Here is a 144,179-nt window from a genome sequence, read left to right on the forward strand (position 1 = left end):
ATTGGTCACTCTCTTTTTCTCTTCTTTCTGATTGGGCATCTCGCCCCTCCTTTCTCTCCTTTATATTTCATCTCCACCGCCCATCTTTCCTTTCCTTCAATCTCAGCCACACACGTGACTTTCCAGATTTGGCTCCAAAAATCTGGAGCTTTCCAGAAAATATTCAAATTACCATTTTGTTCCTATTTTTACATGCCCATAACTTCTTCGTTCTAACTCCAAATCACATTCCATTTTCCCCCACGCGTTCGTAGCGATGAGTACTACCCAAATATGCCAAGAAAGTGGATCTTACATGACACGACAAGGTGGTTTATTAAAATCAATGTATTTGCCTTAAAAGGGCATTTTTGTAAATTCACATTTTAAAATTATAAAACAATAATTTTTAGGGGCAGGTCGTTACATTTGCCACTTAGTACTACGGTCTAGTGGTATTCCTTTTCACCTACAACTGAGATAATATCGTATGCTAAAATAAAAATTTTAAAAAAATGATGAAACATTTTAAATACTATAAATTACCCCTCAAGAATTTTAAAATTACAATTGAATGAAAAGGACTTAAAATAATTCAACAAATATTAATTTTGATTGAATTTAAAATTTTAAACATTAAAATTTTGAACTTTAGAAAAATAATAATAAAACCCCACATTAGTGGGTGGTTTATATTTAACTTCTAATTTATTTTCAAAAATATTTTTAATAACAATATATAAATAGAAAAACTTGAATTTCGTAATTTTTTTTATATAAAAAATCATAAAAAAAACTTTAATTTAACATACAAATGTCAATCACCACTACAAAAGAGGCTATCACTGGCGGTGTAAAAACAAAAAAGAAACCCCAATTACTGTCGGATTTTTGGTAAAAATCCAACATCAAATAATGCAATGTCGGATAGGGGAACCGAGTATTGACGTCGGTTAGTCCCCTTAATCCACCTCCATGAAGCAAAGTGATATAAAATAAAAAAAGAACAACAATGTCGGTTAAAAGTGACATCGAACTTTACGTCGCTTAGAAGCGACATTAAATTCTGACATGATGGCGGTCCTAACCGACATCAAGTAACAATTAAACAATTAAAATATCAAACCTACAGTCGGTCCTAAACAACATTACATAACATCTCGATAAATAAAATAATTATTATGTTGTCGCCCATAAGCGACACCAAATATATTAATAATAATAAAAAAATTGGCTTTAGTTTTTAATTAATAATAATTAAAAAAATTTATATAAAAATAATTCCCACCATATTGCATATATAGGCCAAAGCAAACACTAATAAAACTATTAACAATAACAATAGTACCAAACACTAAAAATTATCCACCATACCTACAATTAACTACAATTCTTAAAAATGTACAACACATACATATTCTTCCCGAACTCTTTCAAAAGATTTTGAACCAATTGTGTGGTTCATTGTTTTCAACTGCCGATTATGCTTATTTTTTAAGCAATCTCCTGAAAAATAAGAGAATTTATTACACAAATTTCAAGGTATAATAAAATAAGTCATAAACGGAAGATTTCTGACGTTGAATTAAAAGCCAATGACGTCGAATTAAATGAAGCTTGGTGTTGGTTAAAACCAACACCAACTTCTAACACACTTTACTGATATGGACGTCAAATTAAATGAAGCCACTTCCTAACACACTTTATTGAAATTTACGTGGCGTCGATTTAGATGAAATTTGGTGTCAGTTCTAATTGACATCGTCTTATGACACACTTTATTGAAATGTCGGGTGCGTCAGTTTAAATGGAGTTTGCATCGGTTAAAAACGACACGTTCACTGACACACTGACTGCAAACTCTTCTCAATCCATTTCCTCATGCAAAACAAGCAGGAAAATTCTCATCTAAATATTTCAAATTATCCGTCGTCGATCAATTCTTTATGTACTCAACTAACTCAAATAAAATCCCTACAAAATTAAATTGTAAATAAAAATTAAACATAAGAGGAGAAAATAAAATTACTAAAAGCAAGAAAAACTTACTGTGAAGAAGAAGGAATTAATGAAGTTGGAAGAACAAATAAGAAAGATGAGAGAGATAAAGAACAAAACATGGGGGAGAGTTTATAAATTGGAAGAAGAAATAAGAAAGACGCAATAGAGGAAGAAGAAAACACGAGGAGGGTATATAAAGGCCACCAATCTGTCACCTACAACCAACACCGTGTTTCAAACTATTTAAAAAAAAAAAAAAAAATCCATGTAGGCTACTATCGACACAAGCTTTGAAAATATTAAAAAACTTTCATTAGTGTCGGGTAGAAGCGACACCAGTCTTCTTTTAACCGACGCTAACTTTATGTGGGTTACAACTGACACAAATTTTTTATGGGACACCACTATTTCAAAAAATATTAAAATCTATGTCGGTCATACGCGACATTAACAGTTTATGTTGGTTATAAGCGAGATAGATAGTTTATGTCGCTTATAACTGACATTAATTCTGACACCATGTTAAGTAGGTGTCGGAAATGTCTTATCAATCACTATGTTATATAAAACCGACACCAATCACTGACACAATAAGGCCCTTTTGTAATAGTCAATTGTCATAGGTGTATAGATATGACAAAAGGCTAGTATCGACATAAAAGAGGTCCATGCTCACGAGAAAGAGGTCCATGCTCACGAGAAAACGTGTATTCTATACAAAAAACTAGCCTATTACTAATAAAAAAACATAAGGTTCTCAATGAGTAGAAGCTCTTCTTTTAAGGAAAGATTAGGGTTTGCTTAGGGTTCGGTGACATTCCTTTCTTGGATTTCTTTCTTATTTTATCAGATTTATGTGCTGCTGATTCTTGTATGCGTGGGTAGATACTATGTTAGGGTCTTGAGTTTTCTCAATCAGCCTGGGACCTTTCCTTATGGGTTTGCATTCTCTTGTGGGTTTTGCTACTTGACTATAATGAAATTCGTGGGGCTACGTTTTTGTCGTGGGTTTAAGGGTTCCTGGGTTATAGGGGTTGTGGGGTTTCTGTTAGAATTTGGATATTTAGGGAAGAATGATGTAAAAGAAATAACAAAACACAAGGAATTTTCAATATTGCATTCTGCAAAACATTGCTGCTAGCTTGATGATTTCATTCAACATTCCCTTCTTCATTTTCTTACATTCTTATCTCAAGCATTATAGATGGTACATGTCCTTGACAATGGACAGTTGGATGTATGAATCTCAGCCATTCACGTGTTCTAATCCTAGCCCTACAACCATTCTTAGCAACTAGGATCCTATATGCTTTCATTCTTGCATAAATTAGCCGTTATGTTTAAAACATAAAACTAGTCGTTAGACCCTTAAGTCCTTTGAGTCCGGGCTTCAAACCTTCAAGGCTGCAAGTAGCTCATATTCCAACACTCCCCTTTAAGATGCTTCTAGCCTTGACACCAAGTAGATCTGTGAGATATATGAATCTCTCTTTAGGCAGTGGTTTGGTGAAGATATCAACCATTTGATCTTCAATTTTGCAGTAGAGGAGTTGAATCACATTCAACTTCAAAGTGTCCCTGATGATATGATACTTTCTTTTGATGTGCCTTGTTCTATGATGGAACACAGGGGTTTTTTGTCATTGCAATTGCTAACATGTTGTCACACGTCAATGGCATAGCTTCCAATTGAACTTTACCAAAGTATTTCAGCATAAATCTGAGCAAAATGGCCTAAGAAGTTGCTTATGTTGTAGCTATATATTCAGCTTCTACAGTTGATAGTGCAAATGTTTGTTGCTTAACAGAGGTCCATGAGAATGCATTTGATCCAAAGGAAAAAGCATGCCCTGAAGTGCTCTTTGAATCATCTTCATTGCTTCCTCAATCACTATCACATAATTCAATTAGGATTGAAGATTGTCCTTTTTTATAATAGATGTCATAGTCAATTGTGCCCTGCATATATCTTAGAGCCCTCTTTGCAGTTCCTAGATGAGTTTTTGTTGGGCAATATATGAACCTAGAGAGTAGGCTTGCAACATACATGATGTTTGCTCTTGTTGCTGTCAAATAGAGTAGGCTACCCATAATGCTTCTGTACAAACTTTGATCCACATCCTCAGTTTGATCAACATACACATACACAATGAGGATATCAGAGTTTCCTTGTTTTTTGGTATACAAGGTAGCTTAAATGGAGCTTCTCTAGAACCCATTTTTTGTGAAGTAAGAATCCATTTCACCATACCAAGCTCTAGGTGCTTGTTTTAGCCCATATAAAGCCTTCTTCAAGCTATACGCCATATCCTCTGCATTTTTGATTTGGAAACCTTCTGGTTGTTCAACATAGACCTTTTCTTCTAACACTCCATTGAGAAATGCTGATTTTACATCCAATTGGAACAATTTCCAATTCTTTTGTGCTGCCAAAGCATTTAGAGTTCTAATAGTGTCCAACCTTACCACTAGAGCAAAGGTTTCATTAAAATCAATTCCAGGTTGCTGTGAATACCCTTTGGCAACAAATCTTACCTTGTTCTTCTGCACAGTCCCATCCAAGTTAAGTTTGCTCTTATACACCCACTTAATTAACACCATGACAGGCTTGTCATTGGCCTATTTACAAGTTCCCAAGTTGAAATCTTTTCAATCACTGCAATCTCCTTCTCTATTGCTTTCTGCCATGCTAAATCATCTTTGGCTTCTCCAAAATTGTGTGGTTCCACAACACAGAAATGAAACATATATCTCATTCAAACTCCTCATTTTTATTGGAGTTGAACTTGGAGTAGATTTGGGTGAGCCTTCCATTTGAGAGCCAATTTGTTTGATACATATAAATGGCTAAAAGATCTACAAATGGAATGATTTTTTTCATATGACCTTTAGATAGTGACAAAGAGAATGAACAATTCCAATTATAATGTTCATACAGTGAAGATATGTTAATCGTGAGTAGGGGAATAAGTAGGTTCGCCTATAGGAAAAACACAAACATATAATCCTTGGGTTATTGTATTGGGGATTAAAATTTGAAAAAAAAAAAAAAAAGGAAATAATAATTTAAGCCCAAACTATCCGAAGCAAACTATTCAACATTGGTATGGTTTCCTTAGAAATTTTCGTGAAAACCGAACCGAATGAAATCATTATATTGTAGTTGGTTTGATCATGGGTTTGGAATGAAATAATCGATCCAATTTGGCGGTGCCCCCACTGCCCACACTTAGGTAGGATTAATTGATTGTTCACTGGAAGATGGCTTAACATATTCTTGTGACCTTAGGTTCTAAGTAGTTTGATATCTTCACTTTCAAGTAATTGGTACGTAGTTGGTCAAGATAGTGTAATAGGTGCATCGAGTAGGGAAAGGGCAATGGGAAGTAGGCTAATAGGGGCAAGTGCCTTCGATTAACTCTTTTGGGTTTAAAAAAAGACCAATAGTAATTTTTTTTTAGAGAAAAATTTACGGAATTAAGGAGAATAGGAGTTTTAAATCTAAGACGCACATCATTACTAAAGATCCTTGCATGTGCCTCTGCTTAACAAGTGACCTAATTACTAGTAGACCTTGCATGTGGCAAAACCTAATTAATAGTCTTTAAATTTAGTTCATTTACTTGACCTAATTAATAGTCTTTGAATTGCTCTACACTTCATTGTTTTGTTTTCCGATTCATCATTTAAGTAACAAAATATATATGACCAAGTAACCTAATTTCCTACTTGTTATAAGTTAAATTGACTAATTAACTCACTTAGTACTATAGTCTAGTTGTAACAACTCGTCCTTAATTTTACAATTTTATTAATTTTAAAAGAGCGAATGAACGAAAATGCCCCTATAGGCGAGATTGTTGACTTTTGTTGACTATCTTTTCGTGATGTGTACGAGCTACCATTTTACCGTATTCTCGAAGTGCTCAATGATACGAATGCGTAGAGCCAAGCGGAATCGAAATTGGAGTTAAGATGGAGGTTTTACGGAACTACAAATCCGAAAAATACTTTTGTAAAAACTACTATTTTATATTCTATATATTTTTCATAATTAATTATATTATTTCTAGCCCGTGGGGCCCGCACCTCACCAAACTCCCCACTTCTCTCTTATCACATGTCACTCTCCTCCATACTCTTGGGACTCTCTCAACTCTTCTCTTCCTTCACTCTCTTGGACTCTCTTAGCTCTCTTTCTTACCTTCCCTCAAACTCTCTACCTCTTTCGTCTCTTTGGGTTGCACTGAGGTGGTGCAGCAGCAATCACCGACCCCCGAAGACACACCCATCTAACCACTTCCATTCTCTTTGCTTCTCTAAAACACTCGATATTTTTTTCTTGATACTATGCTCGCTGTACAGATGCAGCAATGGTAGCCACCATCACTATACTTCCCGGTGAGATTTCATGATTTTCCGACCAAGGATTTAAGGACAGAAACCCCGTGGGGATGCTTTCCCCAGTTTTCCGGTTAGATTCTAAGGTTTTGGACCCCATTTCCGGCCAACTCCGGCCATGACTCCATTCCCCATTGGTATATTTCGAACCATTACTTCACGAGCTTCATTTTTACTTTTATTTCATTGAAAATGGTTAAGTTTTAGGCTCGAATGAAGCTCTAGATCGTTGCCCAGATTTTGGCCGATTCGGCGACCTGCAACCGTGTCGACCTCGCCCGATTCCAAAAAAAAAAAAAAAAAAAAAAAGGCCCAAACCTAGATCCGAAACCGAATCCGGAATTTGATTCAGCCCATTTCCAAAAATGGATATGAAATATTCTTGGAATATTCTCTGGAATATTCATTGCGTTGACTTTTTCAAAATTTCTTAGAAACACTCCTAGGCTAATTTCGATGCCCCGAGTCCGGTCTTGGCATCCATTTAGTGAAATTCCAAAATTTTAACATAGTTGACCGTCTCGACGGCTTGGTTGACTTTTTAGGGTTGACCGTTGACTTTTCATTGACTTTTCACGAAAAATTTGTCGGGGAAGCATTTTTGGCGTATTTCGACGCCTTGATTCCAAATTCGCACTCTGTTTTCTCAAATTTAATCGTTTTCGTTGAGTTTTACTGACGGGACTCAATATTATGCTTTGGTGTTATTACTATCGGAGACTTTGGCTTTCCTAGCTCGAACGATTGCAACTTTCATAAGTATCTGTGAGTGGGTCTTTTCTTTTATATAGTATGTATATATTTGTTTAGTTTCCATATATACATCTAATGACGAAGTTCCTATGTGATTGCCATAATTAGAAAATCATTATAATCCTACGGGATGCACAGGTATGCGTACTATATTTGGATGTCTTAATCATATTTATGGTTATGAATAGTATTATGTCGACGGGAAGTACCGATTTACCGCTACGTGATTTTATTCATATTATCTGTTCATTGTGTGCTACATTGGTGTTAGTACTCGCCCAGGTCAGGGCTAGGTTTCACGTGTATGTTCACTTCGCACCATACATTCACTTTGGATCCATTGTAGGTGTCAGTCCTGTCCTAGATTGTTATAGGCATTATGACTCATATGTGATGCACATAGCACCAATCTTCATGAGCTTGTAGTATTAGAGCGTAAATCATTTATTACATCCAGTCATATTCATGTCAGAATATCTCTGCACGAACTCATGTGTCCGCATATGTCGATGGACACCCAATATGATATGTTTGTTTATGCAAGATTATGTGATTATCAGACGTTAGATGTTTTATTTACGAAATATTGTACGTATTGAATTCTTGAGGTATTGCAGGCTATGGTAAGTATTTTCGTACTATACGTAGTATGTTATATTGGAAACTATACTTGTTTTACGACGAGGGGTTATTATGTTTTACAAAGTTTTATTTTTAGGCCCACTTACCCTTGTTTTTCACCCCACCAGGTTTAGTAGCTAAGCTTTTATGACGATGAGGAATTCTTGGCAATTCTTGGTATAGGTGATTACCTTCGATGATATAATTCTTATCCTACCTTTACTGTACTTTACTTATACTCTGACATCACGTGTGAAATGGGTTCATTCCCTTTCATATGCGCACTCTTGTAGTTAGGAACTTTTAGGTTTAAATTTATTCACTTTTTCCACCTCACTACACTTTATGGCTTCATCACCTTCCGGGTGGCAGCTAGCACAATTCAATTCAGAGTCCAGATGGACATTTCGGGTTGGGGTGTGTCAAAAGTGATATTCTTCTTTACTTTTGAATCTCAGGGAATGACGATTTCACAAACAATTTAATCTCCCAACCCCTTAGTGTAAACATATTTTTTATAAAAAAAATTGAATAATTACCTATAAGTGGTTAATTATCTTGGAAGATAGGGTCTTTCTCTTCAACGCACTTCGTCTCAGGTTCAAACTGTTCTCTCTTCCCTTAGAGTAGATTAGTGTAAAATATCATTTCTAATAAAAATCATTGGAAAAAATAAAAGTTATGGTATGAATTTGTAGTAAAGTGATAATGTTGGTGGGTTAGCAAAGGAGAATCGGTGGGTGTGAGATGGAACCTGCACTTAGTATATAGACATGATTGCTTTCTGCAATTGCAGAAAAGTGATATGTGGAGAAAGACTAACATAGAACGGGTTTACCATCATGTAACATCCCCTATCCTGTAATATATTTTCAAGTGCAGATTTTTCTCTACATAAAATATATTATTAAATTTGAACGTCACATGACGTTGAATCTGTTCTATATATAAATTGTTCTCCAACATACAGGGTGTGGCGTGATTTGTTAAAGATCCAAATTAAGCTAGAAATTTGGTAATCATTGGTTCACTTTTTAATATTTCCTTAAGGGAATAGAATAATTTAGCTAGAAATTATTTGGTAAAGATCCAAATTAATAAGTACACCTAAAAGCAGCAAATTTAGAGCAAATGGAGTATGTACGATGCTGCCACCAGGAGTCCCACATTCCTCAACATACTATTGTGGAAGTATAGGCTATTTGCATGATGATTTTTTATTTTTATTTTTAATTATTATTCTTTTAATAAAGAAGGTCTCACTGTCCATTGATAATGCATTGATTTCTTTTTTATGTATTTTCAGTATCACATAAGGTTACAACGTATTTTTACTTCTTAAGTCGAACGATGCGTTAAAGCATAGTCGATGAACCTAGACAATTTCGTGGAACTTGAACTCATACTGAGAATTTCAAAAATTTACTCGCTTTTTACTATACCAACCCCTTAGAGGTTTTGTATGATGACTTTAATATATAACAAAATGATTCTTTTTTCGGTCAGTAATAGAGCAAAATGAGTAAGGATCAAGCAAACTTTAAAGGGAGATCGGTATAGGGCAAGCCATTACGCAATTTTGCAATGGGATGACGTCAGTAAACCATTAGGAGAGTTCAGAGGAGGAATGGAATATTTAGAAGACCCCGTTTTCACTTTTGATTTCGCTCACCCAATACGTCATCCCAGCCACACTCCATATACATATAAATAGCACCCGACCACTCCCAAACTTAGCGTCTACTCACTGTCTCTCTCTCTCTCTCTCTCTCTCTCTCAGTCGTTCTACTAGCCAAAGCTCTCGTACTAATTAATCAAGGGAAAAATGGTGATGTCTAAAGAACAAGAACACCCCAAGAAAGCCTTTGGTTGGGCTGCCAGGGATTCATCTGGCGTTTTCTCTCCCTTCAAATTCTCAAGAAGGTCAGTATTAATACAAACTTCATCATCAAGTTCTTGTTTAATCAATCTTTTTATACGTTCTCTGAAAATTGCGTTCTTTTGGTTGCAGGGAAACGGGCGACAAAGATGTAATATTCAGAGTGTTATACTGTGGGATATGTCATTCGGACCTCCACATGGCCAAGAACGAATGGGGAATTTCTACCTATCCATTGGTTCCCGGGTACATACTAAACTTTCATTTTAAATGCTACAAGTACTGATGCCAAATAGTACATTGTAGAATGAACACATATGTAAGTATCTGAATTTGGATTTGGTATCCAAAACTAATGGAATATGAACTGGACAATGCAGACATTGTACCAACCATCATGAAAATTACTGCCCCAAAGTGATACTCACTTATGGTGCCAAGTACTACGATGGAACCACCACATATGGAGGTTACTCTGACATCCTGGTGGCCAACGAGCACTTTGTAGTCCATATCCCAGACAACCTTCCCCTTGATGGAGCGGCTCCTCTCCTATGTGCTGGGATTACAACTTACAGCCCTTTGAGATATTTTGGACTTGACAAACCCGGTATCCATGTGGGTGCGGTGGGTTTAGGCGGTCTAGGCCATGTGGCTGTTAAGTTTGCTAAGGCTATGGGGGTTAAGGTTACTGTCATCAGTACCTCCCCTAATAAGAAGGATGAAGCAATTGAACATCTCTGTGCTGATTCATTTTTGGTCAGCCGCGATGAAGATCAGATGCAGGTAAGATGATTGTTAATTTAAACAAGTTTGTGTAGTAATTCAAGTTGATTTGAAGTGTGTACGAGTGACTGACCTTTTATTTTTATTTTTTATTTTTTTTGTGTGTGTATGTGTGTGGATTTTTTAGGCTGAAATGGGCACATTGGATGGTATCATTGACACGGTTTCTGCAGTCCACCGTCTATTACGTTTGATTGGTTTGTTGAAGTCTCACGGAAAGCTAGTGATGGTTGGAGCACCAGAGAAGCCTCTTGAGCTTCCAGTTATTCCGTTGCTCTCGGAGCATGCATACAAAATAATGCAATGACATGTTACTTTTTGTTTCCTCTATACGACGATATATTTCCACCGAGGAATGGAGGATTTGTAGTATGAAGTGTTTACTTTGTAAACTGTGTAATGTCTTCGGTGGCTACTTATTGACAAGAGTACATTTTGCAATTGCAGGAAGGAAGATAGTAGCTGGGAGTGGCATTGGGGGCATGAAGGAGACGCAAGAGATGATTGATTTCACAGCCAAGAATAACATAACAGCTGATATTGAGGTTATCCCAATCGATTATGTGAACATTGCCATGGAGCGCCTTCTTAAAGCAGATGTCAGATATCGATTTGTCATTGATATTGGAAACACATTGAAGTCTACCTTGTAGATTTTGCATCGATGCATGGTTGAACTGATGCTCCTGGGGAGATGGAATGGAAATTGGGTTCGAATTCAACCTGTCTCATTTTTCGGGTTTTTTTTTCCCCTTCTTTTCTGAAGAATCAACTGTGTTTCTGGTTTTTTTTTTTTTTTTTTTTTTTTTTTATGTTTTATGTCGCATTATGAGCGAAATGTAATGGTGCAATTTGAATTAATAAATAAACAAGATTATGATCTTCATAAACGGTCTGTCACCATGAAACAGAATGGAGCTCATGTTGGTAAGTATTAAAGCGATCTCACTAAGATTGTTCAAAAACTTGATCAACCAAGTCCTAGACGTACTCCTAGCAACATAAAGGATCCAGATGCTAAATCTCATAGTGCTGGTATCTATATTACACTACCAATGGAGATAGTTGAGAGTTCGAAGGAATTGGTAGAAGTGCTCGATGAATACACATATCAAGCTTTGTTTTTGTTTTCCAAACACTTTTAGGTTTTTAGGGCTTGCGTATTCAAAGTGTAAATAAATTGAGACGTGTTCTTATAATTTACATATGTATTGTCCTAAACATCTGACTTAAAGCTTTTATTGTAAGCTGAATATCTATTTATCCCTTCCCCTAGTTGACAAAGCTAATTTGCCGAACTCAGGTAAAAACAATTGCTGAACTTAACATCAATTAGGAATCAATGGATGGGTGTTGGAACTTGAATTTTGATGGAACTGTTAAACATTCTAGTCTCGCAGCTGCTGGATTTGTTATCAATGTTTCCAACAGTGTTGTTAAAATTGCAGGAGCTATTCCTATAGGTTTTTCTTCAGTTCTTAAACTTGAGCCTATGTGATGAAAGTTTGGTCTTATGTGCACTAAACGGCTTCGATTAAATAATATTTTTGTTGAAAGATATTCTGGACTTTTTATTGATATGATTAAAGGCTCGCATCAAACTGTGGAGAATTTCTTCTATCATGATATATGTTTGATCCCTTCTCAAAGAATTCAATGTTCAAGGAGACATATTTACCGAGAATCAAATTTTGATGCGGATGCTCTAGCTATCTATGAACATACTATTCCGAATATTTTCATATGTTCATCCATGTAATATAGAAATTATGTTACAATATGCACATTTACTCTAGTAAGTTGTAGTTTCCACATGTTTTTATACTTGCATTTGGTTTGGTTGCTTAATGGAATAAAAGGTCCTTTTTTTTTCCTGTTAAATCAGATGACCTTGTATCCTTTGTGAGTGTCCAGGTATATAACTTCATATCCTTTCAGAATGCAACACATTCTATGTAGCTCTATGTTCTATACATTTTAGAAACTTAACAAACAACGAGCAATATTTGAGCAAACCTTATATTTTCGAACGTGATGTCAACGATCCAACTATTCATCTTTTGCATTCCACTGAAAATGATTCTTTGAAAAAAGAAATACCGAAAAGAAGTAATGGTGATGACCACTCAAAGCATAAACGAGAATCTGACAGTTAGTGTTTGTCACTACATTTTTTGCCTTATGGGTTAAGCTTTTAGATTTTACTTCTTCACGAAAGTTGTAATCGTTGTCAACACGAGCGTTTCTACTACTTTTTCACATTTTTTTTCATTTATAACATAATTACTTGTTTTTTAAGCAATCTTAGTAAAAGCACTATTCATGATCGTTTCAATGGTTCCAAAAATTCATATAGCCATATGACCTGATCATATCGTAGAGAATGTGATCCCAAGCGTCCTTATAATTTTTTTTCAATTTTTTTTTTTTTACATTTATATGTTTTTTATTCTTAATTTTTGTTTAAATATTTGTTTTTACAAATTAATTTACATGTAGCATAACTTGAGGCAACCACACGTCCAAATCAGGCGGCAATTAGGGGGAAAATGGAAAAATTGGGGGAAATTTTCCTTCCCAATCCGTTATATTTGCAGAAGACAGCAAAAAGGAAATTCCCCTTCTTCCATTCAACAAATTTCATTAACTCTAATTCTCTTTAATCCCTTTTGCTCCTTACATCTTTCATAAATCATTAACTTCACTCATTCATGGCAACAACACCCAAAACGCCTCCTCCAGTCCTCTTGAATACACCAACACCCAAAACTCCTTGCAAAATCCCCTTAAATACACCGACACCCATAACTTGCTTCCAATCATCTTTAATATCCCACCGCCCAAAACTAGTCAACTTGTCCTTAATACTTCAACTCCCAAATATGTCCTACACCCATTCCAAATCTCAGCATACAATCACCTTGTCTACACCCCCTGCCAAAGAATCAAAGTCTGGCAACAAGCGGCCATAGTCTAATAGATGTTATGCTAGGCGTCATTCCAAGCGTCTATTTTGAGGTATACATACCTCAACACAGTCTCTATTGTTTTGGAAGAGTAGACACATTGAGTTGATTGAGGAAATCGAATGTATTTGTGGCAAGTCGAGTACTTTTGAAAAGGTAAACTTAGAATTAAAAACCAAGGTAACAGGGAATCTTGTCAAGGTCCACTGCATGAAATACTTGAATCCAAGTGAACCAATAGGTAAATCCAGGGACTGCATCCACAGTAATGAGGAAGTGGAATTGAGAAAGAGCAATTTGATGTGCATGAAAGAGTTAATTCTTATAAGTTTTATGCACAACTTGTGCTGCCCAATGATGAAGTCATTCATGATGTAACCGTACAAGAGGTCCTTGCATTTGGTAATGCTTCACCAAATAACTACGTGTGGTGTGTGATGAGTATATGTTTTTTTGGTTAACAAATTTTTGTATAATGTCTTTAAAATTGGATGTTGGAGTGGCATGAGTACATGTTTTTTTGGTTCTCAAATGTTTGCAGAACATCCTTAAGATTGGATGTGGGAGTGGGATGAGTACATGGTTTTGGGTTCTCAAATGTTCATAGAATGTCTTTAAAGTTGAATTTGGAGAATGTCTTTAAAATTAGATGTGGGAGTGGTGATATGTTTGTGTGTACCAGTGTATTGTTTCACTTCTCACTATCAAAATTTATTGTGTGCTACTAGAAGGACCAGACTAACAAGACTGCAACAGAGAAAACATAACTTTTCATAAATGATCATAACCATACACACATGCTAAATCGTCAATTGTCAAGCCTATTAAACATGGCTGAATACGAACTGAAAATATCAGACAATTTTGCACAACTATTTACAAGTCATCATATACCTACAATAGACCGTCAATTCCATCCAGTTTTTGTTGGCGTGGAATTTAATGACATCTAAATTGTTCTCCTATAAATGGAAGCCAAGGACAACTGAGAAACAAACACTTACTTCGTCCACAACCATGGAAACCATAGATGTCATGTGTGATACTAGGAGTGATGAACCTGAGTCCATCTTGTTTACGTTACAACAAAAGTTGAACGAGGCATTGTACAAATCGGCCATGTACAAACGCCAAATATATAATCGAAAACATAAGTACGATGAACTAGTTCTAAAAGAGGAGAAAGTTGTATGTCGTAGGTTAATCAAATTATGGGTGACAAAGCATCTCCAACAAGAGTGTGACTCCACTTTCTATGATGGGTTTGAGAAATTTTTCTCATGCCTCCATGGAAAGGATATGATTGGGACTGAGTGTTTCCCTCGCACGTGAATGACATCGTCAAAGATGGCGGTGATTAAAAGGAGCAGGAGCAGGAGTACGTAAAGGCGGCTTACAAGGTACCAAAGCATCATTAGGTTGAAATCGGCCTTATTAGATATTTATGACTCGTTATTCTATACATTTTGCGCTTTTTTAAGTATATTGTAGTTTCAAGATTCATTAAGTGATTCAAGTGTTATTTTCATTAACGTTCATTAGCTATCACAAATATTCATATACATTTATCACAAGTCACAGCTAATATATCACAATGTCTATCAGCAGGGGCACATCCATTCAGAGACCCAGGTGGTCCTGGGACCCTTTGGAAGCATGGTTGTGAGGACCTTCAAGGACCACTCGACCTTTTGTGTATATGGTGAAGAATAGGATACACTACTAGAATTTTGGCTAAATGACATCATTTTCATTGGTGTATTATAGAGAATGGATACCAGACTGTGCCAAACGAAATTCCGAACTGCGCCGAACGAAATTCAAGGAGTTTTTATGCAACCTCTACCTTAGTCAATTTCAAGTTCTCATTAATTTTCTCCTCCATCCAAACCCAAAACTGCACTAGACCAGCAGCATCTCTGCACATGAAAAAAGAAGGGAACCAAACCATGATATGCAAAGCAGTTGAATATGATTATCAACACAAAGTCAAGTTCGGAGGGAAGAAAAAGTCACCTTAAATGACAACTCTGCATGTCTTCCAATTCAGGATCATTTTCAACTGCCTTTGCCAAGGATACAGGGGACACCCTGTAAACTCCGGTCGGTGCTCCAGACCAACCATTTGAGTTGTCACTCTTACTTTTTCTTTTACTTTCAAGGCTTTCATAATATCTTTCACAAGCAGAGTTAAAGGTGTTGACAATAGCAGCATTAAGAGAAGATACATCCATCCAAACTTTAGCCCATTTTGCTGCCAGACTGAAAATGGAAAGTAGGTTTGAGAAGACTGAGGTGGTAACATAATACAAATTTCAAATAGAACAATATCACAACTAGCCTGACTAGTGTTAGAATATAAGGATATTTGTACATTATAATCTGAGTTATGTAGAGGGTGCCAGCTGTCATTATATTAGTGGCTGTTGATCATTTGTCTTAAGGTTGTTGTGAGAGCGTGTTAGTATAAATAGTAGAAATGCATTGTATTGTTTAACTTAACAGAAATAAGAAATACAGTTTTCAATATTCTCTCTCTCTCTCTAAAAGCTCTCGATAGTTATCTCTGTCTACCTCCATAGCCAAGCTTTGCTATTTCTAGCTATGTTAACATGGTATCTTCGCCGGTGCTACCTGTTGCCGATCTTGCTTGCTTCCGCTTCCTCTGTTTGTTGTCATGCTTAGTGGATTGTTGTTGCTCTCTCTGGTGATTGCTTCTGTCGTTGGTGTTCGCAATCGGTGCTCTGCGAAACCCTAATTTTTGGGGCTTATTGTTGTTTGTCGTCGTGCAGAGGTGCTATTTCTTCTGCCTAAAGGTTGTGTTGCTGATAATTGTCGATTGTCGTAATTTCTGATTTTTTTCCTGCAACCCTAATTTTTGGGGCTTCTTGCTGTGGTTGGGTTTTTTGCATCTTTTCGTATCTTCTGTACTGTAATCTTGCTTCGCTTCTTGTGTGTTCTCTCTGTCTGTGGTGAAATTCATTGGTTCTGTGGTGTTTCGTGCCAATCAAGATTTGCGGTTTCTCAACTATACAAACATGGTTACGGCTGCGCAGTTAGCACTTTCACAATCTCCGATTTCTTCATTGATTCCAAGTGTGAGTAACACTGTTACGGTGAAACTGGATGATTCCAATTATGTCACTTGGAATTTCCAGTTGGAACTGTTGTTGGATGGTAATGGTATTCGAGGCTTTCTTGATGGATCAATCCCTTGTCCTGCTCGTTTTGATGACACCGTGGAAAATGAACAAGTTGAGACTGATGCATATAAAGTTTGGAAGATTCATGATAGAGCTTTAATGGCGCTTATAACTGCTACATTGTCTACGGCTGCTTTGTCTTGTGTGATTGGTTGTAAAAGCTCGAGAGAGATGTGGAACTGTCTTCATGAACGGTTTGCTAGTATGACTAGGACTAGCATTGTGCAAATGAAGATTGATCTTCAAAATATTAAAAAGGGTTCTGAGACTATTGATGCTTACTTGCAACGAATCAAGGATGCTAGGGATCAATTGGCTGTCGTAGGTGTTTTCATATCTGATGAAGATATTGTTATTGTGGCATTACGAGGTCTACCTCCTGAGTACAACACCATTAAAGCAGTGATTCGGGGCCGTGAGAATCTGGTGTCTCTTAAGGAACTTCGATCACAACTCAGGGCTGAAGAATCTACCCTAGATGAGACCACTCGACAGATTCCTCTTATGTCAGCCATGCATGCTCACACTACTGGGTCTACTTTTGATGTTGGTGGCTCTTCGGGGACAAAGTCCTATTCCTCTGGATCTGATAATGGTCATTTCTCAGGTCACAATCACTTGTCCTTTCCTGTTGCTTCATTTCCCCAGTCCATTGCACCACTGCCATTCATGCCTCAGTTTGCACAGATTCCAGTTTCTGGACCTCAGGCTTTTGTCTCTCAACAGGGCTCAGGGACTTACAATAATTTCAGGGGAAATACCTTCAAATCCAAAGGCAGGGGCAAGAAATTTTTTTCTGGGAATCAGTCACCATTCCATCAGCAACCTTCTTATGGTGCACCTGCCTACTCACAGTCTCCATTTCAGTCACAAGGTTCTCAGGTGTCTCAGCATCCTCAACAAGTTTGTCAAATATGTGATCGAAAAGGACATTCTGCTCTTACTTGTTTTCAGCATGGGTGTCAAATTTGTCATAGAGTTGGGCACACTGCAGCTACATGCTTTGATCGAACTCAAGCTGCAATTCAACCATTCCATTCTTCACAGTCCTTTCCCACTTATTCACAACAGTTTACACCACAGTACCAACCTTCCGTGCAGTCTCAACCTCTACCTCCTGGAATGCCTCCTGCGTCTTATAACTCAACTCCTGCAATGAATTCTCAGTGTTTTCAACATTCTGGAGGATCACAACACAACTCTCATGTTGCTATGAATGCTCGGGTTCAGCCATCACCTTCTGCACCATCACAGGAGTATTGGCTTCTTGATTCCGGGGCGACTCATCATATGACCAATGATCTCTCCAATCTCAATATGGCTGCTCCTTATCCTGCTAATGATCGTGTTACTGGTGCAAATGGTGAAGGTTTAAAAATTGCACATTCTGGCAGTTCTCAACTTTCCACCAAATCTCACATGTTTCAATTGAATTCTGTTCTGCATGTTCCTAAATTGTCTCAACACTTGTTGTCTATGCATCAACTGTGTAAAGATAACAACTGCAGATGCATTGTTGATGAATTTTCTGTATGTGTACAGGACAAGGTCACCAAGAGAACGTTGTTCCACGGACTGAGTAACAATGCTGTTTACCCCATTCCCGTGCTCAACACTTCAATCGGTTCTCCAGCAGCTTTCCTTGGACAAAAAATTAATTCTACACTGTGGCATTGTCGATTGGGACACCCTACCAATTCTATTGTACAAACCGCCCTTAGCAAGTCTTTCATCTCAGCCCCTAGTACCATTGATTCTGAGTCTTGTCTTTCTTGCTTAAAAGGCAAATTCACAAAATTGCCATTTCCTGTACATGCTTCCAAATCTTCCATTCCTTTTGAAGTGATTCATTCTGATGTATGGGGCCCTGCTCCTCAACTGTCTCTAGAAGGTTACAAATACTATGTTTTCTTCATTGATGAATGTACTAGGTATACATGGATTTTTCCGGTTATCAATAAAGCTGCTGTGTTTAGACTATTTGTTCAGTTTCAAGCCTATATTACTACTGCTTTTGCTCAGTCTATTAAAGTTCTTCAAAGTGATGGTGGTGGAGAGTATATTAGTTCTCAATTTCAGTCTTTTCTAAAGTCTAAGGGCATTGTTCACCAGCTTTCATGTCCATACACACCTGAACAAAACGGTTTAGCTGAACGAAAGAATAGACATGTAGTTGAAACAGCTATTACTCTTCTTCAGCAAGCTTCCCTGTCTAATCTGTTTTGGTATCATGCTTGTGCAACAGCAACATATCTTATTAATCGGATGCCAACGCCTATTCTTGCCATGAAATCACCATTTGAAGTGTTGTTTAACTCTCCACCTCGTCTAGATCACTTAAGAATTTTTGGCTGTGCATGTTATCCCTCGTTGAAACCGTATAGAACCACTAAGCTTGATCCTAAGACTACACAGTGTATTTTCTTGGGTTATGCTGCACAGTACAAAGGTTATATTTGTTTTGATATTTCCCATTACAAGTTGATTGTTTCAAGGCATGTGTTGTTTGATGAAACACAATATCCTTCTCTGTCTTCCTCTTTTGATAAGGCAGGTTCTTCTTTTGATAAGGCAGGTTCTTGCTTTCCACAATCTACCTTCTCACCACAGGTTGTTCATTCCAATACCTTTACTCAGTATCCTATTATCCCTATACCCTTACCTTCTGTTTTTCACCATCCCACTACATCACCTACTGTTACTCAGTCTAGTTCTCTGGCACATGGTGACCTTGTCTCCTCTCCTCCATCAGCATGTCATGGTACTTCCGACGGTTCCGGTTCCGAGTTACATCCTGACATCACCACATCTCAGGTTGCCGATCTTCAACCTATGGTTCTTGTTCCTCAAAATTCCCATCCTATGCAAACTAGGTCCAAGTCTGGTATTTGCAAGAGGAAACACGGTTTTAGTGCTACTGTTCACTCTTCCATTGGCACAGAACCCACCTCATTTACTGCAGCTTCTAAATCCGGTGAGTGGAAACAGGCCATGACAGAGGAAATGGATGCACTACTTCAACAGAAGACGTGGTCCCTTGTTCCTCTACCTCCAAACAAAAACCTTGTCGGCTGCAAATGGATCTACAAGCTCAAGCGTCATCCTGATGGTTCGATTGCTCGGCATAAAGCCCGGTTAGTGGCCAAGGGTTTTTCTCAAGAAGCAGGCCTTGACTATTATGAGACCTTCAGTCCGGTAGTTAAACCAACCACAGTCCGATTGATGTTATCCTTGGCAGCTACTAACGGATGGAAGTTGAGGCAGCTTGATGTCAAAAATGCGTTTTTGCATGGCTTTCTTGAGGAGGAAGTGTATATGTCTCAACCTCAGGGTTTTGTTGATTCTGATCATCCTGAATATGTGTGCAAGCTGCAACGGTCTCTCTATGGCCTAAAACAAGCTCCCCGAGCTTGGAATGCTCGGTTTACTTCCTTCTTAGTTTCTCTGGGTTTTCAAGCTTCCTATGCCGATCCTTCTCTCTTTGTCAAGTTTGATGGTCTTCATATGGTGGTATTATTGTTATACGTGGATGATATTATACTTACTGGTGATCATGATCCTACTGTTCACTCTGTGCTTCACCGCTTGACTAAGGAATTTGCTATGATAGACTTGGGTCTCCTTCATTATTTTCTCGGTCTGCAAATTGAGTATTGTCCACAGGGGTTGTTTGTCCATCAGTCTAAATATATACAAGACTTGCTGCAGAAAACTGATATGGTTCAGTGCAAGCCTTGCATTACTCCCTGTCATCCCAACCAAAAATTACTTAATCATGGCAGTTCGTTATATTCTGATCCCACCCACTACAGGAGCATTGTTGGAGCTTTACAATACCTCACCTTCACTCGCCCTGACATTGCATACTCTGTTAATCAGGTTTGTCAGTTCATGCATACACCATTGGAGTCTCATTTTGGTGCTGTCAAACGGATTTTGCGTTATCTCCGAGGCACTATGGATTGGGGAGTCTGTTTTCGGCCTGGAGATTTAGACTTTCGCGCCTACACAGATGCCGATTGGGCGGGTGATCCAAATGATCGGCGTTCTACAACCGGTTTTGTCGTGTTTCTTGGTTCCAATCCCATTTCGTGGAGCTCTAAGAAACAACACACAGTCAGTCGCTCTTCTACTGAAGCCGAATATCGGGCTATGGCCACTACCACTGCTGAGATTATATGGATCCAACAATTGCTCAAGGACTTGCATATTTCGAGTTCTGTTCCTCCTTTGTTACATTGTGATAATATCTCAGCTATGGCGTTGGCCACTAATCCGGTTCTTCACTCCAAAGCTAAGCATATCGAGGTGGACTGTCACTTTGTTCGAGAACGGGTTCAACAAGGCATTATTTCTCTTCAGTTTGTCTCCTCTACTGATCAGTATGCAGATATCCTGACCAAGGGCTTGTGCTCTCCTTCCTTCACTCATCATTGTTCCAACCTTATGCTTGGGACTTCCCCACATAAGCTTGCGGGGGAATGTTAGAATATAAGGATATTTGTACATTATAATCTGAGTTATGTAGAGGGTGCCAGCTGTCATTATATTAGTGGCTGTTGATCATTTGTCTTAAGGTTGTTGTGAGAGCGTGTTAGTATAAATAGTAGAAATGCATTGTATTGTTTAACTTAACAGAAATAAGAAATACAGTTTTCAATATTCTCTCTCTCTCTCTAAAAGCTCTCGATAGTTATCTCTGTCTACCTCCATAGCCAAGCTTTGCTATTTCTAGCTATGTTAACAACTAGCACAGCCTACAAATCAGAGACGTCACTTTTCTACTTCAGAAAGAATGGAGTCATATGGAAACAATTCAATGCCTACCTTCTTCAAGTGATCCATCACCTTTGTGCTCAATTTACCAAGTATCGATAAATAATTTTGCTTGAATTTTCCTACCCAAACCCAGCTTCCTTCCTCTCACTCTCTCTCGTTGCGAGTCTATTTGGTTCTCGAGAATTTGTGTGAGAAAACCTGACAATTACGAGTCCTGATCTCAGTTTCCTGAATTCACGCAAGGAAAATTCAAGGAGCCGACTCACGACGAGAGATAGAGGAAGAAAGGTGGGTTTGGGAAGGAATCGAATCGAGATGAACCTTCGAGGGAGGATGAGGTTGATGATTAGGGCACTGAGAAGAAATTGATGCCAGGAAATTCCTTTGAGAGGAGGGAGCGAGGAGGAGGAGGTAGTTTTTTTGGGTGGGTCGCAGTCGAAGGCTGATGAATCCGACAGCTGGGTGTCAAATAAGAGGGCACATGTCAAAAGTACAATTTTATCTACGTATTAACAGATAGTTAATGAAAAAATCATTTTTGGATTAAATTTGCTAACGGAGTACACTATAGGGGTTTAAATCTGAGTTTTTTTTTAGCACAAGAGCTATTTTCTGAATACCTTATGACCACAAGGATCATTTATCCGATTTGGCCTTATACTTTATATAGATGTGAAAATATATATGGAATAATACTATTAAATGAATATAAAACTATTTTTGACAAAAAATAGGAGAGCAAAACTGAACCCTAAGTTAAAAAACAAAACAATATGACTTTGGTATCAAAATTTTTACAGTTGACACCAATGAATTGTGTTGAAAAGGTTTAAGGCACCAAATTCAAACAATAGTGACACATACATTTACAAAGTCACTGATAGATAATGATGCCCTCAAATCGGTGCCCTATAGCACATTTTCTAGTAGTGATACAAACGTTGTAGGCTGTGCAAAGTTTGATGAACTTGGCACCGTTGCAGCAAAGAGTGATGGATTTGAGTTGCCAAAGCAGTGATTGATGGACTTTGAGCCGGTAATGAGGCCACCCAGAAATTGCAGATAGATAACGAAGATGAAGTTTGTTTTCCTATTATATGACTTGGGTTATACACATGACATCTTTTAAAAAGCACGTGACCCTCTCTTTTAATAATCCCAATCAAAATTTCTTTGCAGACCCCGCAGTGGGTAATTAATAATTTCCAATTCCCCATTCACTCTTGCCTCTCCCAAATAGATCATCTCCGAATCATTTTGGTGAGAATCTGGAGGATTCATGAATTATGTCTGTTTATTGTATATCGTGCGATCAATTTTTGTTAGGTAATGTTTGTGTTTAATTTTAAATAAAAATATTTAAAATAATTTATGATCACACGATTTACGATGAATGGACACGATTCACGAATCACGAATCCTGGATCCTCACAAAAAGCGACATTCATGTCGTGTTTCTAGTTTTTGTGTCATTTTCGTATTATATCCGATAGCTTAACGGGTTGTGTCGTGTAATTCCTATTAAAGTAAATGGGTAATATGACCCGACTCGAAATCGACCCATTAATATTATCAAATAATATGACCCGACCCGTTATCTGTTACGAAAAATATAGTTTAAATCAATAAATAATGAAAATGAAAAACATAATACTAAATTAGTATTACATACTAAATTTCGGAGTTGACCCCTTCACAAAGTTGTAAAGTTTGTCATTATGAGTGATTATATATATTTTTTCACATTTTTCACACTTCTACAATAATTATTATTAATTTTATTAATTTTGAACTCAAATAAAAAACACTATTCATGAGATATGGAGGGTTTTAAAAATCTAAACTGTGACAATCCGTCACTAATTCTACAATTTTATAAATTTTAAAGTGTGAATTGACTAAAATGCCCCTAGAGGTGAGGGCATTGACTTTCGTTGACTGTCTTTTTGTGAGGCGTATGGGCTATAATTTACCATAATCTTAAAGTACTCAACGACACAAATGCGTAGGCGTAAGCAGAATCAAAATTGAAGTTACGATGAAGGTTTTACAAAATTATGAATCTAAAAAATACTGTTTGTAAATATTATCATTTTATATTTTATTTATTTATTCCAATTTATATTATTATATATTTATTTTATTATTTTCTGATTAGATTTTTAATGCTTGTGGTGTGACAGCCCGTTCCGGATTTTCGAACCGTAGGGGTGAAATGACGATTTCGCCCCTATTATGGTTGTTTCGTTGTGTGGTTGTTTTTGGGAGTTTCTTGGCTAGTTTTGGACCACACACACTCTCCCACACCCCCTCACCCTTTTCCCTGTCCTGTATCCCTGTCCCGAGCTCTCTCTCTCTCCCATTTCTATCCCCATATGTACGGACACACCAAAAAACCATTGAAACCTTCACAGATCGAGGAAACAAATTACATATTCGTGCTCGTGAGGTCCTTGGGAGTTCAACCATACCCATTTCAGGTAAGGATACCTTCGTTTTCACGTCGAACTCGGAATACCTCGATTTGGTCATTGTTCATGCACACATTAATTCTTGTGTTTTTGGGAATTTCAAGCTTGTAGGAAGCTTGGTGAGGTCCTTAGGAGGCTCGAGGTGGTTCGTTTGAAGGTTTTGGACGTCGGGATAGTGAGTTACAAGCTTGGGCGGAGTTGGTGGTGTTTTCTTGGCGAGATTCCGTGGATTTTAGTACTTGAAAGTGGTATGGATTGGTTCCTCTTATTGTAAGCTTTATTTTGGTACCAATTTTGTGAAATTTGGTTGAAAAACGAAGAAGTTACAAGGTTTTAAAGTTTTCCCGATTTTTTGGCGGCAGTGGTGACGGCGCCAGAGCTTCGCCGAAGAAGATGACGGAATATTCCTAACGGCATTAACGGAACCCGTCAGAGTTAACGGAATATTCCTGACGGCGTTAAATGACGCCGTCAGTGTGCCAGGCACGTGCCTGCGTGTGGCCGGCGCATGTAGCCGTGCCTTGGCCGGCGCGTGGGGGCACATGCGGTGTCAGAAAATTATTTTAAAAATATGGGGATGTTCCTGAGGTTGAGTAGATCACGTTGGTGTATTCATACACCCCATTTGAGCAATGTAGAGAACTTATTTCGTGATGTTGGTTATGTGCTTTAAAATTAACGTTTTTATAGTTGTTTCGCATATAGGTGAGACCTATCCCGAGGACGAGCGCAGTCACTCGAGGCAAGGGGGTTACGACCTTCTACATAGCAGTGAGTGGGCTTTTGGTTTTTCGTATATACCTATATACTTATACTTTTCCTAGAAAGTGAAATGAAACGTTTATACGTTTATATGCCATGCTTATTGTTTGCCATTTATTTACGCATTATTAATTGCATATATATATATATATATATATATATATATATGTGTGTGTTGGTGCTGTGGACGCACTGGTAAGTGTCAAGTAAGTTATGGTTTATGTTTATGTTCAGTAGTGATTTGAGATGCATAGAGAGCTCATAACCTGCACCCCCGGTGTTAGTGCTCCCGCCCAGAGTTGGGCACAGTCCTTTACGTGATGTTCACCTCTCGCACCACACACTCTTCTTGGATCCAAGTTAGGTGCACAGTCCTGTCGTACATACCACTTTAGGTGGTTCCGACTTGTCGGTGACCAGCTATTATTCGCCCAGCCTTCACGTGATCGTAGCACTTGAGCGTACTTATATTACACCAGTCCTATCGTACAGACCACTTTAGGTGGTTTCGACTCGTGTGCAGGTATAGTTAGTGTGATGGAGATTTGAGCTCTAGATTCAGCCATACAGGTCACGTTAGGTGACTCCGGCTGACAGATTACATGGCATTGATTTGACATTCCTGAGCACTTGCATTCTATTTAGAGACATTTGACATGGCATATTTTTGAGCATGATTTTTATATATATGTGTATACTCTATTTTTCTGGGAAGTATACAGGTTTTACGGCGAGGGGTTAGAATCTTGTTTATGAAATGGTTTTTGAAAAGATTTGTTTTTGCCCACTCACACTTTTTGTTTTGCGACCCTCCAGGTTCTAGTTGGCTAGCACTTTTGGTGGCTCCCCATAGGATTTCCCCGGCATATCTGACAGATTATCACCAGTGTAGGACCACATTTGGGTGTGTTTTTGTAGTGTTGGTTCTTCTAGACTGCATTAGGTCTTCGTGCTCTGAACTTTGTTTTTCACACTTACGCTTGCACATGTATGTTCTTACTTTGTGTAAAACTGAATTTTATTTATTCATACTTTTATTATTATTTTATTAGCTTCCGCACTGTGCACATGGTTACGTCACTTCCACGTGACGGCCAACATGCCCTGATCTCGATCGGGGTGTGTCATGTGGAGCCCACACTGATTCCCAAACTCTCCCGTGTGTTCCTTTCCCCCACAATCCCGTACCTTTCTCTCTTCACTCATCTTCCTCTTATCTCTCATCTCTTTCACCTAACTCTCTCTAACTTCCTCATCTCTGTCAACTTTCCTCCTCATCGCTATATTCATCTTTGAAAACAGAGAGGCCAAAAGGTCAAGAACAATCTCACCACCCTTCCAGACCACCACCCCTACTTATATTTTCCCTCTTTTTCCCTTAGTTTCTTTCTTTGAAAAATTCTCATCACCCTCCTTTCCTTCTCTGTAAACACAGAGAATCGGCAGTCATACACCACCCCGACAAGATTTACAGATCCTCAAACCCAGAACGCCATATTCATGGACGTCTAACTCAACCCAGCCATGGGGCACAACACTGAACTGTTGCACCGTCATTGTTCAAGGGATTTTCCAGAGAGTCGCCGTTTCTGACATAGGTAAGCCACGGGACTCTCTCTAACCTTCATTTTAGATTGATCAGAACCTAGTTGTGGCCTATCTCAGGCGTTTTGGTTAAGGTTTATAACGAAACTGACACGGGGGAAGAAATTCCCTAGATATTCAGCAAGAACTCGTGACCAAGCCACTTTCAGATTATCTTTCAGGCCAACACCGACGATAACTCGACCTCACTTTGGTATGGTTTTGTTCCCTACATTCCTAAATTTAGAATGGAATTTGAATCATTGATTTTGGTGGTGAATTGAGCTAGATATTAGCTCTAGAAATTGGCCCAAAAACTAGGCCGAACCTGTGCTTCTCGAAGATGGTGAGTACGTTACTCGCAAGGGCGTAGGCGCTCATGGACGCATGAGGGTGGTCGGCACGTGCGGCGGCACGTGGAGGAACCTGAGGTCCCTTTCTTAGGTTTCTCGACATGCTGAACCCGAATCCCCTGTTCGTTTTCCGAGATTCGATTGTTTTAAAATAATTCCTTTATTAGCCATACTTTTTACGAAAATGTATTTATACGTTAATACGTTACGTATTTACATAAAAGGTTTCGTTTCTAGGCGAAATGCATCACAAGGATTCTCGATACTACGAGGCAGGTTCGACTCGACGACATGGATTGTGAGTGGTCTTTTCTTTGATATATATACATATATTTATTTAGTTTCCATATATCCATCTAGTAATGAATTCTCTATGTGATTGCCATAATTAAATTAACGTTTGTAAGAAATGCCTCATTGTTGGGAAAGTATGAAATAATCCTACGGGATGCTCAGGTAAGCTTACATGGTGGAGTATCAAGCCATTACACTGAAAATTACAAGGTTGAACAGTTAGTGGACAAAAGTACTGGTCAGTTGGGCTACAAGCAAGAGGCTAAGCTCCCCTCTAATGAAAAATATATGGACAAGAAGCTAGGATTTGCCACCGAGTACCAGACCCATATGAAGTTCAAGGAGTCTATTTATCCAAACAAGATTTGATCTTCATCATCCAAATCCAACTACGACAACAACAAGAATCGCAACTTTTTTTGGAAATTGATGGGAATAGCGTCTGCTACCGAAGAGTTTCCCAAGAAAAGTATATAAACTAAATGAAGTCAATGCTTAAAGAATTTGATGTGAAGCTGATAGTCAATGGTTAGGGAACTTGACTTCATTGTTGGAGTAAGCAAGAAGGTTGAAGAGAGAACAATCACCAAAGACTGATTCTAAAGATCCATATGAATTTCTTTAGTGGAAACGAGTCCGAGAACATTGATTTGCACCCACCAACTACCACTTACTAAACTTTGTAACAACTGGTGCCTACTTGTGTTCCCCACGCACTTCGAATGTTTCGAGTAGTTTCCAAATAGATATGACTTTGCCTGCCATTCCTAGGGAACGCATGTTGCAGAGTGATATCACCGTTTCGAATTTCCAATTGGTCTTAATCAACTCGTACCGCTAAGATTTTTCCATTTCTTAAAACTTCTATGCAGGTTCAACTCCGTCCACAATTTCTAGTGAATGCATGTTGCAGAGTATCAATCCGATGTTGAAAGTCGTCCAACAAATCAAACATGTCACCGATGAGGCACAATCCCGACACAAATTTCTTCTTCTTCAATAGGATGAGACAATTCATAACGTGATGAAGATTGCACAACTGTGCTGAAAAACAGCAAATCCAGAAGTCGTGAAATCCAAATGATGTCATGATCGACACATTACGAGAGTAGAAGAGAATCCTAAGTATGCTCTGAACAAACTATGCTCTGATACCAATCTGACATGCCCTGATCCCGATATTCTCCAAACACCAGGATAGGCACGTGCTGGCCGATACCCGAGGGTGACGAAAGCCATTTATTGAATGCAAATGTTGAGAACAAGGAATAAATAAGACTTATAAATTTAAATATAATGAATATGTATTTAAGGAATGTGTTCAGAGCATATATCTAATCTAGAATACTAAAAGGAACAATATAAAATTGAGTGAACAAAGGAATGGGTCCTACACCGAGAGGACTCGAAGATACCGATGCGGAAGTGCCTTGGCGCCGGGATTGTATGCCTCGATTCTTAGTCCTGAAGGGGGCGCAAAACAAACATGAGTGGACCAAGTAGGTATAATAAAACATTTATCAACATACTAACCCCCAGGTTTTATGGAAACACATATAGCATGATAAATAAAATAGGTTTTCCGAAACCTAGCATGCCGTGAAATGTCTCAAAACATATCTGTATATATCCTTATCACTAGTGAATGTCCAATATCCCTCCAGGCCCCATGCCAACTCCCCGTCTTTATGCCAATTGCCAGAGGAAAATCAACCCCAAACCTCATGCCAGCTCCCCGTCCCTGTGCTAATAGCCAGAGGAAAACCATCTTCAGGCCTTATGCTAGCACCGTAACCGTCGCCCAGGACGGAATCTATCCTTCGCCCCGTAGCGGAATAGGAACCATTGGTAAGTACAAAACCATTGAACATATATATATATATATATATATATATATATATATATATATATATATATATATATATATATTTGAAAAGCAACTTCATAGTATAAAGTCATCCATCATCTATACTATAAAGAGGTGTTCGAAACATGTTCTAAATATTATATTGTCATCCATCAAATATTCTATAAAGAACACGGGTTATAGAAAAAATAGTAATAATTAAAACTATCCTCAATAAGCATGTTATCTCGTAAAACGTAATCAGTAAATCATGTTTTTCATGTATGCATTTCTACTATTAAAACATGCATTTTTGGAAGGGGTCCACTCACAGTTACTTTGCCGCTGATGAGCCACGCAAACTAGCGAAGACTGAAACGCACAATAATTGCCCCTAAGCACATAAAAGGTCCAGTTAATTAGGGGATGCCTTAATTATATTTATGTTCATAAATAATGTAATATTGACTAGAGTTATCGAATCACTATGGCATGACTACATTTATGTTGTTTGCTCATCGTTTGCTGCACCGGTGTTAGTACTCGCCTGGGCCAGGGCCAGGTTTCATGTATATGTGCACATTGCACTGTACGCTCACTTTGGATCCATTGTAGGTGCCAGTCCCGTCCCAGATTGCTATAAGCAATTAGGACTTGTATGTGCTGCACTTAGTGCCAGTTTTCACGTAATTATAGTTGTGACAGCCTGTCCCGAATTTTTCGTACCGTAGGTGTGAAATGACGATTTTGCCCTTGGTAGTTATTTGTCATTTTGGGGTGGTTATTTTATTGGTTGGCTGGTTGCATCTAGACCACACACACACCCTCATCCCCATCATCCTCTCCCGTGTACCATCTTTTGTCTCGAACATTCTCTCTCTCTCTTTCTCTTTCCTTCTCAAGTGTACGGACGAACTTCAAAACCAACATTTCACACACGGATCGACGTCTAGAAGGTAAGATTCGAACTCCTTGCAAGTTCTTGAGTTCATTTATACCATTTGTGAGACTTGAAACCTTCGAAAACCTCGAGAACCCTAACCCCAGATTTCATGCACTGTTCATGCACACATGATCGTGAAGTTTTTTGGAGTTTTTAAGGTCATAATGAGTTTTAGAATACTCTCACGAAGCTCGAGGAAGAAAGTTTAAGTGTTTTGGACGTCGGGAAGCCCAGTTTCAGTGAGTTGTAGGTTTGGCCGGAATATCGTGGGTTTTTCCGACGAGATTCTATTGGTTTTGGGTCCCCAAAGTGGTAAGGTTTTGTTCTACTCTTCGTAAACTTCATTTTCATACAAAATTCGTGAATTTTGGTTGAGAAAGGAGTGAGATTTGACAATTGGAAGTTTTTTTCCCAGTTTCCGGCGACAACAACGGAGTCCGGTGATTAGCTGGAGAAGAAAAGGGAATATTCCGTTAAGATTAGCAAAATATTCATAGCGACAATTAACGGCGTCAGGTTAGTTTTAACGGTATACTCTATTTTTTGGACGGAATATTCCCTAACGTCGTTAGGGTTACCACACGTGTACCAGGCATGTGCCGGCGCGTGGCCGGCGCGTGGGTGGTCGGAAAGTTATTTTAAAAATATGGTGATGTTCGTGAGGTTGAGTAAATCACGTTGGTGTATTCACACATCCCATTTGAGCATTGTATGAGAAGTTATTACCTAGTTTTGGTTATGTGCTTTAAATTGACATTTTTATAGTTGTTTCGCATATAGGTGAGACCTATCCTGAGGACGAGTGTAGTCACTCGAGGCAAGGGGGTTACGACCCTTCCACATATCAGTGAATGGGCTTTTGGTTTTCCCTAAATACCTATATACTTGTGGTTTTTCCCAGAAAATGATATGGAATGTTTATATGTTTTAAAAGCCATGCATAGTGTTTGCCTATTTATTTATGCATTAGTAGTTGCATATATGTATGTTTAGTGCTGCGGACGCACAGGTAAGTGCCAGGTAAGTTTATGGTTTATGATTGTGAATTAGTGGTTATGTGAGATGCATAGAGAGCTCATAACCTGCACCCCCGGTGTTAGTGCACCCGCCCAGAGTAGGGTACAGTCCTTCACATAATTTTCACCTCTTGCACCACACGCTCATCTTGGATCCAAGTTAGGTGCACAGTCATGTCGTATAGACCACTATAGGTGGTTCCGACTTGTAGGTGACCCGCGATTATTCGCCCAGTCTTCACGTGATCATAGTACTTGAGGGTATTTATTTACACCCAGTTTTGTCGTCGTACATACCACTTTAGGTGGTTTCGACTCGTGTGCAGGTATAGTTAGTGAGTTGGGATTTGAGCTCTAGATTCAGCCATACAGGTCACGTTAGGTGACTCCGGCTGACATGTTACTTGCATTGATTGACATTACTTGGGTTACTTACATTTTATGTGGAGGCATTCGACATGACATATTTTTAAACATGTTTTCGATATATGTGTATATTCTATTTTCTGGGAAACTATACAGGTTTTACGGCGAGGGGTTAGAACTTTTGATAATGAAATGATTTTGAAAAGCTTTGTTTTTGCCTACTCACACTTTCTGTTTTACGCCCCTCCAGGTTCTAGTTAGAAGCAGCTTTGGTGGTTCACGAGGACTTGACGGTGGTTCTGACAGAACATCCCAAATGTAGAATCACCTTTGGGTGTTATGTAATTAGTATTCTTCTTCTGGACTGCACTTAGGTTTTTTGTGCTCTGATTATGTTTATCACACTTAGTCTTACATTAGTGTGTTACCTTAACTAGTTTATTTAGTAGTTTGGTTTTTATTTATTCGTACTTTTATTATTTATCTTTTGCTTCCGCACTGTGCACATGGCAACGTCACCCTCACGTGATGGCTAGCATGCCTTGATTTCGGTCGAGGTGTGTTAGTAGTACTAGAGCGTATGTCATTGTTACACCCAGTCATGTTCATGTCAAAATATCTTTGCATGAACTCGTGTGTCAGCATGTGTCGATGAGCATTCACTATGATATGTTTGCTTATGCGAGATTATGCGCTTACGGACGTCATGTGTTTACTTACGAACGTTTATGACTTATTGCATTCTTGAGATACTACTGACTCTAGTAAGTATTTTCATACTATATGTAGTATGTATATTTTGGAAACTATACTTGTTTTATGGTAAGGGGTTATAATGTTTTCAAAAAGATTTTCTTAAGCTTTATTTTCAGGCCCACTCACCTTTATTTTTCGCCCCTCTAGGTTTTAGTGGTTGAGCTTTCGTGTCGACGAGGATTCTTGGCAAATCATGGTATAGATGGTTACCTTCAATGGTACGATTCTCATCCTACCTTACTGTACTTTACTTATGCTCTGACATCACGTGTGAAATGGGTTTATTCCCGCTCACAGTGCACTCTTATATTTAGGCACTTTTAGGTTTATGTTTATCCACATCACTACACTTTATGACTTCGTCACCTTCCAGGTGTTGCCCAGCACAGCTGGATTTGGAGTCGTAGTGGACATTCTGGGTCAGGGTGTGTCAATTTGGTATCAGAGCGTAAGTTTGGGCAATATTGTGTTCATCACACGCGTGATGTAAGCATTCTCGGCTCTTGAGCCTAATTTGCGAATCTTGCCACCTCGTCGAGCATGAAAAATATGTTAAGTTTTTCTAAGTTTTGAGTGACTTAAACAACTTATCAACATTCTAGAATGTAATTTTGGCAAACGCCTTTAGATTTAAACGAAGAACCTCTCTGCCAAGTCAAAATCCCAAATAGAGACAAGTTGATGACCCTAAAGCAGGGCTAATGTATCAATATTTTGTATCACCAGAGACTTACCACTCAATCCCACCATTATTCTCACGCTATCATTACCAAACCTTTCGAGATTGGAAATTAGAAATAGTTTTGATTCCTTGGCAGTATCTATTAGAATACCACATATTAGAATTCCTTTGATGTTTACTTTCGTCTAGATTCCAGAAATGTTTTGAGTGACAACCTAGTGCTAAAGTGGTAGCACTTGACAGAAGAACATTTGGGGGAACAACCACTTTTGGCTCCCGATAACACTAATCTTCTCAAACGCACTAGTTATAATTTCGGATCTTTTGGAGGAAGATCGAATCTTTTTAGACACGTTCTGAAGTAAGTGATTAGCAATTTCTTTTCCGACCTTAGGACGTCTCAACCAATACTAGTTCCCAGAATTCATTCGATGTTGTACTCGTCATTTCGATGAGTATAGGCATGATAGTTTGAGTTTATACCTACAGTTAGTAGAACTTCTCATTTAGCAAGTATTTTCCCTAGAATCAATAAAACCAACTTATAGGATTAGTTCCTTACCAGTCATTCAAAACTAATCACCTGAGCAGGCTCTAATTTGTAATCAGACTATTGCAGCGCTGCTAATTGACGATACTGTCCGATATCCAAGACTTGTCAACCAGTGTTCAGACGGTATGATTTTTGATACCAGACACATGTATTAGTATCTGGGAGTGATACCTTTATGCCAGAACGCCGATTCGTAATTTCAGGATAATGAATAATATCAAAAATATCAAAAGTATCATATATGCGTTAATTAGCGACACGACTGATAGACTGATTAACGGTGAATACCTAAGCCGAAGAAACTAAATCTTGGAAACGTAGGAGCAAGCCTTGTAGAAGGATTGTAAACTCGCACTGGTGTTAACCATTGTTACCATCGTGATGCGTGTTTCACTTCTAAGCCTTGGGAAGTCTTCTTGAAGGCTATGAGTACAAAGTTGTTATCCAGTACCACACTTCATCCTTAGACTAATGGTTAGTCTCAACGAATCCTTAGACTCATGGTTAGTCTCAACGAACTACTCAGACCTTAGTGTACATTTGCTTTTATTCATACCTTAGTGTACATTTGCTTTTATTCATTCTACAATCTTAGTATGTTTATGACTGACACCTATCCCTATTAGAGTTGTGTGTAACTACGGCTACAATTTTCAAATTTGGGTATGGCACTGTTTGAAACGTTGTATGGAGACTTTATGCACAATACATGTTTGATAGGTGAGTACTGCGAACATGTATTTGAATGATCGAGATTACGATATAGAAAATTAATAATATTGACGATGTTGCCCGAGAGGATAGTTCGTGAGCACGATCGAGGCTTTGATAAGACGTTGTATGTGTATTTCCCAATAGGGGGCATAATGGTAATATTGCACCTTCAGGAATTTGTTACTTGCTTATCAAGACAACAGTGAGTCATCGATATTGTGGGCTGCAGACCCTAATACTAATAACTTATTCGTTGAGTTCATTAAGCAAGTGGACAAGTAGGTCCTTTTACGTTAGCATTTTTAGTTATTTATTTATTGTTTTGGCTTGACCTAAGGATACTGCACACTTACCTTCGGAGTATGTGACACAACGAGTGCGTTGGTGAAAAATATTCTATTTTCAGTTTTAATTTCAGTACAATTACTTTAACTTTACGTTATTATATATGTATTTTGACGGGATATTATTATACATATATAAATATTTTTGACTTTATGTTTTTATAAAAGCAGTATATTATAGTATTGTACTGAAGGAGAATGAAAGTTTAAGTTTGGAGGCATGAAAGAGGAATTATTGCAATCCGATCGCGACTTAATGACGTTCTCTTTTATGAAACCGCTCTAGCTTGATTCGTTCCTTTATATACTTTCTTCCTACCTTTTGGAATATATTATGTATAGCAAATGATTTCAAATTTCGGGGATGAAATTTTTTACGATGGGTAGATTGTGACAACCCGTTCCTAATTCTACAATTTTATAAGTTTTAAAGTGTGAATTGATGAAAATGTCCCTAGAGGTGAGGGCGTTGACTTTTGTTGACCGCCTTTTCGTGACTCGTATAGGCTATTAATTTACCATATTCTTGAAGTACTTGATGGCATGAACGTTCCTAATAATATAATGTTCACTAGAGTTATGGAATCACTGTGGCATGACTAAATTTATGGTATTTGCTCATTGTTAGTTGTACCGATGTTAGTACTCACCCGGGCTAGGGCCAGCCTTTCACGTGTATGTGCACATCGCACCGTACACTCACTTTGGATCCATTCTAGCTTACAACACACTCTTATATTTAGGCACGTTTAGGTTTAAGTTTATACACATTTTCTGTGATAGCTCGTCCCTAAAAATTATGGTTTTTATAATTTTAATACGTGAAATTACGGAATTGCCCTATGGGCAAAGTGTGATTTTTCGAGGACTTATGTAATTCTCATATATTTTGTTATGTTTCTAGACATATTTGGATAGAGTTCGATCTTACGGACGCGTAAGTAGAAGTGAAATTGGGGTTACGGTTAAAGTTTTGTTGAGTTGCGAACCCGAAAGTATTTGGAATGAATTACTATTTTAATTATCTTACACTATATTATTATTATTGTTATTATTATTAATTGATTTTTATGATATATGTGTGTGTATGACTGGTGGAAAAAGGGGGAAGGAGGAGATTGGGCAAAGCTGCCCAATTGGAGGAGAGAAGTGGAGGGAGTTGCTGCCCTATCAGGAAGAAGGGATGAGGATTGGATGAATGGAAGAGAAAAGAAAGGAGAGAAAAGGAAAGAAGAGGGCGCGGGGGATCCTTGACCCGCGAGTGGCGACCCGACCCGGTCAGGTTTTCTTGCCATTTCCTACGGGTTTTAGCCCTTTCTCCAGCGAATCACTTCAAACTACCACTTGGAAAACCCTCCATGACTTTCCCTCTCCCTATTACACCCCGAAAATCATGAAATTTGGCCTTGATCTTGGGAAAACCGCACTGGTGGGGGCGATGAACCCGTGCCTTCGATTGCCCCAATTCTAAAATGATTCCATCCAATTAATACCACCATTAGACTCCCCCTGAGGTCTGGAACAAAGCCCATTCATTGGTTGGGGCGTCAGAGTTCTTTTGGAGACGAATCAATAACACCTAAAAACAAGGTTTTCCAGCAGTTCGTGGCTAGTTTGAGGTGTTTTCTGGCCAAATTGGCCTTGGCCGTAGGTATAAAGTTTGCTTTACTTTTTGAGATCCTCATTTTTGTAAATTTTTAGAAATTTTAGAAATAGTTGAGCTTTCCGGCGAGTTGGGACAGTCGACTGCCACCCGCGATGGCTTGTACGGCGGCGCACAGCCAGGGAGCAAATATTGTGTTTTTATGCGAATTTTGTTATTCTAATTATGCCTTTGAGACCTAATTGTTGTGGTTTGAATATTAATGTGATTGTAGTATATGTTGGATTAAATGAATATATTCGAATTTGGTTTGAATTTTGGATTAAATGAACTACGAATGGCTTGATCCCTGTTTAGGGTACGTAGTCAGTCTAACGAGACGTTATATGCATCCATACAATAATTGAGACAAAAGCCTTGTTTAGGGAAATTAAGCAATGTGAAGGAATTGGTGAAAATGTGAGTTTTAACTTTATGATTTGTTGGTTAAATGTGGTCATAAAACAGTGTGTGAGGAATAGAGAAATTGAAGTAAGGAATCGTAAGTATTGATAGTTAGTTAAGCTAGTGTTTAGTTGGGCTTGTCACCGATAATTATTCCCGAAAATAAATAGTTTAGGAGTAGGACGTTATAGATTGTGCATTTTACGCCACATTATATGTACATACACACACACACACACACACACACACACACACATATATATATATATATATATATATATATATATATATTTGAAAGCACTACGATACGGTTAAGTTTAGGATTGCATCATGGCATATCCATAGGTATGTTACTGCGCATAATTATTGTGAATGCTTTGAAGTACGAAGGTGAACGCAGGATGCACAGGTAAGTTCAAGTGAGTATATGTTGTGAAATGTGATATGCATGGTTATAATTACATTTTATTTGAAATGATTGAGATATGGGTGAATCGTACAAGTCACTATAGATGACTCCGACACTCACGTGCTAGCATTGATTGATGAGATATGGGTGAGTCGTACAGGTCACTATAGGTGACTCCAACTCACGTGCTAGCATTGATTGATGAGATATGGGTGAGTTGTACATGTCACTATCGATGACTCCGACTCACATGCTACCATTAATTGATGAGATATGGGTGAGTTGTACAAGTCGTTATAGGTGACTCTGACTCATGTGCTAGCATTGATTGATGAGATATGGGTGAGTCGTACAGGTAGTCATTATAGGTGACTCCGACTCACGTGCTAGCATTGATTGATGAGATATGGGTGAGTCGTATAGGTCACTATAGGTGACTCCGACTTACGTGCTAGCATTGATTGATGAGATATGGGTCAGTCGTACAGGTAGTCACTATAGGTAACTCCAACTCACGTGCTAGCATTGATTGATGAGATATGGATGAGTTGTATAGGTCACTATAGGTGACTCCGACTTACATGCTAGCATTGATTGATGAGATATGGGTGAGTCGTACAGGTCACTATAGGTGACTCCGACTCACGTGCTAGCATTGATTGATGAGATATGGGTGAGTCGTACAGGTCACTATAGGTGACTCCAACTTACGTGCTAGCATGGATTATTAAGCACCTGATTATTTATGTTACTGATGAGATGTTGTATCATGGTATACTTCTGGATTTACTGATAGTATACAATTGATTTAATCCTTATACGTAGTATGATTTTTTGGAAAATTATATAGGTTTTACGGCGAGGGGTTATTACTTTTGATAAGTGAATGGTTTTTGAAAAGCTTTGTTTTTGCCCACTCACATTTTCTATTTTGCACCACTCCACGTTCTATAGTAAAATTTCCGTATCGACGAGGATTCGTGGCACTTCCAAGTATAGGTGGCTTCTTATGATGGCATAATCATTATCTTACTTTACTGTACTCTACTTATGCTCTGTATCACGTGTGTATGGGTCCATACCCACTCACTGCGCACTCGTGTATTTAGTCACTTCTAGGTTTAAATTTATTCATAATTTACACATTATCACACTTTATTGCTTCGTCACCTTCCAAGTGTCGGCCAACACAGCTTGATTCGGAGTCCTAGTGGACATTTCGAGTCGAGGTGTGTCATAAACGACCATGTGACCATCATCTAAGCATAGAGGATGCAATTACGAGCATTTATATATGCTTTCACATTTTTCATACTAATACATTAATATGAATTTTATTTATTTTGAACTTCCTTAAAAATACTATTCATGAGGTTTGTATGGATTTAAAAATTCAAACGATAATATACCCATCCTCAAAGAGTAGAAGATGCGTTTACGAGTGTTTGCATATTTTTCGTACTTTTAAATTAATTATTATAATTTTTTTAATGTGTTTGATATTTTTATTTTTAATGTTTTTTATAATTTTTTTAATCTCAATCTTTGGCTATAGTATACTATAAAAATAAATAAATAAAACTTAAGTTTTCAAAATGTATATAGAATAATAATACAATAATAATTAATAAGCAATATATACATATACATTATATCTATTGTATTTTATAGTAACTTTTTTTAGTAGTTTAAAAAATAAAAATCATAAAAAAAATTTCTTCTTATCGTGTCCAAACATGTTACCCGTGTGTCACTCTCGTGTAAACATCTTAAGGACTCGTTATTATTGGGTTCTTCTTGTGTGACCCGATAACGATCCGATTAGTTATTGTGTTTACCCAAAATCCGTTATTTTCATGTCGTTTACATATCGTGTTAACGGGTCTTACAAGAAATTGCCAGATTTACCTATCACCAACTAATATCGACAAGCCACCACACCTTTTCCGCCTCGCACCACTCCACCAACACCCAATTTTTTAAATTTCTAATTCTTTATAATGTTCTAATTGATATAAGTTTTCTGATATACTCCAAATTATTAATATAGGATGCTATTAAAATTGACGTGTATTGGATGAAACTTTTCGATTCATAATAGATTGTAGTTATTGTTATGATTATTAGAATGTAATTTATGATATTTTTATTGTACTTTGATCATGTGTTAGTTTATATATGTGTGTGTGTTTGAGTATGTTCCAATACACTTTTAGATTCATAATAGATTGTAGATAATAGTATGATTATTAGAATGTAATTTATGATTTTTTATTTATAGTACTTTGATCATGTGTTAGTTTTTACAATGCCATAGTTCAACTTCAATTTCGGATGGTCCAAATTCTGTTCCAGAAAGTTCAACTCCAATATTGGGACCACCCGATATTAGAATCCTGAATCCGGCACTGTCTATTAGTGATGTGATACACTTATATATATATTCTAAAACAATCAACTATGGCCATGGCAAATGAATAGTTTATCCCCTACAAACTTAACACATCTTGTATAAAAAAGGACTTGCCATAAATTACTTTCAAATTGTGTCGAATGGGTCATTGATCGTATATTTGTAAAAGCGTCTAGAACTCCCGAATTTGGTCACTTCACTTTTACTATTTTGGGTTGGCTAGGAATTAGGCATAGGGTTAGCATCTTCATTTGCTTAGTAACATCATTGACAACGACGAGCTGTGTGGCCTCTGTGTGTTCTTCGACTTCAGTCGTGCAAGACCTAGACAATTACAAAACAATCTAAAGTTGTTTTAAATATTACTACCACTAATTTATTGGGAAGCAAAGCAATCGGTAATTAATTTCGTTGCGCACCTGCGTCTGGATGTGGACAATTCTTCTTGCCACCGGTGCATCTCTGTTATTGACTTCGCTTCTCTTTTGTATTTGTTTTTGACGCTCATTTCCTTTTAACTTGAATTAGATCTTTAAGCAACTTGAATTAGATCTTTAAACACCTCAGTTTGAGAACTCCTACCTCCCTCTTCTTTTTCTTTTTCTTTTTTCGACCACGGTTATCACTAACCAAAGAGTCCAGCTTTATATCGAAGAATTTCAACGGTCTTCACATATGGGGCGTGGCATGATTAGTTCAACGGTCTCCACTGTCCATCAAGAACGAAAAATACTTACTAGCCACTTGTGGTAGTAATCATTGATTCACTTTTTGATATTTACTTAAGATGGAATAGAATAATTTATCTAGAAATTAATTTGGTAAATCCAAATTAAAAAGCACCCCTAAAAGCAGCAAATTTAGGGGGAAATGGATTATGTATAATGCTGCCACCAGGAATTCCACATTCCCGTGCTTTGGTAATGGATTGGTTTCTTCTTTTGTATATTTTCAGTACCACATAAGGTGATAGAATATTTTTACTTCTCAAGTCGAATAACATGTCAAAATATATTCGATGATCCCAAATACTTTAATGGATTTCGATCTCAAACATTTACTTGCTTTTTACCATGCCAACCTATTAGATGGTTTGTATGATAGTCTAATATAAAATGATTTTTATTGTTTTTTGTCAGTAGTAGAACATATTGATTAAGGGTCAGGCAATTTTAAATGGAGATCGGTATCAGGGTAAGCCATTACGCAATGGCAATGGAATGACGTCAGCAAACCATTTGGAAAGTTCAGAGAGAAACGGAATATTTAGAAGACCTGCTTTTGACTTATGATTCCGCTCATCCGGTACGTCATCCCAGCCAAACTCCATGTACATATAAATATCACCCAGCCCCTTCCCAAATCTAGCAATTCCCACTCTCTCTCTCTCTCTCTCTCTCTCTCTCTCTCTCTCTCTCTCTCTCTCTCGTTCTACTGGCCAAAGCTCAGATACAAATTAATCAAGGGAAAAATGGTGATGTCTACAGAACAAGAACACCCCAAGAAAGCCTTTGGTTGGGCTGCCAGGGATTCATCTGGCGTTTTCTCTCCCTTCAAATTCTCAAGAAGGTCATTATCAATACAAACTTCATGATCAAGTTCTTGTTTAATCAATCATTTTATACGTTCTCTGAAAATTGCGTTCTTTTGGTTGCAGAGAAACGGGCGATAAAGATGTGATGTTCAAAGTGTTATACTGTGGGATATGTCATTCGGACCTCCACATGGCCAAGAACGAATGGGGAATTTCTACCTATCCATTGGTTCCCGGGTACATACTAAACTTTCATTTTAAATGCTACAAGTACTGATGCCAAATAGTACATTGTAGAATGAACAAATATGTAAGTATCTGAATTTGGATTTGGTATCCAAAACTAATGGAATATGAACTCGACAATGCAGACATGAAATTGTTGGTGTAGTGACGGAGGTAGGGAGCAGAGTACAAAAATTCAATGTCGGAGACAAGGTAGGTGTTGGATGCATGGTGGGATCATGTACATCTTGTGAAAATTGTACCAACAATCTTGAAAATTACTGCCCCGAATGGATACTCACTTATGGTGCCAAGTACTACGATGGAACCACCACATATGGAGGTTACTCTGACATCATGGTGGCCAATGAGCACTTTGTAGTCCGTATCCCAGAAACCCTTCCCCTTGATGCAGCGGCTCCTCTCCTATGTGCGGGGATTACAACTTACAGCCCCTTGAGATATTTCGGACTTGACAAACCGGGTATGCATGTTGGTGTGGTGGGTTTAGGCGGTCTAGGCCATGTGGCTGTCAAGTTTGCTAAGGCTATGGGGGTTAAGGTGACTGTCATCAGTACCTCCCCTAATAAGAAAGAAGAAGCAACTGAACATCTCTGTGCTGATTCGTTTTTGGTCAGCCGCGATGAAGATCAGGTGCTGGTAAGATGATTGTTAATTTAAACAAGTTTGTGCATGTAGTGATTCAAGTTTATTTGAAGTGTGTAGGGGTGACTGACCTTTTTCTTGTTTTTATTTTTTATTTTTTGTGTGGATTTTTTAGGCTGCCATGGGCACATTGGATGGTATCATTGACACGGTTTCTGCAGTCCACCCTCTATTGCCTTTGATTGGTTTGTTGAAGTCTCACGGAAAGCTAGTGATGGTTGGAGCACCAGAGAAGCCCCTTGAGCTTCCAGTTTTTCCTTTGCTCGTCGGTAAGCATGCGTAAAAACTAATGCATCGACATGTTTACTTTTGTTTCCTCTATACAACGATATATTTCCACTGCGGGATGTAGGATTTGTGGTATGAAGTGTTTACTTTTTAAACTTTATAATGTCTTCGGCGGCAACTTGTTTACAAGAGTGTATTTTGCAATTGCAGGAAGGAAGATAGTAGCTGGGAGTGGCATTGGGGGCATGAAGGAGACGCAAGAGATGATTGATTTTGCAGCCAAGCACAGCATAACGGCTGATATTGAGGTTATCCCAATGGATTATGTGAACATTGCCATGGAGCGCCTTCTTAAAGGAGATGTCAGATATCGATTTGTCATCGATATTGGAAACACATTGAAGTCTACCTTGTAGATTTTGCATCGACGCATGGTAGAACTGATGCCCCTTGGGAGATCGAATGGAAATCGAGTTCGCATTCAAGCTGTCGCTTTTTCGGGTTTTTTCCCCTTTCTTTTCTGAAGAATGGTTCTGGTTTTTTTTTTTTATGTTTTATGTCACATTATGAGCGGAATGTATTGATGTATTTTGAATTAATGAATAAACAAGATTATGATCTTTATAAACGGTCAGTCATCAGGAAGCAAAATGGTGCTCGTGCTGGTAACTATTCTAGTGATCTCACTTTAGATTCTTCAAGTACTTGATCAACCAAGTCCTAGACGTACTCCTAGCAAACAAGAGACTTAAGTGTCATCGAGTTTATATTTTCCTTCCGGGAGTAGGATTAAGTGATCAGCAAAACTAAACTCTCTTTTAGATTTTTAACGAAACCGTTTGTTGGACATAAGTGAGTAAAATGAGAATTAATATGTTCAACGCCGCCATCAGTTTTTTTTGGATTTTCAATGACACAATTTGTTTGCTATGGCACCATATTAATTTGTAATTTTGACTTTTGGCGGCTCACACGATATAACTTTAAGAAATTCTTCCAACCACCACTCAAAGCTCTTGGAATTTTCCGTTTTTCAGGAATCCACAACCCAAGACTGTTGTTTCATTAATTATTCACTCCTCACAAAGGAGCAAACATCAACCCCTACACATTGTGTTGGATGCAGTGTCAAACACAATCACATCACCAAAATGGTCATAACCACATCTTGACTTAGCATCTGCCTAAAAGAAATTGTCTAGTATTCCACATTCCTCAATCTCCATCTTGAAATAGTATGACTCGATTTTATCTTTCTCGTCCTCAAAATGCTGCCAAGCAATGTAACAAAATAAACCCCACCTTGCCAACAGAAGAGTCGCTAGGCCTAGACGAGGACATCTATTCATGAGGGTTTGTATGGTTTTAAAAATTCAAACGATAATATACCCATCCTCAAAGAGTAGAAGATGCGTTTACGAGTGTTTGCATAATTTTCGCACTAGTAAATTAATTATTATAATTTTTTTAATGTGTTTGATATTTTTAAATTACTTGATATTTTTATCTTTAATGTTTTTTTATAATTTTTTTAATCTCAATCTTTGGCTCTAGTATACAATAAAAATAAATAAATAAAACTTAAGTTTTCAAAATGTATATAGAATAATAATACAATAATAATTAATAAGCAATATATACATATACATTATATTTATTGTATTTTATAGTAACTTTTTTTAGTAGTTTAAAAAATAAAAATCATAAATTTTTTTTCTTCTTATCGTGTCCAAACATGTTACCCGTGTGTCACTCTCGTGTAAACATCTTAAGGACTCGTTATTATTGGGTTCTTCTTGTGTGACCCGATAACGACCCGATTAGTTATTGTGTTTACCCAAAATCCGTTATTTTCATGTTGTTTACATATCATGTTAACGGATCTTATAAGAAATTACCAGATCTACCTATCACCAACCAATATCGACAAGCCACCACACCTTTTCCGCCTCGCACCACTCCACCAACACCCAATTTTTTAAATTTCTAATTCTTTATAATGTTCTAATTGATATAAGTTTTCTGATATACTCCAAATTATTAATATAGGATGCTATTAAAATTGACGTGTATTGGATGAAACTTTTAGATTCATAATAGATTGTAGTTATTGTTATGATTATTAGAATGTAATTTATGATATTTTTATTGTACTTTGATCATGTGTTAGTTTATATATGTGTGTGTGTTTGTGTGTGTTCCAATACACTTTTAGATTCATAATAGATTGTAGATAATAGTATGATTATTAGAATGTAATTTATGATTTTTTATTTATAGTACTTTGATCATGTGTTAGTTTTTACGATGCCATAGCTCAACTTCAATTTTGGATGGTCCAAATCCTATTCCACAAAGTTCAACTATAATATTGAGATCACCCGATATTAGAATCCTGCATCCGGCACTGTCTATTAGTGATGTGATACACTTTTATATATTCTAAAACAATCAACTATGGCCGTAGAAAATGAATAGTTCATCCCCTGCAAACTTAACACGTCTTGTATAAAAAAGGACTTTCCATAAATTACTTTCAAATTGTGTCGAATGGGTCATTGATTGTATGTTTGTAAAAGCGTCTAGAACTCCCGAATTCGGTCACTTCACTTTTACTATTTTGGGTTGGCTAGGAATTAGGCATAGGGTTAGCATCTTCATTTGCTCGGTAACATCATTGACAAGGACGAGCTGTGTGGCCTCTGTGTGTTCTTCGAGTTCAGTTGTGCAAGACCTAGACATTTACAAAACAACCCAAAGTTGTTTTAAATATTACTACCACTAATATATTGGGAAGCAAAGCATAATTGGTAATTAATTTCGTTGCGCACCTGCATCTAGATGTGGACAATTCTTCTTGCCACTGGTGCATCTCCGATATTGACTTCGCTTCTCTTTTGTATTTGTTTTTGACGCTCATTTCCTTTTAACTTGAATTAGATCATTAGGCACCTTGGTTTGAGAACTCACACCTCCCTCTTCATTTTCTTTTTCTTTTTTCGACCACGGCTATCACTAACCAAAGAGTCCGGCTTTATACCGAAGAATTTCAACAGTCTCCACATATTGGGCGTGGCATTATTGGTTCAACGGTCTCCACTGTTTATCAAGAATGAAAAATACTTACTAGCCACTTGTGGTAGTAATCATTGATTCACTTTTTGATATTTACTTAAGATGGAATAAAATAATTTATCTAGAAATTAATTTGGTAAATACAAATTAAAAAGCACCCCTAAAAGCAGCAAATTTAGGGGGAAATGGATTATGTATAAGGCTGCCACCAGGAATTCCACGTTCCTCAACATACTATTGTGGAAGGATAGGCTCTTTGCATGATGACTTTTATTATTATTATTATTATTATTATTATTATTATTAATCTTTTAATATAGAAAGTTTAACCATGCTTTGGTAATGGATTGGTTTCTTCTTTTGTATATTTTCTGTACCACATAAGGTGATAGAATATTTTTACTTCTCAAGCCGAATAACATGTCAAAATATATTCGATGATCCCAAACACTTCAATGGATTTCAAACTCAAACATTTACTTGCTTTTTACCATACCAAACTATTAGATGGTTTGTATGATACTTTAATATAAAATGATTTTTATTGTTTTTTGTCAGTAGTGGACCATAATGATTAAGGGTCAGGCAATTTTTAAATGGAGATCGGTATGAGGGTAAGCCATTACGCAATGGCAATGGGATGACGTCAGCAAACCGTTTGGAAAGTTCAGAGAGAAACGGAATATTTAGAAGACCCGCTTTTGACTTATGATTTCGCTCATCCGGTACGTCATCCCAGCCAAACTCCGTGTACATATAAATAGCACCCAGCCCCACCCCAAATCTAGCAACTCCCACTCTCTCTCACTCCCTCCCTCTCTCTCCCGTTCTACTGGCCAAAGCTCAGATACAAATTAATCAAGGGAAAAATGGTGATGCCTACAGAACAAGAACACCCCAAGAAAGCCTTTGGTTGGGCTGCCAGGGATTCATCTGGCGTTTTCTCTCCCTTCAAATTCTCAAGAAGGTCAGTATTAATACAAACTTCATCATCAAGTTCTTGTTTAATCAATCTTTTTATACGTTCTCTGAAAATTGCGTTCTTTTGGTTGCAGAGAAACGGGCGATAATGAAGTGATGTTCAAAGTGTTATACTGTGGGATATGTCATTCGGACCTCCACATGGCCAAGAACGAATGGGGAATTTCTACCTATCCATTGGTTCCCGGGTACATACTAAACTTTCATTTTAAATGCTACAAGTACTGCTGCCAAATAGTACATTGTAGAATGAACAAATATGTAAGTATCTGAATTTGGATTTGGTATCCAAAACTAATGGAATGTGAAATGGACAATGCAGACATGAAATTGTTGGTGTAGTGACGGAGGTAGGGAGCAGAGTACAAAAATTCAATGTCGGAGACAAGGTAGGTGTTGGATGCATGGTGGGATCATGTACATCTTGTGAAAATTGTACCAACAATCTTGAAAATTACTGCCCCGAATGGATACTCACTTATGGTGCCAAGTACTACGATGGAACCACCACATATGGAGGTTACTCTGACATCATGGTGGCCAATGAGCACTTTGTAGTCCGTATCCCAGAAACCCTTCCCCTTGATGCAGCGGCTCCTCTCCTATGTGCGGGGATTACAACTTACAGCCCCTTGAGATATTTCGGACTTGACAAACCCGGTATGCATGTTGGTGTGGTGGGTTTAGGCGGTCTAGGCCATGTGGCTGTCAAGTTTGCTAAGGCTATGGGGGTTAAGGTGACTGTCATCAGTACCTCCCCTAATAAGAAAGAAGAAGCAATTGAACATCTCTGTGCTGATTCGTTTTTGGTCAGCCGCGATGAAGATCAGATGCAGGTAAGATTATTAATTTAAACAAGTTTGTGCATGTAGTGATTCAAGTTTATTTGAAGTTTGTAGGGGTGACTGACCTTTTTCTTGATTTTATTTTTTATTTTTTGTGTGGATTTTTTAGGCTGCCATGGGCACATTGGATGGTATCATTGACACGGTTTCTGCAGTCCACCCTCTATTGCCTTTGATTGGTTTGTTGAAGTCTCACGGAAAGCTAGTGATGGTTGGAGCACCAGAGAAGCCCCTTGAGCTTCCAGTTTTTCCTTTGCTCGTCGGTAAGCATGCATAAAAACTAATGCATCGACATGTTTACTTTTGTTTCCTCTATACAACGATATATTTCCACTGCGGGATGTAGGATTTGTGGTATGAAGTGTTTACTTTTTAAACTTTATAATGTCTTCGGCGGCAACTTGTTTACAAGAGTGTATTTTGCAATTGCAGGAAGGAAGATAGTAGCTGGGAGTGGCATTGGGGGCATGAAGGAGACGCAAGAGATGATTGATTTTGCAGCCAAGCACAGCATAACGGCTGATATTGAGGTTATCCCAATGGATTATGTGAACATTGCCATGGAGCGCCTTCTTAAAGGAGATGTCAGATATCGATTTGTCATCGATATTGGAAACACATTGAAGTCTACCTTGTAGATTTTGCATCGACGCATGGTAGAACTGATGCCCCTTGGGAGATCGAATGGAAATCGAGTTCGCATTCAAGCTGTCGCTTTTTCGGGTTTTTTCCCCTTTCTTTTCTGAAGAATGGTTCTGGTTTTTTTTTATGTTTTACGTCACATTATGAGCGGAATGTATTGATGTATTTTGAATTAATGAATAAACAAGATTATGATCTTTATAAACGGTCAGTCATCCGGAAGCAAAATGGTGCTCGTGTTGGTAACTATTCTAGTGATCTCACTTTAGATTCTTCAAGAACTTGATCAACCAAGTCCTAGACGTACTCCTAGCAAAGAAGAGACTTAAGTGTCTTCGAGTTTATATTTTCCTTGCGGGATTAGGATTAAGTGATCAGCAAAAGTAAACTCTCTTTTGGATTTTCAACGACACCGTTTGTTTGACATAAGTGAGTAAAATGAGAATTAATATGTTCAACCCGCCATCATTTTTTTTTTGGATTTTCAATGACACAATTTGTTTGCTATGGCACCATATTGATTCGTAATTTTGACTTTTGGCGGCTCACACGATATAACTTTAAGAAATTCTTCCAACCACCACTCAAAGCTCTTGGTCTGTTCCGTTTTTCAGGAATCCACAACCCAAGACCATTGTTTGATTAATTATTCACTCCTAACAAAGGAGCAAACGTCAACCCCTACACATTGTGTTGGATGCAATGTCAGACACAATCACATCACCAAAATGGTCATAACCACATCTTGACTTAGCATCTGCCTAAAAGAAATTGTCTAGTATTCCACATTCGTCAATCTCCATCTTGAAATAGTATGACTCGATTTTATCTTTCTCGTCCTCGAAATGCTGCCAGGCAATGTAACAAAATAAACCCCACCTTGCCAACAGAAGAGTCGCTAGGCCTTGACGAGGACATCTATTCATGCGGTTTTGTATGGTTTGAAAAATTCAAACGATAATATACCCATGCTCAAAGAGTAGAAGATCCGTTTACGAGTGTTTGCATATTTTTCGCACTTGTAAATTAATTATTATAATTTTTTTAATGTGTTTGATATTTTTAAATTACTTGATATTTTTATTTTTAATGTTTTTTTATAATTTTTTTAATCTCAATCTTTGGTTGTAGTATACTATAAAAATAAATAAATAAAACTTAAGTTTTCAAAATGTATATAGAATAATAATACAATAATAATAATTATTAATAAGCAATATATATATATATATATATATACATTATATCTATTGTATTTTATAGTAACTTTTTTTAGTAGTTTAAAAAATAAAAATCATAAATTTTTTTTCTTCTTATCGTGTCCAAACATGTTACCCATGTGTCACTCTCGTGTAAACATGTTAAGGACCCGTTATTATTGGGTTCTTATTGTGTGACCCGATAACGACCCGATTAGTTATCGTGTTGATCCAAAACCCGTTATTTTCATGTCGTTTACATATCATGTTAACGGGTCTTATAAGAAATTGCCATGTCTACCTATCACCAACCAATATCGACAAGCCACCACACCTTTTCCGCCTCTCACCACTCCACCAACACCCAATTTTTTAAATTTCTAATTCTTTATAATGTTCTAATTGATATAAGTTTTCTGATATACTCCAAATTATTAATATAGGATTCTATTAAAATTGACGTGTATTGGATGAAACTTTTAGATTCATAATAGATTGTAGTTATTGTTATGATTATTAGAATATAATTTATGATATTTTTATTGTACTTTGATCATGTGTTAGTTTATATATGTGTGAGTGTTTGTGTGTGTTCCAATACACTTTTAGATTCATAATAGATTGTAGATAATAGTATGATTATTAGAATGTAATTTATGATTTTTTATTTATAGTACTTTGATCATGATACTACTACAAATTTTTACATACATGACACATTTTATGAGTCATGTTAAAAGTTTAATGACGCAAGGGTTTAGCGTCATCTTTGTGGGTGTCATTAAAGATATTTTTTATGACGTTGAAAGAGTGTCATGTATTACTTTTAAGGACGCCTAACAAGCGTCATTGAATTAAGAACTTGTGTCATCTATTACCATTTAAGACATGAAATAAGTGTCATAAACATAGGAATGAGTGTCATGGTATACTAATCATGACACACGCACAATGTTATGCATAGCTTTTAGAGACACATAACAAGCGTCATTGAATTAAAAAAGCATGTCATCTATTTCAATTTGAGATGTAGAATATATGTCATAAATAGAGGAATGAGCGTCATGGTATAGTAAACATGACATATGTATAGCGTCATGTACTATAGCACTGCAGCGTCATTGAATATTACCCATGACACACAAAGCGTGTCATAAATGATTCAATACATGTCCTAAAATATGTATGATGGCATATATAAGAAGACTTACATAATTCATCCAAGAAGCAAGATATTTACCTCAAATTAAACAATATTGCTTCATAAATTTGTAATTCATCCACTACCAAAGTATTACAAAAGACAATATAATGTGTAGAGTTTCCTACTAAACTAAAACTAGTTCACTTAATTTAAATTTCACAAACTAGCTAATCTAGTGTTTCATCTATTGGGATGAAGTCATCAACATACTCAGCCCACTCTATTCTTAATGCATCAATTTCCTGTTGAGTGTATGTAGCTTTTTCTTTGAACTGCAACAAATCACAACCAAAAGAGAACATGTCACGACAAAAACTAATTTCAATCATTTAACTAATAAGGATGTGGTCAATTAGCATCAACTAGCCCAGAAAGAACAAGGGTTCTCTACTCGTATTTTTCGCTAATGTGTTTTTTTTTTTTCACTCGGTATAGAGCTAATAAAACGTCAAGCGGTCCAGCAAAAGATTTAAACTTTAAAGGTCTCATCTTGATGGTAAATAACACCAAGCTCAAACACAAAATGGCTTAACAAAATCAGATCTGAACCTATTTATTTATCACATTCAAACGCAAACTAAAGATAGATTAGCATTACAATTTTATTGAAGACAAAAAATAAATCAAGAATTAGAATCTGAATCCAGACAAGGAAAACAAAAACAAACCCATTGATGACTTGAATCAACTCAATACACGAATACCCATGATGGTTTTGATGAGCTAAAATCCAATTGGGCATCTTTTGGAAGATTCAAAAGTTCCAATTTCTATTGTAATTAACTTTAATTAAACACTACAAATCACGCTAACAACAATCCATCTCATCATCAATAATGTGAACATTCAAGTAATTTAGTATAGTTATGCCGATTTCCTTCATGAGTTGCCAATGATTTGAGTAAAAACCATCATTAGTTGTAAATTAATTTGCCTAAACTATAAATTACACACAAAGAACTAATACTAATAAGATAGTAGCGAATACACCCGCTTAAGTGCTCTTTGTAATAGTAGTACTAACCTTGGTAATAATTGAGCAGTTCGGATCATCAATGATTTCCTTCATGTATTTCATCACATAATATCCACATTCTACAGTTCCTTCTTGCAAAGGGCACTGCATATACAAATAACAAAGTATAAAATGTAAGTTAGTCAGATTAATTTAAAGTCAAAACACAATGTTCCTCACCTTTACTACTTTCCAATTGATATTTTTCAACCCTTTATTCCCTTTTGAGCTTTAAACATCTTCAGTGATCTGCACATAGAGGATAAGAACACATGAATATATTCAAATCTTGAAATGCATGAAATAAGGACAAACGTATATCCAAATACTTACAGTTCAACAATGTCCTTCATTCCAAGATCTATCTGTATCCAATTAAGTGAGTCCATATAATACACTAATTCCTCGTAGGGGTCAATAATATCCAACAACCAATGAAACCTACAAAACATAAATAATTGCATTCTTTATTACACAATGGTCAACTGCTGATTTGTTAGGAACAAAAAAATTCAAACACATAGTACTAATAACCCTTTGTTATACGGAGCAAAAATTAATTGTCCTTTTTTGCAGTTCTGTAATCTAAGAGCCATTGCATTTGATCTTTGTTCCTTTCTGCCGGCCTTTTGAGGGATTCTGCCAGGATCTACAAATCCAAACAATCCATCAAGATTGTTCTTCTAAAACAGTTATATTGATTGATATTAGAATAAAACATATAACGAGATTGCATGAGGGCACAATATATAAACTGTTGTAGGCTAAAGATAAAAAACAGAAGCAGAGCTTATGAGGAGTTTTATCAAACATGTGGTGTGCTATAAACACCAACTCCCACAAGAACACACAATCTAAAGATTTTTTTTTTTTTTGTTTTTTTAAAGGATAAAAGTAATAGTTAATATAATTCAGAATTGGTATTAAGGGGATCACAAAGTTTTTTAAAAAAAAACCAATGATCAATCTCGTTATCCAACATAGCAAATGACAAGGCTAAACTACAATTTGTACAACAACTACTTTAGCAAATGTCAAGGCTAAACTAAAATCTGTCCAGCCACGTAGCTCGGACTAATCAATACAACTTCACAAAAGAGATTAATATAGAAACTATTTTCTAGAAAACCCATAACCATTCCAACAAACTTACCATACACAATTAGGTTTTGAGTGAAATTTGGGGAAAACAATCAATCTGGTTAATGAAGACTGTGGGCGTCCCAGAGAGAGAGAAAGAGAGGGAGAGATAGAAAGACAGTGAGTACTCGCGATGAAGACTGTGTGATGAAGACTGTGGGCGTCCCAGAGAGAGAGAAATAGAGGGAGAGATAGAAAGACAGTGAGTCTTCCGTCTTGAGGAGAAAGAGAGCGTTGATATTTCATTCTCTATCTGGGAGTTGGCTGGGAGTGGGTTGGGTAGTGGAGTGAATGAGTCGTGGGGGCTAAGGAAGTTTTGAGGAATTCACGCAACGCTCTTCTTTTTTATAAATCATTCCCATTGGTTTTTTTAGTTGCGTCATCAATTTATTTTAATAACGTTTTTAATAAAAAAATGTCATTAAAAAATTTAGTAAGTGTCATGAAAGCTCTATTTTGTAGTAGTTAGTTTTTACAATGCCATAGTTCAACTTCAATTTTGGATGGTCCAAATCCTATTCCACAAAGTTCAACTCTAATATTGAGATCACCCGATATTAGAATCTTGGATCCGGCACTGTCTATTAGTGATGTGATACACTATTATATATTCTAAAACAATCAACTATGGCCATGGAAAATGAATAGTTCATCCCCTGCAAATTTAACACGTCTTGTATAATAAAGGACTTGCCATAAATTACTTTCAAATTGTGTCGAATGGGTCATTGATCGTATATTTGTGAAAGCGTCTATAATTCCCGAATTCGGTCACTTCACTTTTACTATTTTGGGTTGGCTAGGAATTAGGCATAGGGTTAGCATCTTCATTTGCACGGTAACATCATTGACAACGACGAGCTGTGTGGCCTCTGTGTGTTCTTCGAGTTCAGTTGTGCAAGACCTAGACAATTACAATACAATCCAAAGTTGTTTTAAATATTACTACCACTAATATATTGGGAAGCAAAACATAATTGGTAATTAATTTCGTTGCGCACCTGTGTCTAGATGTGGACAATTCTTCTTGCCACTGGTGCATCTCCGATATTGACTTCGCTTCTCTTTTGTACTTGTTTTTTACGCTGATTTCCTTTTAACTTCAATTATATCTTTAAGCACCTCCGTTTGAGAACTCCTACCTCCCTCTTCATTTTCTTTTTCTTTTTTCGACCACGGCTATCACTAACCAAAGAGTCTGGCTTTATTCCGAAGAATTTCAACGGTCTCCACATATTGGGCGTGGCATGATTGGTTCAACGGTCTCCACTGTCCATCAAGAATGAAAAATACTTACTAGCCACTTGCGCTAGTAATCATTGATTCACTTTTTGATATTTACTTAAGATGGAATAGAATAATTTATCTAGAAATTAATTTGGTAAATCCAAATTAAAAAGCACCCCTAAAAGCAGCAAATTTTGGGGGAAATGGATTATGTATAATGCTGCCACCAGGAATTCCATGTTCCTCAACATACTACATTGGAAGGATAGGCTCTTTGCATGCTGACTTTTATTATTATTATTATTATTATTATTAATCTTTTAATATAGAAAGTTTTACCGTGCTTTGATAATGGATTGGTTTCTTCTTTTGTATATTTTAAGTATCGCATAAGGTGATAGAACATTTTTACTTCCCAAGTCGAATAACATGTCAAAATATATTCGATGATCCCAAACACTTCAATGGATTTCGAACTCAAACATTTACTTGCTTTTTATCATACCAACCTATTAGATGGTTTGTATGATGACTTTAATATAAAATGATTTCATTGTTTTTTGTCAGTAGTAGAACATAATGATTAAGGGTCAGGCAACTTTTAAATGGAGATCGGTATTAGCGTAAGCCATTACGTAGTGGCAATGGAATGACGTCAGCAAACCATTTGGAAAGTTCAAAGAGAAACGGAATATTTAGAAGACCCGCTTTTGAGTTATGATTTCGCTCATCCGGTATGTCATCCCAGCCAAACTCCATGTACATATAAATAGCACCCAGCCCCTCCCCAAATCTAGCAATTCCCACTCTCTCTCTCTCTCTCTCTCTCTCTCGTTCTACTGGCCAAAGCTCAGATACAAATTAATCAAGGGAAAAATGGTGATGTCTACAGAACAAGAACACCCCAAGAAAGCCTTTGGTTGGGCTGCCAGGGATTCATCTGGCGTTTTCTCTCCCTTCAAATTCTCAAGAAGGTCAGTATTAATACAAACTTCATCATCGAGTTCTTGTTTAATCAATCTTTTTATACGTTCTCTGAAAATTGCGTTCTTTTGGTTGCAGAGAAACGGGCGATAATGATGTGATGTTCAAAGTGTTATACTGTGGGATATGTCATTCGGACGTCCACATGGCCAAGAACGAATGGGGAATTTCTACCTATCCATTGGTTCCCGGGTACATACTAAACTTTCATTTTAAATGCTACAAGTACTGATGCCAAATAGTACATTGTAGAATGAACACATATGTAAGTATCTGAATTTGGATTTGGTATCCAAAACTAATGGAATATGAACTGGACAATGCAGACATGAAATTGTTGGTGTAGTGACGGAGGTAGGGAGCAGAGTACAAAAATTCAATGTCGGAGACAAGGTAGGTGTTGGAAGCATGGTGGGATCATGTACATCTTGTGAAAATTGTACCAACAATCTTGAAAATTACTGCCCCGAATGGATAATCACTTTTGGTGCCAAGTACTACGACGGAACCCCCACATATGGAGGTTACTCTGACATCATGGTGGCCAATGAGCACTTTGTAGTCCGTATCCCAGAAACCCTTCCCCTTGATGCAGCGGCTCCTCTTCTATGTGCGGGGATTACAACTTACAGCCCCTTGAGATATTTCGGACTTGACAAACCCGGTATGCATGTTGGTGTGGTGGGTTTAGGCGGTCTAGGCCATGTGGCTGTCAAGTTTGCTAAGGCTATGGGGGTTAAGGTGACTGTCATCAGTACCTCCCCTAATAAGAAAGAAGAAGCAATTGAACATCTCTGTGCTGATTCGTTTTTGGTCAGCCGCGATGAAGATCAGATGCAGGTAAGATGATTATTAATTTAAACAAGTTTGTGCATGTAGTGATTCAAGTTTATTTGAAGTGTGTAGGGGTGACTGACCTTTTTCTTGTTTTTATTTTTTATTTTTTGTGTGGATTTTTTAGGCTGCCATTGGCACATTGGATGGTATCATTGACACGGTTTCTGCAGTCCACCCTCTATTGCCTTTGATTGGTTTGTTGAAGTCTCACGGAAAGCTAGTGATGGTTGGAGCACTAGAGAAGCCTCTTGAGCTTCCAGTTTTTCCTTTGCTCGTGGGTAAGCATGCATAAAAAATAATGCATCGACATGTTTACTTTTGTTTCCTCTATACAACGATTTATTCCCACTGCGGGATGTAGGATTTGTGGTATGAAGTGTTTACTTTTTAAACTTTGGAATGTCTTCGGCGGCAACTTGTTTACAAGAGTGCATTTTGCAATTGCAGGAAGGAAGATAGTAGCTGGGAGTGGCATTGGGGGCATGAAGGAGACGCAAGAGATGATTGATTTCGCAGCCAAGCACAGCATAACAGCTGATATTGAGGTTATCCCAATGGATTATGTGAACATTGCCATGGAGCGCCTTCTTAAAGGAGATGTCAGATATCGATTTGTCATCGATATTGGAAACACATTGAAGTCTACCTTGTAGATTTTGCATCGATGCATGGTACAAATGATGCCCCTTGGGAGATCGAATGGAAATCGAGTTCGCATTCAAGCTGTCGCTTTTTCGGGTTTTTTCCCCTTTCTTTTCTGAAGAATGGTTCTGGTTTTTTTTTTATGTTTTATGTCACATTATGAGCGGAATGTATTGATGTATTTTGAATTAATGAATAAACAAGATTATGATCTTTATAAACGGTCAGTCATCCGGAAGCAAAATGGTGCTCGTGTTGGTAACTATTCTAGTGATCTCACTTTAGATTCTTCAAGAACTTGATCAACCAAGTCCTAGACGTACTCCTAGCAAAGAAGAGACTTTAAGTGTCTTCGAGTTTATATTTTCCTTGCGGGATTAGGATTAAGTGATCAGCAAAACTAAACTCTCTTTTGGATTTTCAACGACACCGTTTGTTTGACATAAGTGAGTAAAATGAGAATTAATATGTTCAACCCGCCATCATTTTTTTTTTGGATTTTCAATGACACAATTTGTTTGCTATGGCACCATATTGATTCGTAATTTTAACTTTTGACGGCTCACACGATATAACTTTAAGAAATTCTTCCAACCACCACTCAAAGCTCTTGGTCTTTTCCGTTTTTCAGGAATCCACAACCCCATACCGTTGTTTGATTAATTATTCACTCCTAACAAAGGAGCAAACATCAACCCCTACACATTGTGTTGGATGCAGTGTCAAACACAATCACATCACCAAAATGGTCAAAACCACGTCTTGACTTAGCATCCGCCTAAAAGAAATTGTCTAGTATTCCACATTCGTCAATCTCCATTTTGAAATAGTATGACTCGATTTTATCTTTCTCGTCCTCAAAATGCTGCCAAGCAACTTAACAAAATAAACCCCACCTTGCCAACAGAAGAGTCGCCAGGCCTAGACGAGGACATCCATTCAAAGACATCCGCTGCAAAGGCACCCGTCAAAATGGAATGAATCAGACCCCGACCGGGCACTGGGACTTCTATGGGGCGGGTGGGCGACATGGGAGGCTCTCTCTGGAGAGAATGTTGCTCAAAGAAGATGGGTGTTGTAGCAAATACTAATACATCCATTGAACTAAGTAAACACAAACTTGTAAAACACGACCTGTTGAAACATTGATCAGAGAAATAAACAACTCCGAAATTCTAATTCTTGCTATTGCTTTCGCTAAAACAAAACATTTTGTAGAAACACAAGGAGCTATTTGCCATCATGGTTGATGGCTGACTCTTAGAGTTGAGTTAACAAGCTGAATTTTTTTATCAGTGACATCTCAAAAGAGGAATATAAGTAGGGAGTTAAAAATCAAGAGCCCCAGTTTTGGAGGAGACAGAACAACTACCCGAAGTGCCATACGAACTCCCACTTGAACCATCGATTGGGGCTTGGTTTAGACATTCTAAAACCATAAACCTCCGCCTTTTCAACTTCATTGAGTACGTTGTTGCCTCAAGGATCACAGGAACCTGCTGACACAGTAGAAACCATGAATAATAAAACACATAAGCAACAGTACAGCAAAGGAAGTCGATTTCCAAATCAGTTATTCCATTTGAACCCCTTCTATTCTAATTTTAACATCTTGAGTTTTCATAACATCTTAAATCCAACATAGATTGGCTACTCTAAGTGAAACAATGTGGCTGCAAGATGAAGAAAAAAACATGATACGGGGATAAAAGGTTGGCTTCGTAGCGGTAACAAGGAGTGGGCTACAACAGCGAGGCACAACGCCAGACGGTGGTGTTGTAAGAGGGGAGTGCAAAGGCCCCCTATAATATGGGTGTGCGAGCGTTTAATCTAAGTTAACAGGAAAAGCTATAGTACCAAAGCAATTCTAAGGATGACTGGATGGTGGGTCATGCAGGTGCATGTTTACAAATTCATGGCAAGTGCATAAATGCTATTCATTTTTGCAACAAAAAAAAGAAAAAGGAGAGACAGAAATTGATTCATACAGTTTTAGATCTTGGTAGAAGTACAGTCTTGCAGTACCTGTGTGTTAATCTGTGCTACCTTGTGCACATTGAGAAGCCCTACCATGTCCTGGTAACCAGTAAGGAGCTTTTCCAATTCCTTGTCCTCGTCTGAATGGATGATTCATGTGGATTATTATTGGAGAAATATTTGACAGTGCAAAAACAAGTGTGAACACAGATATTAACCTGGAATTGCTTTGACTGACAGCAAGGTGTCTGCCATGTGCTGCCATCTTATAGAGAAGGATGGCAAAAGAAGACTAGGTGGAAATGTCACAACAGCAACTGCATTTGAAGATCTGACCATGGCTCTTAGAGATCTAAGAAAGGAAAGCATGTCCCATTCCTGCAATGCGACATTACTACGCTCAACTTAAGTAGTATATTCATCATGCTTCCGGCATAAAATTCCAAGGACTTTGATATAACAAGGAAATGTCGTTATCTATCATATTATTCTAATAAAAGTTTTCGAAAAGGAGAAGGCATACAAACTCCTAACAACAAAACTGCAGAGCAAAGGAACCAAGAAGCGGGTGTAAATCAGAGGCCCCATGCAATTAAAACGGTAAGAGCAAATAGCAGGGCCACAAACCATGTCGGTATATTCACACTGTGGAGCACAGAATGATTGAATTGCAATACGACCAACGGAAGAAATGCTGCCATCACTTCTGCATATTCAGCCAAAAGAAGGGAGAAAATGTTAAGACCAAGTATAAAAACAAATTGAATAAAATAAAAACACATACAACCATGACCATCCGAAAAGACTTACGGATGGCCTCATTACAAGCCAATTAGTGAGGTTTTAATGAGAACTCTTAAGGACTCGAATTAAAAAAATTATACAAGAGGTCTTTAAAAATAAATAAGAAACCAATTAATCACAAAATCAGGTGGCGAACTCACGTGTTTTTAAGATAAGAGAGGTCATAACTTATAAACATAGTTGGCAACTAAATAAAGGTATGCAATAATTTCTTTCCTTGTATAAGCTACCAAAATCGGCCACCAAAGCCATTTCTATTTAAAGAATTTATATCAGACACAGGGTGGCTGCAATCTTTTATCCTCCTCACCCAAACCATTGAACCAAATTACACATGCACAAGCACACAAAAAAAACTTAGACTCACTAAATAGTAAATATTCGTGTCCACTATGAACAAAGCTAGTTTGACATTGTGAGAAACCAACTTCTATGCATTTAATTTCACCAAGCTATAAGTAACCTTTAGGCAGGAAAGCATAAGAGTACAGTACTCCACCTTGGAAATTGAGATAAAAAGGTTGCACAACGGTCATGAAGGGTAATCAGATTTGGAGAATCTTGAATGCTAACGCAATCTATACGCTTGCCGCTTAAAAATTTCCTTTCTAAGGGCTTCCGCAAGTCAAACTCACTGCAGAACTCATGTTTTCCATCTGGACAACAACATAACAAACTGCTCTTGAAATCTAAACCAGCCATGAGCCAACAAGACATATTTTGCACTAGATAAAATAAGAACAAACTTGCCACCTCTATCAACACTCTGTTGATTTTCACCAAAATACTTTTTATATTGCCAAGCTATCCTCAACCCTTTCTCCTGAAATTTTAGAAGAATATAGGAGAATTAATTTCTTAATGTTCACCCAACAAACCAAACTATTGAACAAATATGTGTACAGAAGAGCTGAAGAAGAGAACAACCTCATCAGGATCTCGATGACTAGACTTGTCATCTTTGGGTACCGCTGGGCTAGGCAAAGTACCAAGAAATTGCCGGGGTTCCTTGGATGGGCTTGCATAGAGAAGGGGTTGGTTGTGGACGAGTCCTTGAGACATAAAACTCCTAAGCAAAAGCATATGATGGGGTGCTTCTGCATCTTCCATCACCATAACTAGGCTTCCTAGAGAAAACCCACCACCTAAAATCTCTACAGACCAAAGACAGCAGTATAAAGATTTTCTAAATAAGATTATACTAATACAAAAAGAAATAATATCCGACCTAATCACTCCATCTCAGTTTAACAAATTCCAATTTGATGTTATAGATAGAAGATTACTGTCAAGGTCTGGTATCCCTGATGAAATAAACATTGTGCCATTGGGACCATGCTTTAGTCCAGGGATTTGTTGTGAGTTTGCAGCCAGAAAGTTCCGAGAGAAGCTACTTGTCCGTATCTTGGTCGCAGACATGGCTGCAGAAACACTATCTACCGCTCTCAATTAACAGCTCCCAAATATCAGGAGATGAAGATTGTGCCTGTCCTGATTACCTGCAGCTAAGATTTGCAGGAAGCAAAAATTTTCAGAAATGTTATCAGATATATAATAAACGTCACTGAATGACATAAGTAACAGCTACATGAACATAGAGTTTCGTGTTGAATCTTTACAAGAGGACTTACAACCACATAGAGACCATCCTCATCAAGAAAGTTGGAACTCTTATATTTGATAACTCAGAGCATTAACCCAGGTACTACAATGGGATTCCATCCAAAGGTCTTACATTCCACCTATAGGCTAATACTAAAACTTTATGGACTCATTTGATGTTTATGATTGGGTTGGCTCGGACAATTCACTAGATTCAATGAATGTTGAAGACAAATATGGATGTCAAATTGCATATTTTGTCCAAGACTCCAAGTGAAGGTACAAGATGGGGAAGCCATGATGAAAACTCGTCCCTCTCAATCCTACCATTTTTGTGAGGATTAGGAGAATAGTTTTCTTAATGACTTCTCCATCTTCTTCCTTCATTTGGACAAAACATGCAAGTTGGAATCCAAATTTTCATTCTGACATTCACTGACTTTAGTGGCTTGTGCAAGCCAAGCCAATCTTCAAACAAGGCCTATAAGAAAAGCTCAGATTTCATCTCTTCAGGTATTGCTCTAATGCTAAAGCTATCAGGGATTCTGTGTCTAGTGCTACAACCACGTAGAGAGAACATTTTTTCAACAAGAACAACCACCAGCCAACCGCATAAGTAAAAACCAAAGGGACATATAGTACCATGTCAAATCCTACCGACAAAAGGACATAAAACCACCCCGAGACCCTTTTCGAGAAGAATGCTGGAGTTCTAGTATTTCTACTTCTAGTAGTATGTAATAACTTAAAGCATTACAATTTGATTCCAACCAAAAGGGTTTAACAAAAGGAATCCCTATTTCCAGCATAAGGTACGCCTAATCTATCAAGTTCCTTCTATCAAACAGTTGGTGTGCACAGCAATCTAAACCAGACTCGGATATACATACACACAGAGAGACAGATATACATACATACATATATATATATATATATGGAGGTAAATTAAACTTCAGGAGTCTCACTCGGCCTTCTGTTCTTGGGGACTTCAATTCGACGTCCACTCCGATCAGTTGGTTGATTCCTTCGCTTTGCTTTCGCTTCTCGCTCGAAAAAGATGAGTCAGCAAAACCCCACGGTGTTGAACTAAGCATCGTCCCTGTGGGATGTTATTGACTTTTGAGACCGTTCAAGAAGCCCAACATTGTAACATTCAGCCCATGTACTCCGGCCCATTCGTATTCCCTACTTTTCTTATTTATTTATTTTTATTTAAGTTTTTGATAAAAATTAATTTTTAATTCAAGTGGCTTCGTAAGAGTAACTCCAACATTACAAAGGCCCCCTAGGGCAACTTACTATTGAATCCCCCCAGTGAACAGTAACTGCCTTTTGCATTTCCACCCCTAAACTGAATAGTCATGGTAATAGGCAATAAAATATTAATATTTTTTATTTTATAAAATAATACAAAATAATTTTATTTATAATTTCGGATAAGATTTTTCATTGTTCTCATTGTGGCACGTGTCATTATCCGATAAGATAATTTTTGGTGATAGATTTCAATAAGATTTTTATTCAATACCGTTGTGCCACATGTCGTTACCTTTTCAGAATCGTTAAGGATATATTTCCAATAAGATTTTTAACGAATCACGTCGCGCCACATGTCACAATCTGTTTACAATATTTAAGGATAGATTTCGATCAAATTTTTAACGAATGACGGCATGCCATGTGACATTATCTACAACCTAATCCTTTCTTTTTCCTCTATATAACCCACTATCCATCCTAAGAAATCACACACCAAAATCAAAATCTCTGTCATTGTTCGTAGTTTCTGCTTCCTTCTTACAATGTCTTCTTTAAGGATGTTGTGGGATATCGATGAGCAAGAGAAAGAATTGTTTAAGCAAGGAGAAGAAATGTTCAATCTCCAAGTGGGCGAAAATGACATGGAAGAGGAAGGGGATGAGGAGCGTAGAAGGAGAGATGATGAAGCAAGAAGCTAAAGAGCTTCACATTCCGGTCGAGTCATCCAAGCTGTGGTTTAGATGTCCAGGCCCAACCGTTTGCAAACATTGATAGAAGCAAGCAACGACGAGATACAGATCTTTTGGACGATTATTTTGTACGTAACAGTGCATTCCTTGACATGTACTTTAGACGTCGTTTTAGAATAGAACGACATTTGTTCAACAAAATCATGATTGCAGTTTGCAACCATGATTCTTACTTTGTGCAAAAGAAGGATGCGTTTGGTGTTATGGATCTCTTTCTTGAGCAAAAAATTACTGCTGCCTTGCGGATGCTTGCATATGGAACATTTACAGACTAAGTGGATGAGATAGCGAGGATGGGGAAATCAATCATTCTTGAGTCCCTGATGAGGTTTTGCTCCGCAATCGAATTTATCTACACCACAGAGTACCTCCGGAGACCTACTAAGATGGACTTGCAAAGGCTTCTGAAGAAGGGCCAGATGCAGGGTTTTCCTGGGATGATTGGAAGCACCGACTGTATGCACTGGAACTAGAAAAACTGTCCAAGTGCATGGCAATGAGCCTATGGGGACAGAAAATGAGCAAAAAGTATCATTTTAGAGGCGGTGGCATCATTTAATACGTGAATTTGGCAGGCTTTTTTGGATGTTCCGGGAGCTCAAAATGACCTCAATGTCCTTACCCAATCCCCAGTGTTCAACGATGTCCTACAAGGAAAAGCACCAAGAGTCACGTATTAGGTCAACGGACATAAGTACCATGGGCCATACTACCTAGCAGACGACATTTACCCAAGGTGGTCATCGTTTGTCAAAATAGTGTGACGTCCGTTAAGTGCAAAGGAAAAACACTTTGCAAGCTGTCAAGAGGGGTGTAGGAAGGATGTTGGAGCGTTGTTTTGGTATCCTCCAAGCTCGTTGGGCGATTGTCAGAGGTGCTGCCAGAATGTTTGATTTAGAGTCAATTTGATCCATCATAATGACGTGCATCATTCTTCATAACATGATTGTGGAAGATGAGTATGATTATGATACTGTTGATAAATATGAGTTAGACATGATGAACAATTCTAGAACATAAATATATTGTGTTCATGACGCCACTAAAGAACCTGTGCAACACGAGCCATTACAAAAAGATGGACGTTACAATGAAAGGCTCATTCAACGATATACTACATTTTACGACCCATATATGCACACTGCCCGGCAAATTGACTTGATAGAGCACCAGTGAATATTCACCTTGCCGAGCAAGTTCTTCCATACATTTTGCATAATCATTCTTGGAAGAACTTCCTTTTCTCTTTAAAGCCTTCTTACCTTGAGGCCTAATTAGATAACGAGTCAACCCCGATGCTTGTTCAGGGGGCGTTTCCGGCACTTCTTCTGTGTCTGTTTCATGAACATGCGAGACATGATTGGGCGTAGAATGTAGAGGGGTACTGTTCATGACAACTTCTGGACTAACATGCACAACTCTGAATTTAGGACAATCTTTGACAATATTCCAACATGCCCACTGGGTGAAAGATTTGTTTTTGTTTTTGGTTTTGGCATTATACCAAGTTTATGCTTGAAGTGTCTACACAATGCGGGAGAAGAAATAATTATAATCAAAGTAGCTAATGTAAATTGGGGTATAGTACAAACAAATAAATAATATATTGTTACCTAATATGTCCCCACTTCGAAGATTACTACTAGCTTATGCCAAGGCGTCTCTCCAAAGACTAAATGATTAGCTGAGTATTCTACAACTACTGGATATCGATTCCTTGGTTCTTTTCCTACCAATTTTCTCAAGAAAATTGGTATGAATAAGACTCCACATTTCTCACAACTACATCTCATTACCTGTAATCGGATCATAAGTAACTTCAACCCAGCTATAACACAACGTAACATTTTTAATAAGCGTCCAATTCATACTTGCATCATTAGTCATTTTATTGGAAACCAATTGGATTGAAACTTTGAGAGAAAGATTGGAATGTGGTTGAAAGTATTTGAGAAAATATGAAATTGTGGTGTAAGGGAGAAGATAATGAGAATGTATTTATAGAAAAGTAAAATCATTCTTTTTTATTTTTTTATTTTTTATTAATTTTTAACAACTTAATTAATTTCTGCCTTTGGATTTAAAAAAATTTCAAATCCAACCCTCCAGATTGTGGCACGTGGCACAATGGTAACATTTCTGAAATTTTTTATTTTTATTTTTAAAGGCAAATAACATGGACCATTGATTTGAAATTCAACGGCTGTTATTGTGCCACGTCGTCTAGCCGTTAGGGCGATGTTTGAATTTTTTTTTTTAAATTTATCTGTTGAAATCCAATGAATGACGTCGCGCCACGTGGGCCCCACCAACGGTAAAGTTGTTGGTGACGTGCCCCCACGCGCACGAGAATGACACACGTCTGAAGCAACTTTTTTATTATCGTGGCTGACGTCACCCTAACGTCAGCCATGCATCACCTGGCCCTCAGGCTCTCGGGTTGTGGATTCGCGCCTGGCCTGTCCATCGAGCTTCCCCTGTGCCCAATCGCCCGCGTGGGCTGGAGCAAGGGAGGGAGGTTATTGGGTGTTTTGGGTTGCCTGTCCACTGGGATAAAGCCTCTGGTGGAGTTGCTCTAAGAGTCCGTTTTTGGTCACCCCCTTCTGACCTAAAGTAACCTTACTCTCACTTCAACAATCTCACCACGTGTCTAAAACACCAACCATAATTATTCTATACTCTAATTATTTCTATGACGTACAAGGCAAAATCCTAGTAGCTGTTTTCCCCCATTCTCTTGCTTGTGCAACCAGTTCCATCTCCCCATCGCCGACAGCGACGACCGACTGTTATTGCTTTCTCTCATTTTGTCGTCTCTTTCTAGTAGTGATGACTCTGGCCTTTTTTTTTTATGTATCTGGTCGTCGGTTTCAAAGGTCAAGGCCTGTTTTCCCAGCGTTCATCGCTGTTTCCCGGCGTTCTTCGCCGTTTTGGCTTCTTCACTTATAATCCCAATCTTGCGGGCCTCATTTTTCAACCCTAAACACTCATACTCTTCCATCTTCTTCATTTACTCCTCCTTACATGCCTTTCCTTCCATAGCCTTTGCTCAAAACTAGGAGCGACTCACCTATTTTGGCCATCAAATCTAAACCTTCCCTTCACAGCTTCGCCCCCGATTGGCATGCAGAAAAATCAAGGTCAAGCATTCTACGGCTTAGCCCAAAGCGAGCGTGTTTTAGATGCCCCCTTAGCCCCAATCCCTTTCCTTTTGTTTTTGCTTTCGGTTCTCTTTTCTAGGGCTTGTGTTAGGGGTTAAAAAATGGTGATTCTTTTCCGGTGTGGCTGTTTTGGTGGCGAAATTTGGTTGGGGAGTTCTCTTTGTTGCGGGTTGGAAATTTTTTTGATGCGATACCTTCGTTGAATTCAACGTGGAGTTGGTTTTCTTCAGACGACTACCCTTGTGGTTGCTGGCGGGGTGGTTGTGTCAACTCCTGCGGTGGATTTCTGACTGTGCAAGATAGGATTTAGGGTTTTTTTTATTTTTGATATTATGCCCTTTTGTTGTTTGGGGCTTTGGCTATCCCCAATTGTGTTGGGTTTATTTGTTGTACTTGGTTTTGTGTCATTGTCTTTCAATGAAAATGTTTTATTTTTGACCAAAAGAAAAAAAAAACACTTACCGTTTGTACTTTCTATAATATATCCTTGTTAAATATTTGATTGAAATATTTGATATATAATTTCTCCTCTTCCTCCTCCACCGGCTATACCATCAACAACTCAAACAATATAAGAAACAAAACAAAAAAAACCAAAAAGAACTGCAGCTTCGCAAAATTCAAAGAAGCAGTAGCGCGTCATCAAAGTTACAGAATTTTCTCACTAGGAAAAACTTACTATATGTCATATACTAATCAACAAAAGAGTCGTCCAATTGACTTGGTCAACTTATGGTCTTTATTCTTTGGCTTGAGGAAGGTTGAATAGGAGAATAAAATAAAAAATGTCCGCCGACCTGAATTAGCCATCACTGCTGACTCACAAATTCGGAAGCATGTATATATTTTCGTTTACTGTTGCATTTCTTGCATGTCACCCAACCACACAGTATATATACGTTCGCAAACCCCCAACAAAGACACACCACAAAACTCTAACGCAGCTAAACTGAACAAACTCTTCGTGATTTCAATACTTTCGATCTCCCTTGACATTAGCTCTCAAATACAGAGATACACAATATCTTAAACATAATGTCTCAAGAAATATCAGTTGCAGAAGAGCAAGCAGTGAAAGCCTATGGATGGGCTACTAGAGATTCCACACGAGTTCTCTCCCCTTTCCACTTCACCAGGAGGTACTCGATTATCTACATTGGTGATCAAATTTTGTTCACCAACTAATATCATAGTTTTTCATCTTTACTGTTCATTTATGACGATGTGTAGTGGCATATCATTTGGTGACAAATTTGACAACTCTAGCATTATTGATGCATAAGATATACAACTTTCATTAGTAGTAACGAGTTTTCTTCATGTTTGTTTCTTTTTATATTGCAGAACCGCTGATAATAATGACATCAGCATCAAGATACTATCTTGTGGAATTTGCCACTCGGACCTTCACTTTGCTAAGGACGAAGTTGGAATGACTATTTATCCCATCGTCCCAGGGTAAACACCTACATTCGTTACCTAATATATTATCTCGATTAATTAGCTGACTTTGAGTACTTTTTCTTTTTGTTATTAATATTTACATCATAATTTTTTGTAGGCATGGGATTGTAGGCGAAGTGACAAAGGTTGGGTGCAATGTCACAAAGTTCAAAGTAGGAGACATAGCTGGAGTTGGGTGCATGGTGGGTTCATGTCGCTCATGTGACAACTGCACACAGGACTCGGAAAATTACTGCCCCAAAATGGTGTGGACGTACAACAATCCTAACATAGACGGACCAAGAACATTTGGTGGATACTCCAGCAAGTTAGTAGTTGATGAACACCTTGCAGTCCTAATCCCAGAAAACTTGTCGTTGCAAGGTACTGCTCCCATGCTCAGTGCCAGGATCATAGTTTACAGCCCGATGAGATAATTTGGACTCATGGAGCTTGGTAAGCACTTGTGTTAAATTTTAGGTAGACAAGCCATGGGCCCACTCTAACAATACCGATAATATCCCCACTTGGCCACCTGCTCAATCCGTCAAGTGTGGGGTTTTATTGCAAAAGGCCTCGGTGTTAGTTAGAATAGGGTAATTCTATGTAAAGGGCTTGTTATCAAGCCTTCTGGCTGATGTGGGATAGAGAAATTCTAACTTTCCCCCGCACCTAAGTATCACTCTACTTAAGCTTTACTTGTGTAATTAATTAATTTATTTTACTAAAAATATGACTTTAACCCTTGAAACTCAATTCCCCCCCTAAAATCCGACATTTTTTTAGTCAAACAAGACTCAGTGACTAGACTCCTCGTAAGCAAATTCAATAAATATGTTTGACTTTACATTTTTCAAATGCTAAAATACCTCTATGGGAATCACTAATGTCAATATTAGGTGATTACAATGGAGCAATAGGTCAAGCCAAGGAACTAAGGTTTTATGAGTATTCCAAACAAAAACCAAAAAGCATTGTCACAATATTAGAGAATCTGTGAAGAAGAAGAATGTTCAAGTTTAAAGAGTTAACGCTGCTAAAACGTAACAAAACCAATCACTAACGTGATGCCACAAAAGTAGCTTGACCGACACATCAATAGTTTTGGTACGTGTCATTGTGATAATTGGTTTTAGTGTAAGAGGAAGATTGTTGGAGTTGTGCCCTAAAAGTCAGTTTTGTAATATTGGATATTATGTAACAAATTGATTTAATTAATTAATAATAGAACAAGATTATTTCATTCATGAGTTTAGCTTTATATTATAGAGATAATACACTATGAATGAGTCCATATAATTTAAGTTATAGGAGTTGTTGGGGGATTTTTTGGTCGAGTTGGACTTAGGCTTTGAGAACGTCCTCTTGTCTCCCTTGGTTCGATTCCGTACCAGGTCCCAGAATATCTCCAAAGAATTAGCACGTCTTAGGAAATATTTTGGTTGGATCAATGACTTGAAGATAGCATGATTAGGCAAACAATGAAAGAGAGAGATCTTGGGTGATTGTATGGTATTTTCTGTTGGATAATTTGGGTTTTCTAGGGTGGTAGCGAGGCTTTCGCTGGCTGAGATACTCATAAGAAGTACATGGAAAATACTAAGGTTGCAAGGTGATGTGTCTGGGTTTCTTTGGTTCTCTGTGTGAAAACTGGGGAATTAGGGGATCCTTTCTCCATATTTGTAGTTAGATGATTCCTTACTAAGGAATCTCTAGTTTGGACTTGTTTCTCCCTCTCCTTTCTCCCCAATTCTCCTGTTACTCTTATTTTCATTTAAGGATGCTAGACTCTAAACTTGTAGCATATGTCTTCTTCCAGAAGTGTAGCTTTCCCTAGTTAGCTTTCTGTAAGTGCTACTTTTAGTAGCACACATCATGGCTTTCGCGTGTTAAACTTCTGCGTAGGCTGGGAAGGGAAAGTCAGCATTAAATGCTTGTTTGATGGGCTTTCATGTGAACTTATAGCTGGAATCTAGTTCAGTCAAAACTGAACTAGTTAGCTTGCTAAGGAAAGATGTAAACTAGGCTAATTCTGTCTCAATACCTGCCTATGTGGACTTCAAAGGTTATGGGCTAAGATCTTGGGGCCGCCAAGTAACCCAAAGTCTTCCGTAACCTTGATTCCACACAGGCCCGATGAATTTTCGTAACCATCCACACCACAATTGACTTGACAAGCCTCGAGAATATGACTTGGACTTATTTTAACGTGACAAATAGGCATGACCTAACTTATAAATATCCGGTCTAGTTACCGTAGCATGCCATGTTTGTAAATATATTTCTTCCTCAATCTCACACCTTTGCATGTATTTGGACTCAAATATGGGCTTGCATGACAATTGGGCTTTGATACTTGTTTGGGCTTGCTCATTACATTTTTGGGCCCCAACATGAGTAATGTCCTAAACGAGGTTAGAGCAAGGGCAATTGCATTCCATAGTCACTTAGTCCTTAATTGTTCCTAATTGTTTGGAAAAGCTTAAACATATGGATGCTTACCACATGTCAAATGTTACAAAGCTTCAAGTTGTAGTATACTAATAGTACTCGGACACAAGGCATCATTAGATATCTTGTGCTTATAGATATGGACTTTGACTTCACCACAAAGCGCTCACTACTTCGCAAGGACTGATAGTGTGTTGCTTGGGTTTATGTGTATGAGTATGGAGATATACGAATGCACGACACAAAATCTATCATCTATTGGTAATTGTTCAATAAATGAAAATATCCCTTGAAGCCACTTGAAGATTCATTTTAGAAATCTTCGCCCCAAGTACTTGTTGATCAAGCTAAGTTTGTAAGAACTGCTTCAACATGAGATGCATCATGGTGATATATTTACATGTGATTTGACATTATTCTATATCACATAAATCTTGATTGGGATATGGATGATAGAAGAACCGAGTTGTATTTGATTAGTTTACTTATACTTCTATCTAATTTGAGTAGGCATGAAATGTTGCTCAGTGTCACTCATGACTTGTGAAATTACATTAATTTATCAATTAATTTCTCTACTGGCATGGATGATCAGATATAATCAATTGTTAATTATTTTGGATAGATTATTTGGGCTTATTGGACAAGGTTTTAATTAAAATAAGTTTTGAGTTTTAGCCCAAATCACAAGGCCGAATGTGCTTAAGGAAAGGACTTGGCGCAAGGAGTAATGACTACTTGGCATCAAGCCCACCAAAGGATACGGCTAGTGTATTATCTCATATGTTCCTACGTGTTCTCTCATATGCTCCTACGATCAGTTTTTCCCTCAAGAGAGAGAGAGAGAGAGAGAGACAGATCCTAACTAAAAACACCCTAGTTTGCCGCACCAAATTATTCTAAGAGAGAGATATTGCTAACACAATCAATTCTCTCACTTTATCATCCATCTTTGGTGTAACAAATTCAGTGTGGATACTTTTAGAGGCTCAACATTTGGAGAACTTAATGTGTTCAACTATGAAGAGGAAGAACACAAGCACGAGGATGAGCACAAGGATGGCTAAGGAATCATGTAAGTAATTTTCTTCGCCATATATTTCTTTGTTGCTTTACCGATTACAACCAATGAAATATATAATTGGGATAACATATTGTATGTTACTTATTATTTTTTATTCCGTATTTACGTATTGGAATTAAATTTATCCCAATAACATGTCCAGAAATCCAACAAGTTTAACGATTCAGAGTATCTCAACCAAATACACAAATATATTGTATAATTACAAATAGTAATAATAATATACTTCAGTTCGATTTCGGAATTTTGCTTTTGGTTTGATTTCGGTATTCGATTCAGAAAATGCCAGCTCTATCTCTAGCGATGGTCGTAGTTAAATTGGAAATCGCTCAAGTACATAGATTCCCTCTTAGACTCTCTCAGGCAAACGAATAGGGTTTGGAATGAATGAAATATAGTTGATTGCAAACCTATTTATAGACTGGCAAAGGTTACCACCATGTAGGTGTAACTCTTGTGGAATGGTTGTAACTCTTTATTCAGGGGTTTCACCTTCTTCTACATTCATTGTATTCGGTTCATATGTTGAAGCAACGTTCTCTTTATTATGAACCAATTAATGCCCCTTTTCTTAAAGTCACGCCACTTGGTCAATAGGTGTATTTTCCCTTGTGAAAGACCCACTACATGAATTATTTATTCCTTCAGGCTAGCTCATCTCTCTCTTTCTTAGTGTAGATATTATCGTTTGTTAAAAAAAAAAAAAAATTGATATAACTGTTGCCATTCACATTTTGCTTCGCGCAACAATGTCCATCCTTTACTGTCGAACTTCTTCTATACACATGAACATATGCTTGACACACACCAACTAGAATGACCCATTTTAGCTTTAGATATTTTTTAAAACAATAATACTAGAATTACCCATTCTGTACCATTTTTTTATACATGGAAATTATTTACTTTCTTCTTTATAATCAATTCTAAAGTCATAAACACTTCTTGTAAAAGTGCTACTATAAAAAGAACATTGGAATTTTTAATAAAATGCAAGTGCTCCTTAGAAGCACTTCTAACTTTTTCTGCCAAACTCGAACATAAGCGTTTCCAATTATTTAAAAGCACTTCCAAACATGCTCGTACATGTCATAATATTAATTTTTTTCAAAACGTGTCACACTATTAATAATAACCCGTCCCTAATTTTACGGCTTTATTAACTTTAAATGTGCAATTTGATGAGAATGCCCCTAGATGCGAGATTATTGACTTTCGTTGACCATTATTTCTTGATGCGTATGAGCTATTATTTTACCTTATTCTTGAAGTACTTGATGGTACAAACGCATAAGCGCAAGCGGAACTGAATTCGGAGTTACGACAAAGATTTTACGAATTTTGGAGTGTGAAGGGTGTTTTGGTAAATTCACGTTTACGGGAGATATTTTTCTATATTGTCTTTTGCGACTTTGTGCTGTATGACAAGTGGGGCCCACACCACTCCTTCCCCTAACTCCTGTGTCTTCTCTCATTGTCTCAACCTCTCATTTTCTCTCCTACTTTCTCGAATCCCTATCTCACTAACTCTCATCTTTCTCACTTTCTCATTTCCCCTCATTTTTTTCTATCATCTCTCAGACTCTCCATTCCCTCTTAACCCTCGTCTCTCTCTCTACAACTACAGATTACCACCCCAACACCATCAATCCTCACCATACTCTGCGGCTAACCATAATAAGTTGCCATCTTCACTTCTTCTTTGTGAAAACACTGAGGAATCCAAGGCCACACCCTGGACCCTCTGCCTCAACTCTTTATCTCTTTCATTGTGTAGACACAGGTAGGGTGACACCGTCGCCCTTTTACATGGCAACATTCTACAGTGCATAATCAAGGTAATCCTTGGGACCCCCAACCTCAAATTCTTCTTAGTTTGAACCTCTAGTGATATTTTTAACCTTAAATATGAGATTTGGTAGTGATCTAATGCAAAAAGCATCTAGGGGAAGGATTTCCCCAAATTTTTGGAAATGAACTGTGGCCGTCATGCCATCTTCAGGCCATTTTTCTGGCCAACTCCGACCATGTCACAATCTTAAATAGGTATAGATCTATTCTCCACATTTCTAACTTCATTTAGGTTTTGAATCATCAATTTTGGTTAAGTGTCGAGCTCCGAATGAGCTCTGGAAGTTAGAGAAAAACCTGCAAAAATCTAGAAGCTTGGAAGGAAGGTGAGTAAAATTGTACTCACAGCCGCGTGGGCACGCGTGGACATGAGAGGGTGGTCGGCGAGTGTGGTGCTTGGCTGGTTATACAGACACATTATGGCGGTGCATGGCAGCTGGTGCGGTGGTGCGTGCAGGAACCCGAGGTTCCTCCTTAGATTTCTCGACGTGCCAATTCCGCTCTCCATTATTCAAAACTCGATCGTTGTAAAATAGTTCATTTATTAACCGTACTTTGTACGAAAATACATATTTACATTAGTACGTTATATATTTATGTGAATGGTTTTGTTTCTAGGTGAAACGCATCGCAAAGATCTTCGATGCCTGCGAGGCGGGCTCAACCCGATGACCTGATTTCCATATATGCTTAATAAAGAAATTTCTACAATATATCTTGATTAGACCAATGCTTTAAGAATTAGCATATTGACGAAATTTATGAAATTCTCATGAATTCTACGGGATGCATGTTTATGCATATTTTGATGTGATGCCATAAATATAATTACGGTCACGAATATTATTATTTTATTGTTGTGAATGAAGAAATTTCCGTATTATGATCATATTTATATTACTGCTCATCATGCATGCTACATTGGTGTTTCTACTCGCCTCGGCCAGAGCCAGGCTTCACATGTATGTTCACATCGCATTGCATGCTCACTTTGGATTCATTGTAGGTGCCAGTCGTGTCCTAGATTGCTATAGGCAATTTGGACTTGTATGTGATGCTCATAGTGTTGGTCTTCACGTGATTATAGTACTAGAGCGTAATTCATTGTTACACCCAGTCTTGTTCATATCATAATATCTCTGTATGAACTCGTGTGTCAGCATATGTCGATAAGCACGCGATATGATATGTTTGTTTATGCGAGATTATGTGATACCAAACGTTATGTGTATTGTATTCTTGAGATATTGCTGGCTGCAGTAAATATTTTCAAACTATATGTAATATGTTATATTTGGAAACTATACTTGTTTTACGACAATAGGTTATTACGTTTTCGAAAAGGTTTTTCAAACTTTATTTTCAAGCCCACTTACCCTTGTTTTTCGCCCTTCAAGGTTTTAGTGGTAGTGCTCTTGTGTTGACGAGGATTCAAGGCAAAAACTTAGTATATGAGACTATTTCTGGTGGTAAAATTTTTATCCTACTTTTACTGTACTTTACTTATCCTCTAACATCATGTGTGAAATGCGTTCAATCCCGCTCATATGTGCACTCTTGTATTTAGTTACTTATATGTTTAAATTTACTCACATTTTCCACATCATTACTCTTTATGGCTTCATCACCCTCCTGGTGTCGACCAACACAACTCGATTTGGAGTCCAGATGGACATTCCAGGTCGGGGTGTGTTAATTTGGTATTAGAGCATAAATTTGGGCAGTATTACTTTCATCACACACGTGATGTAACCATTTTCAGTTCTTGAACATAATTTGCGAATATTGCCATCGTGCACGAAAAATGTGTTAGCTTTTCCTAAATTTTAAGTAATTTAGACGATTAATCGACATTCTAGAAAATCGTTTTGTGAGCGCCTTTAGACTTTAAGCGAAGAATTTCCCTACTGAGGAAAGATTTAGATTGGAGACAAGCTGATGGCCCTGAAGCAGGGTTATCCAGTCATCATTACCAACCTATCCGAGATAGGAAATCGTAAATAGTTTTGATTCCTTGGCAATACTGGTTAGAACATTCTCGACCATTTATCCCTAAGGTCACTTCTACAGACGAACATTAGAACTGAAGCACGAGTTCAATTTCTGCTGTAAGAACGAATTGAGTATCGAGAAAGCTGTGAAGACCTTTTGGTACATGTCGTAGAGAAAGGAATTAGTATTATACATTTTGAGGACGCATATCTCTAGCTTCACTTCTCAACATTTACCTGGGATACTACCAATATGGGGAGTAAAGTACACCATTGACCTATTTTCTAATACAACACTTATTCTCCTCACATCTTATTGAACGACTCTTATATCATTGAGAAAACTTAATTACAAAAGTAGACCGATTAAGGATTTATCCAACCTAACCCTTTATCTAGGAAACCTGAAACCTAACTGTGAAGGCGAAAGACTGAACCTTAGGATCGTACCTAGATTTAGCAACTCCATCGGGTGATGATTAAAACCATTAACCTATACTTCGAATTGATGGTCTCTTAGACCATCTTTTAGAACCGAGTTTTTTTCCATAGCCTTACAAATTCATAGTAGTCTTGCTGACGACTTTCTCATCTACTCCAACAACGAGATCAAATTTTCTAAACATCGACAATCACCATCATACCAAGTTCTTTCAAATGTTAACTTTGTTTAGATCAGGTACTTTCCTGGGAGACGTGATCTTAGCGAAGGATATTCTTTTTATTTTCCCAAAAGGTTGTAGCTAAAGAAAATTGAAATCCTCACAAAGTGTTGTGAAATATGAAATATCATTTGTTTTGACAATTGCTATCGGCAGTTTGTTAACGATTTTTCATCCATATCGTTTTTACTCATGAGTTGACTGAGGAAAGTTAGTTTTGTATAAGACGTTGAATGTGAATAAAGTTTTTGACAACTGAAGTGTTGTGTCACTTGAGCATTATTCTTACACTTTCCGATGACATTGATAATTTTGAGCTCTACAGTGATGTTTCATTGAATGTTTTGGATGCGTGCTGATGTAGTGAGACATGTATTGCTTATATCTCCTAACTGTTGGAGCACATGAAGTGAACTACCGAACTCCTGACCTAGAGTCAATGATTACCTTTTTTACTTGAAAATCCGATGACACTTCTCCTTGGAGAAATTTGTCAAAATCTTTATCAACCTCACAAATTCTCAAATACATCTTCATTTGAAAGGAACTAAATTTCTGACAGCGATGATGGAAAAATCAAATCAACACCTACGTTTGCATCATCGTGTATTGCACAGTTTGTGCAAATGTAATTACTGATGACCGCAGTAAACGACACATATACGCTTGATCACTTTTAGCCTATCCTATCCCTTTTCCCATTTCAGTCGAAATTCACGTGCATCGATATGACATTACTTACAAATCATCAAGAAATCGCTCAAGTGGTTATAATCACTTCCTGTATCCGAAATGGAGATTGGGAAATATCACCACTCGGTACAAGGTATCTTGCATATGTGGAGATTATGATGATGTTTCAGTGATTATCGACTGACTCGACAAGTCATCTCACTTTTTGTTGGTCCAGAGGGACTACATTTTAGACCACTTAGTAAAATTTCTCATTCTTGAATTTTTCAGATTTTCTGTTGTTTCGACCGACATCTACTTTGACCACGATTCCACAGTCACCTCTTTGTGTTGGAAGGCATTCCAGTCAACCTTCGGAACATGTTTACCTTATTGCACTTCGTTTTTTTTAAGCAAACAGACCGTCTAGGAGAATCGCTCGGACATTGAATTTTGTAGTTGTGACCATTAATTCCTCAATCACCCAACAAATACTCTAAACAAATCTTTACCGTTGGTGATTGAATATCCCGGAAGCTACTGTTGTAGCGAGATGTCACAACTACAAATTTTTACATACCTAACGCAGTTTATGGGTCATGTTAAAAGTTTTATGACGCAAGGGTTTAGAGTCATCTTTGTGGGTGTCATTAAAGATATTTTCTATGACGTTGAAAAAGTGTCATGTATTACTTCTAAGGATGCCTAACAAGCGTCATTGAATTAATAACTTGTGTCATCTATTACCATTTAAGATGCGGAATAAGTGTCATAAACAGATGAATGAGCGTCATGGTATACTAAACATGACATACACACAGTGTCATGTATAGCTTCTAATGACATCTAACAAGCATCATTGAATTAAAAAAGCGTGTCATCTATTTTAATTTGAGACATGGAATATATGTCACAAACAAAGGAATAAGTGTCATGGTATACTAAACATGACATCTACATAGTGTCATGTATTATAGCATTGAAACCATTTGTAGTGTCATTGAATATTTATTGGGATGAAGTCATCAACATGCTTAGCCCACTCTATTCTTAATGTATCAATTTTCTGTTGAGTGTATGTAGATTTTTCTTTGAACTGCAACAAATCACAACAAAGGAAACGTGTCACAACAAAAACTAATTTTAGTCATTAACTAATAAGAAGGCGAAACTACTTCAAAAAACCACCATCATCATATTCTACAATTTCTTCTTGCAAAAGGCACTGCATATACAAATAAAAATGTATACAATGTAACTTAATCAGATTAATTTAAAGTGAAAACACAATATTCCTTACCTTTACTACTTTCCAATTGATATTTTTTTCGACCCTTTATTCCTTTTTGAGCTTTAAATATCTTCAATGTGCTGCACATAAAGGATATGAACACATGAAATATATACAAAACCAACTTAAGCACCAAAATTGATGAAGACAGAGGAGATAAGCACCATAAGAAAGCCTAACCTATCAATTGATTTATTTGATATGTTAAGAGAAGAAAAACCTGCAGAAAAGAAAAACCACAATCAAACCACTACTATTAACGTGCAATGGAAGCCTCCTATGAACCTAATATTTGTACACGAACTCATGCGCATCCGAGAACGTTTTTTTTACATCAACCACAATCAAACCACTACTGGTATCCTTGTACAAATTCCTTAAAGTCCAAACCTGCAGAGGCACTAAACAATCCATTACGGTAAACCACTACGAATCCATCTATAATGAAATAATGAGAGATGTGAAAACATATAAAGAAGCCAGAATAAATCGTGCGTACATGAAAGTGAATTTGAATGCTTTGCCAGACATGTTTATAAATTAAATGGAACTAACTACCAGAGATGGAACATTTAACATTCTGACTATACTTAAACACAAACTGCGCAGCAAACTACTGCAGAGCTGCTTCTAATAAACTAAAATGGCAGAAACTGACAATATTAGAAGAAGTTCATCTTCCTCCATTTCCACTTCAGCCTCTTCACTAATCTCATGATCAACCCCGGTGAATGTAACCACCCATATATCTGCAAGAGGATTCAGTGATTAAAGTCATCAAACTACACTAAAAAGCATCGCTCTGAATTAATCGGGAGAGTCACACTGAACAACTCATTTTCAGGTTTTCAATTTCAGCGCTGGGAGAGTCATTCATAAATATTCTTTGACAGTGAGATTACCTCCATGGATTATGCTCACACTGGACAACTCATTTTCCGTGGTGATGCAATTGTATTTTTCAGTCATCTGCCATTCAATCAATTCAAACCAAGGAACATGCAACATCAAGAAGATGATTTGCCATGTCAGGATCACTGTCGTCCAATTAATACAAAAATTCGAGATAACTATAACAGCCCAATTTCATTTTCTCAACAACCAAGCCAAAGAAAATACCTATCCGTTAAACACTCGATTTGGGGGTAAATGTTGCAGAAACTAGGCTTCAATCCCTCAACCGCAACAGCCGAATTGAAGTGTCCAAGCCATTGAAAAACTCAACCAAGATCTTTCATATACTCGATTCGGGTCCATAACCATGGGTTCTAATGTACAAGATCTTGTAGCACTTACCAATGAGGCCCTATCAATTAGTATTACACACGGAATGGATCTTGAAGTACTATTTCCATATCTCCCTGACCAAATCCACCCACATTAGGATTACTTGTTAATGGTTGATCAAATTTGACAGATTCGCCCTCTGAAACAAGAAGTTTTGGTCCTAAAGGGATAATATCAATCACTTGACGTCCATCGGACATGCGGTCGAAACTACCAAGCTGGAGTATGGTAGGGTTAGAGGGAATTTCTGGTGGAGCGATGAAATGCATAGAGATCAGAAAGAACACCAACGACGAAAGCACTCTGCTAGGTCGACACTAACATTGATAGGCGAAAGTTAGAGAGTTCCGCATTGTGAACTATGTACCGCGCACATCACTTAGATGGGCTATAGAAAGTAACATAAGAGGTAATGAAGAAATAGGATATAAAAAAATATAGAAGGAAATGAAAGATGATCATATTCCATTTGTATTGTATCTGAAATGAACTTTGTCTATGCCCATCCCTTAACTCCTCTAGACTATACTTTTTCTCTTTCAACTAACTAATTTAGCCCTTCGAGTACGTATAAATTATTAATGTTCTTTTTGAACAATAGGAGACACAGTATGGACAAATAAAAAAACAAGAGGAATCAAAATGGAATTCTTTTGTATACTTCATATACATATGATATATAAGGGGTATCTCTCCGACATTTAGTTGGATATCATGATTTATACTATTAATGACTATGTATGTCGACCCATATCAATTAATTTTTAGAATATATACTCATACAAATTACTCATGTGCCAGGAACCAGATTTGAACTAGTCTCTATCGATTAGTATTACACGGAAGAAATCAATTATAGACACTAATATAATTAGATCTGCTCTTCATAGACAAACTTGGGATTTGCAATCCCAAGTAAGATCGGTTCAGGATCATGGGATCCTTTTCTATCAGATAGGAAGGGTTGTTGCACATTTTGTTCTTGAGGATAATTATATTTTATTTATTTTGATTGAGTTATTAATAAATTGAGTTTTTTATTTATTATTTTATTATTATAAATATGTTATTATTCATAGAAAAGAAAATGAATAAAAAGAAAATAAGATAGACCAAAAAACTTTCTTTGATTTGAACTCACCCAATAAAAAAATCCTTCAATTCTCAAATCAAAAGAGAATAGAATAAAAACCATACTTTCATACAATATCTTAGTTGAATTATATGTAATGATCAATAAATTTTGTTTAATTTTATATCTACATGTATAAAAATTCTAGTAATCTATTTTTATAGATAATAAATATTTAGACTTGAGTTGATGAACAACTAGTACACAGAAGAAATGTTATGGTAAAATTTCGTTTAGAATGATGTGGCAGAAAGTAATGAGCAACTTGAAGGACATGATCAGCTATGGATTCTTACATCCACCACTTTTTTATATTATATAGGAACGAAAGTGCTCTTAGCTCGGCATCATTTGTTTTGTTCCACTGGAACCCTCATTTTTTAGAGTGTTGCCATGTAAGGCCTGTAAGGCGGGCTATTAGCTTAGTAGTAGAGCGCACCCTTGATAATTGTGTCATTGTGCGTGGGCTGTGAGGGCTCTCAGCCACACGGATAGTTCACTATGCTCATCAATGAACGAACTACTTTTTTTGCCATTATAAGTTTGAAAATAAACGTTTAAATGTCCTTCAAAAGCAAGTAAAAAGAGGGCTTACAGTTGTAAGATATCTAATGAAACCATCGCTGGAATTGAGATCTCATTCAAAGAGAAGGATATCAAATATTTGGAGTTTCTTTTTGTATGTTATATGGATGATCCGATCCACAAAGACCATGATTGGGAATTGTTTGATTGTCTTTCTCCAAGGAAAAGGCAAAACATAATCAACCATGTCACTCTCGATATGTTCCTAAAAAAAATCTGATTCATGCGGATTCTTCCCCCAACAAAAGAAGAGATATTGGTAGAATTGTCGCATATGAAAATTGAGCATAATTTTGCATAGCCCACTTGTTTAATTCATGAACCCAATTACCATAGAGAACATATTAGTGCAAATTCACACACACACACACACACACACACACACACACACACACACATACATATATATATATATATATATAAATATATGAATAGTTTTATGTTTGTTTATTTCTCTTGTTTGAGACACGTTGTGAATATAGAATGTTACTTTACAACGAATGTTTATAATGCTACAGTAGAAGTTACAGTATGAAAAATAATACAAAAAAGGGGGGGGGGGGGGGGAGGTAGGAAATAACCATTATGGATGCATCGGATGGATATATTTACATCCTAGAAGGGCTATAATTGAAGATACCATTGTTTCTGGTACAAAAGTTCCTATAAAAATGGGAAATGCCTTACCTTTGAGTGCGGTTTGAACTATTGATTTACGTATTTGGAAGTAACCAATTAGGTTTATGATGAAACCTAGAGATCGATCACCGATCCAATTTGAGTACCTCTACAGGATAGACCTTAACATAAAATTGAAGAGTAACGGCAGCAGGTGATTGAGTTCAGTAGTTCCTCGTATAAAGTTATGACTCTAGAGATATAGTAATAGATAAATTCATTACATTTCTATATGAAAAATATAGATTCAGTGATATAACGCAGGGCCTTCCAAAAGTTGAACAGGTTGAACAGGTTTTACAGGTGCGTTCGATTGATTCAATATCAATGAACCTAGAAATGAGAGTTGAGCGTTGTAAAGCAATATAAAGTATACAGATAAATGGAAGGGTGAGAGAAAGATAGAAAAAGAATATTAATGATATATAATTCCAATATGTAAGGTCTATGAGTCATCTCATATAAAGGGAATGTAATAAAGCATTAATACTGATTGATCCATAATTAGACAAATCCATGAATAGAACAAAAATCAAAAGCCCTGAACCAATAAGGACTGAGACGGTTGACTCAAGAATAAATTTAATTAGAGGCGCCGCTGTAAAATTTAGACCTAATCATTCATCGAGAAGTGGTGGGAACGACGGAACCTGTGAATGCATAAAATTCTATTGAAAAAAAATCCTAATGATTCATTGAGTGTGCCTGGGCTGTGAGGGCTCTAAGCCACATGGATAGTTCAATGTGCTCATCAGCGCTTGGCCCTGATATATGGATCATCCAAGGAATATTAGCATGGCGTACTTTTCATGATCGAACCAAGGTTTGAAACCAAACTTCTACTCAGGAGGATAGATGGGGGCGATTCAGGTGAGACCCAATGTAGATCTAACTTTCTATTCACTCGTGGGATCCAGGCGGTTTAGGAGGGACTACCACGGCTCCTTTCTAGATTATCCACCAGAAATGGAGCACCATCACACACAGATTTGCAAGACAACCCAAATTTGAAGCCTTTCTTTTCAGGTAGCTTTTCCAGGCTACTGACAGGAGTCGCTTTCAGGGTTTCCTCCATCCATGGATCAATCTGGTCCATCTGTCACTTATGGGTCGTATAATCTTAAGCTCTGCAAAAAAGAATTAAAGAATCAATTTTTACGATGGAAAAGCCAAAAGAGCTACAAACTCCAAATTGCTGAGCACAAAAGTGGAGTAACACTAATAGAGTTGCAAGAGGAGATGACCCAACGATCGACGAGAGAAAGGAGACGGCAGCGAGATAAGGGATACGATGAAGGCGAGACCATCTGTGTCGTTCTTGTGGGGTTTGCGAGATCGATCAGGAAATGATAGTTTGAGAAGAAAATGGAAAATGCCGGTTTTTAGGAATTCGCGGCATAAATCTTTTGCGGGAGCTGGCTAGGTAGTGAAGTGGGGTAGGCGCAATGGTTTAGGAAGGTTTGAGCTGGGAATTCACGAGATAATCTTCCTTTTTTCTTCGTGGCATAAATCTTTTGTAGGAGTTGGCTGGGTAGATTGTAATAAATCGTTGCAAATTTTATGGCTTTATTAATTTTAAATGTGTGATTTGATGAGAATGCCCCTAGATGCAAGATTGTTGACTTTTGTTGACCGTTATTCTTAACGTGTATGAGCTATTATTTTACTGTAATCTTGAAGTACTCGATAGTATGAACGCATAGGCATAAGCAGAATTGAATTCGAAGTTACGCTGAAGATTTTACGAATTTCTGAGCGTGAAAGGCGTTTTGGTAAATTCACGTTTACTAGAGATATTTTTTTGTGTTGTCTTTTGTGACTTTGTGTTGTGTACCAAGTGGGGCCCACACCACTCCTTCCCCTCATTCATGCGTCTTCTCTCACTGTCTCAACCTTTCATTTTCTCTCTAACTCTCTTAGATCCATCTGTTACTAACTCTCATCTTTCTCACTTTCTTATTTCCCTTCATCTTTTTCTGTCTTCTCTCAGACTCTCTCTTCCTTATGAACTCTCGTATTGCTTTTTGTAAGTGCAGATTACCACCCGAACAACATCAATCCTTACCATACTCTCTAGCCAACCATAACAAATCACCATCTTCATTTCTTCTATGTGAAAACACAGAGGAATCTAAGGCCACACATTGGACCCTCTGTCTCAGCTCTTTATCTCATTCACTATGCAAACGTAGGTAGGGTGACACCATCACCATTTTGCACGACAACATTCTAGAGTGCACAATCAAGGTAATCCTCAGGACCCCAAACCTCAAATCCTTCTTAGTTTGAACTCCTGGTGATGTTTTTAACCTTAAATGTGAGATTTGGGGTGATCTAATGTCACATGCATCTTGGGGAAGAACTTCCCCATATTTCTGAAAAATGAACTGTGGCCATTAAGCCATCTTCAGGCCATTTTTCTAGCCAACTCCGACCATGTTACGGCCTCAAATGGGTATAGATCTCTATTCCCTACATTTCTAACTTCATTTAGGATTTTGAATCATTGATTTTGGTTAAGTATCAAGCTTGGAATGAGTTCTAGAAGTTAGAGAAAAACTTGCAAAAATTTGGAAACTCGCAAAGTAGGCGAGTACAAGCGTACTTGCGGGCGTGTGGATGTGTGAGGGTGGTTGGTGTGTGGTGGCGTATGAAGGAACCTGAGGTCCTTCCTTAGGTTTCTCGACGTGCCAAATCCGCCACACATTGGACCCTCTGTCTCAGCTCTTTATCTCATTCACTATGCAGACGCAGGCAGGGTGACACCATCACCATTTTACACGACAACATTCGAGAGTGCACAATCAAGGTAATCCTCGGGACCCCAAACCTCAAATCCTTCTTAGTTTGAACTCCTGATGATGTTTTTAACCTTAAATGTGAGATTTGGGGTGATCTAATGCCATATGCATCTTGGGGAAGAACTTCCCCATATTTTTGAAAAATGAACTGTGGCCATCAAGCAATTTCAGGCCATTTTTCCAGCCAACTCTGACCATGTTACGGCCTCAAATGGGTATAGATCTCTATTCCCTACATTTCTAACTTCATTTAGGATTTTGAATCATTGATTTTGGTTAAGTATCAAGCTCGGAATGAGTTCTACAAGTTAAAGAAGAACTTGCAAAAATCTGGAAACTCGCAAAGTAGGCGAGTACAAGCGTACTTGCGGGCGTATGAATGTGTGAGGGTGGTCGGTGTGTGGTGGTGTGTGAAGGAACCTGAGTTCCCTCCTTAGGTTTCTCGACGTGCTGAATCCGAATCCGCCCTTCGTTTTCCAAAATTCGATCATTTTAAAATAGTTCATTTATTAATCGACGACATGATTTGTGACTGGGCCTTTGCTTTTAACTATATATATTTATTTAGTTTCCATAAATGCTTAATAAAGAATTCTCTACAATATATCTAGATTAGACCAACGCTTTAAGAATTAGCATATTGACGAAATTTATGAAATTCTCATGAATTCTACTGGTGCACGTTTATGCATATTTTGACGTGATGCCATAAATATATTTACGGTCACGAATATTATTATTTTATTATTGTGAATGAACAAATTTCCATAGTATGATCATATTTCTATTACTGCTCATCATGCATGCTATACTGGTGTTTGTACTCACCAGGGACATGCTTCATGTGTATGTTCACATCGCACCACACACTCACTTTGGATCCATTATAGGTGTTTGTCCTGTCCTAGATTTATATAGGAATTTAGGACTCGTATGTGAAGTGTATAGCGTGAGTCTTCACGTGATTGTAGTACTAGAGCATAAATAATTATTACACCCAGTCTCGTTCATATTAGAATATCTCTACATGAACTCGTGTGTCAGCATATGTCGATGAGCACTCGATGTGATATGTTTTCTTATGAGAAATTATGTGATACCAGACGTTATGTGTTTATTTACGAAATTTTATGGCGTATTGCATTCTTGAGATATTGCTGGCTACAGTAAGTATTTTCATACTATACATAATATGTTATATTTGGAAACTATACTTGTTTTACAACAAGGGGCTATTATGTTTTCAAAATGGTTTTTCAAACATTATTTTCAGGCCCACTCACCTTGTTTTTTATCCTTGCAGGTTTTAGTGGCAGTGCTCTTGTGTCGACGAGGATTCATGGCAAAAACTAAGTATAGGAGACTACTTCCGATGGTATAATTCTTATCCTACTTTTACTGTACTTCACTTTACTAAGTATAGGAGGATTCATGGCAAAAACTAAGTATAGGAGACTACTCTGACATCATGTGTGAAATAGGTTAAATCCCACTCACATGCGCACTCTTGTATTTAGTCACTTATCGGTTTAAATTTACTCACATTTTCGACATCACTACACTTTATGGCTTCGTCACCTTCCTGGTGTCAGCCAGCACTGCTCGATTCGAAGTCTAGGTGGACATTCCAGGTTGGGGTGTGCAATTAATGAGTCCACTCTCTTTTTATCTTTTACTTTTTTTTTTTTTTTTTTTCTGTATATTTTTTAAACAACAATATTCTGCATAATGGGTGTATGACTTGGGCCAGGCCATACAATGATCATTTGCAATAATTAGGTACATCAAACTCATCATCTAAGGGTTCGTTTGATAACCATTTTATTTTCAGTTTTAGTTTTTTTTTTTTCAATTTATTGAGAATTGAAAACTGAAAACATGTTTAGTAACTACTTTTAATTAAAAAAAACCGACAAGTGAAACTGAAAGCCAAAAATTCGAAACTATTTTCTTGAGTTTTCAAAATTTGGGTTTCAATTTTTATTTTAAAACTGAAAATTGAATGTAGTTTCCAAACCAATTTTTCAGTTTTTAGTTTAGCACAAGCATTAAGTAAGCAAGCTCCCTCTCCCTATGGTCGAGCAAGTAAACTACCTTCTTCATCAATTGGAAATCAAGACAAACCAGGCACTACGATGAGACTTAAAAACACCCAATCCCATTCCGACCTCGATATGTGGAATCGTCTTGTGCCATATGTACTGAGATTGTTTGTATAATCTCCACTTCCAAGAGAATAATGACCTATATATTAATTTAATAATTCTTAGTAGGATCTGAAGTAGAGACGGTCAGCAACAAAGAGAACAAGACATGCATTTTGGGTCTCACTTTAAATTAGACCTCAAATTTTTTCAGACCCATATAATGTGTAATATGAAATAAATCATTTTCGTCTTTGGTAAATTTACCAAGGGCTATAGTCATAGTGATCCTTGTATTCACCTACTTCAACCATTTTCGGACACCTCGTAGCATTTCTGAACGTTCTAGGCTTTTATCATTTCTGTATGATTTGATTTCTCGTAGATTGCCCCTTTTTTTGACTTTTGAATGGGTTCCAAATAGAAAAATCATTTATTAATCTATAACCTGCCCTAGTTTAATCCATGAACTCAACTTGGTTATCTTATCCCTTTTTATTCTTAATAACTGTCTAAATCATGAATTGTCTTCTGACCCAACAATCAGATAGATGAATTTTAGAATTGTTCAAGAAACAAGTGATCGCTTTTCTTCATACCAATAAATCCCGGACATATTCTTTTCGTTTCATCAATTAATCTTAGTCTTGAATCCCGCTGAAGAGGAAAAATTAATAAATATGTTTATTTATTCTTCTAATATATATATATATATATATATATATATATATACATATAAATTTTCATCATCATTGTATTGTTTCTCTTTCACCCACCTCAAATTTCTGGTACCTAATACGCCACCAAAAACAATTGCTGTTTTTTTTTTTTTTTTTTTGTCAACGAAAAAAAAAACATTTATAAGGCTTGTTTCTTCGTCTCTCATTTACTCTGTCTCTGTCAACTTATGGTCTTTACGTTGAGGAGGGAGAAATGAAAAAAAATGTCCACCAACCTGAATGTACGTCACTGATGACAGAATTTCATATATCTTAACTCTTGCATTCGTTGAATGTTAACCGACCAACCATATAATATGCATGCATACGTAGACCCCCAACAAAGACTCCACAACCAACAAGTCGACCCAACCAACCATATAGTATATATGTACACGTAGACCCCCAACAAGGTCACCAAAAATCACAAAGACGACCCAACGAACATAGTATAGATGTAATTATGTATACGTAGACCCCCAACAAACACCACAACCCACAAAGTGAAGGCAATTGAACAGAACAAACTCCTTGTGATTTCAAATTTTTTTGATCACTCGATCACTTTTCAAATTAGCTCATACACTAATACACAAATATACAATGTCTAAAGAAATACCAGTTGCAGAAGAGCAAGCAGGGAAAGCCTATGGATGGGCCGCTAGAGATTCCTCAGGAATTCTCTCTCCGTTCCACTTCACTAGGAGGTATTTGATTTACTTTTTCATGTCAACTTTACACTGATGATCAAATTTGTTCATCTAATAATATCGTAGTTTTTAACTTCATCGACTCTGGAGTTCATTTTTGACAATATGCACTGGCATAATATTTGGTGGAAAATTTGGTGACTCTAGCATTAAGTAGTACATCATTACAAGTTCACCGGTAACACATTTGTGTGTGTGTGTGTTTTTACTTGCAGAACTACTGGTAGTAATGATATCAGCATGAAGATACTCTATTGCGGTATTTGCCACTCAGATCTTCTCTTCGCTAAGAATGAAATTGGAATGACTATCTATCCCATTGTCCCAGGGTACGTAGGTCCGTTACTTATTTTATTTTCTTAATCAATTTATTACTCATTACTTTTTACTTAACTAGTAAATGTATGCATTTACTTTGTTTAGGCATGAGATTGTAGGCGAAGTGACGAAGGTTGGGTGCAATGTCACAAAATTCAAAGTAGGAAACATAGCTGGAGTTGGGTGCATGGTGGGTTCATGTCGCTCATGCGATAACTGCACACAGGACTTTGAAAATTACTGCTCTAAAATTGTATGGACCTACAATGAACACTATGAAGACGGCTCGAGAACCTTTGGTGGATACTCCGACAAACTAGTAGTCGATGAACAATTTGCCGTCCGAATCCCAGATAACTTGTCGTTGCAAGGTACTGCTCCCATGCTCTGTGCCGGGATCACAGTGTACAGCCCAATGAAATACTTTGGACTCATGGAACCTGGTAAACACTTGGGGGTTGTAGGGCTTGGTGGCCTTGGTCATATGGCCGTGAAGTTTGCAAAAGCTGTAGGAGCAAAGATGACTGTAATAAGTACTTCTCCGAATAAGAAGAAGGAAGCCATGGAACACCTTGGTGTGGATGAATTTCTGATTAGTCATGACCAGGAGCAATTGCAGGTGTACATTTGACCTTTTTCATCTAACCAGAATTCACCTTTTTTTTTTGTTTGATAGTAAAACCAACTAAGGCGGTACTTAAAACTCCGAACTTTCATTAACCGTGTTTAATTAAAGTCCAACAACATAACATCTTTAACTGCACGACAAGATTCTTTTTTTCCTTTGTACATGTGTCGTACCAATTTGTGTTTATTACTTACAAGTAATTACATGAAATTAGGCTGACATGGGTTCAATGGACGGTATCATCGATACAGTTTCAGCCCCTCACTCTCTCTCGTCATTGATTGAGTTGTTGAAGACCAATGGAAAACTAATTTTGGTGGGTCTTATCGTACAACCTCCTGAACTTCCAGTTTTCCCCTTAATATTGGGTAAGTTCATTTTATTTTGTAAGACTTTGGATGCGGTCCTTAACTAATATTCTTGTTGGTTTTCAGTTTTGTATCAAAGTTCTGACATTAATGTAATAATGTATTTTTATGTAGGTTACTATATTTTTAAATTAAACTTTGAAAATTTTAGTTGTGGGAATAAAAATATTGGGATTAAGTACCCTTTTATTGTCATTCCAAATTGGTATCAATCTTTTTAAACATTCCAAACAAGTACCCAATCTATTGAAAAAGTTACACCCGTTATGCCCTAGTTAAAAATCTGTTAAATTAACTAGGTTACTTTGTCTTCAAAATAATAGAAGGTTATGAAAGCATAGACTTCATCACCTAACGGTCACCACCACCCCATCATGCCATCACCTCCGAACCCAACGCAAAACCACAAACTCTACCCTACAACTCAAGTCCCCAACATCGAGAAGAAGGTCATGAAGGTTGCTAAAATGGTATGAACTATCATGGTGCAACTACCATCATCTTCACCACCCACAAGAAGAACTGGAAACCTTACGAGCTGAGAATTAACAAATGAGGAAATCACATGAGCAGAAACAAGCTTCTTGAAACCTTATCTGAATTATTGACCTTGTTCTTTGTTAAGAGATTACCCTTATAATATAATTTTAGATTATTGGGTTCCATATTATATAATCCATGTTTGAAATTTTAGATATTAATGCAACTAATATTAATGTTGACCATCGTATACCCAAGTTGGTGGGTTTTGAATATTCTTTGTTTGAAAAATTAATTGGTGCTTAGCGGATGTAACATTTTTAATAGGTTGGATACATATTTGGAATGTTTAAAAAGGTTGAGACCAATTTGAAATGACACAAAAAAGTTGGGAAGTTTTAAGTACTTAATCCAAAATATTAATATATAAATTATATTTTCCATACATACAATATATATAAGTATATAAAAACATGGGTACTTTCTTCAAAACCACATAAAAGAATATTAATAGATATGAAGCTCAATAACAGTAGTAAATTTCTTTGATTAAATTTGACATGGAAACATTCTCAAGTCAACGAAAAATAATGTACCAATCTAAATTTAAAAAATGGATTAGAAAAAAACAATTGAATGGATTTTATGTAAAAGAATATGGATACAATTTATATTTAAAATGGTACATTACATATTATTAACCAAAGTTAGTTAAAAGAAAGGTAGTTAGAGTTGAGGTTGTTAAGAAGGATAAGATGGTAATTGAGTAAGGAGGTTAGAGGGTAATATTGTATTTGTGATTGTGACTTGTTAGTACATATAGCCACTTAGTCTTCCATAGAATGTAAGAAAGCTTTTGTGAGACTTCTTCACTTTACTAAGAAATCTGAGAACCATTTCTACTCTTCTACTTCACTCATATTCTTTGTAGTTTTAGAGTCATATTTCTGTTAACATTGTATCATCGCCGGTCTTGGTTTGTCGCCATTTCCGATCCTGAAGAAATCTTCCGCTGTTATTCGTTGTGGGCTCTGGGCGATCAGAGGTCAGACGACTGGGTTTCTGGCGTTTGGAATCGCACAGGCTTCAGATTTTGGCGATTTTGCGTTGTGTATCAGGTGACATTGTTTCTGTTCGTAATGCAATAGTATGTGGATGTTATGAAATCGTGATCAGTGTGTTTTGTATGAGATCTGGGTTTGGTTTTGTTTTCGTTCTTGATCTGTTGCTTTCAGGAAGTATCATTCTTTCTATGTATTCTTTCTGTGTTTCTTGGAGTATCATTCTCTAAGAATTGACGTCTGTGTTGAAGAAAGCTTCTTGCTTTTCTGGATCTTGGAGTATCATTCTCCTATGCCATTGTGAATCTTGGAGTGTTAGTCTCCTCAGAAATCAAGATTTGAGTATTTCTTGGTGTGCATTTGTTTGTTGTGTGATATTCTTACTGCATTGGTGTCTAGATATGGCGTCTTCATCGTTTAAAGTCGAGAATTTACTGGGAATGTTAACTATCAAGTTACGGGATGATAATTTTGTCAAATGGGCGTTTCAATTTCAGGCAGTTCTTAAAGGCTATAAACTTTTTGGCTATTTTGATGGTTCAATAGGGTGTCCATCGAAGTATGTGGTTAATACAGAATCAGGGATAACAGCTGAGGTTACATCGGGTTATGTTGAATGGGAGTCGATGAATATGGCGTTATTAAGCTTGTTACTGGCAACTCTTACAGATGAGGCTATGAAGTATGTTTTGGGGTGTAGAACTGCATTTGAGGCTTGGAATAATCTGGTGGATAGGTATGCATCAGTTTCTAAGTCTAGGGTGAATCATCTTACAACTGAGTTGCATACTATTCAAAAGGGTACAGATACTGTTGATAAATATCTGTTGCGATTGAAGAATATTAGGGATCAATTGACTGCAGCTGGTGAGTTAATTTCTGATAATGACATTATAATTGCTGGCTTGGCAGGTTTGCCTAAGGAGTATTCTGTTATAAGAACTGTGATATTGGCTAGGGAGTCTTCTATTACTTTAAAAGAATTCAGGGCACAGTTGTTGGGTGCTGAGAAGGAAATTGAGGGTGAGATAAACTTGTTGTCTCAAAATATGTCAGCTTTGTATGTTCATAGTATGCATTCTTCTGGTGTAGGATCTTCCTCTGGGTCTGGTTCCACATCTCATTCTGCAGAGCATAGCCATATTCCTTCCACTACTGGGGGCACTATAACTCAGTCTCTTTATCCTGGAACTGCCCCACCAGTCCCTTCTGCATCACAACCATACTTGCAGCCATTTCCTCAGCATTTTTCCCAACCATTTCCTCCTGATCCTTCAGCGTTTTATCCACCATCTTATGGTTTTGGTTTTATGAGTCCTAATACTGGTCCACGGCCTCAGTTTGGACATAAGTCGTTCCATGGGTCAAGCTACAGAGGTCATAACAATTTCAAGTCAACTGGTGGGTCTAAAGGCAAATCTTTTAACTCTGGTAGTTCTTCTGGGTTTCCAGCTACTACTGCAAGACAGAATGGGTCTAATGTGTGGTCCGGAAACACTGATACTCAATCTAATGTGGTGGTTGAATGTCAGATATGTAATAAACGGGGCCATACTGCAGTGAACTGTTTTCGAAGGAATTCAACTATGCCATCCCCAGGTTTCATTGTTGAGTGTCAGATATGTGGCAAGAGGGGGCATTCTGCTCTTGAATGTTATCACAGAAGTAACTATGCTTATCAAGCCCAACCACCACCTCCTTCTTTCAATGCTATGGTTGCACAACATTCAACAGAATTTAGTCCTAATGATGCTTGGATAGTTGACTCTGGAGCTTCTCATCACATCACTGCAGATGTTGATTCTCTCAGTCAAGTTACACCATTTCAAGGTTCCGAAACCATAACTGTTGGCAATGGCACAGGGTTATCTATTGCTAATACTGGTTCCACAATTCTGAAAACTAAATCTAGTGATCTTGTTCTTAATAATGTGTTGCATGTTCCACTTATTTCCAGAAGTTTATTATCTGTACAACAACTTTGTGCTGATAACCATAGCTGGTTCATCTGTGATGACTGTGAGTTCTTTGTGCAGGACAAGAAGACAAGGGAAATTCTGTACCAAGGAAAGAGTAGACCAGGACAATTATTTCAAATTCCTGTGGTCAAGAGTTCAAAGGGAGTGCACTCTGCAGTTCAGCAGTCATCTGGTTTTCTTGGACAAATGGTCAAATCCAGTCTCTGGCATCAAAGAATGGGTCATCCTACAAATGAAGTAATAGCTGTGATGTTGAAACAGTCTGGTATTTCAGTTGATGTAGATGCTAAGAATAGTATATGTACTCAGTGTGTCAAGGGTAAAATGTCAAGACTTCCCTTTTCTTCTAGGATTGATAAATGTACCTCTCCTTTTGAGAAGGTTCATACAGACATTTGGGGACCATCTCCTGTAAAGTCCTCAGAAGGATATAGATACTATGTAACTTTTCTTGATGAATACACACGGTACACTTGGATTTTCCTACTGTGCAATAAATCAGATTTCTTTTCTGTGTTTGTCAACATTTACAATTTCATTCATACACAGTTTGGATTATCTATCAAATGTATACAGTCAGATGGGGGTGGAGAGTATGTCAGTCATTCATTTAAAACCTTTCTTGGTACAAAAGGGATAGAACACCTGCTCTCATGTCCATATACCCCCCAACAGAATGGTTTGGTTAAACGGAAGCATAGGCACATTGTAGAGACTGCAATCACTTTACTGATCACAGCTCAGTTACCAATTGAGTTCTGGTATTTTGCATGTGCCCATTCTGTTTTCCTTATCAATAGAATGCCATGCAAGTCTAATTCTATGGAGTCTCCTTATTATAGACTTTATACTAAACATCCTGATCTTAAGTCCTTGAAAGTGTTTGGTTATGCTGTATATCCTTGGTTAAGGCCATATAATGCTCACAAGTTGCAGTCAAGGTCTGAAATGTGTGTTTTTTTAGGCTATTCAATGGGATACAAAGGGGTGGTTTGTTATAACCCAATAAATCGAAAGTCTATCATCTCCAGACATGTGATATTTGATGAGACTATGTTTCCTTACCTGAATCTTTCAAAGTCAGAACCTGAAGTACAGTCTGCTAATACCAATTTTCGATCTGTGCCTGTGGTTATTCCTGCACCTATGCCTATGAGCCATTCAGTTGAGCACACTATATCTTCTAATGTTTCTCCTCATGAATCTGGTTCTTTGCATCAAGACTCAGAAGTACAGGAATTTGAAATCCCTTCTGCATCAACACTTAGGGCTAGTTTGGTATTGCTGTGCTTTGAAAAAAAGTTGCTTCTGCTGTGCTGTGAGAATAAGCAGCTGTGAAATAAAGCAGTAGAGTGTTTGGTAAACTTTTTTGTAAAAGTGTTTTTGAAAAAAAAAGCAGTATTATAGTGTTTGGTAAACTTTTATGTAAAACAGATGTGAAAAAAAGCCGATTTTTCAAAGCTAGGTTTTGCAGCTTCTTGTTTTTGGCTTTTTTTCACCCAAAACTGTGAAAAAAAGCTGAAGCTGAATGTTTACCAAACACAAAAACAGCTCCCAGCTTTTTTTGATACCAGCTTTTTTCATAATCACCTCAGTACCAAACCAGACCTTACTCTTTCCCCTTCATCTAGTACAGTTCCCTTGCTTCCTGTCTTAGATCCTACACAACTACAGGTAATTCTTCCTTTATCCCCTTCTAATGATTTGGCTAGTAATGGTGATGTATCCACTGTCCCTACTGGAATTCAAACAAGACTCAAAACAGGGGCTATATAAAGAAAGGATTATTCTACTTTTGTTGCACATTTTCCTGAATTGTCTTCTCTGCAACTGGACTCTGCTTTGGTCTTGAATACTTCCATGGATTCCTGTGGTTTTTCTTTCCTTGCTCACATTGGAACAGTTGAAGAACCAACAAACTTTAGAGCTGCATCTACTGTTCCTCAATGGCAACATGCAATGCAGGAGGAATTTGATGCTTTAAAGGCTCAAGGGACTTGGAAACTAGTTCCTCTTCCATCAAATAGGGAAGTTATTGGGAGTAAATGGGTGTATAAAGTCAAAAGGAAGTCAGATGACACCATTTCAAGGTACAAAGCACGATTGGTGGCCCAAGGATTCAGTCAACATGAGGGCTTGGACTACTCTGAGACATTCAGTCCAGTGGTCAGGCATACTACAGTCAGGGTCATTCTTGCTTTGGCAGCACACTTTCACTGGCATTTGAGGCAATTGGATGTCAAGAACGCTTTTCTTCATGGTGACCTTGAGGAGGAAGTATATATGAAGCAGCCACAGGGGTTTGTTGATCCTACATCTCCACATCATGTTTGCAGATTGGTTAAGTCCTTGTATGGTCTCAAACAGGCACCACGGGCCTGGAATTCCAAATTCACAAGCTTTCTCCCTGCACTTGGGTTTCACACTGCTTTATTTGACTCTAGTTTGTTTGTGAAGGTTGATGATGGGGATGTTATTCTCCTTCTTCTCTATGTTGATGACATTATTCTCACAGGCTCATCCTCATCTAAGATTCAATCTGTTGTCACTGAACTTGCTGAAGTGTTTGAATTAAAGGATATGGGCAGATTAACATATTTCTTGGGATTACAAATTCACTATAAGGCTGATGGTTCGTTACTGGTCACACAGTCACATTATGCTAAGGAGTTACTCAAGAAAGCAGGGATGGAGACTTGTAAATCCACATCAACCCCATCTAAGCCTCATTCTCAGTTACTTGTACATGAAGGCACTCCTTTAGCTGATCCTACTCATTATCGTAGTATTGTAGGAGCCCTTCAGTACCTTACCTTCACTTGTCCTGATATTGCTCATTCTGTTAATGTTGTGTGTCAGTATATGGCTAATCCCACAGATATGCACATGCATCTGGTGAAGCGCATCCTGCGATATCTGCAGGGCACTTTGGACTGTGGTTTAACATATACCAGATCCTCTGATTTTACCATTGTTGCATATTCTGACTCTGATTGGGCAGCAGATATTAATACACGAAGGTCTATTACTGGTTTTGTTGTGTTTCTTGGATCGAATCCTGTCTCATGGCAGTCCAAGAAACAAGCTACTGTTTCTCGAAGTTCAACCGAAGCTGAATACAAAGCTTTAGCTCACTGTGCTTCTGATGTATATTGGATACGGTCACTACTCAGAGATGTGCATCAGTTTCTTCCACTCCCACCTAAACTTCATTGTGATAATCTTTCTGCTTTGGCTCTGTGCTCAAATCCAGTATTCCATTCTCGGATCAAACATTTGGATACCGATTTCCATTTTGTTCGGGAAAAAGTCCAGAAAGGTGACATTTCTGTACATTACATACCAACTGATGAGCAGGTTGCAGATGTTTTTACTAAGGGTCTTCACAGTCCAATCTTTGTCAAACACTGCCTTCATCTTACTCTGGGTGCTGTCAAGACAAGGGTGCTCCGTAGTTCTCAATCTCTGTTGGCATCCGCGAGTAGTGCAGATTCATCACAGGGTCAGGACATCTTCCAACCATAGCTCGGGCCTTTCCCCAGCTATGTTTGAGGGGGGAGTATTAACCAAAGTTAGTTAAAAGAAAGGTAGTCAGAGTTGAGGTTGTTAAGAAGGATAAGATGGTAATTGAGTAAGGAGGTTAGAGGGTAATATTGTATTTGTGATTGTGACTTGTTAGTACATATAGCCACTTAGTCTTCCATAGAATGTAAGAAAGCTTTTGTGAGACTTCTTCACTTTACTAAGAAATCTGAGAACCATTTCTACTCTTCTACTTCACTCATATTCTTTGTAGTTTTAGAGTCATATTTCTGTTAACACATATAACAAATTGGTATATTAAAGATTAAAAATTTTAGGAATGGATACATTTAAGATTAAAAAATTGAAAAGGTTTTGATAAAAGCAGCCACCCTTGAAAGAGTGCGTAATAGCTCACTGATCGAGCACTCTTGCGCCCCCTCACAGCCCAGGCACAACGACGCAATTATCAGGGGCGCGCTCTACCACTGAGCTAATAGCCCGCCGTGCGGGCTTCCCGCTGGGGGCCCGCTATGCCAAAAGCGAGAGAAACCCCATCCCTCTCTTTCCTTTTTTACGCCCCCACGTCGCCACACGGGAGGGACATGGGGACGTAAAAAAGGGGATCCTATCAACTTGTTTCAACAGTGGCAAAGATTGCCCACTTCACTTCGCTTCACTTCCACCTCACTTCGTTTACTTCGTAACCTCATGTTTACACAAAATGTTGTTGTTAAGGAATTCCCACTATCATCCAAGGCACATTAGCATGGCGTACTTCTCCTGTTCGAACCGGGGTTTGAAACCAAACTTCTACTCAGGAGGATAGATGGGGCGATTCAGGTGAGATCCAATGTAGATCCAACTTTCTATTCACTCGTGGGATCCAGGCGGTCCGGGAGTCCCACTGACTGACTATATAGGAGAGAGTACAAAGGATCGAACAACCGATAATAGAACAACCTATTCTTGGACAAACTCCTACGGGAGGCAGCAGTGGGGAATTTTCCGCAATGGGCGAAAGCCTGACGGAGCAATGCTATTTGCTTATAGATCTTGTTTGTGCTCCACGAAGGGATGGACCAAGCCAATATTCCTACTTTCCTTTCTTTCTTGGGATTGGGATCTTTGTAGAAAGGCAGGCTGTCACGATTGAATGATAGAGTAGAGTGGGTCGCTTACTTAAACCTAATGAGTACAAACTTATTCTAATTTTATTTTATTTTATCTTGGAAATGTTTTGAATCAAAAACTAATTAGGAGCTTAATAAAGGTGTGAGTAATAAAACCCTAAATCACTTACTAATTTTTATTTTAAATAATTATGTAACTGATGTGTAAAGTCATTATTTTAAATAAAGGAAAACTAATAAAAATGGTTTGAAAACTTCGAGTTTTAACGATAAGGACAAAATAAAGGGTAAATAGAATATTACCAGGATTGACTTTTTAGTGTAAACATGTGGTTTTTTGTTAAATTGAACAGTACCAGGAGCTTTTCATTAAAGTTCCCTTTAAATAATTATGTAACTATATAATAAGGTCTCATTCAATGAGCATTAATAACTAGGGACCGGATACTAATTTTTCCTTTTACTTTCCCCCCAGACTAGTTTTGCTAACATTTTTTTCTTCTTTTTTTCTATTTTTTAATTTTACTATTATTAGGGAGAGGTGGGAGAGTTTAAAACTATTACAATAACTTAGAGGGGGCAGGGTGGGGGCGAGGGGGAGTTTCAAACCCGGGACGCATGGGTAGAAACCCAACACGCTATCTACTAGGATATTGGATCACATGCAAACATTTTTTTCCTATCATTTTTTTCTTGGCTTATTTTCAGCTACGCCACTGGAACTCAATTTTGATCTCACTTCCCCTGTAACTCAAAAATCACTACTTTACTCTCTAAAACTTAAAATTCGTTCTACTTTACCATGTTTCCGTTTCTTTTGTCAAATAGCCGTTAAAGTTGCTGACGTGATGGGTAAAATGTAATATCATAGGCTTATTTTTTGTTAGGCCCCCCTGAAACTCGATTTGGTCTCACTTTATCTCCTAGAACTCGATTTTGATCCCACTTTACCCCCTGAAACTCAAAAGTCAGCATTTTGTATTCTCCACTATGAATTGTTGAATGTTAACACATATTGGAGATAAATTTGATTATAAATCTCCAATATGCGTTAATATTCAACAGTAAAAAAACATTAAGTTTAAAAGAAGAAATGAAGGATTGAAATTTTTTCTGGTTGCTGTGTTTGAGTTGCTTGCAGAGATCTAGGAAAAAATATATTTGATTAGCTTTGTGCACCCAAATCAGACTCATATAATGAAATTTACTCCAATTCCATGGATAACAAATCAATCTTAGAGAAAGAGGTAGTAAAAGGGAGAAGTTCAAAGCAACTTTCGTATGCACACTCAGGTTGCTTTGAATCTTGCTTGCTTCTTTTTATTTCACATATGCATTTTTCAATCCACATCAGCATATTTGAAGGTTTTTGTATGGAATTAACAAAGTTAAAGCAATGTGGAGCGAATTTTGAGTTTCATGGAATAAAATGACGACTTTTGAATTTTAAGGGGCAAAGTGAGATCAAAATCGAGTTTCAAGAGTGTAGCTAAAAATAAGCCTTTCTTTTTCTTCTAATTAGTCCAAACTCCATATCGATATATATCTAAGAGAAATGTTATCTGATGAATCTCTGATAGGGAGGAAGCTTATTGCTGGTAATACAATTGGGGGGATAAAAGAGACACGAGATGATAGATTTTGCCGCAAAGCATAATATCACAGCGGACGTGGAAGTTATTCCGATGGATTACGTCAACACCGCCCTTGAAAGAGTTTCCAAGGCTGACGTTAAGTACCGCTTTGTCATTGATGTGGCAAACACTTTGAATTCTCCATATTGATAAATCAACAGATCCTCGGAGTTCTTAGCACCTTCGCGGCCCACTGTTTGTAAATAGGCCACCAAGTTATGTACAATTGGAAATAAGGATTTTTTTTATGAACATTGCTAGAATGTTTTGATCTTAAGTTCATACATCACAGATGAATAATGCATATATGTTTTTCAGTGTTTGAGTGAATTTATTGGAATGGTTTCTTATTGGTTTCACGCTAGAAAATTCACATCACAAACATAACTAAACCAGTATCACTCTACTTAAGCTTTGCTTGTGTAATTTATCTATTTTTTTAGTGCTTGCTATCAAGCCTAAGCTTGGCTTGCTTCTAATAAGATTCAAGCTTGATAACACACTCGAGTTATTTCGAGCTATTTTCTAGTATAACTTGTTCACTCTTGAAAGAAAATTCACAACTTGTCAGCACATTTTAATAATAGAATAAACGAGCCGAACATAAACATGGGTTTTTTTTTTTTTTTCATGAATAATGCTTCGACAATCCAAATAGGAGCCGATATCGGTGCAAGCTCGAGTTGTTTTGAGCCATGTATATCCTAAAAACCAGTCAGTACTTTACATTAAAATTATTATTTAAAATAGTCGAACATTTGTACATACCAAAAATCTATCAAAGAACAATTTGTTTATGATCATCATCTGCCTTGTTTATGATCATCATCTGCCATTAGGCAAATCAGTTTGTAATTTGCAGTAAGTTTTAATAAAAACTTATTTTAAAAATCTATCTGCATCTCATTAATTTTAATTCATTATTTTCATGAATATATCACTTATGTTTAACTTAATCTTATGTTTTCTTGTTATTGTTGATCATCCATGGATATATATTCCGTTTCAATCAGCCTCAGCTCTTTCTGATCTATTATATTGAAATGCTACTCTGTTTCTATGCATTTTATTTCCGCACTCTTGATTCCATGGACGGCTTTGCCGTCTGCTATTAGTTCCTAGTTTCGCCCCACATATATATATATATTAAATGTTTCACCATTCATTGTATTCTTTCACCCACCTCAAATTTCTGGTACCTAGTATACAACCAAAAGCAAGGCAAAAAAAAAACATATACTTGTTTTCTTCGCCTCTCCTCCACTTTTTCTCTGTCAGCTTATGGTTTCGGTTGAGTAGTGAGAAATAAAAAAATGTCCTCCAACCTGAATACACGTCACTGCCAACTCTGACAATTTCATATGAGTATCTTAACTCTTGTATTCATCGCAGGTTAACACAACCAACCGTACACTGTATATAATATGTGTGTATATATGTACACACACATGTAGACCCCCGAATAAAGACACCACAACCCACAAACTCAACGCAATTGAACAGAAAACACTCTTGGTGATTTCAAAATTTTTCGATCACTTGATCACCTTTGAAATTAGCTCTCTACACAGATACACTATCTTAAACACACAATGCCTCAAGAAATATTAGTTGCAGAAGAGCAAGCAGTGAAAGCCTATGGATGGGCCGCTAAAGATTCCTCGGGAATTCTCTCTCCATTCCACTTCATTAGGAGGTATTCATGTCGGCCATACACTGATCATCAAAATTTGTTCATCAAATAATATCGTAGTTTTTTCATTGTTGCCGACTTTAGAGTTAGTTTTACAATTTCTACTAGCATAAATATTTGGCTTACTCTAGCATTAATTGGTGTATCAGATACAAGTTTCATCGGTAACATGTTTGTGTATGTGTGTGTATTTTTACTTGTAGAACTACTGGTAGTAATGATATCAGCATGAAGATACTCTATTGTGGCATTTGCCACTCGGACCTTCACTTAGCTAAGGATGAAATGGGACTGACTATCTATCCCATTGTCCCAGGGTACGTACGTCTATCACTTAATTTATTATCTCAATCAATTTATTACTTGTTACTTTTTAGTTAACAGGAAGATATCCATCTTGGACCAAGGTAGGTCAGGTGACCCTCTGCTCAGTAATTCTCCACAGAAGAGCTGGGTGATGCCCTTTGAAAATTGGAAGTTTTAACGAAATACTCCCGATACTTTTCACTTTTAACGAAAAACCACATTTTTACCTTTTCCTGATACTGTTCACTATACCTTTATTTGTCTTTTTTCATTAAAACTAATGTTTTTTTGGACTTGTTAGTTTTCTTTTGAAATTTTGATATTCTCTTTCAAAATTTGAGATGCTCTTGAAAGCTGCCCTCCAACTGCTCGACGAATTGCCTCTATAGACATTGAGCAGGATAGCTACTAGCCTCATGCCTTTTATGTGTTGCTATGGCATCTGTCGATAGGCTTACTTGGCATAAGTTGGTCTCTATTGGCATGCTCGTTCAAAAGCTATTGATATTAGTCGACAAGCTCGTTTGGAAGTTGTTGGCATCTATCGACAAATGTGCAGTAATGGCCTCGGGCCTATCAAGGCTCGATGAAATGCTAATTTGCATGTTATTCCGTCCAATAAAATTTGTGCGCTGCAGGCATTATTCTTACTGATCCCAAAAATAATATTTCCGGGATCTGCTACTGCTAGTTAATATATTCATTTTTATCATACTTTTTGTAGGCATGAAATTGTAGGGGAAGTGACAAAGGTTGGTAGTAATGTCACAAGATTCCAAGTAGGAGACATAGCTGGAGTTGGGTGCATGGTGGGTTCATGTCGCTCATGCGATAACTGCACACAGGACTTGGAAAATTACTGCCCTAAAATTGTATGGACCTACAACAAACACCAAGAAGACGGATCGAGAACCTTTGGTGGATACTCTGACAAACTAGTAGTCGATCAACACTTTGCCGTCCGAATCCCAGATAACTTGCCGTTGCAAGGTACTGCTCCCATGCTCTGTGCCGGGATCACAGTGTACAGCCCGATGAGATACTTTGGACTCATGGAGGCTGGTAAGCACTTGGGGGTTGTAGGGCTTGGTGGCCTTGGTCATATGGCCGTGAAGTTTGCAAAAGCTGTAGGAGCAAAGGTGACTGTAATAAGTACTTCTCCGAATAAGAAGAAGGAAGCAATGGAGCAACTTGGTGTTGATGAATTTCTGATTAGTCACGACCAGGAGCAATTGCAGGTACACATTTGACTTTTTTCGTGTAACCAGAACTCACCTTTTGTTTTGGTCAATTGGAGATTTGATAGCAAAACCAACTAAGCCGGTTGTAAAACTGCAAACTTTCATCAACAGTGTTTAATTCGAGTCCAACAACGTACCATGTTAAACTGCATAGCAAGATATTTGTTTTGTCCTTTATATATGTGTCGTACGAAATTTGTGTTTATTACATACTTACATGTAATTACATGAAATTAGGCTGCCATGGGTACAATGGACGGTATCATCGATACAGTTTCGGCCCCTCACCCTCTCTTGTCCTTGACTGAGATGTTGAAGACCAATGGAAAACTAATTCTGGTGGGTGCTCCAGCACAACCTCCGGAACTTCCAGTTTTCCCCTTAATGTTGGGTAAGTTCATTTTATTTTCCCCCAAGCTAGTTTTGCTAACAATTTTTTCTTCTAATTAATCCAAACTCCATATCGATATATATCTAAGAAAAAAAATTATCTGATGAATCTCTGATAGGGAGGAAGCTTATTGCTGGTAGTGCAATTGGGGGAATGAAAGAAACACAAGAGATGATAGATTTTGCCGCAAAGCATAATATCACAGCGGACGTCGAAGTTATTCCGATGGATTACGTCAACACCGCCCTTGAAAGAGTTGCCAAGGCTGATATTAAATACCGCTTTGTCATTGATGTGGCAAACACTTTGAATTCTCCATATTGAACAATCAACAGATTGGAGTTCTTTGCACACCTTCGCAGCCCACTATTTGGAAATAGGCCACCAAGTTATGTAGACTTGGAAATAAGGATTAATTTTATGAGCATTGCGAGAATATTTTGATCTTAAGTTCATACTACAAAGTTGAAGGATGTATTTTGAAGTGTTTGTGTGAATTTATTGGAATGATTTCTTATTCGTTTTACGCAAGATGATTCATTAGCACGAGCCGAACTAAACCGAATATCACTCTATCTAAGCTTTGCTTGTGTAATTTATTTTTTTATTTTATTTTTTTGTTTCTTTTAGTGCTTGCTAGCAAGCTAAGCTTCGCTTGCTTCTTATAAGATCCAAGCTTGATAACAAACTCGAGTTATCTTCTAGTATAACTTGGTTCACTCCTTTAACGTACATCCTCATCTAACCACCAATTGCTATGTGTGGAGCTTTATCATAGAAGCCTCGTTGACTTAGAGGCGGAAATATATCTCATATATAAGTCGTATTGCACTTTGTCAAATGCTCGATGTGGAACTCTATTCTCCAATAGAAATGATGTCAAGTTAGTGGAGAAGGACTTTATTCTAACTTGAGAATGAGGAAATATTGTCCCCTATAAAATTATTGTCGACGATTCGGTATCCATCGCCATTAGACTTATTTCTGGTAATGCATTAACTAACTATTATAAAGAATGATTTGGTTCAACTTCTTTTTTTGGGTGATATCCTTAATTTTCTATTATGCTTGTCCTATCTTAATAAGGTAAGTTTGAATAGTAGGGGAGAGAACTTAGAAAAGAACCGATTAAACCAAATGCTATATGAACCATTACAACATGCAACATGAACAGCCTCAGGTCAAACAACTTGACCTACGTACTGTGCTAAATTGGAAGCTTTAACTGTAATCACTCTCTCACATTAAACACAAGAGCACCTTCTATAAGCATTAAAGGCAAGTGAAAGATATTTGCAAAAGAAACATTCAAGTAGAGTTTTGCAATCATTCGACCTCGCATGCCTTTGTAATTCTCATGAAGATATCGGATCCCTAACTTGAACTCAATTGCTTAGTACTTCAAGTCCCTCACACAAACATAGCCTGAGAGCTCTTGACTATTAATTAATAGGGCAATTCTCACTTAACTACCCTTAAGTGTCGCCAAAATAGAACTTTGCTACACTTACTTTTTTTAATCTCACGTTCATACCTAAAGTTTGATTTTTCTGCCACTTAATTTGATAATTCTACTAGCCTACCTATTAACTTTTCTGTTAACTGATGACATTGTAGGATATTGGCCCATTAATTCTCACTTGACTACTCTCACGTATCGTGAAATTCGCACTTTTCTACCCTTAGTTTTTTTTTCATCTCACTTTTATACCTAAAATTACTTTTTGCTCCCAGATTCATACTTTCATTAGCTTGGGCGTCAAGGACTTTGTTAAAGCATGTGTTATGTAGCACTTGACTAAACGATGACTATGCAAAAATGTGGCACTGTGGCCCCACATAGACGTGTGAAACAATTAAAAAAACGAAAATGTTTTTTTTTTTTTTACAAAATAAAAAAATAATAAAAATGTCAATTTTTTTTGCGTAAATTGGGATTTTGTCATGGCAGCATATTCTGCTCTTAAGTTTTTTGTACACCTTGCGGGGTTCACAGTACTACGTTTCTGCACAATCAACATCCATTCAACGAGTAACATGGCGCTTGGACCACAGTGCCACATTTCTGCACAGTTATCTTACAATCAAGCACCACATGACACTTTGATGGAGTCTCTGATGCCCAAGCTAACGAAAGTTTGAATTTAGGAGCTAAACTTAACTTTAGGTACAAAAATGAAACAAAAAAAAAAAAAAAAAAAAAAAAAAAAAAAAAAAAACTAAGGATAGCAAAGTGTGAATTTCACGATACTTGAGAGTACTAAATGGAGAATTAATGGGCCAAAATCCTACCACGTTATCAGTTACTAGAAAAGTCAACGACCAGGCTAACGGAAGTATCAAAGTGGCAGAAAAATCAAACTGTAGGTATGAAGGTGAGATGAAAAAAGTAAGTGTAGTAAAATGTGATTTTGGCGAAACTTGAGAGTAGTAAATTGAGAATTACTTTAATTAATAATTATCATCTATTGGTTAGTATTCAAATAAGTTAATTTGGCCCACTGTCAATGTAACATCCCACATTGACCAACGGAGAGGGGATGATTTGCCTATAAGTACATGCCCACCTCCATATAGCACAAGGCCTTTTGGGGACTCACTGACTTCGGATTCCATCGGAACTCCGAAGTTAAGCGAGTTCGGGCGAGAGCATTCCCAGGATGGGTGACCCCCTGGGAAGTTCTCGTGTGAGTTCCTAGAAACAAAACCATGAGAGCGTGGTCGGGGCCCAAAGCAGATAATATCGTGCTACGGCGGAGTCAAGACTAGGATGTGACAGTCAATATGTCGAGGGTAAACTATTGTTTAACCCCTTAAACTATCACCCTAGTTGAAATTAACCACTTAAACTATTCGTCTATTGGACCATGCATTTGAATTATACCTGTAATTTTGATGTATCTCCCGTCCATGGTGGTAGAAGAAAGATACATATGGTTGCAGATAACAAGGTATTTAAAACAAATTTGTTGAACAAATGAAACTTCTGAACTGGCAGCACAAGTTTTATATGGAACTTCTGAACCGGATGCACAAGTTTTACATAGTGCAGACTAACTACTGGTGATTTTAACATCTTTAATTTATAGGATGTGACAGTTCTGTATATGCTACTCAACCTAACCACCAAAAACCAATGAAGTTACAATTATACATAACTTCTAGATTGCAAATAAAAATAAATGGACATAATACATATACACTTCAATTTGAAGAAATTAGAAGTTACAGAGTACTCATGACGGCTACAACTAATTTTGAAATAATTTCCAATGATGATTTGACATGGAACTTTACTAATTTCAGAATTTTGGTGCTTTCAAGCAATAGCTGAATTTTGAACATTACTAAAGATGAGAGCAAGGCCTGTAACAAAGAGTGAAGAACATTAGAGTCAACAAATCAAAGCTAAAGTGAATACACAATCTCAAATAGTCTCTTATTCCTTAAAAAAATTAATAAAGGGAAAGGAATTTAATTGCATATAGAGATAGAACCTTATATATCGAATGAAAAACTAAGCCCTCCCATAATTACTTAATTTCCATATTGCATTTTCAAAGATTAGCATATCCCAAACAATAGTCCCCTTGCATTCAAAATTAAAGAAAATAATTAGGGGCCTCAATTATTGTATCAAGCTTTAGAAATAGGCCAAATAGTTCTTTCATTCACGAATAGATTAAAGACAACTTTATACTCCAAGTCTGAATGAAAAATAGCAAATTGAAATATTTAATTTATTTTGGCAAAAAAAAAAAAAGGAAGAAAATAATGTTAAAGGATAAAGTAAGTAAACCTTATGTTTTATTCATCTTGTTCCTTATGACATGATGTTAGAACATATTAATATATCACATTCCTTGTATAAACTCCAGATTGTCCTTCAATGACACCATTTCTTACAAGGACCTTGGTTGTCTATGTAGAAACTCCTCTTGACAAAGCTACATAAAGTTGACCATGACAAAACACATGATTAGGGAGATAGACACTCACATATGGAATTGTTTGGCCTTGAGATTTGTTTATGGTCAGCGCAAAGCTTAATCTAACAAAAATTGTTGACATATAAAAGAGAATGGAAGCTTTATATTTTCCGAAGGCTATAAAGGAATGCGTGGTAGGAAGACTCTTGTGCCCTTGAAATGCTTAGTTTATATTTCAGCATCAATGAAATTCGGAAAGAATTGCTGGCATATCAACCTTATTCTATTGCATAACCCACTTTTTGGATCAATATTTCTAAGGAGCGTGATTGGTGCATCCAATTTCAATGTTAACTTATGAGCAGGTAAGCCACTTGGAGTTATAAAATTCAAAAATTATTGTTGACATAAGTTTTGAGGGTCATCGTCTACTCTATCAAAAGAGTAGTAAATGTGTTGTTCCCCAGGAAATGAGTTTAACACCACTTCATTTAACTTGTCAACATCCTCATTCCTTGGAGTAATGATAGCCCTATCAACCATGTATGAAATGTTGAAAGTATTCTCCTCTAAACTTGGAAATACAAAACCAATAAGTTGACCAATTGATTCATCACCATGCCAAGGAATAATCAATGAATATAGGATTCTGATTGTGGATGCAAATTTCTACCTCCTTACTCTTGGACAAAATTGCACCTACAAAACAAATAACACCTTAGGTCATGGCCAAGAGCCTCACGCGCCCATGATAAATTGTAGGGGGCGCGGTGGCTTTGGTCGAAGAACCTTCGATGTCAAAGTTATAATTTTAAGGGAAAAGTGTTTGGAGAATTTAGAGAGTTTAGCAAAAGAATTGGAATTGGGTTTTGGAGAGATTAAAGTAGTATTTATAGGGGTGTGGCCGACCCCTTTAGGATGAGGAAGACCGACAACTTGGTTGGTATTTTGGGTGAGGGTTTAGGGTTTAGGGTTTAGTAAAAACATCTGCCACTTGTTCTTCAGTTGAAATGTATTGAACTTTCAAATCACCCTTTTGAACTTTCTCTCGGACAAAATACTAATCCGTGTGAAGATGTTTTATCCGAGAATGAAACACAAGATTCAAAGTCAATGCTAAGGCAGAACGGTTATCACAATGCAAACATGGAGGTTCTGATATATTTTGATGAATGTCCTTTAGTGATGACCTTATCCAATACACATCTACAGCACAATGTGCAAGAGCTTTGTATTATGCTTTTGTTGAGCTCCTGGAAACAATGGTTTGCTTCTTTGATTGCCACAAAATCAGATTAGAACCTAAGAATACCACAAAGCCAGTTATTGACCTTCTTGTGTTAACATCTACAGCCCAATCTGAATCTGAATAGGCTAAAATGTTGAACTCAGAAGACCTAGTATACCTCAATCCACATGTCAAAGTTCCCTGTAAGTATCGCAGTAGTCGTTTGACCAAATGATAATGAAGCTCTGTAAGATTGGTCATAAACTGACACACCATATTAACCGAATGTGCAATGTCAGGTCTAGTAAATGTGAGATATTGTAAAGCTCCTACAATACTTCTGTAATAAGTTGGATCCGTAAATGGTGTACCTTCATTTACAAGCAACTGAGTATGTGGCTTAGCGGGTGTAGACGTAGGTTTGCAAGTCTTCATTCCTGCTTACTTGAGAAGTTCTTTTATATGCTTTGATTGGTTGACAAAACAAAGAACCATCTGTTTCATATTAAATTTATAGTCCCAAAAAATATATGAGCTGTCCTATATCCTTAAGATCAAATACTTTAGCAAGACTTGTAATTATAGACTGAACTTTTGTAGAATTGGACCCAATTAGGATAATATCATCCACATATAACAATAGCAATATAATATCACCACTGTCAACTTTAATAAACAAACTGGAATCAGACATTGATGTAGTAAACCCAAATGCAGGTAGGAAACCAGTAAACTTTGAATTCCAAGCTCTGGTAGCTTATTTAAGGCCATATAGGGATTTAACAAATCTGCAGACATAATTTGGGTACTTTGAATCGACAAAACCTTGTGGTTGCTTCATATAACCTCTTCTTTAATATCACTACGCAAAAATGCATTTTTGACATCTAATTGCTTAAGATTCCACCCATATTGAGCTGCTAGTGCCAAGATTAACCTCATAATTGTATGTCTCACCACAGGACTAAATGTTTCTGAGAAATCCAACCCTTGCTCTTAACTGAACCCTTGACCAACCAATCTTGCTTTGTATCTTGACACCGTACCATCATGATTCTTTTTAACTTTGTACACCCATTTACTCCCAATAATTGCCCTATCACATGGTGGAGGTACCAGTCTCCAAGTTCCTTATACCTTTAAGGAATCAAACTCATCTTGCATAGCATGTCACCATTGTTTAATCCTTAAAGCAATTCTATAACTCCTTGGTTCCTCAATCTCATGAACATCAGCCAAAAAAGAAAAACCATTGATCTTACATATAGGTTTTGTAGTATCCGTTATATCTGTCACCTGTAAAAAATGCAACTCTGGTAATGTAACAAGTAGTGATGCATAATTTTTCCTTGATATAGCACCTGTCTGTAATCTTGTTTGTATACCCGTAGCTGTTGTGACATTACGAGATGGATCCACAACACTATAAGAACCACTATGTATGGAAGAATATGGAGATATAGGAAGTAAAACTTGAAGTTGAGATGGATCCATGACACGAAGCAAGGGAGATATATCAATGTCTTGAGAAAGAGTATGGCCTAAAGAAGTCTTTTCTACAGTTGTACTTTGATCTTTCATAGTAGAATCCCTATCATTACCAAGATATGAAGAACTGATATTGAGTTCATTCACTGAGTAAATTGAATTTGTCAATGAGTCAATGTGAGTATCTTCATTCACAGTATGATTAGAAAATAGAATTGGAATAAACACAGTGGATGGTGCTGTTGAACTTGGCAAAGACTGTCTCACTGTTTTATCACACTGTTTCAAAAGAAATGGAAAGACAATTTCACCGAAAATCACATGCCTTGATATAATACACTTTCTGGTACTTATATTGTAATAGATAACACCTTTATACCCCCATAGAATATCCTAGAAATACACATCTTTCAGTTCTCACCTGCAATTTATTTGAATTATATGGTCGAAGCCAAGGATAAACTGCACTACTGAAAATCTTTAATGCAGTTAAATCTGGAAATTTGTCATATAACAACTTGTATGGAGAATTCATTGATAAAGACCGACACAACATTTTATTGATCAAGAACACAGAATGAGCACAAGCTAAATACCAAAATTTAGGAGATAACCCAGCAGTTGTCAACAATGTGATAGTTGTCTCAATAATATGTCTGTGTTTCCTCTCAGCAATTCCATTCTGCTGAGGGGTGTAAAGACAAGAGATCATTTGTTGTATTCCTTTAGATTTTAGAAAACCAGTAAAAGAGTTACTTGTATACTCTCCTCCACCATCACTCTGAAAGCATTTGATTCTTATGCCAAACTGAGTGACTATCATATGATAAAACTGTACAAAAATTGTAAACACATCAGACTTCTTGCACAGAGGATATATCCAAACATATCTTGTATATTCATCCACAAATGTTACATAACATATGTACCCTTCTAGAGATTTTACAGGTGACGGACCCTAAACATCTGAATGTATTTTTCCAAAAGGAATCAAACAATGAGTAACTCTAGAAAGAAATGGAATTCTGGACATTTTCCCTTTCAAACAAGGAGTACACTTACTATGATTCTTATTTATGGACACTTTTACATTTGACTGTTTTAACATTATAGACATTACTTCATGTGATGGATGCCTCAACCTTTGATGCCATACATTTGACTTGACTAGCTGACCAAGAAAAGCACCTGAATTCTGATAAACTGATTGCAAACCCTGAGACTGATGAACAATTGGTATATGAAACAATTCTTGTGGCCTACTGTTTCCTTGATACAATATCTCCCTTGTCTTCTCGTCCTGCATAAAGAATCGAGTTTCATCACAAATGAACCAACTTTCATTATCAACACACAATTGTTTAACAGATAACAGACTCTTAGCAATTTTAGCCATGTGTAATACATTCTTTAAAACAAGAGAATAAGACTTTGTGTTAAGAGATTTGAAGCCAATATTTTTTATTGACAATTTAGAGCCATTGCCAATAATAATCTTGTTAAAACCTTCAAATGGTTGCACTTGAGTTAGAGAATTGATATCTACAGTCATATGGTGAGATGCACCAGTATCCATAATCCAGGAATCATTTGGATAAGTTTATGGTGTTTGATGTGCTACCATGGCATTTAGAGATGGAAGTGATGGTTGTCCTTGGTCGAAGTAATTGCCCCTGTGAAAACACTCCAGAGCTGAGTGCCCTAGTCTTCAACATATCTGACATTCCAGGAAAAAAGCCTGAAAAGAAGATCCATTGTTCCTTTGAAAACAATTGACTAATGTATGACCCCTTTTGTTGCAAATCTGACACTCAATAACAACATTAGTTCTATTCTGAGTGTTACCAGACCAAGTACTACCATTATTGCCCTTAAATCCTCCAGTTTTAAACATTTTTCCTTTGTAGCCACCGGTATTTTTGAAATTGTTATTTCCCCTGTGTGTAGACCCAGTTGAAGGAAATCTTTGACCAGAATTATTTTTATTTCCCCTAACAAAACCATAACCATATGGCATTTGATTAAAAAATGGAGCTGGTTAAATCAATGCAAAACCAGGAGGAACATAAGCTTCTAGAGGAAATGGCATTTGAACTTGAGGCATTGAAACCTAAGGCATTAGAACTTGTGGCATTGGAACCTGAGGCATTGGAACCGGCGCAAAATTATAGTTATAAGCACCAGGAGTAATAATCCCTATAGTCACAGAAGGAGTATAATTGTGCCCTTGAGGATTTGAAGATGAACCAGAAGATCCAGAGGAAGTATTTGTAGAACTAGAACCTTAACCATAAAGAGTAGACACATTCTGTGGAAACAAAGACAATTCCCCTTCAAGTTCCTTCTCAGCCCCAAAAAGTTGAGCTCGAAATTCTTTCAAAGTAATTGATGATTCTCTTGCTAAAAGAATAGTCCTAATAATAACATACTCTTTTGGTAAACCAACTTAACCAGCTATCATTACAACATTGTCAGATACAAATTCCCCTACAACACTAAGTTGTTCTCTTATACTTTTCAATTTCAACAAATACTTATCTATAGAATCAGACCCATTTTGAATAGTATGGAGCTCTGTCTTCAGATAATTCACCTTAACTTAGACACAGACGCGTACCTATCAACTAGATTAGACCAAGCTTCACTTGCAGTTCTACAACCAAGCACATATTCCATAGCTTCATCAGACAACGTTGCTAACAGCAAGATACGTAAAGCCATGTTAGTCAATTCCCATTCAAGAAAAGCTTGTGTTACTTCCTTAGTTACCCCAATTTTCGTATTGATTTCATATCTCAATGGACACACAGTAGTACCATCAAAATGACCAAATAGCTTGTAACCTTTCAAAACAGCCATAAACTGAAAAGCCCATTTCAAGAAATTATCATCTTTCAATTTTATCGTAACCATACCCAAGAAATTCTCCACCTTGATTATTGAACTGGACATTCTCACCAATCTCCTAACGAAAATACTCCAAGATTATACTGTAATTATAATAACACTATCCCTCAACACACTGGAACACCAATTTCAAGAAAGACTAAAACTTTCTTAATCTTCAAGAAAGAATGAAAGTTCCTTGACAGTACTGCAATCTGAATTCAACATAAACTCCTAATTCATTCAATTATTCAACACACAAAGATAACAACTTCAAGAAAGAATGACACTTACTTAACAAAACTGCAATCTGAATTCACAAAATCACAAAACTCTGAACAACTAACTCAAACCATTCAACTATTCGTAGAAACCAACTATTTACAGAAAGCACACATCTCCAGATTCAACCACAAATTACATACACCAATTACCCAAAATGCAATAAAATCCCATACTGAACTACGAACAAGCAGCTGAATTACAAAATATGAAAGAAACAATATCACCTATGGCAATGATCTCAAAAGCCTTCAAGAACTCAGATAATTCCCAAAAAATTCTTCACAGACAACCCCCACAACTTCTTCACAAAACCCAGATGAGAACCGACCTTCAAATGTAGTAATCGCGAACAGAAAATCGTAGAAGACCATGAAAGTAGCTGACGCACGCCAAGGATTGGTATGGTGATGAACCTTTCCAGCGATGATACCATCATAACTATTCAATAGAGTTGTGCAAATGAGCAGAAGAAAGAAAGAGTTTAGAGTGTGTGAGTGTAGAGAAAAAGAGAGGAAGTAAATCTTTTGATTTCTTGTATTGAATGCTAACTGACTCTTACACTATGGTTATATACTAACCATTGTTACAACTGCAAATGTCTATGTTGCCTTTCAACTAACTACAATCATAACTAACTGTGACAAGTGTCATCATCTTAGCATAGTTATTAACCTCGTGGAGAGGATTTGATGAGGATGGATGAAATAGGTTTAAAAATAAATACCTATTTGGGCATTTTTGACTTGATTGTGGGATGATTGTCCACTGCTCGCGCGTAGGAATTCTAGTGTGCCTTGAGGTTAATTTTTTCCTTTTTACCCAAAAATCCACGTGTCACCTCTTGATTATTTTTTGGCTCGACAAATGCCTCCACACTTGTTGGGTTGATAGTAGGAAAGGGCAGCAGCTATAGAGATCTTCTTGCTTTAGGAAATGTAGGATTGTTTCCTATTTTTATGTTGATTCCGTCTTTAATAGGAAATTAGATACTTCTAAGAAAGGGAAATAAATTTCTTTCAAAGCCTATTTAAGTCCACCTTAAGTGGGTTATTAAATCAACTTTGAAGAGCAATTTATTCTACCCTACAAGAAAGAGAGAATTTAGAGGATATTTGTTCCCCCTTCTTAAGTGGGTTATTAAATCAACTTTGAAGAGCAATTTATTCTACCCTACAAGAGAGAGAGAGCTTAGAGGATATTTGTTCCCCCTCCTCTAGCAATCTCCTGCATCTTGACCGTGCATAGGACCGTCTTTTGTTGCTTTCTTCGTATTCTCCACGCCTCACTGAGGTAAGAAAAATTTAATTTTCCTTGTCTTCTTCTTGGATAGTGCTATCACAGGGCAGCCGTTGAGGTGGTCCAGTACGTCAGCTGGCATGGACCGAAGAGGTGTTGTGGCAGAGACCACTGCTTGGGTTGCTCGGCTTGGCTAGAGCCAAATGTAGCTTCATCGGCTAGGGCTGCGGATTAAGGCGCTAAGGCACAATGCTAGAGCGAGTCGCATGGCTCATGTCCTTTGGGCTCTTGGACTTGATGGGGACCAAGACGACAATTGAGAAAGATGAAAAGGTCATGAACCTCATGGGCTACTGGAACGCTGGGCATGCAGGTCTTCAGCCTGCTGGTTTGAGAGAAAAAATAAGGGAAAAACCAGTATGGATTGAGCTCCCCTACTAAGTACCATGAATGGTATTGGTTGCTTAGTTCTTTTCGCCAAGAAAAAGGTGGGCTTGTAATGCCCCGCATATTTATTTCGGAATTTACGTTTAGGGGTAGGCCAACAATGTCGCCCTTTACGTTAATAACCATTCTAACTTTTCTTTTATAATGATTTTCCACTAAAATTTAATCTCGTTTATTTTATAGCTACATCTAACTTCTCGTTAGACTGCCTACGTATCCTTTGGAGGGATCAAGCCAATCGTAGTTCACCAACCGTAAGAGAAATTAAACAAACCTTACTTAGGTCACACACTTACTTAATACTCAACAAACAATTATACACACATAATCAAATTCCACCACTTTCTTATAATTCCTCCATCAAGTCCAACATGAATAAAATTAATCAAAGATCACCCAAAATCCAAGATGAGGCTCATGGCAAGCCTACTCATCAACTTAAACCAATTCTTTGCCACTTTAGTTACAAGTTTAAAATCCACACAAATTCATCCAACTTACACCAAGAACTTAACATAAACTAATTCATCTATTAGAACCAAAAAGGAAATATGATAGGGTTTCTTGGGTTCTCACCTCCAAACTCCTCCAAAGTTGATCATCAATCTGCCACTTTGCTACTACGCTCTTAAATCAACTTCATCACCACGAATCCTCAACAAGAACCTCAAAATTGCGAGCTAAACACTTCAATCTCACACTTGTTCAAAAATGAAACTTGGAATTCGAAAGATCCACTTACATATCCTGGAAGTGTATGATGAGAGAAGTATTTTTCTCTCTTGGGTCGAGACCCATCTCCAGCGAGGTTTGCCAGAATCGGTGAAAAACTCACAAAAATTGTCGAAACTTCTAGGCTTCAATATATGAGCACACTTGGTTCCAGCATATGGTTTTGGTATCAAATTGAACAGGGATTCACTATGAATAAATAGCCTTCGACCGTGCGTGATTTCGTTGCCATATGAGAAAGTTATCATTTTTGGAGTGAAGAAGAATTAAGGGGGAGTACAACACAACAACCCCCTTACTGAATCTACCAACCGAGGAAAGAAAAAAAGCAAAGAAGCCTTTGGCTTCTACAATACTCCCTCCCAAAATTACCATTTTACCCTCTAACTTTGATTGTTCATATCTTATTCGTTATAACTCCATTTCACAAACGGTTTTTGCCTACACATTTGTAGGATCGTCCTCTATTTAAATATATAAAGAAATACAATAAAATATATGAGGATAAAATACGTCCTCATATAATTACGTTAACCAAATAGAGGTACTTTCGTCATTTCCACTTATCGATAGATTTTACCACGTAAATTATAATAATGTCCAGAAACAAAACTTTAAAATTTCCCAATTCTATTTCCATAACCATAAATCAATTTATTTTCGATTTTCACCACATATTCATAATTATGAATATCTAATTCATATATTTAAATTTTCAGGGTATTACATTCACCCCCTGTTAAAATAAATCTCGTCCTCGAGATTTCAACCATCGAGTTACGAAAGGAAATTAGAACTATTCCCACAATTCCTTTAATGGTGAATAAAATCATAGTCTGAATCTATGATTTTATTCAAACTCTAGAAATAAACAACCAACGAATAATAATCGTGATTTTCACCCACATTCTCAAATTCCCAGCCACATTCATTAGGAGAATAAATATCAGAATACCAAACCATGCCTACCATTGGCTAGATAAATACTAGCATAATAACCACAATCATTGGTAAACCACGTACCATCACTAGTTATACATCGCCGTTACAACGATTCTACCTCAAAATTTTGAACCATACTCACAGGCGATACCAACCATAAAAAATTCCAGCCATAACTATCTTCAGCCAACTAAATATTAGAATTTCAAGTCATAAGCATCAACGGCTAAGTAAATATCAAAATTTCAACCCAAACCATTAGAATTGACAAATTATAAAAAATTCCAACCAAATCATTGGAATTTCAAACATAATTATTCACCACTATATATTAAAATAAAGATCCGCAATACTGTTACCATGGAACGAAATCAAGATCTCATTCTATGATTTCCTTCATTTCCGCAATTCACTAAATTACCCATAGTAAATTTAAAAACCTTATCTTTTTTTTTTCTCTTTTTTTTTTTTTTTCCTGAATCTTTCTTTCAATTGTCTCTCTTTTAAATTGCTTCAAAATGCGGTCACAGATCGAATAAATTAGTGACTTACACTTCCAGAGCACTATTCACATTTCATCGAGCAAAGGAGAGAAATTTATATATCACGACTCTAACAACCAACCAAATTAAACCTCATTAATCACATAGCCATTAGAATACATGCACTTCATCAGTTTGGTTCACAATATCAAATCCAACAATGCTAACTCATGACTATGGCAACCAAACCAATCAAATTTGTAATTACAAACTTTGCCCATCAATTCTTTTCATCAAACGTAAAAACACAACTGGGAAGTCCTTTATATTAAACGAATTCAAAATTCACTCCATAAATTTTAATTTTAATTTTTAATTTTTTATTCATGTCCACCAATAATTCAATAAATGAATAATCTCTATGGTCTTTCCACCATTTCAATTATAATGGACAAAACATAACCACAGTTTACGATTTCATTCCCGTTCAGTAAATCATCATGGCTTTCATAAATATTAAAATTTCCACTCATCATTATCATTGGCCATACAAATATAAAGAATTTCTAAGCATAATCATCATTGGCCAAACAAAGATTTTCCCACGATTTTCTGTTTATCCCAACAAGTGACCAGCAGTTTGGAAAGAATCGTAATATAACCGGCAATTATAACTTTCCACACATCACATTGATAACTCATTCTCACAGCCCACATATGGAGCTTTTATCCCGAAAATACTAGGTCTTTATGCCCATTCAACCATTTTTCCACATTCCATGGGTCATTTCGCCCAAATCCACATCCACATGCCATTTTGCCCAATCAAACATTCCTCCCATTCCATGGGCCATCATGCCCAAATCGACATCAATGGGCCTTTTTCGCCCAATTCCATATCCCCGATCCTTTTCCGCCTTAATCAACAGCCATGGGCCTTTACGCCCAATTCATCATCCTCGGGCCATTTTCGCCCAAATCAACATTCCTCAATTGCACACGTATAATACGACTGTTCCATTTACTTCTCACCATTTCACAATCAACTTAACTTCCAAAATTTTCATAATGCATAACATAATTTCAACTCCATTCAAGATTAATTTGAGACTTTAATCAAGTGCCCATCTTCAAAGCTATAACATAAATACGATGTTTTAAAATTTTCCTACTCCCATTCAATTCAATTCAATGCATGATGATTCACAATATATGCATTCCACATAAATTCCTTCATACTCATAGAACTTAAAAAATAATGCAATATTAATGCAATTCATAATTTACATCCACAACTTAATAATATCGCATATTATAAGGTCGGATCATTTGCTCTAATACCATTTGTAATGCCCCGCTAATTTATTTCGGAATTTACATTTAGGGGTAGGCCAAAAATGTCATAGTTATCCTTTATGTTAACAACCATTCTAACTTTTCTTTTATAACGATTTTCCACTAAAATTTAATCTCATTTATTTTATGGTTGCATCTAACTTCTCGTTAGACTGCATACGTACCCATTGGAGGGATCAAGCCAATCGTAGTTCACCAACCGTAAGAGAAATTGAACAAACCCTACTTAGCTCACACACTTACTTAATACTCAACAAAGAATTATATACACATAACCAGATTCCACCACTTTCTTATAATTCCTCCATCAAGTCCAACATGAATAAAATTAATCAAAGATCACCCAAAATCCAAGGTGAGGCTCACGGCAAGCCTACTCATCAACTTAAACCAATTCTTTGCCACTTTAGTTACAAGTTTAAAATCCACACAAATTCATCCAACTTACACCAAGAACTTAACATAAATTAATTCATCTATTAGAACCAAAAAGGAAATATGATAGGGTTTCTGGGTTTCTCACCTCCAAACTCCTCCGAAGTTGTTCATCAATCTGCCACTTCGCTACTACGTTCTTAAATCAACTTCATCACCACGAATCCTCAACAAGAACCTTGAAATTGCGAGTTAAACACTTCAATCTCAAACTTGTTCAAAAATGAAACTTGGAATTCAAAAGATCCACTTACATATCCTAGAAGTGTATGATGAGAGGAGTATTTTTCTCTCTTGGGTCGAGACCCATCTCTAGTAAGGTTGGCCAGAATCAGCGAAAAACTCACAAAAATCGTCGAAACTTCTAGGCTTCAATATATGAGCACACTTGGTTCCAGCATATGGTTTTGTATCAAATTGAAAAAGGGCTTCACTATGAATACATAGCCTTCAACCGTGCATGATTTCATTACTGTATGAGAAAGTTATCATTTTTGGAGTGAAGAAAAATTAAAGGGGAGAAGAACACAGTTGCCCCCTTGTTGCATCTGCCAACCAGGGATAGAAAAAAAAAGAAGGGAAGCCTTTGGCTTCTAGAATACACCCTCCCAAAATTACCATTTTGCCCTCTAACTTTGCTTGTTCATATCTTATTCGTTATAACTCCGTTTCACGAACAGTATTTGCCTACACGCTCATAGGATCGTCCTCTATATAAATATATCAAGAAATACAATAAAATATATGAGGATAAAATACGTCCTCATAGAATTACGTTAACCAAATAGGGGCACTTTCGTCATTTCCACTTATTGATAGATTTTACCACCTAAATTATAATAATGCCCAAAAACAAAACTTTAAAATTTCCCAATTCTATTTTCAGAACCATAAATCGATTTATTTTCGATTTTCACCACATATTCGTAATTATGAATATCTAATTCATATATTTAAATTTTCAGGGTATTACAAGGATGCTCCCGAGAGAGAAGGTAAAAAGGATCAAGGCGGATGCATTGGCTCATCTGATCGTTGTCATAAAGCCTACTATGAATGAAGGTGGAAATAAGAGATCTTCCCCACCTGCTCAAGAGATGCCGATTGAGAAAAAAACTAAAGACTTCATTCGTTATTCGTAAGGGTCCGCCTACTGCCGAGAGGCCTATGATTAACATGACTTCTTCCAATGGGAAGAAAAATAAGGCTGCTAGATCTACGCCTATGGCACTTGCCATGTCGAGAATGGCTAGTACAATTGCTGATATGGTTGCCCAGTGTAAAGGTTCATGCCCTTAGTGCCAAAGTCTGTACCAAGATGTCCGTTAGGAACTAAGTCTATTTCACCTTTGGAGAGGCTTGCTATTATGAAAAGCGATAAGGTGGACTCTGTTGCTAAAGTGGCACCAAGGCCCACTCCCCCTGCTACTGAGACTAATTCGCCTGCTAGAAAGGAGGAAACCGCTTGTGTGGGCAGCTGTGAGAAATCCACTAAGCCTACTTCTGGGGAGGCTGCTAAGATTTGTGCGCTTTTGTAACCAGATATGTTTGAAGACATGGGCACTTATGCCAAGTTTTTTTTATGGCGTTAGAGGGGTTGTTTGCCCAAGTTCCTTTGCAAAGCATACAACTAAGTATAGGAAGACTGCCTTACTTGCCATGATGCAGAAGACGATTATTCTAGCAGCCGAGTCTATACTTATTGACCAAAAAGATACCAAGGTTGCCAAGGAGGTGGTAAAGGTTGTGGCAGCTGAAGCTTATTCTTTAGCCGAGAAGATCAAGAGGTTGGAATCTGAGCTTATCGCTTTGAAGAGGTCTAATATTTCTACCCCTACTTCTTTGCAACTTGAGACCGCTCACCAAGAGATTGTTAACTTGAAGACTAGATTTGAAGCGATCCAAGTTAAGTATAAAAGTGCAGAGAATGAGATCGGATGTCACATACCTCAAATTTAAGATCTTGAGCATGTCGTTTCTTAGCTTCGTTCCACTTTTTATGCAAATGATGAAGAGTTAATTGCTGCTTATAACTAAGTGATCCACTTCAAGAAGATCATTGATAGGCTTGAACCTCAAGTGTTGGAACTCCAAGGTTCACTGAAGATCAACGAAAGTTTGAAGAAAGAAGTGGATAAGCTGTAGCGCGTCCGTGTTGACCTACTCGAAGAGATCGGGCAGCTGAAAAATGAAAAGGCTGGGCTCGAGACTCATCTTGTTCAGAGTCAGGCTGATTTCTACAAGCTAGGTTATGTAGATCATCTCTTTGGTAGGCCATCTGACTTCGAGTTTACTGGGAGAGACTTCGAAACCTTCTATTTCTTCAGAAGACTTGCTTGCCTTTACTTTAAAGGCCTCCATTGGAGAAGTAGTCAGAGATGTTGGTGCACAGGCTGGATCAGCTCGGGGTAAAGCACCGAATGGTGCCGTTGTTGAAAATGTCGTGGCTACTAAAGGTACGGCGACCGAGTAGTCGTGGAGTGTACAAGCTGCTAAAGAGTAGTCTTCTAGGTAACCTTTAAGATTTTCTTTGTTTCCCTCATTGCTTTTTGCTTTGCTTGGACTCATTCGATCCTTGCTAGTTGTTTATCAATTTTGCTAGAAAATTTAATAAACTTGCTTCCTTCACTTTTCTTCATCTTCGTTTCTTTTGTTCATGCCCTAACCTTTAGACTTTATAGACCAGTGGTAGGCGTGTTACTTTTCTATAAACAGACAGGCCCGCATAGCTAATGCAGCCGTAAGTGTTGGTGTAGAACTTTGCAAAGTTCTTAGCCATAGGGTCGGCAGCTCGACACATTACTTACAGAAGCAGACAAGTCTGCGTGACCACTAGGCTGTTAACCTTGGATTTCTCCAATTCCGTAGGTTGCGTAGCAGGTTTCACAACACTTTAGGACTTGGTGTAGGTTATTTCACGTTTGGCAGAGGTAAAGCTTATCGACTACGTAACATGTCGGCAGTGAATAAAGCTTCGTATATGCACACTAGCTTGTTTAACCTTTCACAAAAATGTGCAGTTGTATAAGTCTAGCGTGGCTTTACTGCTCGAAGGGTAAACCGTAGGCAGTCTTCTGGAAATCGTAGGCCACCTTAGTGCATTGGTAGCAGCTTTAGGGTTTGAGGGGCGTCGTCTATAAGACGTACTGCGTAATGTGCCCCCTCCATTTCTAGGGCCCGGTTCCTTACGTATTAGGCCAAGAAACCCAAAATCCTTCAGCTAGCTAAGCCTTGAAAAAGGCCATTGTGGCCACTTTTAGGAATCCTAGCGCAAGCCATCATGCACCTAGTTATACCAGGGCAGGCAGCTCATCCACGTCTGGATATTCAGAGTGTAAGTTTATCCTCTCAATTGTAGAGCAGACCCATGTGGGTGTCGGGGAATTGGTTTATCCTCTCGCACTGGAGAGCAATTAGTTTATCCTCTCGCACTGGAGAGCAGACCAATATGGGTCTTGGGGAATTGGTTTACTCTATCACACTGGAAAGCATGGTTGGTCTCTCGGAGGGCACAATTTCTGCAATGAGTCCCTAAGAAGGGTGCAGTCTTGCTTTGAAGTGCAAGAGTGATCAGTTGTCGTAAGCATGCAGCGGAACCAAGTTGCAGATTACTTCTGAATTCCTCATTGAAAAATGAATGAAACGAACGAGAACTTAGATGTAAGGTAGGAATTTCATAACATCTGGTTAGTCTTCGACTTGTAAGGTGGTGCCTGTCAAGCTGCTTGAGTCTTCGGGCTTTGATGTAGTGAGAGGTCACACATGGTACTTCCTTAGATTGTAAGTGTTCCATTTCTTTTTTATTTCTTTGTCGTTCATGGTGGCGAAGGTGTCATTTCATTTGCCGCATACTCTGCTGATCTTATACGGACCTTCCCAGATGTGATTCATTTTTTTAGAGCCCTATTTGCTAGCAGTGATGATGGTTTTCCTTAGGACTAGATTTCCAGGCTGGAACTGTCGGATCTTAGTCCTTTTGTTGTAGCTGAAGAGAAGTTGCTGATAGTAAGCTACGATGTGGGTGATGGTCTACTTGAGTTTCTCCTTTGCTAGATATAAGCTTATGGCCATCTCCTTACTGTTCTGCTCGATGCTTGGTAATTGAGTGCGGTGGCTCGTTGTTTAGTGGTGTGGTACACCCTCAGATATCCGAGGAGTTCATCTAGTTATTTTCCACTCTTATCGAGGAATGACTTCTTGATGTAATCGAGGATTGTCTTATATGATACTTCGGCCGGCCCATTGCCCTGAGGATATCTCGGTGTGGACATATGCTGCTTGATGCCATACTTTTGGAAGAACTTCGCCAAATCTTTACTTATTAATTGCGAGGTGTTGTTTGTGACGATGGATTGAGGGATTCCAAATCAGCAAATGATGTTCCTTCATATGAAGTGCTCTATGTCTACCCGTGTTGTGGTAGTCATGGGCTTTACTTCTAGCCATTTGGTGAAGTAATCGGTTGTCATGATCATTATGCCTTTGTCCATAGTAGCAGGCGACATTGGCCCCACCAAGTCTTTTGCCTATTGCATGAATGGCCAAAGACTTGTCTGCGGGTGTGATTTACTGGCAGGCAGTGCTGGTACTAGCTTGTAGGGTTGCGGTTGTACTTTTGTACTAACTTCTTAATGTTTTGGTGCATGGTAGGCTGGTAGTAGCCTAGGTTTAGAACCTTCTATGCTAAGGATTGGCCTCTAGAGTGATTTCCACTAACGTCTTCGTGGTTTCAACTTAAAACCTTTAGGTGATTAGAAGGTGCTAGGCAGCGGAGATGTGGTCCAATGTAAAATCTTTAGACGAGAATGTCGTTCCACATGTAGTAATGTGCTGCCTTTATTTGGAGCTTTCTAGACTCCAACCTTTCCGTGGGGAATATGCCATTGACCAGGTAGCCTATAATAAAACTTTGCCAGTTTGGAGTTATTCTAACCTGTGACACTTCGGCTGCTGGCTCCACCTCTACGCTTGGCTTGTCGAAATACTCCATCGAAATAAAGCATTTAAGTTGGTGGTCGAGAACGAAGCCTAGGCCGACTAATGCATTTGCATGAACATTGTCTGCCCACGGAACTTGAGTAAGGGTGTAAGTCTAAAACGCCTCAAGTAGTCTAGCTAGTGATTAGCTGGGAATCAAAATGAATTGCGAGCTTTTTCACCGCCAAGTCTTTTGCCATTGGAGGCCTGCTAGTATGTTCTCATACTTTGCTTCGTTGTTGGATGCTTTAAAGCCTAGAGTGATCGTCTACTCGGGCATCGAACCGTCTGGGGTGACAAAGACTATGCCAGACGAAGACTATGCCTGCTTTCAAACTTTTGTAGTTGGATGTGTCATTGACATGCAAATGCCAGAAGTCTCCATCGGGTGGAGAAGGCACGGCTAGGACGTGCTCGGCTACCTTCAGGGTGTCACTAGGCCGCTATGTTGTGTCGTGAATGCGTGGTAAGGAGCTGTGGAGCTAGGGCTATGCTACATGCAGCAGGAGATACTTAATTGCTGGTATTAGGCCATTCTAAAGTTAAATTATGGAGCAAAGGTTGGCTAGGGCCGTGTGACATATAGTAGGAGGTGGTGTTCTACTGCCAGTACATATTGCTCCTATGTAGAATCTTTTGGGGCAACAAGGACAAAACTTGCTTCCAAATGTGTCATTCTAGTGTTCGTTTACCCTTGGTGCACCTTTGGGCCTAGTTTTTACATTCGTCAGAAAATTTTGCATCCACTAGCGTTTAGGCTTTTATCGTCGCTCATCTGGATTGGGTGGAATAGTGCGTCATGAGGATGACTACGTGCGTCTAAAGGTAAAACTTAAGCTTCCGGGTTGCAACAACTATTGCCAAAGTTAGCTTTTGAATTTCTGGTAACATTTAGGAGAGCTTTTGGATTGTGGAATACAAGTAGCAGGGCCCCCAGTTCTTCTCGTATAATGGTAAAGCTTATTGCTGCTTCAGATACCATTATGTTAATAAGTCATCCGCTGCTTTCGGTTTGGATAGTAGGGAGGTGATGTCAGGTTCTTTTTCAAGTCCTGACATCTTGATCGGCAAGCCTTGTCCCAAAGTGCATGCTTGTCTATCAGAGCGAAAGAGTCTACCAGAGTTAGATGATCAATTTTTTGAACAGCGGGTGGTTTGCTGGAAGTCCTTTTTGGAAGGCTGCTCTTCCTGCTTGATCTTGTCCGTGAATGATGACCTGCTTATGTTGGTCATGTCCCATCATAGTGCCTCGTTGGTGACCTCGTTACGTTGGAAATCGTGCAATCTCTTGGTTAATAGTCTCTTTACTTTTTCCTGAATTTGCCTTTGCTGGGTAGCGGAGCTCTCAGCTACCCCTAGTCGTGACTTGCTGGTCTAGGCTGCTCTTCCATGTATTCGGCTCATCTATGCAGTGGCTGCGATACATGTGGTATGTTCCTAGCAGACGAACGAATTTCTCGTAGGCTGCCAATTGAACTTGAGTCAGATTGAGTGATTACTTCTCTCCGTCCGTCGTGCTGCCTATTTCGATGTGAGGTGGATGATGTTCCTTGTGGGCTTAGCCGCGAATGAACACTTTGCCTGGAAGGTTGCTCATGTTAACTATCAAAGTGTGACCCCAACCGTGAATGTATGCTTGTCTGTGGGCCTAGTCGAGAGTGCACGCTCATTCCCGCTCTAAGACGGGAGTATACACTATCTCGAGGGCCCAATCGGGAATGTACACTGCCCGAACTCTCAGTTCATGGCTGGTCAAGTGGCTACTTGCCGGGGCGCTGCTAGAGAGGTTTTTCGTCTGCTCTTGTCCTACTTCGGACACCTCGTCTGGGGCACGTTGCATCTCGGTGCACTACAAAAGCTGGTTTACCAAGGTCTTCTGTTGTGCGAGGGCACTCGTTAACTTTATGACTTGTTGAGACAAGTGTTGTTCTCCATTTAGGTTAGAAAAGCTTGGAATGAATGTATCTCCTTGGACAATGGAAGTATGGTAGACTCCAAGTGCGAGATTTGAGTTGGAAATGTCAAATCCGCAGAAAAATGTGGTGATAATGCTCCCGGTTCGATCATCGATTCAAAAATTTGGAGTCAGGACTGTTGAACTAATCTTGGACCGATTTAGGTTGCTTGGAAGGCCACAGGAGCAGGTTGGGCCACGATAGTGGGCTGCTTGGCTGGAGCAGGCTGGGCCACGGGAATAGGCTGCTCAACATGTGGCGCACGTGGGTACGGGGCTAGGGCTTGGCTTGGCAATGCGTTGGGTTCGTGTCAGGTTTGGGTGGCACATGCCAGTTTGCCTTGGGCTTGGAATGACATGGCTTGGGCCATGGTGGTGGCGCCATAAACCTCGCCGTGGGTGGCTACCGTGGTGTTTGCCATGATGGAGCCTTTTGGTCATGGTGCCGCTCCACTTATTGTCACGTTTAGCCTCCTGGATCACCATGGTCCCATCTCTTAAACATTGGAATTTTCGTTCGTTGAAGTTTTCAAATTTCTTGCCATTGTACTTTTCTTTTACGCTTTACCAAAGAATTTTTGCAAATAAAAAATTCTAAAAATAAGAACGTACAAAAAATCTACAAATGGACAAGAAAATAGAAAACCTTGGATGCGAGAGTCTTCTACGAGTGTGGGACTCAACTCTTAATGAAAGCACTAATTTGTGGATGCAAATTTCTTCATCCTTGCTCTTGGACAAAATTGCACCTACAAAACAAATAACACCTTAGGTCAAGGCCAAGAGCCTCACATACCCATAATGAATTAGGGGGGGTGGCTTTTGTCGAAGAACATCATATGCCAAAGTTAGAATCTTTTAGGGAAAAGTGTTTGGAGAATTTAGAGAGTTTAGCAAGAGAATTGGAATTGGGTTTTGGAGAGATTAAGGTAGAGATTATAGGGTTATGGCCGACCCCTTTAGGAGGAAGAGGACTGGCTTTTGGGTGAGGTTCATGATTTGTAGCTAATTAGGAATAATTGAATAATAAATCAATTAATTAGCTAATTAATATAATTAAAAAGGAATGATTTGGGGGTTAACTTGTGGAGAGGATTTGATGAGGATGGAGGAAATAGGTTTAAAAATAAATACCTATTTGGGCCTTTTTGACTTGATTGTGGCATGATTGTCCACTGCTCAAACGTAGGAATTCCGGTGTGCCTCAAGGGTAATTTTGTCCTTTTCATCCAAAAATCCACATGTCGTCTCTTGATTATCTTTGGCTCCACACTGATCATATCATCTTCTATACAAATGGCTCATTTCCATCACCAACATGAAGTAGGAATTCTGCAAAATCAGGGAGCCTTCATATTATGTTTCAGACGGATAATTTGAATCACATTCCATAATGGGGACTTTATAATGCATGCATCTATCGTTTGCGCTTTGGTTCCATAAGGCAACACTGGAAGAACATGACGAAAGTCTCCTCCAAGAATCATCACTTTGCCACCAATTATGTTTCCATGCCTGTTATATCTCGTAGGGTTCTATCTAAGGCCTCAAATGCTTTCCTATGAGTCATAATGGCTTCATCCCATATAAGAACAACTGCACACCTTAGAAGTTCTACCAAATCTGATTGCTTGCTTATAGAGCAAGTGTTGGTGGACAATAAGTCAATAGGAATCTTAAATCGTGAATGTGTCGTTCTTCCTCGAGGTAAAATAATAGCTGCAATACCAGATGTGGCTATTACAATAGCTATGAGACCATCAGTCCTTAGAGAAGCAAGAAATGCACAATAAAGGTGAGTCTTTTCAGTATCGCCGGGGCCATCTACAAAGAAAGCTGCTGATTGATTACATGTAACAGCTCTCATGATTATGTTGATTGCAGTGTGTTGATCAATGTTTAATGTTTGAATTGATTGCATGTCTTCTGGTAGAACATGAACTGTGAGCTCATCTTGTATATTTGTTAGAATTGCTAAGTTATTTATGGACATATCAAGTTGTGGAATATCATAATCACGAATTATTTTACGATGTTGTTGTAACCATGCATTCAAATCCTACAACAAAAGATTGATGATAACCTTATTATTTGAGCTGCTGGATGTTGGGTAGTCTATCCCCATAAATGAATGAAATTCCTCCCATAAATTACGCACTCCAACAGGTTCACAATACACCAATATTGTGACAAATAACCTAAGCAAAGCTGATGGCACGCGAGTTGTTGCAGCTTCTAAGAGGCATTGGTGAATGCTATTGTCATCCTCAAGTAAACCCCTCCTTTCAGCCGCTTGCTTAAAAGTTGTAAATGCAACTCCATTAACTATTAGAAGATGACTGAATGACATAGGACCTCTGACATGATTTAATAGACTACGTAAGTAAAATCGTTCACCTTCAGATGGACATGTTGTATAAATTCGTCCAATAACTTTTTGTTGTGAAACCCTTACTTGACATTTTTTTTTTCTAGTGGTAACCCATCTATAATGTTCAGGGAATTCTTTATATAACCATTGTCTTGCAAATGGATCAATGCAGTTCATACGGAAAATTTTGGTAAGCATGGTCTTTGAGTTGCTTGTGTCAGACAACTTCCATAATTGAGATGTGACTGTAATATGTGATTTGATGCCTGTTTGGAAGATGAACCTGCAGCCGTTCTACTGAAGGATATATATGATTCGTAGGAAATAAAAAAAAATTCCCATAAAGCTTCTGGACCTGAAATCCATCTTGCGTCTAAGTACTTTGATATTTCATCATACGATGGTCGCAAACGCACCTCAAGGGAAACACGATCAGGTCCCGTGTACACATATTTATACAAATACTTGACACACTTTATGTTGCTACAGACCTCAACATTTATATGACAATCATACTTCAATAATAGCCATGGGTTATATGGAACAACCCACCTATTATCTATTTCAACTTCAATGTTTCGATCTAAAGAACCATATCTGCCATCGTTGCGCCTCATGTACACTGGGTAACAATCATTTCCTTGCACTGTGACTTCGGAAAACTCCTTCGGAAAGGCCTTTTTACAGCTTCCATTTTTCATACACGGAGAGTTTGGATTAAGAGCCCCACACTGTTAGACAAATAAGGAATATGGTTGAAGTCCTTGTGTAATTGTATTATTGGAAGAATAAGCCGTCCTACAGCCGTCCTACCTTGTCCTACCTACACACTAGTCGTCCTACAGCCGTCAAGCCGTCCTACAGCCGTCAAGCCGTCCTACAGCCGTCCTACCTACACACTAGCCGTCCTACAGCCGTCAAGCCGTCCTACAGCCGTCCTACCTTGTCCTACCTACACACTAGGACGGCTACCTTGTCCTCTACAGCCGTCCTACCTTGTCCTACTACACACTAGGACGGCTACCTTGTCCTACCTACACATTTGTATCATGTATATATATCCTTGTAATCTTGTAGAGAAATATAATGAAAAAATTAAGCATTCTCTTCCATAAGCATTCTCTTCCATTTGCATTCTCTTCCATAAGCATTCTCTTCCATTTTTCCACATTCACGTATCAATAACAAATATATTTTTTAGCCTACATACCTTTTTCTACATGGTATACAGAGCAGGTTTATAACCCTAGCCCTAATTTTTTTTTTCTGCAGCTTTCTCTGCCGTTCCCATGGCTGTTCGTGGCCCGTCCCGTCCCTCCTCTGCTCGTCTTCCTCTCCACTGCACCTACTGCAATTTTGATTATCATACCCGAGACACCTGCCATAAACTTCATGGCTATCCCGTTGGCCATCCCCTCTATGGCCAACCGTGGCGACCACCGCGCCGTGCCACTGCTTCCAGTTCTTCCCGCAGCCATGCACCTTCCAGTCCTCCCCGGCAGCCACGGTTTTCTGCTTCCCGACCCCATAATTTCACCCAAGCCCATCACGTGCAAGGCACCCAGGCCCCCGCCTCCTCTTTTACTCCAGCGACCCACCAAGTGCACGGGACCCAGCCCACTTTGCATGACTTGCAGCTTGCCATGCCTGACCTCTCTGCCGAGCAGCACTCCCGTGTTCTAGCTGCTTTACGTGACACCACCACCCCTCCTCAGGCCAATGCCGTGCTCACTACTGATTTTGCCCAAGGTTTGTTACCTGTCACCTCTCGTCATGGTCAATGGATTCTTGACAGTGGTGCTACGGATCATATTACTTCTTCCGCTTCATGTTTGGTTAATCGTTCTCCTTCACATTTGCCGCCTGTTTCTTTGCCTAGTGGTGCTTCCGCTCTCATTACTTTTACCGGCACTCTTCCTTTAAATTCCTCAGTTACTTTGAAGGATGTTTTATGTGTCCCTAATTTCTGAGTGGACCTTTTATCGGTTGGTAAACTTATAGATGGATTATCGTGTTCCATAACCTTCTTTCCTTCTTGGTGTGTTTTGCAGGACTTGGTTTCGAAGGTGATGATTGGTGTGGGTAAGCGACGTGGCGATCTGTATTACCTTGTGGCCCTTACCTCTTCTCTCCCCACCCGTCAACCTCTCTGCAACATCATTACCATCCCCTCCTCCCTCTGGCATAGGCGTCTAGGTCACCCCTCCTCCACTCGTTTGCAAGCTTTAGCATCTAGCTCTCTTAATTGTACTTTTGATTCTAGTCATAATTGGGATGTTTGTCCGTTGGCAAAACAAACTCGTCAACCTTTTCTTTTGAGTTCAATTTCATCAACTTTCCCTTTTGCTTTAATTCATTGTGATATTTGGGGCCCGAATCGTCAATCTTCTCTTTCTGGTGCTCATTATTTCTTAAGCATTGTGGATGATTTTTCTCGCTTTACGTGGGTCTTCCTCATGAAACATAAATCTGACACTCAACAATTAATTAAGGATTTTTTTGCTTATGTCACTACCCAATTCCGCACTACCATCCAATGCATTTGTACTGACAATGGTGGTGAATTTTTATCTCTTCGTAGTTTTTTCTCTGATCATGGGGTGCTTTTACAAACTTCTTGTGTTTATACCCCCCAACAAAATGGCGTTGTTGAAAGAAAACATCGTCATCTTCTTGAAACCGCTCGCGCCCTTCGTTTTCAATCCCATATTCCTATCAAGTTTTGGGGGGAATGTGTTCTTACCGCTACTTATCTCATCAATCGTCTCTCTACCCGTCTTCTCCATCATAAATCCCCATTTGAGGTTCTCTTTTCGAAAACCCCATCTTATGACCACTTCCGCGTCTTTGGTTGTCTGGCATATGCCACCTCTGTCACTCCCACCACCAAATTTTCCCCTCGGGCTCATCGTTGCATTTTTCTCGGTTATCCTCATGGACAAAAGGTCTATACCCTTTACGATCTCGACAATCACCGCATTTTCACTAGTCGAGACGTCATCTTTCACGAAACTACTTTCCCTTATGTCGTTTCTCACCCTCATATCCCATCCTCTTCGCCTACCCTACCCATCCCACCCCCTCTGGACTTTACATATAACCCACCCCTTCCTGCCCCGACGCCTCACCCTCCTCCACCTTCCTCCCCTTCCACGCCTCCCACAGATTCCCTTGCTGCCCCATTACCCATTCCTCCCCATGCCCCTGCCCTCTCGGCATCCCCTCCTTCCCCCCCCCCTCCGCTACTTCCTTACCTTTCACCCTTTTACCCACGGACATCCCTACCCCCCCCCCCCCCCACTACCTACCAATCCTCCCCTTCCCCGCACCTCTTCGCGTGCCCATAAACCTCCATCCTATTTAGAAGACTACGTTTGCTCGCAGGTGATTCTGCCATCCCACCCATCTTCAACTTCGCAACCCGGTTTTACACAAGGTACGCGATATCCACTTTGTAATTTTCTCTCTTATCACTGTTACTCTCCCAGGCATTTTTCTTACATTAACTCTGTCAGTCGGACTGTGGAGCCTTCCTCCTTTGCCGAGGCTGCCACTGACCCCAATTGGCAACGTGCTATGACTAAGGAGCTTCAAGCTTTACATGCTAATGGTACTTGGACTTTAACTTCCTTGCCCCCTGGCAAAATTCCCATTGGTTGTAAGTGGGTGTACAAACTCAAGCACAATTCCGACGGCTCTATTGACCGCTACAAAGCTCGTTTGGTTGCTAAAGGCTTCACTCAGGCTGAAGGTATTGATTATCATGACACTTTTTCTCCTACTGCTAAGATGATTACGGTGCGTTGTCTTCTTGCTCTTGCTGCTAGTCAGTCTTGGTCTCTTCATCAGCTTGATGTTAATAATGCTTTCTTACATGGTGACTTACATGAAGAAATCTATATGTCTTCTCCTCCTGGTCTTCGGCGACAGGGGGAGAATCTTGTGTGTCGCCTTCACAAGCCACTTTATGGTCTTAAGCAGGCTTCTCGCCAATGGTTTGCCAAATTCACTAGTGCCATCATTTCTGCCGATTTTCAACAATCCAAAGTTGACTATTCATTGTTCACTAAAAAGTCTGGTATTTCTTTCACAGCTTTGCTCATTTATGTGGATGATATTGTGATTACAGGCAATGATGCTAGTGCCATTAATTCTCTGAAGTCTTTTCTCCGTGATCATTTTCGGATAAAAGACCTTGGTGATTTAAAATATTTTTTGGATATTGAGGTTTCTCGTTCCAAACAAGGGATTTATATTTCTCAACGCAAGTATGCATTAGAGATTCTCAAGGACTATGGTTTTTTGGGAGCACGACCCATTGCTTTTCCTATGGATGACACAAAATTATCTGATAAAGGAGAACTTCTCAAGGATCCTGAAAAGTATCGACGATTAGTAGGTCAGTTAATATATCTCACTATCACTCGGCCGAATATCACCTATTCTGTGCATGTTCTAAGCCGTTTTATGCACGAGCCAAGGATATCTCATATGGATGCTGCGTTTCGTATTGTTCATTATTTGAAAGCTACTCCAGGTCAAGGTTTATTATTTCGTTCTGACAACCAGACCAAGTTAACTGCGTTTTGTGATTCTGATTGGGCAGGTTGCCCTATCACTCGCCGTTCGACTACTGGGTATTGTGTATTCTTGGGCGGTTCTTTGATTTCTTGGCGGACGAAACGACAGAAAACCGTTTCGCTCTCTTCAGCAGAGGCGGAATATAGGGCCATGGCAGGTGCTTGTTGCGAGATAGTTTGGCTTCGTTTTTTGTTGAAGGATTTGAACATTCCTTTGGATGGTCCTTCCATTTTATTTTGTGATAATCAAGCAGCGTTACATATAGCTGCCAATCCTGTTTTTCATGAACGAACTCGTCACATTGAGATGGATTGTCACTTTATACGAGATAAGATTGTAGATGGCACAATAAAGACCAAGCATGTGGGTACGGCACAACAGTTGGCAGACTTGTTTACCAAACCTCTTGGGAAAGAAAAGTTTTCGGGTATGTTACGCAAGTTGGGAGTTCTTGACATCCACTCTCCAACTTGAGGGGGAGTGTTAGCCAAATAAGGAATATGGTTGGAGTCCTTGTGTAATTGTATTATTGGAAGAATAAGCCGTCCTACAGCCGTCCTACCTTGTCCTACCTACACACTAGCCGTCCTACAGCCGTCAAGCCGTCCTACAGCCGTCCTACCTTGTCCTACCTACACACTAGGACGGCTACCTTGTCCTCTACAGCTGTCCTACCTTGTCCTACCTACACACTAGGACGGCTACCTTGTCCTACCTACACATTTGTATCATGTATATATATCCTTGTAATCTTGTAGAGAAATATAATGAAAAAATTAAGCATTCTCTTCCATAAGCATTCTCTTCCATTTGCATTCTCTTCCATAAGCATTCTCTTCCATTTGCATTCTCTTCCATTTTTCCACATTCACGTATCAATAACAAATATATTTTTTAGCCTACATACCTTTTTCTACATACACGGTCCATGAATGATATGTTTCCGGACAATATTGTATAATTCAGGTTCTTCTTCTTTGTATGGAATTTTAGCTCTCACAATGAGATCATAATCATCAAGTGTATTTAACTTGTATGACTTATCAAGAATAATACGCATGTGACAATGTGGCAGACCTCGGTTTTGAAATTCAATTACATGCACATGAGCGATTGTCTTTCCAAGAACTCCAGTCTTGTAAATATCTTTCTTCAGATGTTCGTATTTGGATCTAAAAATTCTAGTTAGCAAGTCTGGCCGATTTTGTGGTGTTTGGCAAGGAAATAATTAACTTGTTATCTCCTCCCAAGATGTATTACACGTCATAGTTAGAAATATGTTTGGCTTCCCATACTTTTGAACCAATGTCATGACATCTTGATAACGTTGATGCATATCATGGGAGCTTCCATCAAAAGATGAGGGGAAAATTTAATACTCAATTTAGTAAGTGTCAGTTTTTGTAAATAATTTCATATTTAGCCAAAACTACACTGGAAAATACTCAAATACCCTCAAAATAAAAAACAAAATAAACCTTAAAGTCTAAACCCTACAAAAGTACGCAACTTTTGCCGATTCATTCACCAACAGCTGATGAATTGGTTTGGATTCACTAAGTAAAAATTATTATCGGTGTATATGAATCTATTAATTCTGATCATAGTTTTCTTTAATTCTAGCCAAGAAATAAAGTTTCTTTTCATCCAGTACCCAACCATATCACATACAAAGCAACTGAATTCTATGGCTTATAACCGGAAAAATCATCGGCAATTGGATTCCACGGGATGATTCGGTTTTGGTGGAAAGAAAATTAAGAAAACCCACATCAATGATAACTCATATAGCAGTTAGAATAATTAAACGAAATCATCGTAAAACAAGCCAAAGAGCTCCAATCAAACTCCTCTGGGAGTTTCTTTAGAATTCAAAGGTTTTACTCAAATTACCCATACCAAGTGGGGGGAATTAGAACCCATGAAAGAGGCGTGGCTATTGTTAGTATTTTAGATATTTTCATGGTGTTGAAACTTACTTTCCAGTTGTCAAGTTAGTGTTTTTCGGTGACAACCAAATAGTATGGGAAATTCAAGGATTTTTGTTGTAGTGTAATTTGGTTTTAAAGTTTTGAGCATTTAAGTCTATTCAAGTACATTTTTTGTTATAATTGATAGTTTTTATAAAAATGGACATTTTTGAAATTGAAGGGTTAGTTTTGGCTATATATGATAAAATCTCGTGTTTTTCCATTTTTCTAGTCCACATGTCGTTTTTTTAATTGGCGTTGATAGGTGATTTGTAGATTGAATAATGAAAAGACAAATTTGCCTTAACATTTAACAGAATTATGAATGGAGTCTAACTGCAAAGGTTGAATCAACTAATTTTTGAAAGTGTAAGTCCTTCATTTATTAAAAAATTATTTTAGGAGTCAATTTCAACTAAAATAATAATTCACAGGTAAAACACAGTTTAAGCAGAAGCAGTGAAGGTGTTGGGCTTTCTCTTTGTGGCACTAGCAGTGGCAGATTAGTAGTACTGTAAGAGTGACAGGGTAAAAGTCAAACCTTTAAAAGCCGTGAGTGTAACTGTGTAAGTAGAGAACAGAGACTAGAGAGCGACTTCACATTTGCAAAACATACTGAAATGGCGGGAATACCCTTCATGGTCCATGAAGTTCCAGATTGCTAAGTGTGCAGCAGAGCGGTGAGCAAGCCCAGCCGTACTCTTGGATTTGTGAGTTTGTCGAGGGCTGTGGTGCGTGCAGAAGGAGATGGCAACAGAGAAAGGACAAAATCATTATCATACCTTGGTTTACTTTAGTAATTTTAAATATGTCAAATTTGATGTTGGAGACCTTTTGATTCTACCTTAGATGAGATAACCGCAAAGTTCAATATGGTGCCGACCTTCTTAGTCAAACCTGTACATTCTATCTTATCGGTTCTTATCATCTTGCAACATTACATAATGATGGAGATCTTCAAATTTAGAGTGAACGTCACCAATTCCTTGCTTTCATTTGGTTGTTTTTTCCCTTCATCTATGTTCTCCTGGTAGCATGTGCGATCTACAAATTTATTCTGAAACTCCCAACACAATTATGCACCATGCGTTCATTAGTGTCTTATTAACCAAGAACATGTTTGAGTGCCTCTAAGATTAGAGTAATGGTTCATGGTACTATTTCACCCTTTGTTAAAATATATTTATGTAGACTCGTCTTCCACCTATATTAAGTTACAATATGTGAATTAATAACATTATGCATGTAGTAGCACGACAATCACACAAGAGTTTTTCCTCACATTTTCACTTAATAATTTCCATTTTTATTACTAAGTGCCAACCTTTGTATAGACATGGACGAGAAAATTGAACTGATCCGGACTTGTTTAAAAAGTGAGGAATTTAGAATTAACAATCTCTAATTTCCTTGGTTACCGTCATCAACATGGAGATCTTGAAATTCGAGTGTGGAAAGAAATTTGGAATTTAAAAGTCAGAGATAATTAATACTTTAAATCTCATCTCCCAATAAAATATATTTTTAAATTTCACATTTTCTAATACAATTTACATTTTTGCCCACTTAATTAGTTTTGCGATCTAATAATATTCCTCTACTTATAAATGAAAGGTTTGTATTTGAATCTGGTGTTGTTGCATATTAAACTTCAAGCTCACATATTTTCTCGTTGGAAGTCATTTTTATTAACAAGAAACTTTGCCAATTGATAATTATTTATATCAATTTATCTGTCGAAATCAAACACTATCTTACTTTGTTGGTTGATAATTATTATCTTGATGAACCTCAACATATCTTAATGACACCATTCAAAATCAATAAAATTGACACCTAAACTACTTATTAAGCTTTCCGCCATTGTTGAAGCTTGGTGAAAATTTGACAAATAGCCATCATAAGAAGACAAGATATGATAATGAGAACAAGAAATAAAAAAGGAGAATGGATATATATACAATTATACATGCATGTAATATACGATGGTAGAAGTTGTTAGGGTTTTAGATGAGAAGGATGGGATGGAAGGCCCGTGAGATGTAACGTTTGGTACGTAACCCTCTATCTATGGCAGATCAAAACATTGGTTTTATGTGTTGTGGCTTATGGGCTTCGTTTATGGTTTGCTTTCTCACGGGATTCTGGCCACCTCTCTCTCTCTCTCTCTCTCTCTCTCTCTCTCTCTCTCTCTCTCTCAAGCATATACGGACATACAAGTAGGAGGGAGTTTAGGGCGTACCACATTTCTGCACTATGATGTTGGGCTACTCTTCATATTGTCAATTAGTTTTATGGTGAAACCACAACTTTCTTCTTGGTATCAGTAGGTTAGCCCACGTGTTTCACGTCATCCAATTTGCGTTGTCCATGCCTTGGCATGAAAATTCGTCACATGTAAAGGAGCGTGTAAGGATGTGAAGATAAAAAAAGCCTCACATCAGTGAAAAGTGAAACCTTGCAAGGGCTTTTTATAAGAGGTTGGACTACTCCTTATATTGCTAATTGGTTTTATGATGGAAACCCAACTTTTTTCAAATTACATTAGTTATCCCACGTGAATCAAGTCATGTAAAATAATGATCATCTTTCAAAATCGTTTAGCTGTTGGGGATTTAATTTGTTTAAAGAGTACGTAGGTTAAGAATTATAATGTTGAGAGTATAGCCATATCAAACAATAGAAGTCTAGCATCGGAGCTTAATAAATCTTGAATATTTTTAACCGTTACTCATTTTGGGTTAAATGCTTATATAGTCGTCTAATATAGTACCAAAATAGACCATCCACTTAGCCTCTTTGCATGAGTCTAGCCATATATGTCATGTTACTACATGAAGTTAAATATATTGCCATCAATACCATTGATCCAGAGGACTTTTCAACAAATAAATTTTGATCCAGGTTAATTTGTATGTGTCATTCGCAGGTTCGTTAGAATGTAGATGTATGCAAATGTCTGTAACCATGTTGCGTGTGTGTTTTTGTCTATTAATGTAACAGGTTTTGCAACTCAACAGAAATGCAACAAATATCACTTTGCACTCCCATGCGTAGAACGGAAGCACTTAAGATATTGGTTTCAATGTTGCAGTCAAAAGCTGTACAAAATTTTGTGAAATACAATTAAATTGCGATTGACTTATGTAAATGCAGTAATTTCAAAGGTGGCTTGGTGGAAGGTGTGTGTGTTTGTCTGAGAGAGAATGAGAGAATGAGAGAGGGTAACAGCTTTCCGGCCTCGAAGGAAAATGCCAAAAAGGGTGACGAAATGAAAGCGATTTTCTCGTTCTCAAAAAGGAAAGGGGTCGGTATCTCCATTGTCCAGCAGGTCATCACACACACAACAAAACAAAATCTTACTGAGAGGACGAACATTGTGGGGATGATGATGATGATGATGATGACATGTTTGATGTCCTTACTTATTGCCTCGTCCATGTTTTTCTTATAGAGAACTAATCTCCTTTCTTGTGTGCCATAATTTGTTCATACCAGTTGAGCCCTAGCTAGCTCGACCACCAATTATATTGACAAAAGTTAGGAGGATTATATCTTATAATAAAAAATATTACAAAATGCTATAATATTTACCATCTATTGTATCATCTTTCTCATCGATATGAGACCCACATCTGTTGATGGGTACGTAAAGATGGTGCAAGTGATAGTACAAATAGATAGTAAGTGTAACATTACTCAAAATAATGTGAAAGCACTTTCTTAGGATACAATGTAACATGTTAAGATATCGATTGGATAACCATTAATTTGGACAAGAATTCACTCGAAATACAGTAGAATAAAATGAATAGTTTGACGACGTTATAGAATACCCGAGTGATTGTTTATCATTATAACATTTTACTATGCATGATGTCGGTAGAATATATGTCATTTTCATAACGAAGTGCAAAGAAATGAATTAATTAATATTATAAATATTAAGTCGACATTCAAAGGATTATGAAAGGTGATCAAGGAAAAAGTTAATTAGTCTTCCATTATCTATCTAGTCAAAACCATTGAGCGTAAAAGAGTAATCCATAACTCCTTTTGATTCATGTCATCATGAAGCATTACCTCCTCTGAAATAACGTGCAATAAAGAAATATGTTTGGCTACTTGTAAGCATGACCTTCGTGCTCTTCCTTGGAATGGTCCCGCACATACATGCATGTTTAATTGGATGGTAGATGATGAGTTTAATCAACGGGCACATATATAGTAGGTGGTGGCCGACAATGGGGTTGTAGGATAAGGCAGGTGAGGATGAGGAACAACCTATAGTTTCTCTGGAGAGTCATGAGCTTCTTGCAGCTGGTAGCTCGAGCTGGGTTGTAACTTGTGTAAAATGACAGTTGATGCAAACACACAGTCTAACAAAAAGTGGTTCTCTCTCTCTCTCCCACTCAGTCCTTCACGTTAATCACGCAGCTTCATGTTCTTCCGTTGTTGATCACTCATCTGTCTCTGTCTCTGTCTCTCTAAATTAATTATTAACACTGATATGCAATATTTAATTTAATAATTTTATTTCCATGCATAATGTAAAATAGTGTAATGCTAGGGAGACCAACTTTTTAGACTAAATTTTGTAAATCATATGACGTGATTGTTGATGATTGGATTATTACTTAATTGTTGATTAATGCGTTTATTTTCTATTGATAACACATCATATGGTTTTACAAATTTGGTCTAAAAAGTTGGTCTGTTTAGTATTACTTTATGAAAAACGTAAAAAGAGATAGTTATATAGATATGCATAATTTTTAATTTGCAAGAATAGAAGGAGAGTGGACTGATGATTTTGATTGATAATCTTTTGAGTAGAGCTTCACTTCATATATATCTTTACTGAATCCATGTGTGTCTGAGAGAGAGAGAGAGATGAATGGAAAAGCAGAAGCAACATGTTTGTAAAGACTGAAGATACATCATACATTGGGGGGGGGGCGGGGGGCTAGCAGCACGGAGTTGGTGGTGTCACAGTGCCCTAAACCCTAAAGAATGTTGCACGAAAGGGTATGAAACACAATGGGTGAGAGCCAAAAACTGGTTTCATGTAAGGAATCCTGGCACATGTAATTTTTTACTCAACTGATAGTGATATATATACAGACATATAGATATACAACCTTTTTGCCTTGCATGTAGCTAGCTAGCCCAATTTTTAAGAAAGGTAAAGACAGAAAGGATGGGCCTTGTTTTTACAGGACATGATAATCAAGTTGATAGTTCTCCCTCAGAGATCAGAGAGAGAGAGAGAGAGATGGGTTTTGATCCATGCAAAGATTGCTTAAGCATTTAAGGACAAGCAAACCATATGTATTTATGTAAGAGCGCTGCATGGAAAAAGCATAATACGTAATTAAGTAATTAGAAGATGCATGCTTTTTCGGGTACACATATGCATAGTTGAGTAAAATATACATGGATGTAAGGAGAAATGTAGGATTCTTTTTAATTACAGATGCAGTAGGAGCTTTATGCAATATTTCTGCTAATAATTTTGAAAGCGGTGGGGTCTGTTTTTAGTTTCACGAAAAGTGATGTTAGAGAGATTGTTTTTTTTAAATATGTTTTGTGAATCAAGTGATGTTGTAATTAATGGTTGAATTTATTCTTTTTAAATTATTAAAAACGAATTCAACAATCAACTGCAATATCATATGATTTATAAAATATGATTTAAAAAAATCTTTTTAGTATATTTCTTCACGTAAATAGGTAAAATGAAGAATAAAGTTGGAAAGTGAAAAGGCAAAGCTTCTCTTTTCTCCTCTCCCTCATGAAATGAAAAAAAATTTCACTGTGATTAGAACATGTGTAGTATACTATGTGTTTTTATATAAGTAGTAGGAAATTGCATTTGTTAAGTTATTAACATTTTAACATACATATCTCACCATTTATATAATAACATGTAATATATCATTTATTATTCTGATCACATTAAAAAATCCTTTCACGAGAGAAATGAAACAGAATCGTAATGTGGGGGAGAGATGCTTTCAATAGTATGCAGCAATAAGCCCGGAAGAAAGAGCTCGATCTCCAACACTCTAAAAAGTTACTCATGAATTACCCTTTTTTTTTACACCAAAAAAAGGGAACCCTAAGCACTTCTCTCTCTCTCTCTCATTGATTCAAATGTTGAAGTCCTTCATTCAATACACTTTCAAACCACCACTTTTTCAGACAGAACCAAATCACACCACACTGCCACACTAATTATTACAAACACAGCCCCAATAAGCAACAGATCTAGAGAGAGAGAGAGACAGACAGACAGACAGAGAGCAGGCAGGCAGGCAGGCTAGGCTGGCTCACATTGCAACTGTTGCAGAGATAGCTAGGAAGAGGCCCAACAATGGAGGCTTTAACTAGCTGGCCCCTTACTGCTACTTCATACATTGTCATTGTGATCAGAGGGCGATGACAGAGATGGAGCCTGAGACTCAGTTCCTTGATAGAGAGAGAGGGAGAGGGAGAGAGAGAGAGAGAGAGAGAGAGAGAGAGAGAGAGAGAGTCTATGGGAGAGACTAAGACACCTTACTTACTAGACAGTGAGACTTGTAGATGCAGACGAAACATAAAACAAATCAAAGATACCCCATTTAATAACACCCCAAAATCTACATGGGGTACAGATCCGAACGGGATTAATATTTTGAGACAAGGGGGAGAAACTAAACCCCGTACGTGTTAACTGAATTAATATGTTAAATACTCAGCAATGAGATTAATGTAAACCCTAAATGATGTTTAATAACCACATCATTGCCAAAAGAATTCATAATTAAGTTACTGAAAAACCCCATGTACATACAATCCAATTCTGTTCATAATCATTCCTTGATTAAGTGGCCGAAGAAACTTAATTAGGCAACAACAAATTTATTTGTTTCAATCTACATATGTATAGATAGTAGATTTTCTTGCATTTATTGCTACTATAAACAACAATCTTTCTTTCAATCTACATGCATTTGAAAATGGGAAAACTACCATGAACATATATATCAACACATTTGATCAACACCTTTTTTGGGTCATTCATAAAAAATACTGGATAATATAATCATGAACTCAGGGCAAAACGTACAATTTCCTTCTGTTACCAGTTAACTTTTACATTTTTGCATATGATCATACAAACCCCCCCCCCCCCTCCCCAACAAAAACAACATCAACAGAAACATATGCCAAAATGTGTTTTTAGTTCTTAGATAATTTCTTAAAATAAACAAATTAATATAATTTCCCCGATTAATTTCTAGATCATCATGCTTTCAAATTGTCATATACCTCTCTCTCATGATCTAGGGTAAAGCATTGTATTGCTGCAAATCATGACTACTCCACGCTGGAATTCCATGAGGCCAGTTGCTTGCGTTCTCATTGCCTCCGGCGCCACCACCACCACCACTGTTCGTTGGAGTTGGAGTCACTGGTGCTACATAAGAGTTCCCGAAGAACCACTCAGTGGCGGTATCCCCACCTTCTTTTCTTCCATGATTTACACCTTGATGATGATCAGGTTTTGAGGATGATGATACCTCCAGATTCTGAAACAAGCTTATGGGTGTAATCATCTGCTGCGTTTTCTGCTGGTTTTCAAGCTGAGACTGCGTTGAATGAGTTGACTGGTCATGCTCTTCCGTACCAATCAACATGGCCAGCCTCTGCTGCTGCATTTTCCAGTGAAGGTCTTGGTTAATAGAACTCAAAGACTCGATGGAAGACGCAAGGCTACTGTGCACGTTCATAGCACTCATCATATTCTGTGTACTAATTAACCCACCACTACCACTTGCACCGCCTCCACCGCCGCCCAAAGTGAGCGGATAATTAAAACCCAGAAAAGAATTATTACAAGCGTTTGTCCCACCACCGGCTGATGGCTCATGAGTACTAATATTCAAACCTGAAGTACCCGAAACTTCTCCGAAAGCTGAAAATGAGTTGTTGAAATTAATCCCAGCTGCTGGGTTTGAAGAGAACTGGTTGTTGTTATGGAGCCTAGATATGCTGCCGAGCTGAAAATCCATGGCAGGCGAAATGCCATGGAAGAACTTCAAGCCGCCGAGCATCATATTCTCCGAGGAGGAAGAACCGGCCGAGTCTTTTGATGAGTCGAAGCTGCAGGAGAGCCTGGAATTGGAGGATGAAGACGACCTGATTTTCTTGTTCTTCCGGCAGCCGCCGCCGATGGGGACGTTGCGTAAAGCACCGCCCTTGGTCCAATATCTCCGGCAAGTCTTGCAGAAGTGGCGTGGCTGCGTGAGGCTGTAGTTGTTGTAGTAGCAGAATTTGGTGTTGGGTGAGTCACATCTCGGGCACTTGAGGGCTTGCTCTGGTGGTGGCAGCTTTGGCCCCGATGACGATGATGATGTGGTTTTCGGCCGGCTACTGCCTGATCCACCTGTTGGGTTCTCGTCGTCTTTTGGCTTTGCCGGCTGTGCAGCATCTGAGGACATCATTTTGTGTGTTGGAGAGAAGTGTTTGATTAGTTTGTGGGGGTGGGTGGTGTGGTTTTTTTGGGGTGGTGGTTTAGTTTCCTTTGGGAGAGGCAAAGTGTAGTCAATTCATTGGTTTCATGCATGGGATGGAGAGAGTGAAAGGGGAAGGAAGGAGATGGGTGTTGAATGTTTAACAGTGCTTGTGATCTTCATCAAAGAGAGAGAGAGAGAGAGAGAAGAAAACTTTGATATATGTATTAAGGTGGGTTAGAAGTTAGATCTGATGGAACAAATAAAGCTGAAATATATGAGAGAGAGAGAGAGAGAGAGAGAGAGAGAGTTACAGTAGAAAAAGAAGTCGGTTTCTATTTCTATATATATAGAGAGAGAGAGAGATGGAGGTAGCGAGGAAAAGGACAGCGGAAAAGAGGGAGAAGAGACAAGTAAACTAATGATCTGAGAAAAAACGATCAGCAGCTGGCAGAATAAAAGAGATCCACAACCAAAACAACAACAACAACAAAACAATTTGGATAGAATCAGTTCTTGATGCTTGGAGAGATGGAAAATGTGACACAGCAGTGAAAATCAAAATAATCGTCTCATATTTGAAGTGGTCTGTACACATGTCGTGTTTTTACACGATATGAAGGGAAAATTTTACTTTTATATCATATTGTAAGTAAAAAAACTTTTATGTGTATCAGAAATACTTATTACATAATGTACTATTTCACATTATAAAATGAATAAACGACAATGTTGATACGTATTACTTTTAAAGCATTTTAATAAAAATCAATGTTGATGCGTAAAACTGTATAACATACCTGTTCCGAATCCCTAAGAAAATCTCTAAATGGTAAACGACAATGTAAACTTAATAAAGAATAGTAATTAAAGTTACTTTAATTGATGGAAGAATAAAAAGAGGTTAGGGTACGTTGAACTTGTTTTATATAAGCGTACATTTTTCTACGATATTACATTATTAAATTAAAATGTCACGAAATGCTGATCTTGCTTTGTGTAAGTTGTTGTGGAAAGCTACTGCCACCTTTGGCCATAACACTGTTAAAGTGGTAACTAATTAATTTCTTATTGGATGATGAGACATGAATGAATATCGGGTCATGGGTGATTAAACCGATGGTGCATGATATGAAATGAAATCTAAGCTTTGGGATGTGAATGTGATATGATAGAATATAGAAAGAGTAGAAAGAACGCAGAGTCAGTACAAACAATAGTAACAGTGGGGTGTCCCTCACTCACAGTACCTTTGTCTATTCCTTCCCATGAAAGGTCCCTTTTAAAACCAAAGATAACCACACATCACTTTAAACACCCCAATTGCAAACAAATACCTCCTATAGTGTTAAAAGAAATTATTGCATGAAACGGGATCACTCTTTCGTAATATAATCACTTTGTATACGTAAATGTAGTTGATATTGTATTCTAAAGTATAAAGTTTTATTTTAAATGATAATATCACGTGATAATTTTTCAGTAAAACACAATAATTTTCTTCTCTAATTATGCATTATTTTGGGCACCAATACTCAATTATGTACATATATGGCCGACTTATCCCCTAATTGAGTTATATGTCGTTCAATTTGCTACAAATACTTCAAAGTATGATCTAGCAATGTTTTTTTGCTTTAAAAATAAGGACAATTAGATCCAAATTACAATTATCCACTCATTTCAGACTTAAAGAGACTATGAAAAATTTTAACCTACTCATTGCCATCATCTAGCAATGTTGGACACTACTATAGCTTGTACGTAAACACCAGTATACCACCCACCCAGTGACCAAAAACAAAAGGGTCTTCTCACTGGTAGCTTCAATTATGCTATTAATTAGCCAATTATGAACAGACATGACAAGGTTAAAACATCATGAGTCCATCAGTAATATTCTCTAATTAATAAATTTGTCTGAAAATGAGAGAGAGAGAGAGAGAGAGAGAGAGAGAGAGAGAGAGAGGCTTTACTAGATCTCATAATCTAGAAGTAGGCAGCTAGCTAGGGTTTTGAACAGCTTTGTAGGGATTATGATCGACTTAGAGAGGGATGCAGAAACAAGTTTGTTTTACGGAGACCCATAAACCCAGCAAAGATATCCATTTCGCCAGTTTCAAAGACTGCTGTGTGTCTGTGTGTAACTCAGGAATTTAACGGTCGCGATCACATTTTTTTATTTGTCTTATTGCTTGTCTGGATATTGATGAACTACTTTCTGCTTGGAACCAGGAGAAACGTACAACTCTTTTGAGAGAGAGAGAGAGAAAGAGAGAGAGAGAGAGAGAGAGAGCGAGAGAGAGATTGAAGAAAACGTGATCCTGCTTAATTTTCTGGTTTACCCAGCACAGTACTAGAAAACAAAATATAGCTCAACTTTAGATCGTGAAGATTTGGTAGATGTAGTGTTCAAGAATAGTGTTATTCACACACTCATTTTCATTTCATGCACATCTCTCTCTTAATTTTCAGTCGTTGAATATTCGGTAGGTGTATTGTCTAAGGATAGTGATCCACACACTCATTTTCACTTCTCACACTCTTCTTAATTTTCGATAGTCGGATCGAATGAATTGAAAAAAAAATAAATAATCATAAATTAATAAAGGTCACTAGTAGACAAAAGCTCATCTATCACGGTCAATGACTGTGGTAGATTACAATCCGCCACGGACATAGTGCCCATTTGTAATCTGAACGTGATAAAAACTCTCAATTTTTATCATGGGTAATGCTCGTTGTCAAATGTGATGTAATCACAGATTGTGATAGATTTGAATCTAACACCACATGCTATGGCCATTGTGAGTTACATATTGACCACATACCATGCTCGTTTTAAGAAAAATTTCAAAATAATAATAATAAAAATATTTTCTTAATAAATATAAAATATTTTTTATATACAAAATTGCACATTTACTTCAAAAAATTCACATATTTCAAATATTACACTAACGCTAGCAACATAACCATAGTAGTAATAGTAAGAAATACCCAACCAATGAGTTATACTACAATTTTAACCAAACATGTACAGACTTTGTTTCATACTTTAAAACAAAACTTGAGTTCTAGTTCCAAACTTGGTGCTCCAATTATATTCGTCTTCTATGCATTCGTCTCTTCAAGAAGACACACATCTCCAACAAGCCAATACACACTTCAAATTTGCAGGTGCTTGTAATGTAAATGTAGTAGTTGAT

General features: G+C 37.7%; 6 protein-coding genes and 3 pseudogenes across 7 annotated transcripts; 7 read left to right on the forward strand and 2 right to left on the reverse strand.

The window, feature by feature from the left end:
- Positions 1-9,580: 9,580 nt before the first annotated feature.
- On the forward strand, positions 9,581-11,073 carry LOC137721369 (probable mannitol dehydrogenase; annotated as a pseudogene).
- A 29,275-nt stretch (positions 11,074-40,348) lies between these two features.
- Positions 40,349-42,170, forward strand: LOC137720981 (probable mannitol dehydrogenase). The gene is made up of 5 exons (XM_068460110.1): positions 40,349-40,490; positions 40,579-40,692; positions 40,827-41,340; positions 41,462-41,615; positions 41,785-42,170. The coding sequence occupies exons 1-5, from the start codon at positions 40,393-40,395 to the stop codon at positions 41,988-41,990; spliced, it is 1,086 nt and encodes a 361-aa protein (XP_068316211.1). The 5' UTR covers positions 40,349-40,392; the 3' UTR covers positions 41,991-42,170.
- A 3,321-nt stretch (positions 42,171-45,491) lies between these two features.
- LOC137720090 (probable mannitol dehydrogenase) lies at positions 45,492-47,334 on the forward strand. The gene is made up of 5 exons (XM_068459101.1): positions 45,492-45,616; positions 45,705-45,818; positions 45,953-46,466; positions 46,585-46,738; positions 46,908-47,334. The coding sequence occupies exons 1-5, from the start codon at positions 45,519-45,521 to the stop codon at positions 47,111-47,113; spliced, it is 1,086 nt and encodes a 361-aa protein (XP_068315202.1). The 5' UTR covers positions 45,492-45,518; the 3' UTR covers positions 47,114-47,334.
- Positions 47,335-53,740: 6,406 nt separating this feature from the next.
- LOC137720089 (probable mannitol dehydrogenase) lies at positions 53,741-55,620 on the forward strand. Its single transcript, XM_068459100.1, has 5 exons — positions 53,741-53,876; positions 53,965-54,078; positions 54,213-54,726; positions 54,848-55,001; positions 55,171-55,620. Exons 1-5 carry the CDS (start codon positions 53,779-53,781, stop codon positions 55,374-55,376), a joined length of 1,086 nt encoding a protein of 361 aa, XP_068315201.1. The 5' UTR covers positions 53,741-53,778; the 3' UTR covers positions 55,377-55,620.
- An 820-nt stretch (positions 55,621-56,440) lies between these two features.
- LOC137720088 (elongator complex protein 4) lies at positions 56,441-60,837 on the reverse strand. 2 transcript variants are annotated; one of them, XM_068459097.1, is made up of 9 exons: positions 60,714-60,837; positions 59,433-59,651; positions 59,074-59,300; positions 58,900-58,969; positions 58,646-58,802; positions 57,970-58,048; positions 57,561-57,720; positions 57,391-57,482; positions 56,441-56,861 (listed from the first exon to the last, which is right to left on the reverse strand). In XM_068459097.1, exons 2-9 carry the CDS (start codon positions 59,563-59,565, stop codon positions 56,694-56,696), a joined length of 1,086 nt encoding a protein of 361 aa, XP_068315198.1. In that variant the 5' UTR covers positions 59,566-59,651; positions 60,714-60,837; the 3' UTR covers positions 56,441-56,693. The 2 variants fall into 2 exon arrangements, with proteins under 2 accessions (XP_068315198.1, XP_068315200.1); XM_068459099.1 differs by having other exon boundaries at positions 59,433-59,645; positions 60,714-60,835.
- A 5,116-nt stretch (positions 60,838-65,953) lies between these two features.
- On the forward strand, positions 65,954-66,834 carry LOC137719854 (alcohol dehydrogenase 9-like; annotated as a pseudogene).
- A 19,478-nt stretch (positions 66,835-86,312) lies between these two features.
- Positions 86,313-97,692, forward strand: LOC137721001 (probable mannitol dehydrogenase; annotated as a pseudogene).
- A 1,330-nt stretch (positions 97,693-99,022) lies between these two features.
- LOC137721089 (probable mannitol dehydrogenase) lies at positions 99,023-101,604 on the forward strand. Its single transcript, XM_068460205.1, has 5 exons — positions 99,023-99,238; positions 99,439-99,552; positions 100,266-100,779; positions 101,020-101,173; positions 101,292-101,604. The coding sequence occupies exons 1-5, from the start codon at positions 99,135-99,137 to the stop codon at positions 101,495-101,497; spliced, it is 1,092 nt and encodes a 363-aa protein (XP_068316306.1). The 5' UTR covers positions 99,023-99,134; the 3' UTR covers positions 101,498-101,604.
- Positions 101,605-139,655: 38,051 nt separating this feature from the next.
- Positions 139,656-141,232, reverse strand: LOC137719420 (dof zinc finger protein DOF5.7-like). Its single transcript, XM_068458461.1, has one exon. The coding sequence runs from the start codon at positions 140,959-140,961 to the stop codon at positions 139,801-139,803; it is 1,161 nt and encodes a 386-aa protein (XP_068314562.1). The 5' UTR covers positions 140,962-141,232; the 3' UTR covers positions 139,656-139,800.
- Positions 141,233-144,179: the final 2,947 nt, after the last annotated feature.

Source organism: Pyrus communis, chromosome 16 (genome assembly GCF_963583255.1).
Source record: "Pyrus communis chromosome 16, drPyrComm1.1, whole genome shotgun sequence".
NCBI classification, from domain to species: Eukaryota; Viridiplantae; Streptophyta; class Magnoliopsida; order Rosales; family Rosaceae; genus Pyrus; species Pyrus communis.

Coding starts and splice junctions, on each gene's coding strand:
- LOC137720981 (XM_068460110.1), top strand. CDS start 40,393: ATGGTGATGTCTACAGAACAAGAACACCCCAAGAAAGCCTTTGGTTGG. Junction 40,491..40,578: donor CCCTTCAAATTCTCAAGAAG/GTCATTATCAAT, acceptor TTTTGGTTGCAG/AGAAACGGGCGATAAAGATG. Junction 41,341..41,461: donor GCGATGAAGATCAGGTGCTG/GTAAGATGATTG, acceptor TGGATTTTTTAG/GCTGCCATGGGCACATTGGA.
- LOC137720090 (XM_068459101.1), top strand. CDS start 45,519: ATGGTGATGCCTACAGAACAAGAACACCCCAAGAAAGCCTTTGGTTGG. Junction 45,819..45,952: donor ACCTATCCATTGGTTCCCGG/GTACATACTAAA, acceptor TGGACAATGCAG/ACATGAAATTGTTGGTGTAG. Junction 46,467..46,584: donor GCGATGAAGATCAGATGCAG/GTAAGATTATTA, acceptor TGGATTTTTTAG/GCTGCCATGGGCACATTGGA.
- LOC137720089 (XM_068459100.1), top strand. CDS start 53,779: ATGGTGATGTCTACAGAACAAGAACACCCCAAGAAAGCCTTTGGTTGG. Junction 53,877..53,964: donor CCCTTCAAATTCTCAAGAAG/GTCAGTATTAAT, acceptor TTTTGGTTGCAG/AGAAACGGGCGATAATGATG. Junction 54,079..54,212: donor ACCTATCCATTGGTTCCCGG/GTACATACTAAA, acceptor TGGACAATGCAG/ACATGAAATTGTTGGTGTAG.
- LOC137720088 (XM_068459097.1), bottom strand. CDS start 59,565: ATGTCTGCGACCAAGATACGGACAAGTAGCTTCTCTCGGAACTTTCTG. Junction 57,721..57,969: donor AGTGTGAATATACCGACATG/GTTTGTGGCCCT, acceptor GTCGCATTGCAG/GAATGGGACATGCTTTCCTT. Junction 56,862..57,390: donor TAGCACAGATTAACACACAG/GTACTGCAAGAC, acceptor CTGTGTCAGCAG/GTTCCTGTGATCCTTGAGGC.
- LOC137721089 (XM_068460205.1), top strand. CDS start 99,135: ATGCCTCAAGAAATATTAGTTGCAGAAGAGCAAGCAGTGAAAGCCTAT. Junction 99,553..100,265: donor ATCTATCCCATTGTCCCAGG/GTACGTACGTCT, acceptor TACTTTTTGTAG/GCATGAAATTGTAGGGGAAG. Junction 101,174..101,291: donor AGTTTTCCCCTTAATGTTGG/GTAAGTTCATTT, acceptor AATCTCTGATAG/GGAGGAAGCTTATTGCTGGT.
- LOC137719420 (XM_068458461.1), bottom strand. CDS start 140,961: ATGATGTCCTCAGATGCTGCACAGCCGGCAAAGCCAAAAGACGACGAG.